The sequence below is a fragment of the Cervus canadensis genome, chromosome X (assembly GCF_019320065.1).
Source record: "Cervus canadensis isolate Bull #8, Minnesota chromosome X, ASM1932006v1, whole genome shotgun sequence".
Classification (NCBI taxonomy): domain Eukaryota; kingdom Metazoa; phylum Chordata; class Mammalia; order Artiodactyla; family Cervidae; genus Cervus; species Cervus canadensis.
Genome location: NC_057419.1, coordinates 113,056,796 through 113,174,498, shown reverse-complemented (window position 1 = coordinate 113,174,498; position 117,703 = coordinate 113,056,796). Strand labels below are relative to the sequence as shown.

At 41.9% G+C, this 117,703-nt stretch overlaps 3 protein-coding genes and 1 pseudogene across 5 annotated transcripts; 3 read left to right on the top strand and 1 right to left on the bottom strand.

The window, feature by feature from the left end:
* The first annotated feature begins 32,637 nt into the window (after positions 1 to 32,637).
* BRS3 (bombesin receptor subtype 3) lies at positions 32,638 to 37,164 on the top strand. Its single transcript, XM_043460085.1, has 3 exons — positions 32,638 to 33,212; positions 34,794 to 35,145; positions 36,686 to 37,164. Exons 1-3 carry the CDS (start codon positions 32,779 to 32,781, stop codon positions 37,097 to 37,099), a joined length of 1,200 nt encoding a protein of 399 aa, XP_043316020.1. The 5' UTR covers positions 32,638 to 32,778; the 3' UTR covers positions 37,100 to 37,164.
* A 4,420-nt stretch (positions 37,165 to 41,584) lies between these two features.
* On the top strand, positions 41,585 to 58,465 carry HTATSF1 (HIV-1 Tat specific factor 1). Its single transcript, XM_043459036.1, has 10 exons — positions 41,585 to 41,790; positions 41,990 to 42,230; positions 43,955 to 44,144; positions 44,815 to 44,862; positions 45,336 to 45,490; positions 47,413 to 47,576; positions 48,752 to 48,851; positions 54,688 to 54,777; positions 55,527 to 55,664; positions 56,193 to 58,465. The coding sequence occupies exons 2-10, from the start codon at positions 42,045 to 42,047 to the stop codon at positions 57,450 to 57,452; spliced, it is 2,331 nt and encodes a 776-aa protein (XP_043314971.1). The 5' UTR covers positions 41,585 to 41,790; positions 41,990 to 42,044; the 3' UTR covers positions 57,453 to 58,465.
* Positions 58,466 to 63,902: 5,437 nt separating this feature from the next.
* On the top strand, positions 63,903 to 103,048 carry VGLL1 (vestigial like family member 1). 2 transcript variants are annotated; one of them, XM_043459924.1, is made up of 7 exons: positions 63,903 to 64,006; positions 64,844 to 64,968; positions 77,447 to 78,021; positions 82,330 to 82,548; positions 93,192 to 93,611; positions 95,313 to 95,372; positions 100,549 to 103,048. In XM_043459924.1, the coding sequence occupies exons 4-7, from the start codon at positions 82,347 to 82,349 to the stop codon at positions 100,590 to 100,592; spliced, it is 726 nt and encodes a 241-aa protein (XP_043315859.1). In that variant the 5' UTR covers positions 63,903 to 64,006; positions 64,844 to 64,968; positions 77,447 to 78,021; positions 82,330 to 82,346; the 3' UTR covers positions 100,593 to 103,048. The 2 variants fall into 2 exon arrangements, with proteins under 2 accessions (XP_043315859.1, XP_043315858.1); XM_043459923.1 differs by lacking the exons at positions 63,903 to 64,006; positions 64,844 to 64,968 and having other exon boundaries at positions 74,936 to 78,021.
* A 5,915-nt stretch (positions 103,049 to 108,963) lies between these two features.
* LOC122434900 lies at positions 108,964 to 110,473 on the bottom strand (annotated as a pseudogene). The gene has a single exon (XR_006267494.1). The product of XR_006267494.1 is annotated as an adenylosuccinate lyase-like (transcript).
* Between the last annotated feature and the right edge of the window lie 7,230 nt (positions 110,474 to 117,703).

Sequence of the window (117,703 nt, the reverse complement as noted above, 5' to 3'; positions counted from 1 at the left end):
TGATTTCAGGGGAAATGCTTTCAATTTTTCACCATTGAGGGTGATGCTTGCTGTGGGTTTGTCATATATAGCTTTTATTATGTTGAGGTATGTTCCTTCTATTCCTGCTTTTTGGAGAGTTTTAATCATAAATGAGCACACACACACTATTAACTGAGCCAAATCCTTGGACCTATCCAGACAATTGGATCCATTATGTTGCAATTGATTATAAGACATTTGTATAATGGCTGATATGTTGGAATATTTTTAATTCATTGAATAGTTATATAGCTGTTGATTTTAGCTATATAATCGCAAGTACTAAAGACCCAAAGACCTTCTGGAGTCTACTGAGGAATGGTCGAATCCATTCAGATTTTGCAAATATTGTTCCCTAAGTTCCCACCAAACTTTAGGACATGCACAAAATTTGGCTCTGAATCCTTGCACAGGTTTGCTACCAAAATTGCGCGAGTTAACTCCCTGCTTGGCAGTACACTTTGTAGAGTTAGAAGTTCTTTTAGGATCTGCGCTAGAGAGCTTTTGATTGAGACCACCCTGGGTCCACATGCATTCTTGGATGACTTCAAAGTTGAGACCAAAGACACAAGAATATTCTCTCTCTCTCTCTCCCTTCTACCCTTCCTTCCCTTCTTTTTCCTATCTTCTTCCTTAGAGTGTGAGTCCTCCATCATCGTGGGGACTTCTTGACTCCCCAGCCAGAGGTTAGGGCACCCTTTGCCTTCTACTTTGTCCCAGAATTTTAATCCTTGTAAAGGAAATGCAATCTCTAAATTCCTTTTGTGATTCCTCTCAAGAGGCCCAGTGGTCACTGTAGAAATAGGAATCCTTATGTTCTAGCTGATCAGCTCAGAGTTTCTGATGTGCCTTTGCAGATTAAGTTCCTACCATTACTCTTGCTTTACTTTTTAAAAAAATGATCAAAATACCAAGAGATTCTTTTTAAGCCAGTTCACTATAACTGTATCTTAGAAAGTTCATCGGTTAGAAAGTCCTTATAAGGAAAGTAATGCAACAACAGTTAACATATGAACTTTGCAAATAGAATAAACCAGGCTCTGCCACTTACTAGGTGTGACCTTTGGTGAGTACCTCACCTCTCCAAGTTTCAGTTTTCTCATCTCTACCATAGGGCTCATGACCACTGCAAAGAGTAAAAGAAGCAACGACCCACATAATTACAGAGCATAATGTCAGGCACACTGTAATTGCTCTACAAATGTTTTTCATTGTTATTATGGCACTCTATAGAATGCAAGTACTAGAAGAGCAGGAAATTTTTTTTTCTGTTTTGTTCACTGCTGTATCTCTAGTGCCTGGAATACAGTTTGGTATATAGTAGACATACATTAATTATGTATTGAGTGAATGAGTAATATGTGTATTACTTTGGTAATTCCCACAGTGTTAGGTACATGTAAATGTCTATTAGCAAGAATCTTGAAATATTATAGCCATTAAAAATCTGAGAGATCAAAACCAACATTTTTATCTTACAGATGAGGAGACTGAGATTCAGGGAGATTGAGTGAGTTGTCCAAAGTCATAGAATCAGTTAAAGGCAGTGTGGGTGGCTAACAGCACAGACTTCAAAGTCAAACCACGTAAGTTCAAATACCTACTCCCACTTACAAGCTGTCTGATTTGGGCAAGTTACTTTACCTCTCTGTACCTCAGTTTTCTCATGTGTAAAGTGAGGATAATGAGTAAAATCCCCAACACATAGAGGTTTTATCAGCATTAGACAAGTTAATATACCTGCCTGTGTGTGTGTATGCTTAGCCACTCAGATGTGTCCTACTCTTTGTGACCTCACTGAATGTAGCCCCCCAGGCTCCTCTGTCCATGGGATTCTGCAGGCAAGAAGACTGGAGTGGGGAACCATTCCCTTCTCTGAGGGATCTTCTCGACCCAAGGATCAAACCCAGGTCTCCTGCATTGCAGGCGGATTCTTTACTGTCTGAGCCACCAGGAAAGCCCATAGATATGCCTCAGTTCAATTCAGTTCAGTTCAGTCACTCAGTCGTGTCCGACTCTTTGCGACCCCATGGATCGCAGCACACCAGGCCTCCCTGTCCATCACCAACTCCCAGAGTTTACTCAAACTCATGTCCATTGAGTCAGTGATGCCATCCAACCATCTCATCCTTTGTCGTCCCCTTCTCCTCCCACCTTCAATCTTTCCCAGCATCAGGGTCTTTCCAAATAGATATGCCTGGCATATGATAAATGCTTTGTGTATTAGCTATTATCATTTATTAGTTATAGAGCTAGAAGTCTTCCTACTTTCAGTCCAAGGGGTTTCCTAACACATTGGTTGGTTGAGTTAGGTATTTCTCTGCTGGAATGAATTTCTTCAGGTTTCTAGAAAGTGTATAATTGCTTCTGTGAAAGGCAAAGCAGATTAACCTGCCTCAGAGCTTCATCCTGTCTGGTGGCTTTTCACTGTAACATTTAGATTGCAAATGCACCGTTGTTTACCTTGTCATCTGGAATGGGAATATGTACTTTTCTGGGTGCTGAAAGTGTGTCTTGTACAAACATTATTCAGGGTCTTCATCATCTTTTAATTCCTAGTGTCTGGCACATATTCAAGTTTGGTTAAATATTAGTTATATGTTGAAGCAATGTACCCTCCTTTAGATCTTTTGTCATATGATCATGCAGAAATAGCAGGAGTCAGAGAAGTTTTCTCTAAAGGACCAAATAGTAAATATTTTGGGCTTGAGTGCCATACAGTCTCTGCCATAACTACTCAACTTTGCTGTGAAAGCAGCCAGAGGCATAAACAAGCAGGTGTCTCTGTGTTCTCATAAAGCATTATTTGCAAAAACAAGTGACTGGTCTTGGGCCGTAGTTTGCCAGCTCCTGGTTTCTAGAGTAGCAAGAGATTTAAAGACCAAAATGGATAAAAGTGATGAATCTGTTGCAAGCATGTACTCAGATAAAATTTAAGCATTTAATTTTCATTAAACAAGTGAACAGAGGTCTAAACCATAAGCAAATTCATTTGAATTCTAAGCTTTTCTATTAGATGTTGTCTGGACCTGTTTTATCCCTGTTGGTAAGTGAACCAACTAGCAAAGACCAAAATAAAATTAACAAGGTACAAATTAGTATGGGGGCCACGAGTGAACTTGAGCAAACTCTGGGAGATAGTGGAGGACAGGGAAGCCTAGCATGCTGCAGTCCTTGGGGTCACAAAGAGTCAGACACGATTTAGTGACCGAACAAGAACAACACGAGTACAGTGACTCAAAGTTGGGGTTTCTATTCTTTGGGGTTCTTATGCTTGATTCTTTTTGAGAACCAGTAGTTGTCGACCATATGACTTAGGGCATGGTTGGTCAAGGGCTCAGAGGGATAGTAAAACACGATTGGGGAGTCCTGTTCATCCTCTGCCTGTTACTTCGACTCCAAAACTTGCACAACAAAGTCTCTACTCTAGCTTTTTAAAATGTGGCCGACAACAATAGGGAGAAGGGACTTAGTCATTCATTTGACAACCTACTGAACATCTATTCTATGACAATGCTTATGAGAATCTACAGAAGGAAGCTAAAAAGATGAAAAGATACATGATTCCAGCCTTTACAGTGCTCCCAAGCCAGTGAGGGAGACAGAACCGCCAATAAGCAATAACACTTGAACTAGAGTGTGATATTGTTAGTGTCATTGGAAAGCATTGACTTGACTACTCCTAGAGTTTTAAAATCATATAGTATGTTATTTGGATACTAAAGATTTACATGGGACTTAGAGGATGTTCAGACCCAGTAGTTAGTATAAGCAAAATTAATTGCTATTATAACACTTAATTTTGTATGCATATGGATGAACTGTCAATCAAATCTCATCCCTAGAAACAATACACTCAGAGAAGAAAGAATTTTTCTCATTTGGTTACTTTATGAAGTGACCATTAAAAAATCCCAATTTGTTTGACATTTGTCTGGAAGGATAACAAACCAAAACAGACCCGAAGAGAAACAGAGTCCTTCATTGTCTCATGATCAATACTAGACTGCATAGAACAAGGTGCAGAAAATAAGGAAGAAATACCCCTCATTATAAATATGTCATAACTAAATCCTATCTGACATATTTGGCATTGCAGAATAATTGGAAATTCTATTTATGGTCCTATTTACACTTCTATTGTCAAAATTAATGATTCACTATAAGTGAGAAGTTTTGCCTATATTCATCACCATCAGTGCCTGTGACTAAATTAAAATATGTTTATATTTCCACAAACCTTGATTTTCATTGCAAAGTCCCAGACTCAAATTTTACCATTCGTGACCAATGGCCTCAAAAGTCTTCCCTAAATTGACAAATCCTTACCTTTCAAAATAAACATTCATTTTTGATAAGTTTTATTAACTACTGAACAGATAGAAATGTCTAGCATACTTCTAAGGAATAACAATGAAACAAACCCTGAATATCCACCATCAAGAAACAAGAAATGGATACATTTTAAAAAATTAAATTTTCCTTTGTGTAAGCAATGCATTACATGCTATAAATTCAGAATTTACAAGAGGATATACATACATTGAAAATTCTATCATTTTCATTTATGTAAAGTCCTTCCTTATTCTTCTTATGACTACAGAGTATTCTATTTATAGATGCAGTATCATTTATTTACCCAGTCACCTATTGATTTGTATTTTGCTTGTTTCTAATATGTTGCTTTTATTTTAAAAGTGCTGTGATGACTAACCTTGTGTGTAAATGATTTAACACATATATGAGTATATCTGCAGAATAAATTCCTAGAAGTGAAACGGTTTGGTCAAAAGGTATACATATTTTATTTTCTGTTTTTTAAGGCATGATTGTTTTTATACAGAGAAAATGTATGCTTCTATCAGCAATGCACAAGAGTGCTTATTTCCCCAAGAATGAACTGTGTCATTAAGCTTTGTCAGTGTTACAGGTGGCAAAAATTATATCATGGTGTTTACATTTGCATTTCTCTTATTATTACTGAAGCTGAGCATCTTCTTTTTTTCTATATGATTCCATTTATATGAAGTTCTCCAAGAGGTGAAACTAATCCATGGTGATAGAAATCAAAATAAAGGTCTGGGGCAGAGATAGACTGGAAAGAAGTATAAGAAGTATAAGAAATTTTTCCAGGGCAATGAAAATATTCTCTATTTTGATAGGTGGTGGGTATAAATGCTACTTCAATTTAAGGGGAAAAAAGATAAGCACTTAAGTACTGTGCACAGTGTCTGCTTTGTAGCAGGTGCGTGTTAAGGACTGCTGAACGAAATGCCAATGCCCTGAGCGATGAAGATGAGGGAGGATAGATTCGTGCTGGACTTCTCACAGGTTCCACTGCCTCCCAAGGGCAAGAACTGGCCATGACCCAGGGTTGCACTTAGGACCCCTCTGAGTATCTTTTCATATGCCAATAGCCATTTTTATTTGCTCTTCTGTAAACTGTGCATTCATCTTCACCTATTTTCCTAAGGCTTGTTGGTCTTTTTTCCTATTGATTTGTGAAAGCTATTCATTTGGGGAACTTTGCTATTTATCTGATATTAATTCTTCTCCCCAGTTCATTTATCTCTTAACTTCGTTTAGGTGGTTTTGCCATACATAAATTCTTTATTATTGTGTAGTCTAATGTATCCATCTTTTTTATGGTTGGGGGTTTTCTGAGAAAGTCTATATTGAGAAAGTCCTCTCCAAGAGTGAAAAACAACAAACACTGAAAGAGAACTATAATTCTTGACTCTTCCTGCTGTCCATTGCAAATACTGTTTTACCTGTAGCATCTCTACAACTGACCTCAAGCACTGAAATGGAATGGCTTGGGTATAAAGAATTCTGCATGGTGACACTTCAGAAACCCAGGTGCTATGGAAATTTGATCCAGTTCTGTTGTTTAAAAAACACTCATCAATTGTCTATTATGAGTAAAACACTGTGCCAGGCAACTTGTGGGATACAAAGAGGGGAAAAAAATGGGTCCTTCCCTATAAAAAGCTTGTGATACAGTGTGGGAGATAGATTTGGTTAGAAATATGAATCATCAATGTTCTTCTTTTTAAAATTTATTTTATTGAAGTATAGTTGTTTCACAATGCTGTGTTAATTTCTGCTGTGTAGCAAAGTGATTTAGTTATACATTCTTTTTCATATTCCTCTCCATTATGGTTCCCTGTGCTATACATTAGGACCTGGTTGTTTATCCATCCTACATATAATAGTTTGCATCTGTTAATCCCAAACTCCCGATCTATCCCTCCTCCATCACCACCCGCCCCTTGGCAACCACAAGTCTGCTGTCTATGTCTGTGAGTCTGTTCCTGTTTTGAAAATAAGTTTATCTGGGATGATTGATATTCTTGTTATGTAGAGCAGGGGTCAGCAAGCTTCATTTGTAAAGGGCCAGCTAGGAAATACTTTCAGTTTACAACTATTCAATTCTGTCTGAACAATGAGAGTATCTACGTTCCAATGAAAGTCTATTTATGGATACTGAAGTGTGAATTTCATGTAATTTTTATGTTGTGAAATATTATTCTATTATTTTTTACTTTTTATTCAAGCTATAAAAAAAGTAAAGTGAGTGAGTGAAGTCACTCAGTCGTGTCTGACTCTTTGCGACACCATGGGCTATAGCCTACCACGCTCCTCCATCTATAGGATTCTCCAGGCAAGAGTACTGGAGTGGGTTGCCATTTCCTTCTCCAGAGGACCTTCTCGACCCAGGGACTGAACCCAGGTGTACTGCATTGTAGGCTGACACTTTACAGTCTGAGCCACCAGGGAAGTCCTAAAAAAAGTAAAGACAAAAACACTTAGCTCAAGGGCCATATGAAAACAAATGGGAGGCCATATTCTACTCACTGGTTATAGTGAACCAACCCCTAATGCAGAGGGACAACTGTGAAATTCTATACTAGGAGGAAAGATGATTTGGGGGAAACCTATCAATTATTGAAACCCTCAAAAATAACTCTATGTGGTACAAACCATTAGGTATAATGGGTTTCCCAGATGGCGCTAGTGGTAAAGAATCCACCTGCCAATGCAGAAGACATGAAGACACCTGGGTTCGATCCCCGGGTCAGGAAGATCCCCTGGAGAAGGGCATGGAAACCCACTCCAGTATTCTTGCCTGGAGAATCCCATGGACAGAGGAACCTGGCAGGCTATGGTCCATAGGAACACAAAGAATCGGGCACGACTGAAGTGACTTAGCATGCATGCGTGCATTAGTTTAAGGTATAATATAAGCTACAGAGATAGATTGTACAACACAAGGAATATAGCCAATATTTTATAGTAACTATAAATGAAGTATAATAGCTAAAAATTGTGAGTCACTATGTTGTACACCTCTAACCTATATAATGTTGTACAGCAATTATAATTCAATAAAATAATAATTTTTAAAACTCTAAGTTCATCCCTTTAAGCTTTGCAAAAGGAATCTGGAAGCAATGAATGGAAAAACAGTGGATATGTGACCTGCTGCTCAGCTAAACTCTGCTTCAAGCTGGAGAGGATGGAGTTCTCTGAATCGAATTCACCGATTCCTTCCGTTAAACTGCCTTTCACCTAATATTTCTGTCAGAGAGTCTAGAAACTATGGTGATTGATGCCATAGAAACACACAGCGAGAGAGCAGGGTGATGAGCTTGTGGATTGTGGCATGGCTGAGAGGCAAAAAGCTTTTTAGCTGCCAATCTCTAGGTAAAGTAATAGAATAAAATACAATGCAGCTAGCATCAGAGGAGCTTTGCTGTTTACAAAGCACTCTTCATGTATATTATCACCTTTAATTTTACACAAAATTCACAATAACCCTGTGAGGTCATTATTTTGATGATTTTTACAGATGAGAATCTGACTTCTTTCTTATGGCCCTATTCACATTGCCCTACGTATAAGGACCAGATGTTTCTCAATACTAAAGGTAAGGCCACAATTAGTAAATACGTATTTTCCTCCATTTACAATGGGGTTGCATCCCGATAAGCCCATTATCAGTTCAAAAAAAATCAGTAAGTCCAAAATGCATTTAATGTACCTAAACTACAGAGCATCATAACCTAGCCTACCTTAAACACGCTCAGAACATTTATGTTAGCCTGCAGATGGGCAAAATCATCTAACACAAAGCCTCTTTTATAATAAAATGTGGAGTATTTCCTGTAATTCATTGAATTCTAGGAATTCCCTGGTTATCCAGTGGTTGGAACTCTGTACTTTCACAGCCGAGGGTGCAGATTCAATTCCTGTTTGGGGAACTAAGATCTCATAAGCTACTCGAGGTGGTGTCCCGTAAAAAATAATTAAATGATTTTTTCAAATGTATTGAATACTATCCTGAAAGTGAAAAACAGAATGGTTGTCGGGGTACAGAGTGGCTGTAAGTATATTGGTTGTTTACCCTCTTGATCATGTGGCTAGAGAGGAGATGTGGGGGCTGCCCCTGCTCAGCATCACAGAGAGTCTCCTGCCACATATCCCTAATCCGGGAAGAGATTGAACTCCAAATTGGAAGTAAGATTTCTACTGAATGCACATCGCTTTTGCACCTTCCTAAAGTTGAACCATTGTAAGTTGGGGGTCATCTGTGATGGTGAAGATGATGATAGTCAAAGCCTGCAGGTCATGGGATGTTGGTTGTGTTCCAGACACTAAGGCAACTGACATATGTCTCATTTTGGCCCCACAACTGACATATGCTTCATTTTGGCGTCATTATGGCATTGTGCTTTTCATCACACACTTTTGGAGTCAGATAGATCCATATTCAAGCCTTTGTTCTGCCACTTAAAGCCCTGTGACCTGGGGCAGGTTACAGGATTTCTCCAATTTTCAGTTTCCTGATCTATAAAAGGTAGGTGACAAGATGCTACCCATTTCTTCTGGCTAGAGCATGAATCAAATCGGATAATGAATGTAAAATGCTTAGCACAGTAGCTCACACATACTAAGTGCTTGATAAATTTTTATTATTACTACACAGAGCTTATAATAACTCTGATGATCCTGCAAAGATGATGAAGATAATTTAATGGAATCCACACACCTGGTATTCAGACGATTAACAAAGCTTTGAAATCATTATAGACTCACAGGAAGTTGCCAAAATAGTAGAAAGATCTGCACACGCTGCCCTCAGCTTCCCCCAACAGCAACATCTTATATAACTGTAGTACAATATCAAAATCAGAAAATTGACACTGGTATAACATTGTTAACTAAAGACTTTATTCATTTTCCACAATTTTTAAAACTGCATTCACTTATGTGTGTATAGCTCTATGTAATTTTATCCGAGCATAGGTTTGTATAACCACCACCACAATCAAGACACAGAACTGTTTCCATTACCACGAAGTAACTCCCTGGTGCTCTGTTTTTGGATTTGCACCTAACCCCCATCCCTCTCCCATGGCAACCACTAATCTGTTCTGTATCTCTGAAGTTTTGTCATTTTAAAGTATTGTATAAATGGAGTCATACGGTATATAACCTTTTGAGAATAATTTTTTTCACTAAGCACGATGTCATTGAGATCCATCCAAATTGCTGCATGTGTCAATAGCTCATTTCTTTCTTTCTTTCTTTTTTACTGTGTTCCACCATATACCAGAGTGTGTGTAACCATTACTCACTGGAGAATATTTGAATTATTTCCAGTGTTTGGCTATTGCAAGTAAAACTGCTATGAACAGTAGTGAACACTTTTTTGTGTGGACATAAGTTTCCATTTCTTTATGCCCAAGAGTCTGATTGCTGGGTTGTATGGTAAGTGTACATTTAAAATGATAAGACATTGCCAAACTTTTTCCCAGAGTGTCTGTACCATTTTACATTCCCACCAGTGGTACATGAGTGATACAGTTTTTCCACATCCTCACCAAGTATTATCACTAATTTTTTTTCTTTCTTTTTTTTATTTTTTAATTTTTCCCCCAATTATTTTTATTAGTTGGAGGCTAATTATTTTACAATATTATAGTGGTTTTTGCCATACATTGACATGAATCAGCCATGGATTTACATGTGTTCCCCATCCTGATCCCCCTCCCACCTCCCTCCCCACCCCATCCCTCTGGGTCGTCCCAGTGCACCAGCCCTGAGTACTTGTCTCATGCATCCAACCTGGACTGCCGATCTGTTTCACACTTGATAATATACATGTTTTGATGCTGTTCTCTCAGATCATCCCACCCTCGCCTTCTCCCATAGAGTCTAAAAGTCTGTTCTATATATCTGTGTCTCTTTTTCTGTTTTGCATATGGGGTTATCATTACCATCTTTCTAAATTCCATATATATGCGTTAGTATACTGTTTCAGTGTTTATCTTTCTGGCTTACTTCACTCTGTATAATGGGCTCCAGTTTTATCCATCTCATTAGAATTGATTCAAATGAATTCTTTTTAATGGCTGAGTAATATTCCATGGTGTATATGTACCATAGCTTCCTTATCCATTCGTCTGCTGATGGGCATCTAGGTTGCTTCCATGTCCTGACTATTATAAACAGTGCTGCGATGAACATTGGGGTACACATGTCTCTTTCAGATCTGGTTTCCACGGTGTGTATGCCCAGCAGTGGGATTGCTGGGTCATATGGCAGTTCTATTTCCAGTTTTTTAAGGAATCTCCACACTGTTCTCCATAGTGGCTGTACTAGTTTGTGTTCCCACCAACAGTGTAAGAGGGTTCCCTTTTCTCCACACTGTCTCCAGCATTTATTGCTTGTAGACTTTTGGATAGCAGCCATTCTGACTGGTGTGTAATGGTACCTCATTGAGGTTTTGATTTGCATTTCTCTGATAATGAGTGATGTTGAGCATCTTTTCATGTATCACTAATTTTTAACTGTTCTAATAGGTGTGTAGTAACAACTCTTGGTGGTTCTAATTTGCATTTTTCCCCAGTAGCTAATGGTATTTAACATTTGTTCCTATGCTTATTTGCCACACATCTTCTCTTTGGTGAAATATCTGCTGATGTTTTTTACCTGTTTTATGATTGGATGGATTCGTGTTTTTACTGTTGTTTTGAGAGTTCTTTTTATATTATGAATACAGAGATTTTGTTGAATATATGATTTAAGTTGTAGGTTTGTGTTCCCCCTGAAACCCCAGTACCTATGACAGTGAGCTTATTTGGAAATAGGATCTTTGCAGATATAATCAAGGTAAAATGAAGTCATACTGGAGGAGGACAGACCCTAATCCAATGACTGATGTCCTTATAAAAAGAGGAAAATTTGGGCACAGACACTTAAGGAGAACACCATGTGGCAAAGAAAGTTGGAATTAGAGCAATGCATCTGCAACCAAGGAACAACAAGGATTGCCAGCAGCCATGAGAAATTAGGAAGAGGCAAGGAAGAATTCTTTGCTTACAGTCTTCAGAGAAAGGCTGATACCTTGATATTTGAGTTCTGGCCTGCAGAACTGTGAGGGAATATTTTTCTGCTGTTTTAAACCACCAAATTTATGATGATTTGTTATGGCAGCCCCGGGAAGTGAATCCATCTTATAAATAAGTTCTCCCAGTCTCTACCTGATCTTTTCACTCTCTTAATGGATCTTTCCAGGGAAAAGTTTTAATTTTTATGATGTCTAATTTATTAATTTCAAAAAATTTTATGGATCAAGGTTTTAGCATTATGTCCTAAGAACTCTTTCTCTAGCCCTAGATATCAAAGATTTTGTCCTACGATTTCTTCTGCATTTTTAAAATTAATTTTGTTTTTATTTAAATCTGTTATCATTTGAAGTTAATTTTGGTAAATGGTGTGAGGTTTAGGTTGAGGGTCATTTTGGTTTTATATATGGGTGTCTAATTATTCTAGCATCCTTTATTGGAAATGGTTTTCTTTCTCTATTGGATCACTTTTGGGTCTTCATAAAAAATCAATTGAACCTATTTGCATTCATCTAGTCTAGGATCCTTATTCTATTCCATCGATCTATAAGTCTATTGTTCACACACTGTGACCCAACTATTTTTTTGATAGTCAAGATGCAAGGTTGCATAGATCTAGTGGCACATATTCAAGGAGGAACTATCAGAACTATTGATATACTGCCTTGATTACTGTAGGTATATAGTTAAGTCTTAAAATTAGGTAGAGTAATCCCTTCCACTTTATCCTTTTTCAGAACTGATTTAGCTATTCTAGTTCCTTTGCCTTTCCATATATATTTTGGAATAATCTTGTCTATAGGTATAAAACATCTTGCTGGGATTTTGACAGGAATTGCATTTAAATGTATAGATCAATTTGGGAAGAATTGACATCTTTACTATGTTGAGTCTTCCAATCCATGAACAAGGTGTATCTCTCCATTTATTTAAATCTTTGATTTCTTGCATCTGCATTTTAAAATTTTCAGCACAGATATCCTATACACATTTTGTTAGATTTATACCTACGTGTTACATTTCCTTCAGAATGATTTAAAAAATGGCTGTAAAAAAAAATGGCTGTATTGTTAATTTCCTTCCACATGTTTGTTGCTACTTTGGAGAAGGAAATGGCAACCCATTCTAGTATTCTTGCCTGGGAAATCCCATGGACAGAGGAGCCTGGCGGACTACAGTCCATGGGATCACAAAAGAGTCATACGTGACTGAGCGACTAAACATCAACAATTGTTCATTTCCTTCCACATATTTGTTGCCGTTATACAGGAATGCAATGGAATCTTGTGTGTTGCTCTTGTATCCTGCAACCTTGCTAGCTCATTAATTTTACTAGCTTTTTTTTTTTTTACTAGCTTTACTATTCCTTGGTATTTTCTATATACTGTGACCAAACTTTTTTTTTTAATAATCAAGATGCAAACTTTCACTGATCTAGTGGCACATATTCAAGGAGGAAGTATCAGAACTATTGATATACCAGCTCAGAGTTATAACTCTACCTCCTCTTCACTCACTGAAGTCTTCTGAGGGTGCAGCACATATGAAAATTCTTAGTTACAATAATTTACTAAGTTAACATTAACTTACTAATATAGACAAAAGACTTGTCTCACATGTATGCATTCCTAAGCTAGACTATGTCTTAGCAGCTGAGCTCAGTTCCACTGATCAGTCTGGGGAGCCATGTTCATTTCCTTCCTTCATTCATTCATTCAACAAATAATTACTGAGAACTTACTTTCTCGGTGGCTCAGTGGTAAAGAATCCACCTGCAATGCAAGAGACCTGGGTTTGACCCTTGGGTCAGGAAGATCCCCTGAAGAAGGGCATGGCAACCCACTCCAGTATTCTTGCCTGGAGAATCCCATGAACAGAGGAGCCTGGGGGGCTACAGTCCATGGGGTCACACAAAGAGTTGGACACGACTGAGCGACTAACACTTTCACTACTTTGCATAAAGTCACTGGAATAGATGCTATGAACCCAGAAATAAACAAGATACATATATTCTCAAATGTATTTGCCAAGCAACGTCTTGAGCTCAAAGTCGAAATTTTATAAAAGGATGTTTATGCTGCTTCTGTTTATTCTGCTTCCCTGGTACCTCAACTGGTAAAGAGACCGCCTGCAATGCATGAGAGCCTGGTTCGATTCCTGGGCCAGGAAGATCATCTGGAGAAGGGATAGGCTATCCTCTCCAGCATTCTTGGGCTCCCCTAGTGGCTCAACTGGTAAAGAATCTGCCTGCAATGAAGGAGACCTGAGTTCAATCCTTGGGTTGGGAAGATCCCCTGGAGAAGGGAAAGGCTACCCCCTCCAGTATTCTTGCCTGGAGAATCTCATGGACTCAAAAAGAGTCAGATACAACTGAGCAGCTTTCACTTTCACATGCTGCTTCTAGTTTGCTGAAGATTGAATTATTCACTCAATTAACCAGTGAGTTCCCAAAGTGTTTTATGATGTGGCATTTCCTTTAGGAAAAGCATGAGTAAGAACATTGTAGTTATAGGTCTATTGTCATAATGTTATATCTTTATTTTTTTTTAGATTTTATTTTTTTCTATTTTTTTCCATTTATTTTTATTAGTTGGAGGCTAATTACTTTACAGTATTGTAGTGGTTTTTGCCATACATTTACATGAATCAGCCATGGATTTACATGTGTACCCCATCCTGAACCCCCCCTCCCACCTCCCTCCCCATCCCATCCCTCATGCTATATCTTTAAAAGCAAAAAGAAAAGGTAACAACCATCCACATTGTAGTTTGATCAATGTGGTCATTTACCATTCCCCTCAACCCTACTTTTAAAGGCCCTAACTCATTCCAAGGGTCTTCAGGCCTCCCTTCTTGCCAGGTGATGATAATTTGACCTTAAGTTCCAGACTTAACATTTCCAGGCCCTAATACTGGTCCCAGCCCTTGTCACACATTAGGAATCAGCTTGTGAGATTTTTATAATACAGGTTTTAGGGATTTCTCTGGCAGTCTAGTGGTTAAGAGTCTGTGCTGCCAATGCAGGGAGCACAGGTTCAATCCCTGGTCAGGGAACTAAGATGCAGTGCGGTGCAGCAAAAATAATAAAAGTACAGATTTTAGGGATCCAGACCAGACCAACTGATTCAGAGCCTCCGGGCCTGAGGCCTAGGCACAGGTATCTCTTAACAGCTCTCGAGATGATGCTGTGATGGTGTGAGAGCTAAGAATCAGTGTAAATCTAACACGAACTGCTGATTATGGTTGTATAAATCAAGTCTTTGTAGATCAAATCATATACTTATATTTTATTAAAGTTCCACTTACTATGTTCCAGGTACTGTATTAAACACATTACACACATAATTTTGCTTTATCCTCATGAAGTATTTGAGGTGGCTTGAAGGATATCTGGGGAAGGAAAGTTTTAGCTTTCTTCCCATCTCCAGCATATTTCTGAATAGCAACTCCAAATAATTATATGAACATAAAAGGGTTAGTTGCTCAGTCATGTCCGACTCTTTGCAACCCCGTGGACGGTAGCCCGCCATGCTCCTCTGTCCATGGAATTCTCCAGGCAAGAATACTGGAGTGAGTTGCCTTTCCCTTCCTCCAGGGGATCTTCCTGACCCAGGGATCAAACCCAGGTCTCCCACATTGCAGGCGGATTCTTTATCATCTGAGCCATCAGGGAAGCCCAAGAAAAGGCCCAGAGAGGTCGCACAGGTAGGACCAGGGTACCAGTGTTTCCCTTTCTGTTCCCACCGTCCCACAAAATACTTCTAGAAGTCCCTAAACATGGCCAGCCTCTGGCCAACCAGCCTGAGCTGTCTGCCAGCCCAGCACATGAGGCAAGGATCACTACTGATGCAAAATTTTCTACCACAAATCATGACCACACTGCTCCCTTCCACATAGCTTAAGCTGGAACATGATAGAAATGCTATGAGTAATTCCAGGCACCTGCTTCTGTGCAGGCAGGAACACAGCTGCTGTGGCCCAGAAAAGGGATCTCCCACACTCGCTGGTTCAAAGCCAAAATGTGTTCTCACTGATGCTGCCACACTCTAGAGGAACAATATCAGAGTTCCCAGGCTGCGTCTTCACACTGAGCCTCCCTCTCATAGGGGTAACTCTTGGGAAGGAGCACTAATGTGGACAGGGCAGCAAATTTGTCCCTGCTGTTGCCACTTTTTTTTTTTTTTTGCCTAACACCAAATCTCCTTGTCTGTGCCATCCAACCACGTCTCCCTCTGGGCTTCCTCCTAACCATCTACTAAGGGGAGGACGTCTCTTGATCCATGGCCCTTCATCAGTGCACAACTGCTTCTGTTGGAAATAGATCTGACTCTGGAAAAACTGAAAAGCCGAAGCTATTTCCAGTTCCATTCAATCTCAGAGGACAGGGGTCTGCAGAGACCCCAGGCACATGGCAGCAGAAGCTTGTGAGTGAAGCTCCAAGACCTTACAGGGTACCAACATTTCCTCCACTGTTAACTTGCTTTCTCTGGACCAAAGCTCCCTTTAATTCTCCCTTGGGGCTGTCTTCCACCCAGCAAGCAAGGGGAAGCTGACTTTTGACCTATCCCCTAATGATCAGTGCCCACCTGCTTCTATTGGAAAGAGATCCAACTCTGGGAAAATGGAAAAGCTGAAGGTGTTTCCTGGCTCCAGGCTCTGTAAAGACACAAATCCAGCTCCTACCAATGCAGGAGACACAAGAGACTTGAGTTCGATCCCTGGGTGCGGAAGATCCCCTGAAGGAGGAAATGGCAACCCACTCCAATGTTCTCACCTGGGAAATCCTATGGACAGAGGAGCCTGGCAGGCTATAGTCCATGGGGTCAGAGTCAGACATGACTGAGTGACTGCAGACACACAGCAGTGAGGTGAGACAGACAGCTCCACACGCCAGCCTGTGAGAAGTGGAGTCTGGACTCTAAAGGACCCTAGAGTGGCTGTGTTGGCAAATCTTGTTTCAGGCTCTTCAACTTCTCCCCCTTCCATACTGGGGACTATTGTTATCAGAAAATCTTTTGAAAGTCTTCCAAGAGATCATCTTTGAGAGTATGTAAGTAATTTTGCTTTTTGATGTGCCCTCAAACTTGTGGTGTGTGTGTGTGAGAGGGAGATGTATAAAACAGTTCATTTCATTACCCTGGCATAAATATTACTAACACAGGCTTGTTACATACTCTTAAAGACAGGAAACGTGGAGGTGCTGTGAGGAGTCTTGCTTTGGCAGCATTTTTGTCATCTTGCTTCACTTAACCAACCTCAGGTTAATCTGGGGATGTTTACTCCCCAACCTCATATCCACCATGAACCCCTACTTAGCTAAGGGCTATGAGACTCAGAGATTTGGTGTAAGTCCACACCCTCACCCAAATAGGCAGCCTGGAACACAGAACCTTCTCTCCACCTCACACCGCTTGAAGTGGGCCTGCCCAGTGCCTCTGAGGATCTGTCAGGGGTGTCTGAATTCCAAACAGGGAGGAAGAATGAGAACTTTGGTCTGTCTAACAAACTGCATGGGAAATTCAGCTCCTGGGTGAGGTGGGCTCTGGAGAGGAAAGGCCAGATGTGCCAGGAGCTCCCAGAGTCCTCGCTACCCCTGCTGGTGCCGAGATCACATGCTCTCCCCTCCCCTGGTATGGCAGGATCTGGTCTCCTTGCTCTTTCTTACTCTTGGCAAGTGAGGCAGGGAGCTATTTTGCACAGCGCTCTGCTGGAAAGAAAGTGGATAATGTGGAAGAGAGGAAGAGCATCTGAGAAGCAACAAAAGAAAGAAAACATGAACTGAAACACCATCCTGTATTTACAAAGCCATGGTGGTCTGTCTTGCTTGCCAGGAGTTCAGGGTCTACCTTTTATTATTATTTACGTGCCTCTCCAGAGCTTCAAATTATCGTTATTACTCACAACTATTAGCTCCTCTTTATGTTTATGTTCCTAGGGTTGATATTTGCTTTGTCTTATGACATGGGACATTCTGTTATGCAGGTTCTCTGCACTTTAATGCTCAGTAGTAAAGATGCCATGGACCTGGTCCCAAGAGACAGATGTTCTCGTCGTAAACCCTGCCCAGGAAAGTCACTAGACTCTTGTACCGGATGCTAACGCACTTCCTCTGGCCTGTGAGAGGGGCAGTGCGGATCCTGTCACGTTCTCAGACTCTGACATCCTCCTATCTCCGTTCCTGGGACCGTAGGATGCTCACCTATGTATTCAGTTTCAACTCTCAGTTCATACCCCTATGGAGCTTGAGCCAGGTGTTGGGGGCTCAGCTTCAAGCTACCTTTTTCACTTTCAAGGACTCTAGAACCACTACCTGGATTCAGCAACCTCCTCATATTTGTAATTTGTGCTAATTTGTAAATGAGGGAGAATTGAATCAGTCAACCGAGAGCGGCAAGTGAGACCACCTTGATGTGAATAGTTGTGAAGTCCATTTCAAGAGTCAAGATTAGGTTGCCAAAAATTTAGGGGACCAGATCAAACAAATAAAGAGAGGACTGATTCATGTATATAGGGAGACAACCCTAGAGATTCTCCGGTAGATTTAAGGAACCATTAGAATCCTTTCTAGAAAAACATGAGTGCGCGGGGTCGGTGGGGGGGGAGGGTGGTGTCAGTGCCATTGTAATCTGGATATTGGAAGATGAGAGACATTTTTTATTGAGGTATCATTGATCTACAACATTATGTTAGCTTCAAGTATATAACATAATGGTTTGATATTTGGATATATTGTGAAATGATCACCACAATACCTTGAGATAATGTCCGTCACTATGCATACATTTTTTTCTTGTAATGAGAAGTTTTAAGATTTAAGAAGACCTTATTTTTAACGTGCATGCTTATCCTACCCTGTGATTCTGGCAGCACCTCACAGATCAGTTGTGCTCCTTGGAGCCAGACTGCTATGCTCGGTGGGGCAGAGGGTGGGGCACCCAGTGGAGCAGCCACAGGACTGATGGCAATATATTAATCACGAACATGATTAATGTTCGTGAGCACAGGGAAGACACTAGAAAAGACCTCGAAGGGCTAAAACATTGCCACCGACTCTAGGACAATCTAAGTCCCAAACGATAGCTAAGACCCCCATCCTTAGGGGCTGCAGGAAATACTTGAGGTGCAGGACTTTGCAAGAAGCTAAACAGCCTGTGTGACAAGTGTCTGTACGTGCCCGAGAAATTCAGGTGTCCTGGTGGTGTCCTTACCTCCTCTCCCTCATCATGTTCTTTGAGGACAAGCGGTTTGTGCTACTCATTTCTGTGTCTCCTCAAACAGGAGCCCTAGTCCTGGCAGAAGGCCGCAGAGCACAGTCTGGTACTGGCTGTAGCAGCAGCAGTACCAACCAGAGCGGCCTCAAATCCTCTGCATCACCATCCCTCGGGCAGGAAATGGCCTACTCATCTCTATCCCCCAACAGCACCCAGCCTGGGACTTCCTATTTTTTTTTCTCATTTTTCAGCTTTCTTGAGGTACAATTTACATACCATGAACTCACTTATTTCCAGTGCACAATTTGAGTTTTAATAAAGGTATGTGTGCACGTGCTAAGTCGCTTTAGTCGTGTCTGACTCTGTGCAAACCTATGGACTGCTGCCCGCCAGGTTCTGCTGTCCATGGGATTCTCCAGGCAAGAATACTCGAGTGGGCCGCCATTCCCTTCTCCAGGGGATCTTCCCTACCCAGGGATCAAATCCATGTATCTTAAGTCTAACCTGCCTTGGCAAGCAGGTTCTTTACCACTTAGCGCCACCTGGGAAGCCCTAATAAAGGTGTGCCATTACACAAACATCATCACACCACATCATTACAAACACTTCCATTAGCCTCAGTTTTTTCCTTGGACTCCTTAGCAGTCATCCTTGCCCCAGCCTCCAGACCCAGGCAAACACTAATGTGCCTTTTCTCATCACAGCTTTGTCTTCTCTAAAAATTTCATATTAAAGAATCATACAGAATACTGTTCTTCCCCGGTGGCGCTAGTGGTAAAGAATCTGCCTGCTTATGAAGGAGACCTAAGAGACACGGGTTCAATCCCTGGGTCAGGAAGATTCCTTGGAGAAGGAAATGGCAACCCACTCCAATATTCTTGCCTGGAGAATCCCACGGACAGAGGAGCCTGGTGGGCTACAGTCCATGGTGTCGCAAAGAGTAGGACATGACTGAAGCGACTTAACACACACACACACAGAATATCTAGTGTCTTTTATTGAGTATGTTTGCGATTCATCTCTGTTGTCACATATGTTAATAGTTTATTCTTATTTGGGATCAGTGGCCACTCTGAACTCATGAAAAGTTAGGTGCTAATTTGTAAGAAAACTAACTCTCCCAAGTTATTCCAATCCTACGGTAAAGGTCAAGGAGGGAATGGTCAAATGCATTTAATATATAATTTCCAATTTGTAAGAGTCACCATTTTTATGTGGAACAATTCCCACTACAGATGATAGATCATGAAAGGGTTTCGTGTTGCTAACTAAATAGCTACAAAACGGTAATTTCTGTCTCATAAAAAAGTAAAATTGATAATTGATCAATTGGATTTGAAAATAATATTGTTGTTTTAAAATTTCTGATTAGTATTCCACGATATGGATAAGTCACATTATGTTTACCTGATTGCTAACTGATGGACGTTTAGTTGATTCCAACTGATAGACTGGAAACTGATGTTTCCAGTTTGATTTTATGAAAAATGCTTCCATGTACATTTGCATTCAAGTCTTTGTGTGGACATATGTTTTCATTTATTTGGGTAGATATACCTAGGAGTGGAATTGCGGGGCCATATGGTAAGTGTCTGGCCTTTATTGACTTGACACGTGATTAAGGGTATGTGAGAGAATTCTAGGAAAAAGGAGAAGGTTATTGAGAGGCAGAAATGCACTGAGAGATAAATTCATTACTTCATAATTTGTACCTCAATATTTAGGAAGCCTAGGACTTCCCTGGCAGTCTACTGGTTAAGATTGTGCTTCCAATGCAAGGGGCACAGCTTCGATCCCTGGTCAGGGAACTAAGATTCCACATGCTGTGCAATGTGACCGAAATTATGTGTGTGTGTGTGTGTGTAATTGTGTGTATTTATGTATATGTATATACATATATGTATATGTATACGTGTGTGTGTGTATTCAGGAGATGTAAGAAATGGGAGTTCAATCCCTGGGTCAGGAAGATCCCCTGGAGGAGGTCATGGCAATCCACTCCAGTATTCTCGCCTGGAGAATTCCACGGACAGAGGAGCCTGGCAGGCTACAGTCTATAGGATCACAAAGAGTCAGACATGATGAAGTGACTTAGCATGCACATATAATATCTATATATATATCTATATATATATCTATATATATATATATAGATATATGAAGCCTAAACATTTTGTATGATGCAAAACTGCCTCCATCTATTACAATTTGAGAATTTCACACTGACCACAGCAAAGAATATGAGGCATGTGTGGGCGGACAAGTGTCATATCCTTTTGCTTTTTCAGACTGCTCATGGGGTTCTCAGGCAAGAATACTGAAGTGGTCTGTCATTCCCTTCTCCAGTGGACCACTTTTTGTCAGAACTCTCCACCATACCCATCCATCTTGGGCGGCCCTACAAGGCATGGCTTATAGTTTCACTGAGTTAGACAAGGCTGTGGCCCATGTGATCAGTTTGATTAGTTTTCTGTGATTGTGATTTTCATTCTGTCTGCCCTCTAATGGATAAGAGGCTTGTGAAAGTTTCCTGATGGGAAAGATTGATTGTGGGGGAATCTGGGTCTTGTTCTGATAGGTGGGGACATGCTCAGTAAAACTTTAATCCAATTTTCTGTTGATGGGTGGGGCTGTGCTCCCTCCCTGTTGTTTGGACTGAGGCCAAACTATGGTAGGGGTTAAATTCAGTTCAGTTCAGTTCAGTTCAGTCGCTCAGTCATGTCCGACTCTTTGCAACCCCTTGGACTGAAGCATACCAGGCCTCCCTGTCCATCACCAACTCCCAGAGTTTACTCAAACTCATGTCCATTGAGTCAGTGATGCCATCCAACCATCTCATCCTCTGTCATCGCCTTCTCCTCACACCTTCCATCGTTCCCAGCATCAAGGTCTTTTCAAATCAGTCGGCTCTTCATATCAGGTGGCCAAAGTATTGGAACTTCAGCTTCAGCATCAGTCCTTCCAATGAATATTCAGGGATGATTTCCTTTAGGATGGACTGTTTGGATCTCCTTGCAGTTCAAGGGACTCTCAAGAGTCTTCTTCAGTACCACAGTTCAAAAGCATCAATTCTTCAGTGCTCAGCTTTCTTTATAGTCCAACTCTCACATCCATACCTGATTACTGGAAAAACCATAGCTTTGACTCTATAGACCTTTGTCGGCAGAGTAATGTTTCTGCTTTTTAATATGCTGTCTAGGTTGGTCATAGCTTTTCTTCCAAGGAGCAAGTGTCTTTTAATTTTCTGGCTGCAGTCACCATCTGCAGTGATTTTGGGCTCTAAATGGTAGGGGTAACGGCAGTAATGGCAACCTCCTTCAAAAGGACTTATGCCCACACTGTTGTATTCAGTGCCCCTGACCCCACAGCAGGCCACTGTTGACTCATGCCTCCGCTGGAGACTCCTGGACACACGCAGGCAAGTCTGGAATCAAGATTGCCAGGAGAAATAACGATAACTCTCGAGAGTCCCTTGGACTGCAAGGAGATCAAACCAGCCCATCCTAAAGGAAATCAGTCCTGAATATTCATTGGAAGGACTGAGGCTGAGGCTGAAGTTCCAATACTTTGGCCACCTGATGTGAAGAACTCATTTGAAAAGACCCTGATGCTGGGAAAGAATGAAGGCAGGAGGAGAAGGGGACAACAGAGGGTGAGATGGTTAGATGGCATCACTGACTCAATGGACATGAGTTTGAGTAAACTCTGGGAGTTGGTGATGGACAGGGAGGCCTGGCTTGCTGCAGTCCATGGGGTTACAAAGAGTCAGACATGACTGAGCGACTGAAATGACTGAACTGACTGGGTGGACAAGTATCGTGATCAAGGCAAAGAAAGGCATCAAAATCTGAATAGCCTACATGGTTGTTCACTTTTCAGGAGCCACTATGTTTAACCACGACAAGAATTTGCTTTAACAAAAAATTCCACTTAAAGATTCGGGTGGAATTTCTGCTCTTTGTAGAGCCCACCATTTCATAATTTGTATTTTTTTTAACCTGGTCTCTGAAGAGGCCACTCTGGATAGTAGTCTCCCCTTGAAATATAAAATTAGACTGATTATGTTTTGGAGCAAGAAATTATGAAGGAGATCAGAGAACTCTGTGATGACAGGAATCCCTATTACATAGATCCAAATACACCCACAAGTCAAAGTTGTCCTCTTTAAGTTGATCTAACCCAGTTAATTAATAACAAAGAAATCCATCCTGTTTCCCAGCCCAAGAGATTTAAAAAAGTGGGGAGGAGAACCTCTGTTGTTGGAGACTTACAGATTGAGAGTTCTAGTTATTCATTTTTCACTTCTCAAATATGCAGACAGAATTTGAGCTTGAGTCATAGGCCAAAATCTAAACTGTTTCATCTTTCTCCCATTGGAAGATCACCCCTAGAATCCTGAGTAATTTGAGCACAGGTACCCGATGGTTCACTAGATGTGAACTAGGGCTGAGATAGTTAGGATTTTTTTTTTAACTTTAACCCACTCCAGTATTCTTGCCTAGAAAATCCCATGGACGGAGAAGCCTGGTAGGCTACAGTCCATGGGGTCGCAAAGAATCAGACACTTTGATTTTTTTTTATTTATTTTTTAATTGAAGGATAATTGCTTTCCAGAATTTTGTTGTTTTCCATCAAACATCAACAAGAATCAGCCATAGGTATACATATGTTCCCTCCCATAGGGAGGATTTTTGAAGTATCCATCACATCACAGAATTCCTTCTTATTTTTATAAAATTAATTTATCTTTTCTTTTTTAACTTTTTATTTTATATTGGAGTATAGTTGACTAACAATGTTGTGTTAGTTTTCAAGTGTACAGCAAAGTGATTCAGTTATACATATACCATATATATATATACATATACATATACCATATATCCATTCTTTTTCAAATTCTTTTCCCATTTAGATTGTTATATAATATTGAGCAGAGTTTCTTGCACTGTACAGTAGGTCCTTGTTTGTTATCCATTTAAAAAAAATTATTTGGCTATGTCAAGTCTTAGTTGTGGCACGTGGGATATTCCTTGTGTGAAGCAGGATCTTTTCATTGTGGCACATGGATTTTTATTTATTTTATTTTTGGCTGTGCTAGGTCTTAGTTGCTTTGTGCAGGCTTTCTCTAATTGTGTTGAGTGGGGCTTCTCTTGTTGCAGAGCACAGGTTCTAGGCGCACTGGCTTTAGTAGTTGCAGCAAGTGGGCCCAGGAGTTGTGGCACACGAGCTTAGTTGCTCTGGGGCATGTGGGATCGTCCCAGACCAGTGATTGAACCCGTGTCCCCTGTATTGTCAGGCAGATTCTTATACACCGAACCACCAGGGAAGTCCAGAATTCCTCTTTCTTTAATAAAGACCCACAGAAATCTCTCTTTGATCTCAACTGGTCAACTGGATTATTTTAATTTTTATCATATTAAGTGATTCTCAGAGTGTGGTCTCCTACCAGCAGAATCAGTTATCACCCAGGAACCTGTTAGAAACACAGATGCTCAGGCTCCACGCCAGATCAATCAAATTAGAAACTCTGGATATGAGACCCAGCAATTTCTGTTTTGACATGCCTTCCTGGCGATTCTGAAGCAAACCAAAATGTGAGAGCCCCTTTCCTGTTTAACGATGGCTGAGGACATTAGAGTCAAGTTTGCAGCCTCTCTTGAGCAACTGTCTTCTAATCCCTCTCACCACCACTTTAGAGGTAGAGTAGATTTCTTCAGCACCCTTAGATTCCCAGTTCCATGGAGATTTTTTAAAAGATTTTCCTAACATTAAATGAATTTGAAAAGAAAAAAAAATGAATTTGAGTGAAACCATGAAAGCTAACTTTAGAAAATCGGTAATTTATTTGTTCAATGTGTAAATGGCAACCCACTCCAGTATTCTTGCCTGGAGAATCCGATGGACAGAGGAGCCTGATGGGCTACAGTTGAGGGAGTCGCATAGAGTCAGACACAACTGAGAGACTACACAACAAATCTACAACCAAGAAGTTGATTTTGAAAACCTTGGATGATAATATTGACCTATTGTGTACTAAAGACAAACAAAAAGGGACTTAATCATTTTGTTCAGGCTAAGTGCCTTGCAACTTGAACTACAAACAATTAACTAGACATGGTTATGCTTTGTGGGTGAATTACAGGGTAAAGTTCAATTCAGTCACTCGGTTGTGTTCGACTCTTTGCGACCCCATGGACTGCAGCACACCAGGCCTCCCTGTCCATCACCAACTCCGGAGTTTACTCAAACTCATGTCCATTGAGTCGGTGATGCCATCCAACAATCTCATCCTCTGTCATGCCCTTCTCCTCCTGCCATTCAATCTTTCCCAGCATCAGGGTCTTTTCAAAGGAGTCAGTTCTTCATGTCAGGTGGCCAAAGTATTGGAGTTTCAGCTTCAACATCAGTCCTTCCAATGAATATTCAGGACTGATTTCCTTTAGGATTGGCTGGTTGGATCTCCTTGCAGTCCAAGGGACTCTCAAGAGTCTTCTCCAACACCACAGTTCAAAAGCATCAATTCTTCAGCACTCAGCTTTCTTTATGGTCCAACTCTCACATCCATATATAAATATGGGAAAAACCATAACTTTGACTAGATGGACCTTTGCTGGCAAAGTAATGTCTCTGCTTTTTAATATGCTGTCTAGGTTGGTCATAACTTTTCTTCCAAGGAGTAAGGATCTTTTAACTCCATGGCTGCAGTCACCATCTGCAGTGATTTTGGAGCCCCCCAAAATAAAGTCTGTCACTATTTCCACTATTTCCCCATCTATTTGCCATGAAGTGATGGGAGCAGATGCCATGATCTTTGTTTTCTGAATGTTGAGTTTTAAGCCAACTTTTTCACTCTCCTCTTTCACTTTCATCAAGAGGCTCTTTAGTTCTTCTTCACCTTCTACCATAAGGGTGGTGTCATCTGCATATCTGAGGTTATTGAAATTTCTCCTGGCAATCTTGATTCCAGCTTGTGCTTCATCCAGTCCAGTGTTTCTTATGATGTACTCTGTATATAAGTTAAATAAGCAGGGTGATGATATACAGTCTTGACATACTCCTTTCCCGATTTGCAACCAGTCTATTGTTCCATGACCAGTTCTAACTGTTGCTTCCTGACCTGCATACAGATTTCTCAAGAGGCAGGTCAGGTGGTCTGGTATTCCCATCTCTTTCAGAATTTTCCAGTTTGTTGTGATCCACACAGTCAATTTTCCACAGTTTGTTGTGACCCACACAGATGGGTCATGATAGAGAGTTCTGACAATATGTGCTCCACTGGAGAAGGGAATAGTAAACCACTTCAGTATTTTTGCCTTGAGAACCCCATGAACAGTATGAAAAGGCAAAAAGATAGGACACTGAAAGATGAACTCCCCAGGTCTGTAGATGCCCAATATGCTACTGGAGATCAGTGGAGAAATAAATCCCGAAAGAATGAAGAGATGGAGCCAAAGCAAAAACAACACCCAGTTGTGGATGTGACTGGTGATGGAAGCAAGGTCCGATGCTGTAAAGAGCAATATTGCATAAGAACCTGGAATGTCAGGTCCATGAATCAAGGCAAATTGGAAGTGGTCAAACAGGAGATGGCAAGAGTGAATGTCGACATTTTAGGAATCAGAGAACTAAGATGGACTGGAATGGTTGAATTTAACTCAGATGACCATTACATCTACTACTGTGGGCAAGAATCCCTTAGAAGAAATGGAGTAGCCCTCATAGCCAACAAAAGAGACTGAAATGCAGTACTCAGATGCAATCTCAAAAATGACAGAATGATCTCTGTTCGTTTCCAAGGCAAACCATTCAATATCACAGTAATCCAAGTCTATGCCCCAACCAGTAATGCTGAAGAAGTTGAAGTTGAACAGTTCTGTGAAGACCTACAAGATCTTCTAGAACTAACACCCAAAAAAGATGTCCTTTCATTATAGGGGACTGGAATGAAAAATTAGAAAGTCAAGAAATACCTGGAGTAACAGGCAAATTTGGCCTTGGAGTACAGAATGAAGCAGAGCAAAGGCTAATAGAGTTCTGCCAAGAGAAGGCACTGGTCATAGCAAACACTCTCTTCCAACAATGCAAGAGAAGACTCTACACATGGACATCACCAGATGGTCAACACCAAAATCAGATTAATTATATTCTTTGCAGCCAAAGATGGAGGAGGTCTATACAGTCAGCAAAAACAAGACCGGGAGCTGACTGGGGCTCAGATCATGAGCTCCTTATTGCCAAATTCAGACTTAAATTGAGGAAAGTAGGGAAAACCACTACACCATTCAAGTATGACCTAAATCAAATCCCTGATGATTATACAGTGGAAGTGAGAAATAGATTTAAGGGACTAGATCTGATAGACTGCCTGATGAACTATGGATGGAGGTTCATGACATTGTACAGGAGACAGGGATTGAGACCATCCCCAAGAAAAAGAAATGAAAAAAAAAAAAAAGCAAAATGGCTGTCTGAGGAGGCCTTACAAACAGCTGTGAAAAGAAGAGAAGCAAAAAGCAAAAGAGAAAAGGAAAGATACACCCATTTGAATGCAGAGTTCCAAAGAATAGCAAGGAGAGATAAGAAAGCCTTCCTCAGCAATCAGTACAAAGAAAGAGAGGAAAACAATAGAATGGAAAAGACTAGAGATCTCTTCAAGAAAATTAGAGATACCAAGGGAATATTTCATGCAAAGATGGGCTCATAAAGGACAGAAATGGTATGGACCTAACAGAAGCAGAAGCTATGAAGAAGAGGTGGCAAGAATACAAAGAACTGTACAAAAAAGAACTTCACAACCCAGATAATCACGATGGTGTGATCACTCACCTAGAGCCAGAAATCCTGGAGAGCAAAGTCAAGTGGGCCTTAGGAAGCATCACTTCGAACAAAGCTAGTGGAGGTGATGGAATTCCAGTGGAGCTATTTCAAATCCTAAAAGATGATGCTGTGAAAGTGTTGCCCTCAATATGCCAGCAAATTTGGAAAACTCAGCAGTGGCCACAGGACTGGAAAAGGTCAGTTTTCATTCCATTCCCCAAAAAAGGCAATGCCAAAGAATGCTCAAACTACTGCACAATTGTATTTATCTCACATGCTAGTAAAGTAATGCTCAAAATTCTCCAAGCCATGCTTCAACAATACGTGAACCATTAACTTCCAGATGTTCAAGCTGGTTTTGGAAAAGACAGAGGAACCAGAGATCAAATTGCCAATATCTGCTGGTTCATCAAAAAAGCAAGAGAGTTTGAGAAAAACATCTATTTCTGCTTTATTGACTATGCCAAAGCCTTTGACTGTGTGGATCACAATAAACTGTGGAAAATTCTGAAAGAGATGGGAATACCAGACCACCTGACCTGCCTCTTGAGAAACCTGTATGCAGGTCGGGAAGCAACAGTTAGAACTGGACATGGAACAGCAGACGGGTTCCAAATAGGAAAAGGAGTACGTCAAGGCTGTATATTGTCACCCTGCTTATTTAACTTATATACAGAGTACATCATGAGAAATGCTGGACTGGATGAAGCACGAGCTGGAATCAAGATTGCCAGGAGAAATTTCAATAACCTCAGATATGCAAATGACACCACCCTTATGGCAGAAAGTGAAGAAGAACTAAAGAGCCTCTTGATGAAAGTGAAAGAGGAGAGTGAAAAAGTTGGCTTAAAACTCAACATTCAGAAAACAAAGATCATGGCACCTGCTCCCATCACTTCATGGCAAATAGATGGGGAAATAGTGGAAACAGTGACAGACTTTATTTTGGAGGCCTCCAAAATCACTGCAGATGGTGACTACAGCCATGGAGTTAAAAGATCCTTACTCCTTGGAAGAAAAGTTATGACCAACCTAGACAGCATATTAAAAAGCAGAGACATTACGTTGCTAACAAAGGTCCATCTAACCAAGGCTATGGTTTTTCCCATAGTCATGTATGAATGTGAGAGTTGGACCATAAAGAAAGCTGAGTGCTAAAGAACTGATGCTTTTGAACTATGGTGTTGGAGAAGACTCTTGAGAGTCCCTTGGACTGTAAGGCGATCCAACCAGCCAATCCTAAAGGAAATTAGTCCTGAATATTCACTGGAAGGACTGATGCTGAAGCTGAAACTCCAATACTTTGGCCACCTGACACGAAGAACTGACTCCTTTGAAAAGACCCTGATGCTGGGAAAGATTGAAGGCAGGAGAAGAAGGGCATGACAGAGGATGAGATGGTTGGATGGCATCACTGACTCAATAGACATGAGTCTGAGTAAATTCTAGGAGTTGGTGATGGACAGGGAGGCCTGGTGTGCTGCAGTCCACGGGGTGGCAAAGAGTCAGACACGACTGAGTGACCGAACTGAACTGAACTGAACACAGTCAAAGGCTTTGGCATAATCAATGAAGCATAAGTAAATGCATTTAGAGTATCTATCATGATTTGTTTGTTAGCCTGGAGATCTCTTATTCTTTAGTTAACAAAACAGATGGAAAACCTAAGTCCACAAGGTGAATGAGTGAATATGGTTCATCGTCAGGAGCTAAGGGTTTTTCAGCACTTGTCACTGATTTTTAATCTTCAGAATCCAAAGGGAACTTATTTTCATGTTTACTCTGCTACAGAATGCTTGTGTGACCTTGCATGAGAAACTGTCCCCCTCTGAACCTCATTTTTGCCTCTGAAAAAAAATTGAGGATTTGATGTCATCGTCTCTAAGATCACTTCCATCTCTGATCTGCTTGAAGTCTGGAATTCTAGAGAGCCCAAAACACCAGCAGCACCCGGGACATCCTGCTTTCTCCTGACCTCTTCAGACCAGAGGGCAGAGGAAGGGGGGAAGACACACTGGTGGCTGCAGCCCGAGGCAAGTGTGCCTGAGATCTTTGGAATTCAGATAATTTTAAAACTCACACACAAGGGTTTGTTTCTTACTAAACAGTGCTGTGCAGCCATCAACTGAGGTGTGAACTGGGGGATACTGTTTGCTGTCTGCTAAATGCTATGTAGGAATCCCAAAGAGATTTTTATCATTAGCTTTGTGAGAACAAGATGTGGACAGTATAGAGAGCTGTGTTCTTTTATGTATTTATTTATTTTTTAATTGTTGGAAAACAGCTTTACAATTTTGTGTTGGTTTTTTGCCATATAATAAGTAATATATATGTATATATAATTATGATTAATTCATGTTGTTGTATGGCAGAAACCAACACAAATATATATATATGTACATACACACACACACACACACACACACACGAAAGGGTGAAGGTGAAAGGGTCAGTCACTCAGTCGTGTCCAACTCTTTGTGACCCCATGTGGCTCACCAGGCTCCTCTGTCCATGGTATTCTCCAGGCAAGAATACTGGAGTGGATTGCCATTCCCTTCTCCAGGGGATCTTCCCAATCCAGGGATCATACCTGGGTCTCCTGCATTGCAGGCAGATTCTTTACCATCTGAGCCACCAGATATAACCCTTCCCTCCAGAGCCTCCCTCCCTTCTCCCCATCCCACCCACCTAGGTCATCACAGAGCACCAGACTGGGCTCCCTGCATTATTTATCAATTTCCCACTATTTTACACATGATAGTGTGTATATGCTGATGCTACTTTCTCAATTCCTCCCACCCTTACCTTCCCCAGCTGTGTCCACAAGTCCATTCTGTACTAGGTTCATCAGTACCACTTTTCTAGATTCCATATATATGTGTTAATATACAATACTTGTTTTTCTCTTTATGACTTCACTCTGTATAAGAGGCTCTAGTTTCATCTACCTCACTACAGCTGACTCAAATTCATTCCTTTTTATAGCTGAGTATTATTCCCTTCAGAATGGGAGAAAATAATTGTAAAAACAGCAACTGACAAAGGGTTAATCTCCAAAATGTATAAGCAGCACATACAGCTCAATGTCAGAAAAACAAACAATCCAAACAAAAAACAGGCAGAAGACCTAAACAGATATTTCTCCAAAGAAGACATACAGATGGCCAATAAACACAGGAAAAGATGCTCAGTATCACTCATTATTAGAGAAATGGAACTCAAAATTACAATGAGGTATCACCTCACACCAGTCAGAATGGCCATCATCAAAAAATCTACAAACAATAAATGTGGGAGAGGATATGGAGAAAAGGGAACCTTCTAGCACTGTTGGTGGGAATGTAGACTGATACAGCCACTGTGGAGAACATTTTGGAGATTCCTTTAAAAAACTAGGAATAAACCTGCCATGCTGCATGCTAAATCACTTCAGTTGTGTCCAACTCTTTGCAACCCCATGGAGCCCACCAGGCTCCTCTGTCCATGGGATTCTCCAGGCAAGAATACTGGAGTGGGCTGTTGCCATACCCTCCCCCAAGGGATCTTCCCAACCCAGGGATCGAATCCGGGTCTTCTTATGTCTCTTGCATCAACAGGTGGGTTCTTTACCACGAGTGCCACCTGAGAAATCCAAACCTACCATATGACCCAGCAATCCCACTGCTGGGCATATACCTGAGAAAATCACAATTCTAAAAGACACATCTACCCCAGTGTTCATTGCAGCAATATTTACAATAGCCAGGACGAGGAAGCAACCTAGATGTCCATCAACAGATGAATGATACAATGGAGAGCCATTTTCTGTAGAGCAGATCTTAAAGGGGCAGCCCAGTGCGTGAAATTACTTATGGGTATATACATCAAAGTTCAGGGGTTTGGGTTTATCCAAACATCCCCCCTCCTCATTCCCATCAAAAACAGTTATTTCACTGGGTAATTCAAGCCGTGAGGATAATTTCATAAGGGGGTGGAGAATAGGTGTGGTTTAGGTTGTTCAAATTAACCAGATAATTGATTTGATTCAACCAATTCACTTTCCCTGTAGACTTTATCGTGCTTATTATTCTGTCGGTATAAAAGCAATCTTTGTTTGCTACTCCTGTTCATTGGATAACCAAATATATTACTGTCTTTACAAAAAGTTTCTTCTAGCTGAGAGATTATCCTCTGAGTTTGATCATTTCAGAGAATATTTCTGAGCAGGTTAATATTATCCAATGCCTTTAAACTGCTGGCCTCCCACTCCCAAACAACCCCCCGCCCCTCATATACACACAGAAATCACATACATTTTCTGTAACAAGGGGCATTTCTTGCTGGTACTAAGAGGATTGCTTTTATTTTCTGCTTCCTTGGGTTAATGTAAATATTATCTACATGCCCATAACTTCTAGAATAGCCTGAGGCATTCCCTCACTTGAAAAGAATGATTTTCATTCTTACAAGTCCTTTTGCATCAGAACCTTGAGCTGTGTTCTCCATTATTTTATTTTGCAACTAGGCAGGCTCCTTTTAACCATTTCTAAAGGGAGAAACCCTAAACAACATTTACAAAAATGCATGGCATTAAAACAGCAAGTCAAACAGTAAATGGTGTTTTATTAGGACATTTAGAGACAAAGCAACCGGTGGTTTGCCTGGATTTGGCATCTCTTAAAGATTGCTTTGATATTGTGTAGCAGGGCCCTGGTAATATGCAGGATTGGGCATTACCATGCGTCAGAGTCAGGTGATAAGCCCAGGTCACCTGAATTATCCCTCCTTGGTTGTGACATGATTTGTTGCTTCAGCACCTCTCTGGTATTAAACCTGGAGGAGTGGATTCAAGTTTGTGCTTCAGGGGACATACATGTTTATTTCCTGTAAAAGAGAGCACTAGACCACCTGCTGAATGCAGAGAAAAGGATGAAAATTGACAAAATCCATACAGATCTTCATGGCTAGATATGGAAGCAGAGTGATTCTAGTAAACAATGACTATTATTTAATAACACCTGGGTAGTCCTAAGAGTCCCCAACAGGAAAGAATAAGCAACTGCAGAGCATTTCCCATACCCCCCTCCTTCTGTCATGGAAACGTCAATAAAACTCCTCCACCTCCCACCCTCTAGTGCCAGATCTGTAAGCATTTAGCCAAGCATGCTGGGAGACACAGAACAACTGAAGGAAAGGAGTATCTGAGTGTCTTGGATTTGCCTGCCACTCTGCTCTGTTCCTCTACCATCTCATTACTAGACGTAGGCACTAGACGTGACAGTCAACTACATTTGAACTGAGCAGAAGAAATATTCAAGGCATAAGCTTTAGAAGAAATGTCTCAAAGGCAGCCTCAGTCACCTAATCAGACTTTAATTTCAACCACAAATGACACAGAATCATTGAGCTCCGTCGTCCCTAATGATTCTACAAATAAAAGAAGGACCGGAGACAACTCTCCAGGAATAGAAGCATTGTGTGCCATCTATATCACTTATGCCGTGATCATTTCAGTGGGCATCCTTGGAAACGCTATTCTCATCAAAGTCTTTTTCAAGACCAAATCCATGCAAACAGTTCCCAATATTTTCATCACCAGCCTGGCTTTTGGAGATCTTTTACTTCTGCTAACTTGTGTGCCAGTCGATGCAACCCACTACCTGGCAGAGGGATGGCTGTTCGGAAGAATTGGATGTAAGGTGCTGTCTTTCATCAGGCTCACTTCTGTCGGTGTATCAGTGTTCACGTTAACAATTCTCAGTGCTGACAGGTGGGTTTCTTTTCTCAGTTCTATTTGCCAGGATGTGAAATTAGACAAAAAGAAAGGAAAGCTTGTATGTAGTGTTCACTGGCTACTCTGTTGCTTTTCTCACACTCTGTAACCTGGATGTGAGATTGGAAAATCGGGAGGCATTTTAAATAAAAGTTGATACCAGAATGTTAACATTTCTGTGTTAGCATCGGAGGAGAGATTGAAACTGTGTGCTTCGGGGATCGTTTATTTTCTTTGAACTGTAATTGTTTGTTTGAAAGAATACGGAACGGTCTCCCCCCTCCCCTCAGTTTATTAAGGCAAATTGTTCCAGGTGAAAAAGAAAAACAATTTATGCTTTATACATTAGTGCAGCCTAGTGGTGCAATATTGTCAACATTAAAACATCAGCATAGGTGTGAAATTGACCGCATATACATCACTGTCTACCGGAAGAATGGTAAAAAAGACACATGCATCTAATTTACTTGAAATGAATCAAATTAATTAATGGTGAAGAAACGGTGAGGCTTTCGGCTTCCTGGTAACTCAGTATAATGTCGTGACTTAATTGTATTTGTTTTTTTCTATAGGCGTTCAATGACATTCTCGTTTCCAGAGACATAAATTAATCCCAGTTGACTTTTAGAGCTATATGAATGAAGCGTGTGAGAACCTCTGGCAGTCAGGGTGTTTGGACTCTGTTAGGATATTTTCAGCCTAAGTACTGTGTTTTTCTGTGTGCCTATTGTAGAATAATAACTGTGAAGGCATAAAAAAATTGAGGCTCCAAATGTTTAAAATGATGCTTTAAAAAGCCTGCAAGAAGCCGGTAAGTAATCAATGTCTGGCAGTACCAGAAGGAAAAGCTTCTTCAGATTCCAGGATCTGAGAGGAAGAAAAGCTTTCCTTGTGTCTTTTATGAAATTTTTTCTTTGACTGGTTTTATATTCTGTTTGAGGACAGATTTACTTAAAGGCTCTATAGATTTTGAGATAGATTTGTCAGAATAAGGAGGCATCTTTGCATGGGTATAGGGTTTTTCGATTTCACCCTTGTCTTGCCCTGAAACTACCTACAGATTGGCTTGGGCAAGAAATTAGCATTTGAACAGGGAAGAAATTAACCCTCTCCTCTTTTCTGCATAAACTCATAGAATTCTTTTCTAGTAAGGTTGATGACTGCTCACTCATGAAAGAAAGGAGAATTAGATTTAATATCAGTCACTTACTTAAAAATGAAGTCTTTTAGAACACTTAAGGTAATACACAGGTAATGAATTACTCTCCATCACACACAAAATCATGCCTAAAAACATTTATTTGCTCTAAATAGAGGATCTACAAGAAAATCATATAAATTGCAAATCTGGAATATCTCAACAGTGAATAAAAGGGAAAAGTGATTAGCATAAATAAAAATTATTGGGATGTATTATGTGTATTTGAAATCCTAGCCAATTTCAGCTGGTTGATGTTGACTTGGTTATATACATTTGGATAGGAGTTACAACTGGATGATCACTAAGGTCACTTCTAATTTTTAAATTCTGTCATTTTGATATTGATTTTGCCTTTTGCTGTGATTATGTGTTTCTAGATACAAGGCAGTTGTGAAGCCCCTGGAGCGTCAGCCCCCCAATGCCATCCTGAAGACCTGTGCCAAAGCTGGCTGCATCTGGATCCTGTCTATGATCATTGCTCTACCGGAGGCTATATTTTCAAATGTATATACTTTTCAAGATCCTGACAAAAATGTAACATTTAAAGCGTGTGCCTCTTACCCTGTTTCTGAAAGGCTCCTGCAAGAGATACATTCTCTGCTGTCCTTCTTAGTATTCTACATTATTCCACTCTCGATCATCTCTGTCTATTACTCTTTGATTGCTAGAACTCTTTACAAAAGCACCTTGAACATACCTACTGAGGAACACAGCCATGCCCGCAAGCAGGTATGTATTCATCAGGATTCATGCATGTATTTAGAAGGGAAATGCCTCCTTTTGCACCTTTGGACAATAAATACAATAGCAGTATCATATTTTTGCTATGATCATGGGCTCTGGAGTCTGTCAGACCCAGGATTTAATTCCATACCAGCTGAACAATCTTGAGCAAGCTACTTAACCTCTCTGAGCCTCACTTTCCTCATGTATAAAATGAAATGAGGACTGGATGATATATATGAAATGCCTAACATAGTTCCTACTGCATAGTGAATATTCAGTAAATGGTAGGACCGCTATTATTAGAAAAGGGGCAGCTGAAGTTTGGGGTAAGTCAAAAATCACCCCCATAGAACCGTGAGAAACATCACACAAGGTGAGACTATAAAGTGAAGCATCTTTTGTTTTAGAAAGTATAATAGAATGATAGAAAAACGCAGGATGTTAGAACTGGCAAGAAGCCATAACATTATTCAATGCAGACCACCTCCTCACAGATGAGCAGACTTTGGTTGGTGAGGGGAGGTCTCGAGGGACCCAGTGCCAGTGGCAAAAGAACACAGTGACTCACAGGAGCTTGATTAAGACCATTGCAAGACCCAGGTGTGCTCGCCTCTCATAAATATGAATGGATAAAAAGAATATTGGCAAAACATTGTTCCACTTAATTAAAAAAAAAAAAAAGCCCAACAGGATTTCTATCTTTCTTGGGTAGGAGATGATTTCATTCACCTCTTGACCAGTACATGGAGAACTCAATGTTTTTTTTTCAAGCTAGTCCTTTCAGTTGGTTCAATAGTGGTGCTTAGGAGGCTAAAGTTGTATTTTATTTATTTATTCACCATTTTTTAAATTTATTCACCATTTTATAAAGTTGCATTTTCATGCCCACGTGAACAGTTTTTTTTTGCTCTATCTGTGACTACAGGCAATGTCTTCACTTCATTTGGGTCATTTCTTTTATTAAGAAGTGTAGGTAGGATTATTTTCATATATGAAGGATGGCACATTGGTTTTTATTCCTTGGGCTATATGGGTAGAATTTCTATATTTTAAAAACAATTTTAGGGAAAAAAATTAAATAAAAACAATTTTAGGTACAAGTTTGTCAACTTTCACAATCCCCATAAGACTGTTCAAACTTAGTCAGCCTCTGCTGATGCAGTTAAAACAGTTTTGTACAGCATTTATTTCTTAATAAAATTAAATCTTCAATGGTTCTACAACACTCCTTGAGATAGTTAGAGACACCCTAGAGTATCTCAAAATCAGGGGTAGGAGTCTGAATTAGAGCTAATCAGAGACCAACATCACAGGTTACTATGTCAATTCACGTGCTGTATTCTATAGCCACAGGCTGCCTTCCCACACTTGCATGTGCAAAGAGACACCAGCCTGTTAACTATAAATTTCTCAGTTAATCTAGAAAATGGCTTTTTAAAATCTCTGCCAGCTCAATGTTTTCTTTTTGTGGGTATTTTGTTTGTTTTGTCAATGGGTTCTTGGTTTCTGGTTGTTGTTGCTGTCATTTTTCTTCTCTCTATAGATTGAATCCCGGAAGCGAATTGCCAGAACAGTTCTGGTGCTGGTGGCTCTCTTTGCTCTCTGCTGGTTGCCAAATCATCTTCTGTATCTCTACCGCTCATTCACTTCTCAAACCTATATGGACTCCTCTACCGTTCACTTAATTGTCACCATCATCTCTCGGATTCTGGCTTTCAGCAATTCTTGTGTAAACCCCTTTGCTCTTTACTGGCTGAGCAATACCTTCCAGCAGCATTTTAAAGCTCAGTTATGCTGTTGCAAGGCAGGGGTGCCTGACCCTCCTGCTGCTAATACCCCTCTTGACAACCTAGCAGTGATGGGAAGGGTCCCGGGTGCTGCAAGCACTCAGATGTCTGAAATTAGTGTGTCCCTATTCACTGGCTGCAGTGTGAAGAAGGAAGATGACAGAGTCTAGCTTTTCAATTAAAAATGGTATTTTTTCCTCCCAGAGTGTCTATTCAACTCTGAGCTATGTGTAGGTATATGGTGTCAGGACTTTCAGTGGTTTGTAAATTGTGGTGAAATCTTAGGAGGGAAGGATCGGACAAATCATAGTTTTCATCAATGTACAAGCATTAACGTTACTGGGCTTTCTAAATAAAATGGAGCCTCACTAGGTATAGTGACACATTTGTCTATGTCAGAGGCCAAATAGGAGGTGAAGTGAAATACACATGGCACTTAAAAACCTAATATGTTTCCATCACATCTCTGATGCTTATAATTTCTCATATACTCTTGTGATTTACATAAAACTGTGTTTGTGTTTATTATGTGGTGTAAATCTAGGGATTATACTTTGCATATGAAACAGGGATCAAAGAGAGGTAAAACATCTCTTCTGCAATTTTCTTTAAAAAATGAAGTCCTAAAAAATAAAATTTCATACAATTTGTTCTTGACTACCCTTCTCCATTAATCTCTATTCCATTGGAACTAAAGTTGTGCACTGGCAATGACAGCGTTGAGGGGTCAGTGTTATGTAAGGATCTGGGACTGGGTGTTTGCCTTCCTAGGTCAGCACTTACTGACTTAAGGTAGTTCTGGAGTTACACCTCCCATTAACTGATAATTGGGCAAAGTTATCTTTCACAGATACCGTGAAGAACCTATCTCCTTCATAGGCAGAATCACTGGCCATGTTTAGTGTCATTTGAGGGCTCCAAAGAAGGATCCCTGTCAAAAAATCTGCGAGGTTGTCACTATCTGAAATTCATCTTTTAAGAAACTTCATTTCTTTCTGGTAAGCAGTGCCCTCTTTCTAAAAAATGCAGAAGTACCACGTGAAATCCCTAACACCTGGGTGTTTAGTTGTTATCAGATCATCTTTCTGCTTGACTATCTTAACCCTGATGTGTGCCTAAGTCCTCTAATAAGAGTGTGACCTAACTAATCTCTGCTCTTGGAAATCAGATGGAAGGTTCTGATTTTCTATCCTCTGTTCCTACTTGCTAACACTATAAAGTTGTAATAAATGTTATTTCAAAAAACTTGTCAATAGATGTGTCAGTTTTAGATCTGTGGTTTCAGAAAATGTTTTCTTGGGGCAAATTAAAGCCTTTAACTGTCAATAGTTAAATTTGTATTTTAAAAAACTTGACTTTGGGGTGTGCTTTTGATAGCTTTGAGCTTTCCTTAAATGGCTTGTGTAACTGTGAATTTTTGCTTAAAGATGTGGCTTGTAAAGGGGATATAATATTAACACTAGAGTTTACATTTAAGCAAAATTGGTTTACTTAAAGTAGGGGGTGTTAGAATTGTCTTAATATTGTTTTGAGGTGGATGGTGTAATAAGTGGGGAGAAAAATAAATATGAAATAAAGTTTTCAATGACTTTGTGTACCTTTATATTCTAAAAACAGTACTTCTAACTGAATATCACTGAGAACCCATTTTAACTCCAAAGGGTATTTTCAAGTCCCCAAACTCCAAAATATCTTACTATTTTCCTTACTCTGGGTAAAAATTACACCTTTCCTCTCCTAAGGATAACATTTTAGAAATAACTTGACAAAAGTATCAGATAATAAAAGCTAAGCAAGCTTTTTAGCAGTTGATAAAACTAGAGCTCGAAGAACTTTGATTTTTTTCATCCTGAGTAATCCCTAGGTAACTTAGGGATCTGATAGAAACTGATTTAATTGGGATTAAAATTCATGGCTTTGCTTTTTGTTTTGGAGGGGGTGGTCTTTTAAAAAAAACAGATTATCTTTGTCAGAGCTAACCTTACAAGAAATCCACAGTTTGTTTCACACTGACTATTGTGTTCAGAAAAGTTACTATGGGATATTTCTTTTTTTTTTTTTCGGACAGGGTCCCAAATTGGGGGTGCAGTGGGGGAAGGACACATGAAAAATAAATTTTGTATACTTCTCAATTTTGCTCAGAGTCTGCCCTGACCCAAGACTTAGAATAATGGACCATAATAATTTTTTCCTGCCACAAAGCAGGAAAACAAAGTCACAAACTTAGATTAAGACTTTGTCATTGAGGTTGATAGTACCACAAAACATTGAACACTGGCATTCCTACTGACAATAGCAAATTTGGGTTTAAATAATTTCTGCAATTATAACCATCTTAAGTCAGGGGGCCCATCACTTTTTTGGTCAAAAGAAGTTACTTTTATTTGCACTAAATCTTGGGATTACAGAAAGTGGGGAGAGGAAAAGCCCCCAACAGAGTGAGCCTGAATGGGCCATTAAAAAAAAAAACACCTCTAGTTTGGTATAACTCAGTCATTTTCCAGAAAGATTAGGTAGTCATTTTCCAGAAAGGCCACGTAGGTGACTTCTCTGGCCAGGTAATCTCTGCTTCTGTGGGTTAATGAATTTTTATACACCAAGAAGCTGGTGGCCTATTATGCCAGGAATACTGCACAGATCACCCTTCACAGAGAACAAGAGAAGGATGAAGAGGATAGTCAGGGAGAAGCCAGCTGACTGGGTTCCTGGGTCCAGCAGCCCCTTGTATAGCCTATCTACATTCCAGTCCTGGAGTTTCAGGAGGCACCTGCTATCTGTATAATAACAAAGGACCCACCCCTCCCTGCTTTTGCTTGTTACCTGGACTATTTCTTGCAAAAAATCTTGCGGGGGTGGGGTGGGGTGGGGATGGGAACAGGTTATAAAGAGATACTTCCAGATTAACTCAGTTACTAGGGGTTTAATTCCAGGAATCCACAAGGAAATAAAAACAGGAACCAGGTCTCACAGGGACAATAGAATTCTTTAAAACAGGAACAACGAAACTGTGGGGCCCAATGGCCAAACAGAATGCTATCATAGATACAAGCATGTTTAGCTCCCAACTCCACTACAGTGGTGACTCAATGACCCTCTATCACTGCCTCAGCTTCTCTCACCCAGACAGAACTTGGCCACAGAAGACGACTCTGACCATGCCCCCATTACGTACTCACCCCTCTTCCTGGGAGAGGCTTACTGGTTCAGTGAGACAAACAGTCTAGAATGCGGGGCTACCCTACCAAGTCACCTCACAGGCCTCCAACTGGGTCACACAGGAGCTAAACATAAACTTTTGGCCACCTGCTCAGAAGGGCCTGTGGATACAGCAGGCGCTCAGAGAGTCACGTGCAGCAGGGTTGCTTAGTATACTATCACCTGTGCTGTGAACCTACTCAGGAACGAAATGGAAGCCCAAAAACTCATTGCTGAAAACAGCTATATACTATTTTTGGATCCTAAAAGAAATATTTAGCAAAACTTATATGAGCCTAATAAAACTCATGTTATCTATACTATAAATATGCATGCAAGTTCTATTACATGCACTTTTTCCCTAAAAAATCAAAAAACGACGTTAGTGGGCCAGTAAAGGTGGTGTGAGCGGTGAAGAATTGATACTTTTGAACTGTGGTGTTGGAGAAGACTCTTGCGAGTCCCTTGGACTGCAAGGAGATCCAACCAGTCCCTCCTAAAGGAGATCAGTCCTGGGTGTTCATTAGAAGGACTGACGCTGAAGCTGAAACGCCAATACTTCGGCCACCTCATGCGAAGAGCTGACTCATTGGAAAAGACCCTCATGCTGGGAGGGATTGAGGGCAGGAGGTGAAGTGCATGACAGAGGATGAGATGGCTGGATGGCATCACCGACTCGACGGACATGAGTTTGAGTAAACTCCGGGAGTTGGTGATGGACAGGGAGACCTGGAGTGCTGTGATTCATGGGGTCGCAAAGAATTGAACATGACTGAGAGACTGAACTGAACTGAAAGGTGGTGTGTACACTGGTTGTTACAGTGTAACATATTTGTAACATTATCAGATTTGGAGCTTGAGCAAGTCTGAATCATGGAGAACAAGGGACAGGCAACTGTTGCCCTTCCTTTCCAGAGTCATCTCCAGCCTGAGGAAGGTACCGCAAAGATAAAGGACGGAGCAGAGGCTTGGAGAGAAGGTTGGTCCTTCCACTCGCCATTCGTTCGTTCATTCATTCACTCACCACACACACACTATACACCAGACCCTGTACTAGGAGCTCGGGCTAACCCGGCTCTCCTAGGGAAATCTTCACGAAATAAGTTAAAGACTTGTTTCCCACGCGGAGGAGGGGCCTCCGGGAGAAGGAGGCGCATCTTTCTGTCGCAGCGCGACCTGTCCCGCCCGCCCCGTCCACTCCCCCAAGATGGCGGCCGCTTCGACGCCTGCTCCGGCGCTGGCCGAGTGGGAATCTTCCCACGCCTTTGGGCTACCGGCTCGCTGCGGACCCCGCGGAGCCCAGCGTTCCCAAGAGGCCGCAGGCCCTGCGCTCCCCGCGGCCCCCGCGCCAGGACGGCCCGGCTGAGCATCACCGCTCTGCTGCAGCGCAGCCCCCAGAGCCCCGCCCCCGGGGCCCCACGCCGCTGGCCCGCGTCGGCCCCTATTGACGCCACTGGGGGCGTGTCGGCGCGACCCGCGACGTCGCGACGCGCCAACAATGGCGACTGTGTCATCCTGAGCGGGCCTCGGGTTTCCAAAGTGGTTTCCAAACGTAGACGCGGGAGCCGCAGCTGCCTCAGACCCGATCGGCGGCGGCGGCGCGCTTGCGCGCTCCCGCCTCGACCCGGATCGAGCGGCGGCTGCGAGGCCCGGCGGGGCGAATCAGGTGGGCGGTGGCGCGGCGGGGCCGGAACCTGCGACGCGCGCGCGCGCGGCGGGCGGGCAGCGGGCGGAGCGGGGGGCGGTGCGGCCGGCGAGTGGCCCTGACTTCCCGGGGGCTGCTGGGGCGCCGCGGGGAGGCGGGCCGGGGGGCGGTGGGGAGCGGGCTGAGTGTGGCCAACCTCCTTTTCTCTGTTCCCCTCCAGCATCAGCTCGGCCTCTTCATTCGACCGGAGCTTGCCTCTAGGCTAAGTGGCCAACATGAGCGGCAACAACTTGGATGCGAACGACGAGTTTGATGAGCAGTTGCGAATGCAAGAATTGTACGGAGACACCAAGGACGACGACACCGAGAAAGATCCCGGTGCAGAAACCGATTCTTTCGGGCAGCAGCCGACTGACACCCCGTACGAGTGGGACCTCGACAAGAAGGCTTGGTTCCCCAAGGTAAGAGTCGCTCGGGCGCCGCTGCACAGCGGGCCCACCTGGCCAGCCTCGCGGGGCGCTCCTTTCACGTTTTCTTTGCTGAGGTCCTGGGTTAGAGCCCCTCTGGCTAGTGACGTTTCTTTTTGTTTTATCTGTGGCAGAACCGACGTATAAAGGAACGGATATCTTTAGGGAGATGTTTTCAATGTAATGTAATTCTTAAGTCCTTTTTATGCCTTATTAATTTTATCTATGACGGTTGCAGTTGGTTTTTGTCAGTGACTGCTTTTTATTGCAAAGAGGAAAAACACCAAGAGCAAATTCAATCGATGTTAGTCTCGAGTAGTCTCAATCTTACTTACCCTGGGAATTCAGATGGTTAACTGATGTGGTAGGTGCAAAATGCAACTTCTTGAGTTGAAAGAAATTGATAAATTGGTAAATTTTTACTGATTGAACTTTGCATCTTTTTTCCTTCCCTACTAAAGTTGGTCCTAGACACGTATATTTGAACCATATCACTATAGAAATATGACAGGAAGAGCACAGAATTTGGATGGAAAAGATCTGCGCGTATTTATTTAGAGTACCTGTAAATTGTTAAGCATTCTGTTTAAGCTTGGAAGTAAAATGACCGATGTTAAACTTGGTTCTGTAAACTTTTTGATCAGAGTACCCTGTTAATCAAAGTCTCGTGGTACACGTGGAAAACAGGATTCTTATCACACACCAATAGACTTGCAAGCCAGTGATGCAAACCGTGTCTGCATTGTGTAATTTGAGTGTTATTTTTTTAATTATTTATTTCAACTATTTCCCATTTTTTGTGTGTATGTTCCAGTCCCTCTGAATTGTTAAACATAACATTTCACTTGGTTACTGGTGGTGCCAGCTAGAGTGCAGATTTGGTTTCTTCAGCCTTCTGAGTACTTCAACAGTCATCTGCTATTAGAGTAATTTTTGGCTCTATCTTTTTATGTTATGGAACCCATACCACTTCAAACTTCCAAGTTTTAAATTTTCCTCATTCCTATGTGTTCCTCACATTGACTGCTATGAAGATATAACTACGTTTGTTTCATTGTGCAATTGTGTCTTTTTCTTTAAGAGCCAGGACGATGGATGTGAGTTGGATTTGTTCTTGATTTGTTTTGACATTAAATGATAATGTGATTTAATTCGTAATGGTGTTAAAATAGCTTTTAATTTTGTAATTGTTAGCCCCATCCTTTATACATCAAATCAGAGTTCTAGTCTTTGTGTTCTCTGCCTACAGGTATTTAAATATTTAGAGTGCATACACTTATATTCATCTGTGTAATAAAACAAAATTTGATTCTGTTGTTAGGTTATTAGTTGACTGTTGGTTTTTATTCTGTTTATTGTTATCTGGTACTTCCTTTGATATATATATTTGTAGTCTTAGTCAAGTAGACTACAGAGATAGTAATTTACGATTGAAACAACTAGGAAAGGTGCCAACGTCACTTAAAATGCCTTTAATAGTATCTCAGACTTTTGTGTTGATAATCCAAGTACCCATGTCTTAATTTTTTTATTCTCTTTGGCAGTTTTCTACGTAGGTGACTGTTCTTCATATATGCTTTAATGACTGTTATCCACAGAAACACTCGAATGTGACATTGTATAACTGAATATACTGTTATTTAACACAGTGTAGACTTTTCACAGTAGGAAATCATTTTTTAATTTCTGTGTGTGTGTGCACTAAACTTCTTATTTAGATCACTGAAGATTTCATTGCTACATATCAGGCCAATTACGGCTTTTCTAACGATGGTGCATCTAGTTCTACTGCAAGTGTCCAAGGTGTCCAAGAGGTCAGTGCTAGGCCTGCAGAAGAACCTCCGCAAAGACAACCCCCTGAACCCAGTGATCCGAAAAAGAAGGGAGAAAAGAGAAAGGCTGAATCAGGCAAGTAGATTTAGCTTGCAAAACATGAATATAAAAGTTAAAAATATGAGTATGTGTATATGTATTTACTTTTTGGAGAGTTAGAACTTTGACAGAATCATAAGACAGGTATTTTTAATTATTATTATTATTCGGGTTCATGTGTTGACTCTCCCACTAACCTGTAGGCATCAAGCGGATTGTTTCAATTCAGTTCAGTTCTCAGTTTCTTCCTTTGCAGAACAGTATTTCTTATTAGGAGATTAAAGTTCTGTTTATATGGTTGGTTTGCTTTTTTTTTTTTTTTTTTTGGTACTTCTAATTAAATTAAACAAGTCAATTTTGCTTCGGCTTGGCCAGGTCTGACACAGTAGATTGGAGTCAGAAGCAACCTATGCCAGCTTATAGTCAGAGCAATGGTAAGGTTTTTTTTTTTAAGGTAGTATCAGATTCATAAAGAACCAAGATAAGCTAGCCATCTTTTTTCAGACAGGGCTCTGAAGTGAATTACTTGTCCAAAGATCCAAATACTTTGAAAACTAGCCAGTGATTTGATTAAGTCTGTCTTATTCTAAGGGTAAGAAAAAGTTTCTGGAAGTTTTGAGAAACTGCCACACTGTCAGGATTTCATAATGGGACTCTTACCTTTTCTTGCATGTGTTTTATTTATTTACTTGATTTTTATTTTTAGGATGGTTTCATGTTGAAGAAGACAGAAATACAAATGTTTATGTGTCCGGTATGTATACCTTTTAACCACATTTAGAATAGAAAATATTTGATTTTGAGGTTTTTCACAAAGTTATTTTTAGATTTCCATTTCTCTGAATTCTGTTATTTATCATTGTGTCATTTATTTGTTCAGCTATTTACGTTAGTGAGGAATACGTTGTTTTTTAATAAAACTAAGAAAAAGTACGTGTATATAACTGCATGCCATCCTTTCTGACGGCTTTAGGTAACTCAGCAGTTTGCCCCTTCAGATTCGTTGATACAAGGCCTAATCAAAGCATGATTTTAATGTATATTTGAATACATTAAAATATGAAATTTCTTCAAGTCTATAGATGTGAGATTTTTACACACTTAGAAAACCAAAATTTTGGTGCACTCATCACTCATCCAAATTACAGATTTTGGATTAGTAGAAACTTAAGTAACCCTCACCTTTGTTATAGATGCCTTTATAATTTTTTTTCCTTAACATCACAGGTTTGCCTCCAGACATTACAGTGGATGAGTTTATACAGCTCATGTCGAAGTTTGGCATTATTATGAGAGATCCTCAAACAGAAGAATTTAAGGTCAAGCTTTACAAAGATAATCAAGGAAATCTTAAAGGAGATGGACTTTGCTGTTATTTGAAGGTTAGTTATGTGGTCGTGTAAGTTTCTTCTATCTCCATTTTCAGCTCAGGAACCAGGGCTATAATTTTGTATAGTTGATAACCAAGGGTGAGGGCTATTCAAAACAGGATGGGAAGAAAACTCTTGTTTCTGATTGTGCTTGTGTGTATCACATTGATAAAGTTATTTACTTGCTCTTGTAAGAAACTATGTTACCAAGTCAAGGTATTACGCAAGTCATAGGACAGAGGTGCTTCTTTTGTCTTAAAAGAATTCTTGCTACAAATATCTCTTTAGGAGTGTATGCATGTAATCAAGGCAGAACACATTCAAAAAAATCCACAAAGAAAAAGTCTGTAACATTTTATTCTCCCATTGGAATGAGTTAGACCGGGGTTTGGCAAACTTCTGCCCACTGCCTATCTTTGTGAATGAAGTTTTATTGTAACACGCCCCCATTGATTCATTTATACATTTGTCTATACCTCCTTTCACATTTCAATAGCAAAGTTAAATAGTTGCAACACAGACCATGACCCACATAGCCTAAAATATTTACTCACCAGCCCTTTACAAAAGAAGTTTTCTGACCCCTGAATTAAACCATAAAGGAAGTGATAATTTAGGCTTAGTGCTTTGAAATATATTTTGAATGAGAGAAGAGAGGGTAGTATTAACAGACATTTGCACAACTTTATGTATTCATGGTACCATAAATTGCACAGGGGAAAGTTCAGTGTCAAGGCAGCCATTAATTTTGGAACACCTATCACCTTAGGAGCATGTGTTACTATGCATTATTGCAGGGTACAAAAGAAATGGGCACAATGATGGCATATTACATATGTCTTGGAACCTGAAAATAATTACAAAGTGAAATCAAAGTGTTAAAATAACAGTACCAACGTCACGAGTGTGTTGTGAGTATACAGCATTTCAGTGAAATCAGAGGAGGCTAAGAGTAAGCTGACAGCATTGGGAAAGATAGGTTTTTGACCTTGTTCTTGAACATGATGGGGATCATACAAGACTATGACCATTATAGGAAGATATTTATGTAATTTTCAAACGTAAGGAGCTTGAACACTTAATAAGTTCTTCAGGATTTACTAAAAATCTGTGAAGAGTCTTAGGGGGTTTCATTGGGTTTTAAATTTTTTAAAGAGAAAAATAGGGTTTATATATAAACTTTATATATAAAATTTATGATCCATGAAAGTACAAGATTACCAAACCAGTGAATTGAGTTCCAGAATAACATAGTTAATTGTTCCAGGATCCATATTTGATTGTGTGGCTGATTTCAGTTGTCCTTTTGAGTTTTCCTCAGATCTTTGAATCAGTGCAGAGCTGACAACGGCCCTCTTTGTATAGGACCCAGAATGCACAAATGTGTGTAATGCTCAAGCTGTCAGATAATCATCTTCCTAGTATATCACAGACCTACATTTTAATTGATGAACAAAAAAAAATAAAGGCTGACCAAACTATTCCCAGTTTCTTCAGTCATCTAGTCTTTTAAAAAAGTAGGAAACTTTTAGAATTTTAAAACTGGAATGCACCTTAGAAATCACGCAAGTCCATTTGCCTCATTGTACAGATGAGAAATTGAGACTCCAAAAGGCAAAACTGCAATTCCAGTAATGGTATAACTATAATTTTGTCGGGAACTCTGCAAAGAAGGCATTTCCATTCACATTTTATAGATGAAGAAATTGGGGCTCAGGGAGCTTGAATAACTTGCCTAGCTTCATATAACCGGTTGGGGACAATTGTGACTTAAATACAAGTTTCCTGATAGGCATTCTGGAGTTCTTTATTCCCATGTAGGTAGTTACATTTAAATTTTTATTTTGTGTATAGTCATCATTCATCTAAAACACTCCTAAAGTTTTGTTTCAGTTTGTAACTTACTGATTGTAATTTGTTTTCGCTTTACAAAGAGAGAATCTGTGGATCTGGCATTAAAACTTTTGGATGAAGATGAAATTAGAGGCTACAAGTTACACGTCGAGGTGGCAAAATTTCAGTTGAAGGGAGAATATGACGCCTCAAAGAAGAAGAAGAAGTGCAAAGACTACAAGAAAAAGCTGTCTATGCAACAAAAGTTGGTGTTTTTTTTTCCCGTTTTGAAAGTTTTTGTATAAATATTCTAGAGTATGTTTTTGGTAATAACTGCATAGTTTTGTTCCATCAAATATGCCTGCAGATTATTTTTAAAGAATTTTCATTTACTATACACCTGAAAATAACACATTATAAATCAACTATATGTCAATATAAAATAAAAATTTTTTTAACTTTAATTAGATCCTCAGAAGCCTTCAGTAATCTGTGTAATAGGATGTTTGGCAGTGATGGTGTTTTTCATTTTCTGGGGTGTTCATTTTTAATACAACAGGGACTTAAATAAAATAAAGCCATCTCTACAGAAAATGTTGAATATCAAATTAAATAAGATGGTTCAGGTTTATATATGAGAGCCATTAGTTCATTTTTAATGTGGATGGAATCAGCGTACCAGGAGCTAAATTTTTACATTTATACTAGTTAGTAGGAGTTAGAACTTAGAAATTATAAGCTTTATCATTTTTCGTGTACTATGTGGTTGTATATAATATACACATGTCATCAAGTTTCTATTAATTTATTTAATGTTTTTTGAAATATACTGGTTTTAAGAAATGAGCCAAAATGATGAGCACTTAGATCATGGTGAATTCTAAATAAAGCTTCTAACACTATGCTTAAACTAATGGTAAAATGGTTATAAAAGAATTTAGTTGTGATGCCAATAGTTTTTATAGGAATAAAGTAGATACCTAAGCATTTTATAGACAAATCAGTAAGATTTAAGATTGTAACAGAGTAGTTTTACATATTTCAGTGCAGTTGTTTGTTCTTTATAATTATAAAATACCTAGAAACTAATACAATTTGAACATTTCCTTGGCCTCGAAATGTCTCTTCCTAGATAGTCGTAGATACTAAATAATTACCAATTTTCCAGGAGTCTCATTGGAATGTTTGCAACCAGACAGCAGTTCTGAAAAATATACTTACTCTGAGCATTTCAGATACTGGGTCCATCTTTCACCTGCCCATTATTTTTATTTCAGAAAACTGTGCAGTAACTGTGACTAAAATACACATTGTTTTGGAATCAAATAATAATCATTATTAAGCATTCAATAAAGGATTGTATTTATAGCTGGTTTTTTCCTCTCTCCAACAAGTCTGAAATGAAATTCACAACTTCTTGTTCCTGCTTTGTCTCCTTAGGCAGTTGGATTGGAGACCTGAGAGACGAGCTGGCCCATCCCGAATGCGCCATGAGCGAGTTGTCATCATCAAAAACATGTTTCATCCAATGGATTTTGAGGTAGGAAGAAGTACAGTTAGAAACACAGATATTCTTTCTTTCAAGAGAACCCAAAGCTTGCCTCACCACATCTTTCTCATGTCACATCCTGCATGTTCATGAGTTGTCATGGTTGGAAAATGGAACCAAGAATCAATTGAAGGTTTCAGATTTTCCCAGGTTTAGTCCAGTGTTCTTTTAGTCATATCCCAAGTAAACCAGTCTAATACCCATACTGTGGCCCCAAATGGCAGCTGCTATATTAAAAATATAGTCTTGAAAAGATTTCTGTGAGTCACTTGTGGATGTTAAGTACAGTTCAACAATACAGGCTTACTTTGGTGGGGAGGACCAGTTTCACAATTGGAAATGAAAACCTCACTTTAGTGCTGAAAGTTTGATCCTTAAAAAACCTTAGCTTAGTGAAATACTGCTGCTGCTGCTGCTAAGTCACTTCAGTCGTGTTTGACTGTGCGACCCCCACGGCCAGCAGCCCACCAGGCTCCTCTGTCCACGGAATTCTCCAGGCAAGAATACTGGAGTGGGTTGCCATTTCCTTCTCCAAGTGAAATACAGTCCCCGACATTTGAGTAGTGGAGGTTTTTTTTCAGAATCTAATTTTTACAAAACTCTTTAGTGGCTATCAGGAGGACTTCGTAATACTTGATGTCCATGGACGATTCTAGGAACAGCAAATAAAAGTGAATAAAGGAAGCAGAGCTACTAGAGAGGATTAAGGAATATTAGTTGTCATCAGGGTACCTTGTGTTACATTCTGCATCTTGTTCTTTTCTGTGTGTTTTGGCCTAGACTCATGGGATCATTCATGGAAGAACAATTCTTTATTCTCTGCCTGGATTCTGAAATTAATGATAACAAGTTACACATAAGAAAGCAATGTTCCTAATGTAAAATTCCAGACAGTTTGCATATGTTCTTGTTCCTACCAAAGCCCACTCTTGTTCCTTTTGTGCACTGAGACAGAATCAGAGTAGCAATATCATTTTAGCCCCCCTTTGAGAGAGCTCCAAAATGGTCTGTGAAACTCTATCTCTGTAAATAGTGAGGTGATAGGATTTACTGTGCATCTATGGAGGCTGTATCTTTTGAGGTCATTGAGAAGATACATGTGGTCTATTAGTACTGTGTGGTGTCTCTTCTAACTCGAATCCTGAAGAATCTTGAAATACAACAGAGCCAGTTTAGACTTGCAGTGATAATGAACTATGTTTGTTTTTTTTTTTTAATGCATGTAGGGACTTTCCTGGCGGTCCAATGGTTAGGACTCTGAGCTTCCACTCCTGGGAGCCCTAAGTTCAGTCCCTGGTCAGGGAACTAAGATCCCTCAAGCTGCAAGGACGGCCAAAAAACCCCCACACGTGTTCACATGCACACTAAATGCTTTTTGAAATGCTGTCCCTCCCAGTTGGGTCTTTGAAAGGCATGTATAAATGGATCATGGTATCTAGTCTACTTGGTGCAACTCCAGAATTCCCTGTGATTCATCTACATTTTATTTCCTTGGCATATAATTGTTTTTTTTAGTTAGGTGACCTATTAATTTCTGTGACTGGAGACCTTAGACTCACAACATTCTATACTCCTAACACTTGAACATGAACATAAATGTAGATTGAATTGATTAAGTATCCGGGCTCTCTGCAAGTTGAAGTCTGTTGAGTAATTACCTTTAACCTGTTTCTGCCTCCTGCCTTGCTCATTGATACACTTACGTCTAGCTATCACCCTGGGCAGACTTAATTTTTCCTAGCGTAACAAATAATCTTTCCTTCCAAAAGCACATTTATTCTTCCTTGACTCCTACAAATTCCCTCCAGTGGACGTTTTTAAGCATAGAAATTTTATGCATGTAAGTTCTTGATTGTTTAAAAAAGAAAATCTTGATTGGTTTAGTATAACTTTGGAATTATAGAGCCTTTATATTAACCGGTTTTATTTTATTCATAGCATTTATTATCTGAAATTATTGGATCTCATCTGTTAGAATATGAGCTCCATGAGAGGCAGGGCACTTTCTACCTGGTTTGCTGTTATATTCCCAGTGCTTAGCACACGGAAGGCCCTCAACATTCATCTGAAGAAGTGAAAGAATGAATGAAACCTCTTTTACTCACAAGGCAGAGTGTTTTCATTCACTCAGTGAATAGAATATTTTCTCTTGAGCATCTTTGCAAATGAAGGAAAGTTTTCAGACAGCTGTGCCACAGAGGCTGGGGAGGGCAGTGATGGGCTTCAGAGTTCTTGGGCAGAGAAACCCTTGGTACCGTCTTTGTTTGCCCATCTACCTGGGCTTGTGTGGCCTGCCGAGCTTGATGAGAGCCTGTCAGCAGTTTCTGTGTTTTTGCTCAGTGTTTCGTAGGCCTGAATGTGAAAGTGTATCAGTATAGGCCTGTCCACTGTAGTAGATTGTCCAGTGTGGTAGACTATAGCCACATGTCATTATTTAAATTTATTTATTTTATTATTATTATTTTTCCTCTTTGGTCATACCATGTAGCCTGTGGGATCTTAGATCTCTGACCAGGGGTTGAACCTTTTTTTTTTTTTTTTTTAATTGAAGTTTTTGTGGCAACCCTGTGTGGAGCAAGCCTGTTAGTACCATCTTTCCAGTAGCATTTGCTCACTCTCTTTCTCTCTGTCACATTTTGGTAATTGTCGCAGTAGTTTATACTTTTTTGTTATTACTCTATTTGTTATGGTGATTTGTGATCAGTAATCTTTGTTACTATGATGACTTGGCTGGAGGTTCAGGTGATGGTTAGCATTTTTTAGCAGTATTTTTTTAATTAAGGCATATCTTTTTTTAGATATGTTGCTTTTGTACACTTAATAGACTACAGTATAGTGTAACATAACTGGAAGACCAAAACAGTTTGTGTGACTTGCCTTATTGCAATATTTGCTTTATTGTGCTGTTCTGGAACCGAACCTGCAGTATCTCCAAGGTATGCCTGTATGTCCAAACAGCAGATTAGTGTTAGAAGCAAAATGCCTAGAAATACTTTTTGGTATCAGGGTGAACAGTGAAGGCTAGTATTTTAAATGTAACTTTAAGGGGTTTTCAGTGTTTAATTCAAAGCCTTATTTAAAAAAAAATCATGCCTGGCAAATTTGAATACTAAGAGATGGAAAACCAAAACTCAGATGCAGAGGTGGATTTCTCATTGTGTATAACAGGGCTGTCCAATAGAAGTCTAATCTGAGCCACATATGTAACTTAAATTTTTCTAGCAGCCACAGTATAAATACAACATGAAACAAGAAGTAAATTTTAATAATGAATTTTCTTTAATCCAATATATCCAAATATTATGATTTTAGTGTATACCATAAAAATGTTAATAAGCTATGTTTCATTGTTTTTTTCCCCCTTTGGTACTAAATTTTCAAAATCTGATATTTACTTCACATCTGCAGCCCACATCAATTTGGACAAGCCATGTTTCAAGGGTTCAGCAGCCACATGGGGTTATTGGCGACTGTCTTGAATAGGTTTAGATTGGAAAGGAATGAGAAATACGGTTTTTTCCTGGGAAAACAAAGCACCACCCTGGAAAAAAATTATGTGTTGAACACGGAAGGTTTCAGCTTAACAGTCTTGAGTTTAGTCTCAGGTCTGTTGCTTGCAAAGAGCTGTCTTTGGAAAATTTTCATGCTTGGCTAAGTTAAAGATACTTAACCAGGGGAAGGGGTTATTATCTTTAAGTCTCATGATACTATAGCAGTAGAGACACATTTGTTTTTCAAGCTGGTAAAAATGAAAACAGGAGTCTGGGAAGTCTTTGGCTGAAATTTTATGTTCTTTTAGGAAGGGCACTGAGACTTTGATAAAGAAATAAAGACAGGGACTTCCCTGGTGGTCCAGCGGTTGACAGTCCGCCTTCCAATGCAAGGGACGCTGGTTCAGTCCCTGGTTGGGGAACTGAAATCCCACACGCCACCAGGCAACTAAGCCTGCATGCTGCAACTAAAACCTGATGCAGCCAAAAATAAAAATAAAAAAGTTCTTAAAAAAGAAAGACAGTAATGCACCCCTCCCTCTACTGTGGAATCATGCTTAAATTTGTCAAATATTTTGAAACAGTTCTTGTTTTTAATGTAATCCTGATTTCCTTTGGTAAAGAAAATAGAGTTATTAGGAACAGTTTATCAAACTGAAAAAGTTTTTATCAACTGTTCATTGTGTGAAAAGACTGTGCTGTGTTCTGTGAGGTATTTGAAATTCAGTCAAGGGAGATTCCTGCTTTCAGAAAGCACCCAATCTGATAGGAACTACCTGCCGCACACACATCACTAGAAGCCACCCCATGGCTTTACTAAATGAGTATGGAGTTTATGCTCCATTCCCCATTCCTCTCAGGTTTGAGAATTTTATATAAAACAAATTGGCATATTCTCCAAAGTTAGATTTTATAAGTGGGAGAAATCCAGAGTCCTGCCAGCTATAGTTTTAGAAGCCTCAGATTTATAGGATTTTTACAGTTTTAATTTTAAATTTGATTTCAGTAACTGCCTACCAGTTGTTTATTTTTGCCTTTTGACAAACTTTAAGAAGGAGAAGCCACTTGTCATTTTTTGCTGTTCTCTTTAGTTGGTGAGGATTCAAATGTTTCCTAAAAAGTGTTTAGGTCTGCTTCAATAGAAATTAGTAGATAGGATATCCTTGTATTGTTTGTATGTAGTTGAAATTCAGGTTGATAATGTAACTTTTTTACGAGCCTTTTTCATGCTTTGGAACTTGAAGAAAAATTTAATTCCCACAGGAAATCTTAAGTCCTTTTGTTGTTGGGGGAGGGGGACTCAAGACCACTAGAAGCAGCAGTGTTTGAGTATTCTTAATAGACATAGTTGCAAGAAAGCAGTAGTTAAGCACATATTTTTATTGTCTGGTTAACAGCAGCTCCTTAATTTGTGTGTTTCTATTGCAGTGTGGTAGGAGGCAAGATGAACAGGAATCCTTATAAGGGAGGTTTACCCTATGAGTTAAAATAGAATCTCAGAAGCACAAAGAATAATTGTAGGACACTCCATCAATGAAGGGCTTCCCTCATGGCTCAGTTGGTAAAGAATCTGCCTGCAATGCAGGAGATCCCGGTTCAATCCCGGGGTTGGGAAGATCCCCTGGAGAAGGGATAGGCTACCCACTCCAGTATTCTTGGCTTCACTAGTGGCTCAGCTGGTAAAGAATCCACCTGCAATGCGGGAGACCTGGGTTCGATCTCTGGATTGGGAAGATCCCCTGGAGAAGGGAAAGGCTACCCACTCCAGTATTCTGGCCTGGAGAACTCCATGGACTGTATAGTCCATGGGGTCGCAAAGAGTTGGACACGACTGAGCAACTTTCACTTCACTTCATTTCAGTCAATGAAAAGGATATATGTCTCCCCCTTGCAACATTTTAGTAAATAGGAATCTATGCAAAGCACAAAGCAAAGATTTTTCATCTTCACAGTCATTGTAATGCCCATGCAGAACATAAGAATTAGCAGTCTCTGACTTAATATGTGCCACAGGACTTCACCTGTTACAGCTGCTATTATTTGGGATTTTCACTGACATGTTCCTTCCAACTCTCCTTTGCCACTGCATGTTCTCATTGCTGCCTACCATACTTGTCCATCCCCCCACCTTAAAGCCAGGCAGACCAGTAGTAGTAGCAGCAGATGTGATAGTCTAACTTCTTTCGACTTTGATTTTTTTTAATTTTGTAGACTGCAGGCAAACATAGCTAATAACCTTAAGCAAAACTTTTGTTTGTTGGTTTGTCAGAGCAATAAATTTCATTCTCAGGATTTATAAAGGGGAAAACCCCTTTTAATTGAGTGTGTTTTTGTAGGATGATCCACTGGTGTTGAATGAAATCAGAGAAGACCTTCGAGTAGAGTGTTCAAAGTTTGGACAAATTAGGAAGCTCCTTCTCTTTGATGTAAGTTCGTGGCTTGAACAAATGATTCCTAAAGCATTTTTTTTTCCATTTTAATAAGTTATTACCAAATGTCAGTATGCCTCCAAGTTTTTGTATTAATGTTTTTATGTAGTAGGTCTGCTCTCTAGTGGTGGTGATCTGTTAGCAGCAATTAGATGAACGTGGATTACAAGCCAAGACTTTGATAGACTTGGTTATTTTCCTTTATCATCACTCTTGAGTATGTATATGGCCAGGTGAAAGTATAAAAGAGTCATCACTTATTGATTGCAAACTACAGTTACTTTACATGTTATCTCATTTAATCCTCCCAATCCCCTGAGATAGGTAGGTGCTATTTTACCCATTTTTATTTATTTACCCATTTTACAGATGAGGGAGTTTAGAGATTGAGCACCTTGCCCAAGGTCATTTAGCTGGTAAATGGCAGAGCCAGGATTTAATCCCAAGGCTGTTCAGCTTCACAGCCCACATTCTTAACAACCATGCTGTCTGCTTCTTCTTTGATACAGTTATGAGCAGGAACATTTCCAAGGATATCATGCTTGGTTTTTGCTAGACAAAGTTAAGCTAAAGAAGTAGCTAGCTGCGTGTCACTGGCTGGAGTAAATGGAAAGAAAGACTTCATACATAAAATCTTTAGCTTAAATGATCAGAAAGAATACTACTTCCCTACTTTGCCACGTGCATATATTTCTCTTTCAGTTTTCTCATTCATTCCTTCTTTCATCTTCCTTGTTTTTTTTTAGAGACACCCCGATGGTGTGGCCTCTGTGTCCTTTAGGGATCCAGAGGAAGCTGATTATTGTATTGAAACCCTCAATGGAAGGTGGTTTGGTGGGCGTCAAATCACTGCCCAAGCGTGGGATGGAACTACAGATTATCAGGTGAGTTCTGCAACTGTCAAGGGCACATGAACTCTTTCATTCCAACAGATACTGATCTAGCAGTTTTTCATGTAAGTTTTCGGTTATGTGTAATCTGTTTAATGTAACAGTACTTTTAAATAATCCTTTACATTCAGAGTATGGAAAGAAAAATGTTTCATTCTTTCAGTTTATAAGTCTGAAGTGTTGAGCTTGCTCAGAACAGCAATAGGGAAAGAACACATTAAGCTAAAGTGTTTCTCTTCTTTTCTGTCTTATGAAGTACAGACAGTTCAATGATTAACTTTTTAATTGATGAGGTATTTCTGCAGTGCTGTGGCATTGGGCATTTATTTAAACGATCTTAAGGTCAGTGCTAGTAAGTTAAGGTGTAAAGTTTGGAAAGTGAAGATAGGGAATTGCTTTCATTTCCCAGAAGTGATACCTTATAAAATCAGAGTACTGTCAGCAATATTAGAAATGTTCCAAGACGCTGTTACTTCTTTTGGCCTAAAACATCTCTTAACAGCAGTTTCCATGTGTACACAGGTGGAGGAGACCACAAGAGAAAGGGAGGAAAGGCTGAGAGGATGGGAGGCTTTCCTCAACGCTCCTGAGGCCAACAGAGGCCTGCAGCGTTCAAATTCCATCCGTGCTCCAGAAAGGGCAGGGCCTTCTAGAGTTAGGCATTTTTCTGAGCACCCTGGCACATCTCAAACAAATGTTCAAGCAGCCGCAACTGAAATGGCATTTGAAGAACCTATAGATGAAAAGAAGTTTGAAAAAATGGAAGATGGGGGAGAAGTTGAAGAAGCTGCTTCTGAAAAAGATGCTCAAGAAGGTGGCCCTGAAAAAGAAGCTGAAGGTCCCCAAGAAGAATCTGAAGAGAGCTGCCTTGAAAGAGAGTCTAAGGAAGGCTGTCTCAAGAGAGAGCGTGAAGAAGACTTCCCCGAGAGAGAGTCTGGAGAAGGCAGCCCTGAGAAAGAGCGTGAAGAGGGTAATCCTAACAAAGAGTCAAAAGAGACTGTCCCTGAAAGAGAATCCAAAAAGAAGAAACTCAAAACAGATCCTGACAAGAACGGCCATGAGGAGGAGTCTGAAGAAGAAGGCCCCGGCAAGGAGTCTGAGGGGGAGGCCAGCCCCCAAAAGGTGGCTTCTGAAGATGACGACTCAGAACAAGAGTCTGAAGACTGCTCGGAAAAGCAGTTTGAAGATGGCTCTGAAAAAGAGTTAGAGGAAAATGGCCTTGAGAAAGGTTTTGAGGAAGATGCCTCCGACAAGGAATTTAATGAAAACATTCCGGAAAAAGAGTTAGAAGAAAATGAGTCTGAAAAATCAGAATTCGAAGATGACAGCTCTGAAAAAGTGTTTGATGAAGAAGGCTCTGAGAAAGAGTTTGACGAAGAGTCAGATGAAAAGGAAGAAGAGGAAGATGCATATGAAAAGGTATTTGATGATGAGTCGGATGAGAAAGAGGACGAAGAAGATGCAGAAGAAAAGGAACTTGAAGATGCTGATGAAAAGGACGAAGAAGATGATGCAGATGAAAAGGTATTTGAAGATTCGGACGGAAAAGAAGATGAGGAAGATGGAGATGTAAAGGAAGATGAAGACATAGATGAAAAGGTGTTTGAAGATGATGATTCCAATGAGAAGTTGTTTGATGACGATTCCAGTGACAAATTGTTTGAAGATTCTGATGAGAGAGGGACTGTGGGTGGTTTAGGGAATGTTAAGGAGGAAGGGCCCTTGTCCACAGGCAGCAGCTTTGTTCTCAGTAGTGATGATGATGATGACGACACTATTTAATCCCTTAAACTTGCTTTTTAGGGAGATTCCATCTCCATTTTGCCTCTGCTGCAGGGTAATTACTCGTAGTATTACATGAGCGTGTGCATAGAGGTAGGATGCCATCTGATTAATGCAGTGAAGTGTTCATGGTTATCTGTACCTAATGATTTTAAATATGTGTTCATTGGCTGTTCAGTTTAAACTCCATAGCATAATGCAAGTTAACTTGCTCCTTGTCCTTTGTCAGATTTGTTAAGTGCATGCAAAATAATATTTTTTAAAGTATTCTGATTGAAGTTTGTGACATTCAGAAATAAAGAAAGTTGTTGATATGCAGAAATGGAAAATTGTACTCAAGTTAAATTGCATTTTTAATTCTTGCTCTTGCTTTTTTCATACTAACGTTTGGTTTTTTTTAAGGACTTGAAAAATCCCTGTAGGTGTCTCCTTGCGTCCACTTTATGATGTTACCACTGATATCCCCATTTCCCCTCTCTAAACCAGAACATGTTACTAAAACTTATGAGGTAAAGAACTCTTCAGAGTTTTTCGCTCCCCAGTCCTCACAGGTTACTTTTTTCTACCCTCTTCCCATGAAAATTGACTCTTAAATGTGCAAAGGTGAACTTCCCAAAGTCCACAGCTTCCATTATTGAAGAAATGGAGGAGATTAGAATTCTACCATTTACTGTTTGGACACCTCTAGAAGTTGATTCAAGTTACAGGACCTTTCCCCAGAAAAATCTGTGCATACACTACACAACCTTTTGTATCCAGTTTGGGGCAGTTCATGTGCATCTCCTGGAGTTTAAGAACTTTTCTCACGCATATTTCAGATTTTTGTTTTTGGTTTTGTTCTAGAATCGTAGTACCTAGTACTATGGAAATTGTGTAGTTCCAATAAAAAATGTGGCTCTTTTCTTGATTGCGCTTTCCAAATTCAGTATTGATGACTGACTTCTGATGTTGCACTTAAGAAGTTATTCTCATAAATTAGAATTAAAATAAACTGCATTGGTGCATTTTCATTATACCGTCTGTCAGTGTAATCATTACCCTCTTCAGACAGAAAAGACTTGTACTTCAAGCCAACTTTCTGAGAATTTTTTTGTTCATGTCTGGGATCTGTTAAAAATCTTCAGCCTTTTCACCAGGGACAAATCAGTGAAAGAGGTGAAGAAAGTTAAACAAAAATTGCAAACCAAAATAGTGTTCCTTTTAAAGATAAGCCAGAAAAAAAAAAAGATAAGCCAGAAGTATTTAAACACTTTATTGTGTTTTACTACAGTTTATAGTAATTTGGTGGAGAATTGTTTTTCTGAACAAAAAGGAAAGAATGCTTTCTTTTCTGTACACAATGGAACACATAACTACAACATACTTTAGCTCTAAGACTGTTAGGAGGCCATTTTCATTCTAACTTCTTTCCCCTGCTCATTAATTTGGTTTATATCAAATACTCATACTCTTTCACATAAACATCCTGGAAGCAAAATTCACCAACAGCTGCAAAATGGTAAATAATTTATGAGGTGATACTGGTGAGCAGACATTAAGAGTCATGAAGCACCCACCTGTTTTCCAAGTAATCAGGTTTTAACAGTCCTGAAAATGGAATTTATTGTTAAGCAGCAGTACATCCTGTTATTAAAAGAAAATTAAAATGTAAGGGTGGGTGATAAGCACAGCAATGCTCAACAATTCCCTGACAATTTCTAAGGAGTAGTGCTTCTTAAAACTATATATATAAGTATCATAATGTATTCAACTCTGAGTGCACAAACCAAAAGTTGCTTCAGGAGTGCCTTTGAAAGGCTTGAACACCATGCCCTCTGAGTCTACAAGTACTTTACATAGGAACAAACTTGAAAATTCATGTTAGAAGGTAAGAATATTACTGATCTTGCCAATATCAATGAAATCACTGAAATCATTACTACTTTTTTCCTAAAGAGACCTAACAGCAAAACTGGAGTAATTTGTTCCAAGGATCTCTTCTTTCTCAAGTAACTGGGCTTTTTCTCAAGCCATAAGTGCCCAAATCTGGCCAATTTGGAAGCCACCACCTTCTTCCTTTGTAGAATGGAATCTGTTTTCCTGATGTAAATTATTTGGAGAGCTGAGGCTTGGAGAGAAGGTGGCAGTTGGCTAATCTGAATACACCTTTCTCAAATAATGTCCAGAAGTGCTGCTCGAAGTCCTCTGGCGGCCTAGTGGTGAGGATTTGGTGCTGTCGCTGCTGTGGCCTGGGTTGGGGAACTGAGATCCCATAAGACATGAGCTGTAGCCAGAAACGAAAAGTGCTGTTAACTACTTTGAACAGTGCCATGGCTTGAACAACAGCGGAAGGCTTATACATGTGCCCTTTGTGAATCTTTGTCAGTATTCTTAAATGTTACTTTTTCCTTGTTGGGCCTCAGATTTGCACACTGCATGCCTGTTTTTAGACACTTGTGTACATTTTAATTTTTATTTGGAGCCAAGAGGATACTGGTGCTAGATATATTACACTCAAATAACGTCAGCACATTGGCTGCTGTTAGTTATCCGTGGCATATCTGTGCTGTTACCAGTGATGCACCAGTGGTCCTAGGCTAGATAAAGAAAGCTCAGACAGTTTTTAATTTAATTAAAAATGAAAAATAATAAAAAAGTTTAGCAACACAAAGGTGGCTTTTCTGCTGCCAGCATTCTACTTTTTGCACCCTCTGTAACATTTCTATTAAAATAGCAATGATAATGTCAGAAGAGTAAAGCTCTAAGAAAACATTTTTTGATTTGCCATTTCCTGCTCTTTTATAGAAATGGCTTTAGTAATAATAATGATACACCTGCAACATCTTATTTTTTTCCTGCAGCATCTTAATGTAAAATTTTGTAGGGACTTCTGTGAATAAAACATTTTTTGATTTGCCATTTCCTGATTTTTTTTTTATAGAAATGGCTTTAATAATAATCATGATACACCTGCAACATCTTTTTTTTTTTCCTGCAACATCTTAATGTAAAATTTTGTAGGGACTTCTGTGGCAGCCCAATGGCTAAGGCTTTGAGCTCGCAATACTGGGGTTCTGGTTTCAATCCCTGGTCAGGGAGCTAGATCCCACACACTGCAGTTAGAGTTCAAGTACCACAACTAAGACCCGGCACAGCCAAAGAAATATTATTTTAAAATTTGAGGGACTTCCCTGTGCCGTGTTGGTGGGACAGTGGTGAGCATAGGTGCCTTCCTGGTGCTTCACTGACTGGAGGTCCACCTGCCAGTGCAGGGAATATGGGTTTGATCCCGGGTCTAGGAGGATCCCACATGCCTCAGTGATTAAACCAAAGTGCTCTTATTGCTGAGCATACCCACTGAAAACCTGTGCTCCATTCACAACAAGAGAAGCCACTGAAATGAGAAGGCCACACACCGCAACTAGAGAGTAGCCCCACTGGCTGCAAGTAAAGAAAGTCCACCCATAGAAACAAAGACACCGTTCAGTCAAAAATAAATTCTAAAATATTTCTTTATACTCAACTATATGTCTAAAGCTTGAAATATATATTGAGCTCTTTTTAAATGATTTTAAAACTATATATATATTTTTTTTTACAAAAAAATTTTTTTTTGTTTGGCCATGGCATACCATGTGGCTTATGGGATCTTAGTTCCCCAACCAGGGATTGAACTTGGGTCATCAACAGTGAAAGCATGGACTCCTAAGCACTGGATCGCCAGGGAACTCACAAAACTATCTTTTAAATAAATAAGATGGGAGAGGGTGGGATGAATTGGGAGCGTAACACTGACATATACATATTGGCACCTGTAAAATAGATAGCTAGTGGAAAGCTGCTATATAGCACAGGGAACTGAGCTCAATGCTCTGTGATGACCTAGAGAGGTGGGTTGGGGGTGGGGTGTGAGGGACGTTTAAGAGAGAGAAAATATATATACGTGGAACATTCACTTTGTTGTACAGCTGAAACTAACACAATATTGTAAAACAATTATACTCCAATAAAATAAGCTTTGGTTTTCAGGAGATTCTTAAATTATATAGATTAGAGTAATAAAAATGTGTATATCATTTTAATGCTTTTTACTAGGGATATATTGTTTACCATATTAAGATACAAGTAATTTAGACTATTGGTCTGGTGTATTTACACTCACTGTAGCATCTATTTCATTTGATTCAGTCCATTAATAAGTATAGATTGGGCCAATGTGTATCTATTAATATACTAGATGAAGTGGGACAGAAGGGGCAATGAGAATAAAGGCAGCAGTAGGCATGAACCCTCCTCAATAGGCAGCTGTAATCTATGTTGAGATAAGACAGTAAAAAAAAATGTGACAGTCAGGACTTCCCTGGTGGCCCAGTGGTTAAGACTCAGCTCCAAATGCAGGGGACACAGGTTTGATCTCTGGTTGAGGGGACTAAGATCCCACATGCCGTGCGGTGTGGAGGAGAAAAGCAAATATGGCAGTGATCCATCAGTACCATTTCTAGAGCCTTGCACAGTTGTTTAGTCACTTAAGTGATGTCTGACTCTTTTGCTTCTCTGTCCATGGGATTTTCCAGGCAAGAATACTGGAGTGGGTTGTCATTTCCTTCTCCAGGGGATCTTCTGACCCAGGGATCAAACCCACATCTCCTGCACTGGCAGGTGGATTCTTTTACTGCTGAGACACTAGGGAAGCCCATGGTAGCACAGTGCCTTGCCCTTAATAAGGGCTCAAATAAATATTTGTTGAATGAATGAATTTATTCTATGGATACACTTGCACACTCTCATTGATTCATTTGAAGAGGTTTGTTGGCTTTACCACTACCTCATCATCATTCTTGGTGATTTTCAATATCAAATTATCCTGTTCTCCCCCTGGTCCTCCCACCTCAGCAGCCCAACTCTCCAAATTCCACATCTAGGAATCATCTTTGCTTTCTCTCTCCACCTCCCACATCCAAGCCATGTTGGCTCTAACTCCAAATATACCCAACATTTGAACACTTCATCCCATGTCTATTTCCACCACATTTACTGCCCACAGTGCCCTGATGGGTCTCTATTAAAGTGCTCCAGTCACAAAATAAAATAAAATGCTCCAGTAACACTTAGAATAAAGTTCAAACTGCTTACTGTGGCCTGCAAACAAAGCTCTGAGTGATCTTATCCTCTCCAGATTCATCGCATTCACACTGCCATCACCTTGGGTTCTTATTCCTATCCCAGGACCTCTGCACATGCCTCAGCCTGGGATGTTCTCTCCCCAGCCAATTTGGGTCTCATCCTTCAGGCTATCTAAGTATTGTTGTTCAGTCCCTCAGTCACGTCTGACTCTTTGTGACCCTGTGGACTGCAGCACATCAGGCTTCCCTGCCCTTCACTGTCTCCTGGAGTTTGCTCAGACTTATGTCCATTGAGTCAATGATGCCATCCAACCATCTCATCCTCTGTTGCCTCCTTCTCCTTTTGCCATTGATCTTTCCCAGCATCAGGGTCTTTCCCAGTGAGTTTGCCCTTCCCATCAGGTATCACCTGCTTAGAAATCCTGACCCTCTGTAACCCACCCTCCTGTCTCCCTTGATACTATTGTTGCTGAACCCCTTTCATAGCAACAGATTATTTTATTTGTTTATTTGCCTTCCCTATCCCCCTCCTCCCATCTACCACCCCCCCCCAAAACCCAGCTGCCTACACACTCAGTAACAGCCACAGCTTTCTCCCACATAATAGACAATCAAATATTCTTTCAGGGCTGGGAATCATAATCAAGAATGTTGTGTTCTGTGAGAATCTCCACATTTTTAGAAAAATGTGAAGAACTTCAAGTAGGGCAACAGTTATCTGTAATGTAACACCAGTGAGATAAGATTTTGAAAACACAAGGTTCATGGTTAGAGTTAATCTCTATTGGGGAACATGAAAAATTTCATTATTACAGTTTTATCACATTGTTTTTCATCTTCATACAAAACTGGATTTGAATTATAGCAAAAGGCCTTGCTAAGATAGGTTAAGCATTCTGACCTCTCACTGGGGAGCTTATGGAATCCTCATTTCTGGAAATCTTACTGGGTATAAAGTGTCTTTTGCAAATGAACAGTGGAATATTTTCATTGTAAAATCCCTTTCATCTCATTCTCTGACTTCCTGACACTCTTCTTCCCTGTCATTTTATTCTCTCTACCAGCCCTGCAGACAGCTGGAAACTTTACCAAAATGTTGTTCTTTACAGACTAGGTCTCTTCCAATCTGACTACGCCCATCATCACTAAACAGGAGAAGTAGCTCCATCTTTAATGAAAATGAAGAAACAAGAGCCAGATTCAAATGCAAAGGCCAGTATCACTGCAAGAAAGCAGGGGTTTGGGCAAGTTGGTGGGAAGACTCTATTTCATTTCCATATATACCAATATCTCTGTTAAAAACTCACTGCCTTAATACCAAGATACTGAGCTTCATTTCCACTTCAGTGTTGAAATCGCCCGGAATGATGACAGGGACAATAGTGAAGTCAAGGAACCTCTTCAAATGAATGAGTAGGAGAGTTCAAGGATATCCATGGAATACAAGAACAGGTCTGTAAAGCTTAGAACTTTTTATGTCTGAGTCCCAGGTCTGTAAAGCTTAGAACTTTTTATGTCTGAGTCCCAGGTAATCAGGAGTTTGCTTATACAACTTTCAAAAGTACTAGTTAATCTCTTCATTCAGTAGATAGAGACTATGGCCCAAGAATTGTTTTAGGTCTGAGAATACAGGAGCAAACAAGGGGAATCTGGAGGGTCGATAGACAATGCATATATTTTTAAAAGATGAATTCAGATGGTAGATACTGGGAGCAAGTAAAACCAAGATGATGTGCTAGAGTTGATTTGGTGGGGAGAAAATTCTTTAGTGTGGTAAAGAGGGAAGGTCACTGGAAAGATGACATCTAAGCCAGTACCTGAATGATAAGAAAGGGCCTGCCAGATGAAGAGTTGGAGAAGACAGTTCCAGGAAGAGGGAGTAACAAACAGAAAGACTCTAAGCGTGGTTTGAGAGCCAAGGAAAGGGAATGGGTTTTATTTGGAATATAATGGGAGGCCATTAGAGAGTTGATGTTTTCTTTTACATTTTTTGGCCTTGGTTTTGATTTAGGTATAGTGAATTTACAATACTGCATTAGTTTCAGGTATAGAGCAAAGTGATTGGTTCTACATATATATGTATATTCTTTTCTCCTTTTCTATTATAGTTTATTACAAGATATTGAATATAGTTCCCTTGTACTATGTAGTAGGTCCTTGTTGGTTATCTATTTTATATACGATGTTGTACATCTGTTAATCCCATACTCCTAATTTATCCCCCCTCCCCCCACGCAGAGAGTTGATTTTTAAACAGAGCGTTGGTGCCACCTGATTTGTGTTTTAAAGGGATCTCCTCAGAGACCTCTACTGCATAGAGAATGAATTAGAAGGAAGAAAGAAGAAAGGAGCCTATTTCAGTAGTCCGGGGAAGCAAAGATGGTGGTTTGGACTGGGTCGTAGCTGTGGAAGAGGTGAGAAGTGATTGGATTCAGGACATGTTTTGGAGGTAGATCTAACGTGGGGGATGAAGATGGTAAGAAGTTTTGATTATATAAATACAGATGTTTCTATTAATGTTATAACAATGCTTCTGAAAAACTTCACATTCTGCAGAAAATGTGTGCTAAAAATAATAGGGCCGATACTTTGGCCACCAGATGGAAAGAGCTGACTCATTAGAAAAGACCCTGATGCTGGGAAAGATTGAAGGAAGGAGGAGAAGGGGACAACAGAGGATGAGATGGTTGGATGATATCACCAACTCAATGAACTTGAGTTTGAGCAAACTCCAGGAGATGGTGAAGGACAGGGAGGTCCAGCGTGCTGCAGTCCATGGGTCACAGAATAGGATATGACTGAGCGACTGAACAATCAACAATGGGAAATGTAATGTTAGGGCAAACCACTCAAAACCCAAGGAACATGGTAACCAGAACATTAAAAAAGCAATACCAATTCTAATGGGCTTCCCTGGTGGCTAAGATGGTAAAGAATCTGCCTACAATGCGGGAGACTGGGGTTCGATCCCAGGGTCGGGAAGAGACTCTGGAGAAGGGAATAGCAATCCATTCCAATATTCTTGCCTAGAGAATTCCATGGACAGAGGAGCCTGGTGGGCTACAGTCCATGGGATTACAAACATTCGGACATGACTGAGTGACTAACACAAAATTCCAATTATAGTAATAGTAGAGTTATGCCTTGATGGCATTTATGCTCTGTAGCCCAGCCAGTTAATCCTTCACAGTCTTAATCCCTGAGTCAGCTTCCTTCTACAAGACATGAGTTCTTGAGGGCATTCACTTCTAAAAAAGACCATCCTCAGGTTTCCAGGTGGCTCTAGTGGTAAAGAATCCGCCTGCAATGCAGGAGACAAAGGAGACCCGGGTTCAATCCCTGGGTCAGGAAGATCCCCTGGAGAAGGAAATGGCAATCCATTCCAGTATTCTTGCCTGGAGACTCCCATGGACAGAAGAGCCTGGCAGGCTACAGTCCATGGGGCCAGAAAGAGTCAGACATAATTAAGCACACAGACACACAGTGAAATTAAATAAAATGAATCAGAACATAGTCTTCTTTGCTGTGCGTGGACTTTCTCTAGTTGCAATGAGTGGGGGCTACTCTATTGCAGTGTGTAGGCTTCTCTTGTTGCAGAGCATTGGCTCTAGATGCACAAGCTTCAGGAGTTGCAGCTCGTGGGCTCAATAGTTGTGGCACAGAGGCTTAGTTGCTCCACAGCATGTAGGATCTTCCCAGACCAGGGTTCGAACCCATGTCTCCTGCACTGGCAGGCAGATTCCTATCCACTGTACCACCAGTGAAATCCAGGGCATAGCCTTTTTATTTGCCATTTTACCATGAGACAAATGCCTTTGCAGCATCTTCATCTGTATTCATTGCTTAGACAGATAGCTTACCACAGAAAAGACCACAGCCTCTATGGAGAGCTCTAAACCAGGCGCACTAGTACTCATAGAAAGTCTGTCTGTAGATTTCCTGCTTTTTGCTTAGGGTCTTTGTACATTGGCCAGGCCTTTGTAATAGTGAGGATGTTTGCCACAGATCACTTTAAAATGTTAACGCACTAGAAAAACAGTGTGTTAACCAGCACAGTTTCTGTTATCCCAACATCAGTCCCTTATTACTTATTAAGTAATTTCCAACACACAAAGACACGCTGTCAGAAACAGGCTATACAAAAGAAAGCTTTTGGAGCTTTTAAGCAAAGGAGTGATGTGATCTGATTCTGCTTCAGAAAGATCCTGCTGACTGCTGAGAGGACAAACAATGCCCCGAGAGGCTGTTGCACTGGTCCAGGTGAGAGGTGATGGTGGTTCCGATTAGGAGAATAGCAGTAAAGATGGTGAGAAATGATTGCATTCATTCTGGACATAATTCTCTGGGAGAGGTGATAGCATTTGCTGATAGAGTAGGGATTGAGGGCAAGAGAAGAATCAAGAATGACTTATCCAAAAGTGAAAAAGAAGTGAAGACCTTCTTAGACAAACAAAGATTGAAGAAATTGTGCTTTCACTTTGGGAAGATAATTTCACAGGCTATGGAATTCCAGGTTGGTAGAATTTTATTCTCAGCACTAAATATTTCACTCCACTTTCTTCTTGTTTGCATGGTTTCTGAGAAATCAGATATCATTCTTATCTTTGCACCTCTTGCAGGTAAGGTGTTTTTTTCCCTCTGGCTTCTTTCAGGAATTTTTCTTTATCTTAGATTTTCTGTCCTTTGAAACTAATACACCTGGATGTAGTTTTGTCGGCATTTATCCTGCTTGGTGTTGTCTCAGCTTTCTGGATGCGTAGGTTGGTGTCTGACATTAATTTGGGGACATCATCATTGTTTCAAATAATTCTTCAGTTCCTTTGTTTCTCCTGATATTCTCATTATGTGTGTATTATTATACTTTTTGTAGGTGTCCCACAGTCCTTGGATATTCTGCTGGTTTTTTTTCCCACTCTTTTTTTCCTGTTTTCTTTAGAGGTTTCTACTGAGATATCCTCAAGCTCAGAGGTTCTTTCCTTAGTTGTATTCAGTCTTTGGATAAGCCCACCAAAGGCATTCTTCATTTCTGTTACAGAACTTTTGATCTCTAGCATTTCTTTATGATTCTTTCTTAGAATTCTCATCTATCTGCTTACTGAGCCCATCTCTTCTGACACAATGTCTACTTTATCCATTAGAGCTCTTATCAACTTAGTCACAGTCACTTTAAATTCCTGGTTTGATAATTCCAACATCTGGTTCTGATGGTTGCTCTGTTTCTTCAAATTTGTTTTTTGATGTATTATTTATTATTATGTCAGTGTTTTACAGATGCCCTTTATCAAATTAAGGGAGTTCTTTTCCATTCTGAGTTTCCTGCAGTTATAAAAGCTTCAGAATGAATGTGTATGAAGATGTGTTGAAATCTATTAAATTTTTTTCTGTACTGAAAGGATCATTTAAAAACAAAACAAAATATGTGTTTGGTCTTTTAGTATGCCTTGGAATTTTTTCATGAAATTTAGATACGATGTATGAGATGAAAGGAACTCTGATGCACAGAACTTTAGTGATATGCAGATAAGGTGTTGGGGAAGGGAGGGCATTCTACAGTCCGAGGATTAGGTCTCAGACTTTTAGTGAACTTTTGCCTCTGGAATATGAACTCACAAGTGTTTCTCAGCTTTTTCTCCCTCCTTAGGTGGGATAGGAAGGCTAGAGGGGGCTAGAGTTGAGTATTACCCTTCTCTCAGGTCAGTTAGGCTCCACTAAAAGCCTTAGTAGGTTAGGCTCTGGTTAACTAGTCTCTCTTGTCTCTCTTGTTAAAAAAAAAACCAGAGTGCTCTGGTGTTTTTCAAAATGGTTCCTTTTCCCCTCCCCCTTTTGGAAGCACAAGGGAATTTTTCTCGAATATTTACTGTGAGAACCTGGTCGAATTCCTGGAGGTAAAACTCATAAAATGTGGACACTCACTGCTGACTAGGTCCCCTGGAGTATCTTATCTCTCAGACTTGTCCATACGGATCCTCCAGCAATTTGTTGATTACAGTTCAGGTTTTCCTGCCCCAGCACCACTTTCCTAAGTGGTTTCTGCTCCAGTAAATTGTGGTTCTCTGTATTCCCCTGTCAGTCTCTTCTATTTGGGGGCAGCAGTTTGCCCTGTGACCTCACTAGTCTTATGAATCTAAGAAGAGTTGTTGATTTTTAAGTTTGTAGCTTTTTACTTATTTTTAGGATGCAGTGGTGATTTTCAAATTTCTAACAGGTCAGACCAGACCTGGAAGTCTTTTTTTTTTTAATAAACATACACACACACACACACACATAGTGTATGTGACACTATGCAGATGGTATGCTGCAGAGAAATGGATGTGCAAGAGAGGAGGGGCTACTTACAGGTCGAAACACTTCAGTAGGATGTTTCAGTTGGAGAGATGCAAGCAAGTTACCTTTGGCTGGGCAATTCAACTGCTCAGTGCAAGTTATGGGGCAGATAACACGTTTAGCCTTATGTTGTGACCAGCAGTTACCCACGTCTAACTCCGCTAGGCCAAAGCACAGTTGTACTTTTGCTCACTTGAGGGGCTGAACTAGCTCTTAAGTGGATTGTGTAGAACTGTCAGCTTAAAAGATGCCTGTAGAGCTTCCCTAGTGGCTCAGCGGTAGAGAATCTGCCTGCCAATGCAGGAGACATGGGTTCAGTCCCTGGTCCGGGAAGATCCCACATACCTCAGAGCGACTAAGCCCATGCATCACAACTATTGAGCCTGTGCTCTAGAACCTCAGAGCTGCAACTCCTGAGACTAGGTGCCACAACTACTGAAGCCTACGTGCCCTACAGCCGATGCTCCACAACGAGAGAAGCCACCGCAGTGAGAATCCCATGCAGCACCACTAGAGAAGCCCCTATTTGCCACAAGCCCGCACAGCAGCGAAGACCCAGCACAGCCAAAAATAGATAAATCAAATTATTTTTTCAAAAAAGCTTCCTATTGAGCAGCAGTGGAGATCAGGCACAGCGGGGGTGAGCAGCCATCCTGATCAACTCTGGTGCATGTGTGAACACACCCTAGGGACTCCCAGAAATATTTGGGGGGGGAGAAAGGAGCAGACCTGGAAAGGATCTGAGAGTCCCGCAGATGTGGGTAGCCAAGGGAGCTAGTGTCATTTGGGCAGTGACGTCAATGTGACTTCATTTGTACCCAGAGATTGATGAGGCTCTGGTCAAGTACCCCAGGTCAGTGCTTCTTAAACTTTAGTATGCAAAACCTGAAAAACTAGTTAAAACACTGGACCCCACCCCCAGAGAGTGTGATTCCCTAGGTCTGGGGTAGAGCCTGAGATTCTGCATTTCTAACAAGCTCCCAGGTGCTGCTGGTGCAGCCAGTCTTGATAGAAGGCTGGCCTGGAAGCAGTGGGGCCACAAATAAACCCTGATCCCGTCTCCAGGGTGGGGGAGGGGGCAGGAGTCAGGAAAAGCTTCATAAGGAAAGTATATGCGCTGCAAGGATGCGTTAAGTCAGGCACACCAAGAACAGGAGAGGAAGGGCACTTCTTCTGGTGGCGTCGGGAGAAACTAGGTCACGTGGTGATCAACATTGATTGTTAACACAGCTGTAATGAACACATCCACTGTGCTGCCAAGCATTGCAATGAAACACTGATTTTAGATAATGCAGTCTTCATGAGGTGTTAGCTTTACTAAATAAATATGGTAGGAAGCGATTTGAATAACAACCATTTCTGAACTGTGAATTTAGATTATGGGAAGCAGTTCACTTATTAAAGAGGAAAAGAGGGGTGACACAAATGTGTTTCATTTCCTACCATAAACTATAATAAATTTTTAAGAAATACTTTAGATAACTATCCACTGTCTCCCCTCCCCCACACCTGCAGAATACCATTGCTTATCTAATAGCTACAGGCTCTACCCATCTGATAAAAAGGGAATTTTTACTGTACCTCTCTATAGATTGACATTCTTTAGTTTGCTTTAGTTTTGTTTTGTTTTTAAATTAAGCAAAGACCAACAGTTATTATCAGTCTCTCTGGAGGTTTACACAGATGAACAGTGTTCACATTCAAACGATCACAGTTGACCTGTAGTTATCTTGTAATAAATCAGAGCATTGTGTGAAATGCCAGTTGAGTTTTAAATATCTTTTAGTATTTCTTTAAAATATATTTCATAAAGGAGGGATGCTGCATCATAAATCATGTACATATTTTAAATTTTGCCAAATTGCTCTCCAAAAATGTTGAGCTCATACCACCACTCACTACAGTGGTGTGTGAAAGTGTGCAGTTTCCCCATATTTTTGTTAATTACTACGTGTTGTTCATCTTTAAAATGTTTGCCAATCTGATAGTTGAAAGTGGGATCTCATTTTAATCTGTATTTCCCTAATAACTAGGGAAGTGAAACATCTGTTCTCTCTTGTTGGCTCTTGATGTTTCTTCCTCTTGTATTTGCTTCTTCATATCCTTTGTCAAGTTTTCTATTGACTTGCTTGGCTTTTCTCAAAGATTTGTAGTTCTTTTTCTATTCTAAATAGAAGCCATTTGTGATATGTGCTGCAAGAAGTTTGTCTCTGTCCTTGGTCTTGGAACTCTATGTTTGTTTTAGGTATGCAGGAGTTTTCTGTGTGTCAGTGGAAAAATCTTTCCCTTTATACCTCCTGAGCTTTGTAGCATGCTTGAAAGACCTCCCCCATCTCAAACGATACTTACTGTAATATATCCCCTATATACGTTTCCACACATTCTTTTTGTAGTTTGTTTAATTTTTATGTTTCTATCTTTAACTCTTCCAGTATTTACTTTTCATAAGACATAAGAAACAACTGGAGCACAAGGAATTCAGAGCTCAGTTTTCAACATATGATGTTTGAAGTGCATATTAGAGGAGACGTCTGGGCTAGGGATGTAAATTTGTGTCAGTTCAGTTCAGTTCAGTCGCTTAGTCATGTCCGACTCTTTGCGACCCCATGGACTACAGCATGCCAGGCTTCCCTGTCCATCACCAATTGCCGGAGCTTGCTCAAACTCATGTCCATTGAGTCAGTGATGCCATCCAACTGTCTCATCCTCTCTCGTCCCCTTCTCCTCCTGCCTTCAATCTTTCCCAGCATCAGGGTCTTTTCCAGTCAGCTCTTTGCATCAGGTGGCCAAAGTATTGGAGTTTCAGCTTCAGCATCAGTCCTTCCAATGAATATTCAGGACTGATTTCCTTTAGGATGGACTGGTTTGATCTCCTTGTAGTCCAAGGGACTCTCAAGAGTCTTCTCCAACACCACAGTTCAAAAGCATTGATTCCTCAGTGCCCAGCTTTCTTTATAGTCTAACTCTCACATCCATACATGACTACTGGAAAAACCATAGCTTTGACTAGACGGACCTTTGTTGGCAAAGTAATGTAATGTCATTGTTACATAGAAGATATTTATGACTCTGGAGGTGGGATTATCAAACAAGAGATTATAGAATCAAAGGAGAGAGCCCAAAACTAAGCAATCCCTGAGGCAACCCAAAGTTTAGAAGTTGAACAAAGGAGATTGGGAAAAAAGAGGCAGTGAAGTCAGAGGAAAACAAGAAAGAGTGGTGCCATGGAAACCCAGAGGAGGATGTTTGAAGAATGCAAGTGATCAACCCTGCTAAACACCTGTAAGAGATCAAGCAGGACAAGGACGGAGAGATGTCTCTGAATTTAGTGATGTTGAGATGATTGGTGGCCTCAACAAGAGCGGATATGTTGGAGTGGTAAGAATGGACACCCCCCTGGACTGAGTTTAGGAGGGAAAGGAAAGGTAAGAAGTAGAGATAGTGACTAATCATGGACCACAAGTCTAAGAAATGTTGCTTCAAAGAACAAAAGAATGGAAATGGAGATGGGTGAGGTGTTAAAAATGGGAGATACATGGGCATATCTGAATAATGATGGAAATGATCCAATAGAGATCAAGAAACTCAAGTGGGAGAGAAAGGGGATAACTGAACTTTAAGATATGCCTCTAAGTTAATTTGTTTCCACATGAATAACCCGTTGTCTTGATACCATCCACTGATTCATCCATTTGTTCCCTGCTGATTTGGAACCTTAAAAAATATGAAATACTCCTTTGTATTCCATAGTCTGTCCTACTGTTCTTCCATGATTTGGCTTCCATGCCACTAAGACCATTTTCAAGTTATGCCCATTGTGATGGACCTGTTTTATCTCAGCTGTTGTTCTTAGCAGACTAATTTTGTTCTGGCAATGCAGTATTCTCTTGGACGTCTCTCAGGATGTAAGGTAGAATTTTTAAAACATTTTCCACATGAACTATCCCCTCAGAAGTCAATTGTTTTCTTGTTCATTCTAGTGTTTCTCCACTGTGCTGTTGGTTTTCCTGAAACGTCTACTGACAGGCCATTCATGTGAAGGACTGAGATGGCTACATTTTGGTAAATTGATCTGTAGTCTTCTGCAGTTGTGAATCACTCTTCACCGGACACGTTTTCTCTCAGATGTGACAGAGCTGTGCGGGTGAACAGTTAGGATGTGCCAACAGGAGGATTCCTGTTTATGAGGCATGGATGGGGAACAGGTGGCAATCAGAGGTGGGGAAAGTGTCTTAGTGGATGTATCAGGGTTTAGAGGATTTAACTGCTATTCCAACATGTCCTTTGTTCTCCATCGCCTTATGGTGGTCTACAAATTACCTGGACAATCCCCACTGATCTCTCCAACCACGGAGTCAATGCTGGGCTCCCTTTATATGCACAAGAAGGGCTTTATTTAGAAAGCTGCTCTCACTGGCCATGGCCAGGGCTAAACACTACAGCAAGACACTGTGCACAGAGTTGGAGAATGGCCCAGCCACTTTGGCAGACCTTTACCTATCTTCTCTACTTTCTGTTTCATGACTCACTCTAGCTCCTAAGCCCTGCGAATTCTGAGCTTTTCAGGGGTTCTATTTGGAAGATTCATAATCATTTCTCCAGTATCCTTCTTCCATTCCTGTGTAAGCAGGATGTGGGTTCCAGAGTATAATTTCCAGAAATTTCCTATTGTTTCTGAAAGGTCAGATAACAGTGATTTAGTGTACAGTCCTATAGAATCGGACTGCCTGGCTCCAACAAGCTCTTAACCTCTCTGTGGCTCTGTTTACTCGTTTTGAAATTGCATAATAATAGTGCCAACCTTGCAGAATTATTTAAGTGGTTTAATGCACATGAATTGTTTCGTGCAGTAGCTGGCCCCCTGGAAGCACTGAATGTATGTGTGTGTGTGCTGTGCTCAGTCGTGTCTCTTTGTGACCCCATGGACTGTCACCTGCCAGGTTCCTCTGTCCATCGGATTTCCTAGGGAAAAATACTGGAGTGGGTTGTCAGTTCCTTCTCCAAGGGATCTTCCTGACCCCCATCGTTTGTGTCTCCTGCCTTGGCAGGTGGATTCTTTACCACTGTGCTATTTGAATTTCACATTCTCTTGATTTACTTAGAGTAAGTATAGTTGTAAGAAATCCTAGAGATCTTCTAATAGAGCACTCTCCTTTTAAAAATGAGACAAGTGCTCGGGCCTGGTGCACTGGGAAAACCCAGAAGGATCGGATAGAGAGGGAGGTAGGAGAGGGGATCAGGATGGGGAATACATGTAAATCCATGGCTGATTCATGTCAATGTATGACAAAAACCACTACAATATTGTAAAGTAATTAGCCTCCAACTAATAAAAATAAATGAAAAAAAAACCAACAACAACAAAAAAAAACTAAATAAATAAATAAATAAATAAAAATGGGCAAAGAAAAAAAAATGGGCAAAGAAATGAGAAAGAACTTCTCCAAGGCTATAAGTCTATTTAGGGGAAGAACTTATACAAAAGTCAAGATCTCTTACATCTTAGTCCAATTCCTCTCTTACTGAAAATAACTAGATAAATACTTACCATAGGTACCAAAGTTATAAACTATGTATGTCTGGGACCATTCTTTGTCCCTTTTCTCCTCTGAAAACAGAACAGTCCTTCCTTGTATTTAAAGCCCATCTTTCCACCTGGACTTTGATCCCATTCTCTCCTCCTGCTTTCTCTAATATTTTCTTATTAACAATACCTTCTTTTTGTGGTATATTCAATCTCTTTCTCTGAACTGGATCCTTTCCACTGGTCTTTGATCATGTTGAAATCTATCCCAAGTCATTCAAGCCCTGATGCTCCCACTCCTGGATTCTGCTTTATCTTTCCACTCTCTTTCACCTCCAAACTCCTGCAAACTCCTCTTCACATTGTGGGTACTTTCTTCTTCTCCCATCCCACTGGAGCCTGCCTCTGGCCTTATCACTCCAGCAAGCATCTCTCACTAAAATCACTTATGACTTCCAAGTTACTAAACCCAATTTTCAGGCATCATATTCTCCCACATCTCAGCAGCTGGGACCCAGGTGATGGGTTCCACCATCTTGAAACATGGTCCTCTTTGGGCTGTAGGGTCCTGACACTCCTGTGATGTTTATCCTCTCTCCTTTGCCATTCTTTCTCTGTAATGTATGTTCGTTCGTCACTTCCACCTGACTGGTAAAGGTTGCAGTTACATGAACAGGTCTTGCTTCTTTTATTTTCCCTTAATTTTTTAGAGTGCTTTAGTTCTTTTCTATGTTTGAGTCTCTACTCTTCCTGGGTGAGTTAGAGTCCAAGGCTTTAATGACGGTTTATATAACATTAGCTTCCATGTTTCTATCTCCAACTCAGACCTATCTGCCTATGGACTACTGTCATCCTTTCTTAGACAGCTCAAAAATTCCTCAAAATCAACATGTTCAAACAGAAATCTTTGATTTCCTCTCCTAAAGAAGACACACTAGCAATATTTCATAGCTCTGAAAGGCACACTAATCAATGAAGTTATGCACCCTCCAAACCTAGGAGTTATCATCTTTGAGACCCCCTCATTCCCTATATCCAATCCAGTATCAAATTTGTTTTCTAAATACATCTTGAATCCATCCACTTCTCTCTGCTTTCACCTCAACTCCCAGATGCAGCTACCATCCTCTCTACCCTAGACCACAAAGTGATCTCTTCACGGCCACGTGCTCCCTCCATTCTTTCTTGATATTGCAGTCGGACCAAGGTTTTCAAAATGCATGTCTGGGGACATCCCTGGCAGTCTAGTGGTTAGGACTCTGCACTTTCACTATCGGGGGTGTGGGTTTGATTCACTTCTGACTCCCTCCCCTTCCCCATTCTCGACACACATCTCCATAAAACCATTTAATAGCTTCTTCTTCTTCTTAGGAAGGAGACAGTGTTCTTCCATAGGGCTCGCAAAGACCTGCTGCCTCTGGCTCCTGCTTACTTTTCCAGCTCACCTTGCAAGGCACTCCCTGCCACTGTCTCCCTACCTTTTTCCCTGTGACTCATATGTGCCAGGCCCCTCCCACCACAGGGCTGCTGAACATACTGTTTCCTCCGCTTGGACCAGTCACCTCTCCCCTCTTTGCGTGGTTAACTCCTTCTCAGCCTCTGGGATCACAGCTTGAGCATTATTTGCACAGGGAAGACGACTTGGCCTTCACTGATGAATTCAGGCATCCTTATCACAGCCTCGCCTGGCACCAGATACTGAATCATTACCGTTGCGGTCGTCTATTTATTTGTGTGAATACCTGAATAATTTCTCTCTCCCCTCACTACTCACTCATTCACTCAGCAAATATATACTGAAATCCTAGTAATACATATACCAGGCATGATTTTAGAAGGGGCGACCAACTATAAACAAAGAGCTCTGCAATATGACATCCAGAGGTGAAAAGTACCCTGAAGAAATAGGAAGTGGGAGAAGAGGACAGAGAGTATGAGAGGCTGCTGGCTTGGATAGGATGGTGAGGGAAGGCTTCTCGGAGGCAGTGATGGAGCCCAGGTTTCATTGAAGAGGAGGGAAAGTCAGGAGGTGGTCTGGGGGATAAGCATCCCAGGTCAAGGACCAGTCAGCAGTGAGTGGGGCTGGAGTGGAGCAAGGTTTGGGCAAGGTCAGGAAAAAACAACCACTAGAAGCTTTTCAACAAGGAGTGACAGTGTTTAATGCACATCCTCAAATGATCACTGTGGCTGTCGTGGGGCGAAGAATGAAGAATTAGAAGGGCGAAAGGTGTAAGTACTGAGTTCTGAAGCTGTGGTCCTGCAGAGAAATGATGGGGGTTTTCAGGAGAGTGAGCAGGGCCGAGGTGGTGACAAAGGATGGAGGTGACCAAGAAAAGGACGGGATTGGAATGTGTTTTGATGCTCTATGTGTCAAGATTTGTTGATGGTTTCCTCCAACCTCTCCAACGGGTTTCCTTCTCACTTACAGGAAGAGTCCACAGCCTAAGCATGGCCGAGGAGGCTTTCTGTGCCATGGCCCCATCTCTCCTCTCCCCTCCTCTCTGGCCATGCTGGCCTCCTCACCCTTCTGTGAACAGGTTGGGTGTGATCCCACCTTTTGTGTTAGATGTTCCCCCAGATATCAGGCAAGCAGGTATTGACATGCTTCCCCCGCCCTGACCCGGGGTTCTGATCAAATGTCACCTCATCAGAACATTTTTTCATGAACATCCTAGATAAATGAGACACTTTCTATTCCCTGGCTGATTAATTTCTCTTTATAGTACTTACTGACACCTGACAAGTCCATATACTATAGGCAAATATAAAACATGTTACGTATTTATTATTCCCCGAAGGCAGGGATTTGGTCTGTTTTGTTCACTATGGAACAAAACTCCCGGAATGGTGCCTGGCATATAGTAAGTGTTTAATAAATATCTGTTAAATTAACATGGTTGAAACAGAGAATGGGAGAAGCAAAGAACGGCTCCCAGGCTTTGGGGTCTGAATGATGGTGCTATTGAAGATTTTTCAGAATGTGGATTGGGCCTCCTTTGCTATGAGCCTGAAGCTGGAGTCCTGAACTGCTTCATCTATTGCAGGCTTGGAGAAGTCCTCAATCCCTCTGGGCCCATGGAAGCCTGAGAAAGTCCAGAATCCTAGAGGGCTGGGCTCCCTTTCTCTTCCCACAGGAAAAGAGGAAGAAACTAGTGACCAGTCAAACTTTCTGTCCGTTCCGGAGACTGAAAGTCCCATCAGTTGGATTCCAGCCCCAGCACTGATGCTGAAGACGCTACTACTCTGTGTTTGGTTTCCAGGCAAACAACTGGCTGCCCACTTTAAGAGACAATATCACTAAGCGCTTTTTTTTTTAATGCAAAAAGAAAGAAATAAAAAAAGAACTACCTATTTTCCTCATTCCTGCAGGTGCCCAACCCGATTGACTTGTTGGAGTACATTTTCTGCATTCTTAATAGATAGCTAGCAGGAAATGCTTCGTATAGGCTCAGCTAGAGGGGTAGAAAGTTAGCGAGGGGAGGGCACAAGATCGCCAGGCCCTGCTCGGACCAGAGCTGAGCTGCTCTAAAGCAGGCCAGGCAGCGCCGGCCAGCAAAACACACCTTCACCCAGCCATAGCGTCTTGCTGTGTCTCCGCCGCCGATGGTCGAGAATTAAGGTGAGAGAAGGTGGGAACTCTGGGGGAGGCAGGAGGGATGGGAATTCAACTGAGAAGGAACTGGGGCTGGGGGGAGGTGGTGGTGGTAGGGGGCATCACATGCTTTGCTTAAGGAGATGCCTTCCGGTGCCTTTGGGGCTTTGTTCCAAGTGATCACTGTGACAACTCAACCTCTCAGACTCCCCATCCCAACCCCAGGGGTGCTGGGTACCATTTCCCAGAAGGGTGGTAAGCGTGTGCAGGTAGGCATCCTGGTAGAATGGAGGCCAGACTGTTGCTCTTGCATTCCTCTTGGCCCAAAATATTTGGGCCGAAGACCAGGCAGTATTTCGATGCCTACTTGGTGTCTTAAATTTCTGAGCACTGGGGAATATTGTAATTACACTATTTGAACTGCACAGCTGGCAAAGCTTGGCCAAGGCCAAGGGTTTTGTCTGCAAGAAACTTTCGCTACAAAGCCAGGTGCCAATACAGCAGCATCTTGGCTAGGAAAGTCCTACCCTCGGTTCCAGCTTTGCGGCACCTCATTCTAAGCCAGACCCACCCCACCAATTCACTTCCCCAGGAAAGAGAGCCTTCAAGGAGGGTTCGTGTGGGGATGAAACCGCTCAAGTCACTCCAGAGGTTCAGTGAGATGCGATTGTGTAAAGGATTAAACCGGGTAACAACTGAGAGATTTGAATAACCCTCGAATACAGACCCTCATCCCCTGAGGTCTGAGTACAGCCGGGGAACTGCTCATGAGCTGTGATCCAGAGATGTACTCCAGGGCTTTCCTTTACAGTATGTGTCCATATGTCTGGCAAGGAAAAGAGGGGCATGCATAGGACTTGAGATTTGTTCAGGATCTGCAGTTGTGTGAGGTCTGAGCTCCCCAGGTGAGGGGGACCGAGACAGCCTTCTCTGATCTGCTCTATTTCTATGGAACTAGCCTGTGGTCTTTGCACAGGGAGGTTAGGAGCGTGCTTCACGGCATTGATGTCTCAGGGGTCCGGCCAGCTGCTTCTCATGGCTTCAGGGAGACTTAGCAAAGAGAGGTGGCAGGCTGGGTCATACCTGAGCTAGAGCACCGGCCACTGGCAAGAGGGTAAGAGGGCAAGACCCACAGAGGTGCTAAGCTGCCCTTGCCGGTGATGGCTTCCAGGAGACGCCCATGAGAATGTGCGGACAGACCTTCTGCCGGTCTGACTGGGAGCCAGAGGACTGGATCAGGATGAGAGTCCCATGGAGGGGAAGGGACTGTTTGCCCCGACAGGTAGAAAGGGATGGTGAGAAAAGGCCAGACACCGAAGTCAGGGAGACTTGGGTTCAAACCTCAGCTCTGCCACCACCTAGCTGCATGGCCTGGGCCCTTGATTTCCTCTTTCTCTAAGCCCAGATTTGCTCATCTTTTAAATGGAGATAATAGCTAGTCTGAGGGTTGTAAAGTTTGGAGAAAATATATTTGGAGCTTCTGGGACAGAATAGGTCTTCTGTGAACTGCAGCTTTAGCAAAAAGGTCGCGTCCATGCTTATCATTACTTGGTCATTCATAATACCATCGCTTTATTATTCATTTGATTTGCTATTTTTTGGAAATATATTTGATAGATGACATTGTGTAGATTTAACATGCACAACATGTTAATGTGATAAATTTATATATTGTCATACAATTACCATCGTGGCGGCCATAATTAACGCCTCTTATCATGATGCATCATTACCCTTTCTTTTTATTGGTTCAAATAATTAAATGCTAGTCTTTTAGCAAGTTTGATGATTAGAATGCCGTATTGTCTAGATTCACTGCACTGTGTGGTAGATTTCTAGGGCTTGTTCACTGCTTGTTGCACATTTATTCCCTTAAACAACATTGGTTCTGTCCCCCCAGCCCTGGGAACAACCATTTTATTCTGTAGTTTGGCTCTTGAAAATTCCACAGATAAGTGAGATTATACTTTGGCTTATGTCATAACGTGCTCAAGGATTACACCTTTGCTTTATTGCTCAAAGTCCCAAGTATCTGAAGATATCATGTGCTTTCTCACTGAGGAATAATTTGCCTTCAGTGAAACTTGCAGATCTGAGCTGCACAATTTGATGAGTTTTGACACGTCTGCATCCATATGTAACCCTCACCCTCTTCAGGATGTAAGACATTTCCAGCACCCCTGTGAGTCCACTCTCACCCTTTTCCAAGCTCTACCTCAAGGCAACTGCTGTCCTGATTTTTATCACCATAGATTATTTGTGCCTGTTTCATGTAAGTGGAGTCATACAATATGCAGTCTTTCGTGTCTGGCTTTTGTCACTCAGGTTAATGTTTTTGTGATTCATCTATGCTGTTGGGTGGATGTAGTTTGTGCCTCTTTATGGCTGAAGAACATTCCATTGTATGAAAATGTCACAGTTCGTTTATTTGTTCTCCTGGTGATGGACATTTGGGCTGTTTTCACTTTTATAAACAAAGCCACTACGAACACTCATGTAGAAGTCTTTGTGCACACATCTGTTTTCGTTTCTCTTGGTTATATGTGGCCTAGAAGTGGGATTGCTGGGTCTTATGGTAAGCGTACGTTTAACTTTAGAAGACACCGCTGGATGGTTTTTCAAAGTGGTGGTTCCTATGTTTTTTGAAATAAGAATACAGTGGATTCATTTTTTTTTTAGGGTGGTGCCTGGTGATGTTTAACATGTCTATCACCCAGGGGGAAACAGATTGACATGCTGAATCAAAGGCTTCTAGAGACAACAGAATCCAGCTGTGACTGGGGCTAAGATTCTGAAAGGAGAACTTTTAAATAAGGGTCCTCTGCTTACTCCCAGATTCCCTCCTAATGGTCCCATGATAATCGACTGACACTTCTGGCAGAAAAATAAAATAGGCTGCAGAATTCCTATACCCCAACCTCTTCATTTTACCCTAGAGGAATCTGAAGGCCAGAGAGGCCCAGTTATTTCCCCAAAGGCACACACCCAGTCAAGGGCAAGACCAGGTCCTCTGAGCCCTAATTGGTGTGATTTCCTTGCATTGTGCCTTCTCTGCACGAAATGGCATTTCATCACTCAGCCATTGTTTACTGAGTGTTAGGTGCTAGAGATAAAGAAATGAATAAGAAATGGCCCCCATCCTCCTGGATCTCAGAGACTAGACCAGGAGATGGGCTATTCAACTCTAGTCATTTGCATTATATGCATCAGAATGACTAGATTCAAAATTTCTTTAGCCAGAACTCTGGGCAAGTTGGATTGGATGGCCAGAGGTGACGAAGCCCCCAGACCTTTTATTTCCCTGGTAAAGGGAGGCCACGGCCTCTCTGCGGTGCCGTCTGCATGCCTGGTCCCTGCCTGGGTGCAAAAAAGGACAGCCTCTGCCCTCAAGGAGCTCACAGGTAGGACCCATTGAGGCCAAGTTGAAGGCAATTCAGCAAATGATTGTTGGATCATTTGCTCAATATTGAGCTAGGTGGCAGGCACTGCTCTGGGCGCACAGGAAGCCTGGTGAACAGAGTGCTCTTTCCCAACAGAGTATCGGTGTGAAAAATGTTAGCTGCATTGGGTGCCGAGTGTATTCATCTGGGGATTCCCTGGTGGCCTAGTAATTAGGACTCTGGGCTTTCACTGCCGTGGTCCGGGTTCAGTCCCTCATTGGGGAACTGAGGTCCTGCAAGCCACGCGGTGCAGCCGAAAGAGAAATAAAACAGAATATGGACCTGGATTTAAAGCTCTGACATTTTCTAAGTGATTCTGGGCAGAGTATGTCTGTCTGGAGGCCTTAGGACTGGTTGATTGTAATTGCTAATTCTAAGATGGGGTGGGGGTGGGTGTAGGACCCCATCCTGCATGAATCACCCTGTCAGGGAGAGCAGGAGAATTTGGTGGGTTTGGTGCTCCTGCACGGAAGTGGGCAAGGTAGAAATCAAGGCTTGCTAGGGCAACAAATTGTCAGTATCCACTGATTGCTTAGTCAAGGTCTACTGGAGTACTTGTGCATTTGTTCAGGGGAATCTAGTGGGAGGCAGGCACTTCCCCAGCTGGCAAATTACTGCAGTCTTTGGCTTCAGTGTCCTTTTTCTTTCCTTTTTTTTCATTTGCTGATGCTCTTCTAATCACGTTCCCAGACACTCTTTCACATTTATAAGAGAGGACCCCTTCAGCACTTTATCTTATTTCCTAAAGACTGCTCAGCAACTGCGCAGCTCCTGGGAATCCCAGTGAGAGAACCTGAACCTTAGGCGCAAATTGTCCTCAAGGAAGCCACTTATGCCAACTTAGCCAAACCGCTTGGACAAAGAGTGCCAGTAACATTTTGCGTTTGCTCCGCAGCTCTCCCCTGAGTCACCATGGAAGACGTGACGAAGACCACCGTCCTCACACAGAGCCCTATCAAAACTGAATGGAATTCCCGCTGTGTCCTTTTCACCTATTTCCAAGGGGACATTAGCAGTGTGGTGGATGAACACTTCTCCAGAGCTCTGGGCAATGTCAAGAGCCCCCAGGGACAGAACCCTTCCAGCCCTAGCGGAGATGTGCTGCTGAGGAATGGTGAGCATGTCGGGAGGGAGGGGCTGGAATTCCCTATCAGGCTATCATCAAAGGACAGTTCTGATGTTCTGAGATGTGTGTATATTTGCTAAAGGCACATCACGCTGTTTAGTGAGAAGCCACACCTCTTTCTCAGAAGTTTCGCTTGAAAATGGACACTGTTTATGGAATTCCCTAGTGGGCTAGTGGTTAAGACACCACACTTCTACAGCAGGGGGCACGGGTTCCATTCCTGGCTGGGGAACTAAGATTCCACAAGCCACATGGCGTGGGCAAAAAAAAAAAAAAAGAAAAAAAAGGACACTTTAATCAAATTAATATACCGATTTCATTGTGTCCTCAATTATGTTAAATGCTGGGTTCACACTCAGTATGCGATGAGAGTACCATTATTATTACTACCTTGGTCTGACAGGGCAAGAACACCAAAGGACTTGGGCATATGTGTCCCCTGTAGAAACACCCAGCCTTCTCTCCGTTAATAGTGGGTGCTGTGGGGAGCTGGGGTCGGGCCAGAGGGAGGCGGATAAAATGAATGTCTCTCCGCATCCCTCTCCCCACCCTTAACAGCACTGGGGGTGTCTATTGCACACACTATGGGGTGATTTTTTTTTTTTAAACAGCATTGTCTCATCTCAAAACACTTACTTCAAGACAGCTATGCCAAAAGGTGCCGAGCTTATGCGTTGAATACCCTGCTCCCGTTGGAGGATGGACATGCCTCCCAGGAGGGGGCCTCTGCCTGTGGGGGAGGAGCTCACTGGTTTTCAGAAGCCATCACACTGACTGGTCAGACTCTGGGTCTGGATAGGGAGTTCGTGTTTAACCTCTTTAGCCTTTCAGAATTTGCTTCTCGCCTAGAAATAACTTTTCCAATCAGGTGACGTGTTTTTCTCAGAGACTCTTTGGAGTTCAGGAAACGTGGAAGGGGAGCATAGTAGAAGCAGGTACTAAAGCTAACGCTGGGGACCAGGGGCTGGGTGGAGAGCACGGAGGTGCTGTCTAAGGGTGTGCTGAGTACTTCAGAGCAGCTGCAGGAATGGCTGCTCTTGAGTCATTTGGGGAATTGATGCATGGGTAAAAACCCATCCATGTGGTCAATGGGATTCAGAAGCTTTATCTGACTCCTAGGAAGGGTCAAAATCCTAGGCTCTTCAGCATAGCTAAGTCTGTCCACTTTGGCTATTTGACTCTGAGTTAATTCTAAACACATTGCCTTGAATATATGACAATCGTTTCTTTGTCAGCACCAGCAATTTGTCGTCCCTCATTTTCTCTCTCCTGCTTGCCTGGTAAACAAACCTGAGATATAACCAATTCTTGGTTGCTTATTGTCCCATTTCTTGGTTTCATTTCGCAGCCAGACTCCTAAGAGGTATCCACGCATGCTCTTTCCTCTTCCTCTCCTGCTCTCTCAGATCTGCTCCACTGAGGCTGTCATCCTCATCACTCTTTGAAACCACTCTTATCCAGGCTCGTGGGAGACTTTCACTTTCCAAAGCAAGTGGTCTGTCTCTGTCCTCATCTTAGCTGACCCATCAGCAGCATTTGCTGCACTTGATTGCTCCCTCCTCTTGGAAGTAACCTCCTTTACTTGGATTCCATAATATCACACTCATGGTTTTCCACCTGTCTCCCTGGTTACCCCTCCTTCTCAGTCTCCTTTGCTGAATGTCCTCTTCTCTTCAAGGCTTCATCTCTTAAACATTTAAGGGCCCTAGGACTTTGATCTTAATTTCTCTCTCTACATTCACGCCCTGGGGGATCTATTCTAGTCTCTTTGTCTTAAATACCATCTACATAAACACCACCTATGTGCTGATGAAATATCGTATCTTTACCCAGACTGGATTTCAGACTTATCTACACAGCTGCCTAGTTGATAGCTTCACTTCACATAGCTAATAGGAATCTAAACCAAATAGGTCCCAAACTGAATTTTTTTAAAGATTTTTTTTTTTAATGTGGACCATTTTTAAAGTCTATTGAATTTGTTACAGTATTGCTTCTGTTTTATGTTTTGGTTTTTGGACTGAGAAGCATGTGGGATCTGAGCTCTCCTTCCAGGGATCGAACCCGCACTCCCTGCATTGGAAGGACCACCAGGGACGTCCCCCAAGCTGAACCCTTGATCTTCCCCTCACCCTGCTCTGTCCATAGTCTCAATAAATGGCAGCTGCATCCTTCCAATTAATTGCAGTCATCTTTAACTCCTTTCTTTATCTCATACCCCACATCCAACCCTTTGAACAATTCTGTAAGTTCTACCTTCAAAGTTTATCTGAGCTCTGAACATGTCTCTCCACTTCCACTGCTGTCCCCTTAGTCTGAAAAGCCATCCTCTCCCCACTGGATTTTTGCCTCCTCATCAGTCTGCTTCTACCGTTGCTCCCCTTCAGTCTGTTCTCAAAGTAGCGGTCAGAATAATACTATTAAAACGAAAGTTGTACCATATCACTTCTCTATTCGAAATCCTCCAGTAACTTCTCATCTTACTTGGAATCAAATCCAAGGTCTTTCAGGGGGCCCTCACTTGCCTGAGCCCCTGTCATCTTTCTGATCTCATTATCCTCCCACCTCCCTCACTCCAGCATAGCCTCCTTGTTCTTTGTAGTGTGTGACAAGTACAGTACTGCCTCAGGCCTTTTGCATTTCCTCTCTCCCCTCTTCCTGAAATGTTCCTTCCCAGGTAACTGCAAGACTTCCCCTTCATTGAAATCTATGTTAGAATGTCATCTTTCAGACAGGCCTTCCTGAACAATCTATTTAAAACATAGAAGTCCCCACCCTGTCACTGTCTTACTCTGTTTTATTTCTCTTAGCGTGCGTCACCATGGGGCATATTGTGTATTTTATGGGTTTCTTATCTCCTTCTACCCCCTAGACGCTGTTGGTCTGTTAAGGGCTGTTTTCCAAGTACCAACCCTAATGTCCGACACATGGAAGGTACTCAATAAATATTTAGTGAATGAATGAAATTGTGTTTTGGATCACAGGGTGCTGATGTCTGTCCTTGATGGGGGTTACTGGAGAGACAGTATCATTTGGTATATGGCTTTAGACCCAGGCACCCTAGGGCAGAGTCAGCTTTACTGTTGTTTAACCATGTGACCTCAGGGCTCATCACTTCATCTCTCTGGGCCTCTGTTTCCTCATCTGTAAAACTGAGTATCATTGAACTAAAGGAGGAATCAGTGAGATTACGCATGTCAAGTGGCACATAGTATGTGCCATACAGGTGGTAGTTAATTTTTGTGGTGTGTGAAGGCTCAAGGCATGTTTTTTGAATGTCTACAGTGGATGTGAGGGCCCACCTTCAAACCTTCAGGATTGCAAGGCAGCAGGACCCTCCCCTCAGCCTCCAAGTTGTCCACTGGCTTCTGCTGGGTGGCCACTGCCCTGTTTCTTAACTCTCCTTACTTCACTTTGTATTCTATGAAGCCCCTGCCCACCAAGGGAGCTTGGACGCCGTCTTGTATCTGGCCCAAGATAGCCTTCTCTGGCCAAACAGAGGCGGCGTTCTTCTCTACCTGCCTCCTGTGTTGTCACATTTTCCGTGTGATAGTCTCACAGGTCCCCTGACTGTGAAGAGGTCTCCCTTGCAAGCATGTGTTGTGGGTTAGGCTGGTGTTTGTCCAGCTGACTGAACAAATGAAGGAGAAATCCTCTTTTCTTCAAGGCCTCTCTTATCACAGTTAGGAGTCAAATTTCTCTCATGAGCTCTGCTGCCTCTGGGGAGGGTCCCCCTGAAAGAAGATGTGTCCCCAGTGGTTCTCAACTGGAGGTGTTCTATGAACTGCACGCAGCTTCGAAAATGGTGGGAAGTCCATAAAGCGGCTCTTCATCACCAACACTTAGCATCCTCTCAGCCCCTGCAGGCCTGCCCCAGGCTGCCTGGCCTCAGCGAGGCCCCAGCTAAGCTGAGAACAGGCTCCCATTCATGGGCTCCCGTGGCGGGCTCACCCACATTTTAAGGGTGCTCTGACAGGCCCATGTGGCTAGGAAATGCCATTGAATTTCCTGGCTGCTTTTTTCAAATCCAATTTTTTTTTTTATTTACTTAGGTATAATTTATACTGGCCCTACTTGTAGAAAAGAAAACACATGCTGAAAGTATCTGAATTATTTCCCTTTTAAAAGGACATTGGTGATTTCAGAGTAGGTAACTTGGAGAAGCTTCATAAATTATCATTTCTGGGGGCTTGTCTTGGTGCACAACCCAACCTGTATTCTTCCTGTCCCAGCCACGAGCCCAGCCCCAGGGCTGGCTCCCTTCACTCAAGGGCTGCTGAGAGAAGGTATTTGTACAACCTGAGCCCTCTTAGGTCTTTTATAGCTAGTCTCCTCCTCTCCTCCAGAATCCAGGGAAGAAATGCTGGGTTTCTTTCTCTCTTTTTTATTAATTTTTTTCAATTTTAAAAATTGAAGTATAGTTGATTTACAGTGTTGAGTTAGTTTCAGCAAAATGATTCAGTTGAGTTAGTACAGCAAAATGATTCAGTTGAGTTAGTACAGCAAAATGATTCAGTTATACATACATGAGTATATAATATGTATCTATTCTTTTTCAGATTCTTTTCCCTTCCAGGTTCTTCCAAGATACTGAATATAGTTCCCTGAGAGAGTCTATCTGTTAATCCCAAACTCACAATTTACATTTCCTCTTTCCCCTTCGGTAACCATAAGTTTGTTTTCTGTGTCTGTGAGTCTGTGTTTTATAAATAAGTTCTTTTTAGGTTCCACATATAAGCAATATTATAATCATATTTGTCTTTCTCTGTCTGGCTTACTTCACTCAGTAGGACAATCTCTAGGTCACCCACACTGTTGCTCATTAGCACTCTCACTAATAATGTTTCTAATGGCCAACACTTAGTGAGTGCTTCCTGTGTTCCAGGCCCTTTCTCAGGGGCTGGCACATGAATTATCTTAGTGAATCTTCACAGTAACCTTTTGGTTAACTCGCACCATGCTCATTTCCTGATAAGGAAACTGAAGCTCAGCGAATCAAGTAACTTGTTCAAGATCCCACAGCTTATTAGGGGCAGCTTTTCACAACCAGATCATTCAGTTCTAGATACTGAGCTCTTACTGGGCTTTCCAGGTGGCTCAGTGGGAAGGAATCCACCTGCCAATGCAGGAGATCCGGGTTCGGTCCCTGGGTCAGGAAGATCCCTTGGAGGGGGAAATGTCAACCCACTCCAGTATTCTTACCTGGAAAATCCCATGAACAGGAGAGCCTGGCGAGCTACATACAGCCCATGGGGTGGCAAAAATGTTGGACATAATTGAACACGCATGCACAGAGCTCTTAGCCATTTTCAAAATACAAGCACATGTTCTGTATTTCATCTCCATTTTCAGTTGGGAAAGGAAACCTGGCTAATCAGCAAAGGACCTAGACAGGTGGCTGTGAAGGAGGGGGTGAGACTGAGTAGGAAACTCTCCCCCCCAACACAAACTGGGTGCCCTGAAACAGAGCTGTCCCCCACAAGCTGTCTCTCTGTCTCTAGTGTTATTGTAACCTCAGCTAATACAAATAATATTTTCTTTGTTTCTGGAGTGAATAAATCAGAGACAAGTGCCACCAGCCAAAATGGCAGAGAGGGGAGTGTTAATGTGTGCACATCAGTCAGGCCAAAGTTGGGAACTTCATGGGGCAACGTGTGTGTGTGTGTGTGTGTGTGTGTGTTCAGAGGTTTCTCGGCTTCAACTTTATCATAAAGCAGCATTTATATTAAAGGTGGAGACAGGGGAAAAGGAAGGAAGGAAGGAAAGATAGATGGAAGGCAACCAGGCAATTATGCCTTTCACAGCTATGACTCAGGTTCACTGAGTCACGTGGGTTCTTAAGTTTTTACTTTAAAACTAATTTTTTCGGGGGAAAAAAAAAGCAAAACTAACTTTTTCTAATCACAACGATAATGTGTTAAGTTTTGAAATTTTGTATTTACAAAATACAGAGAAGCACTCAAGACACAAAACCACATGCACGTCTAGGCGCCCAAACTAAGTTTTACAACCTAACGTCACTTGGCTTTTTAACGGGTAATAAACCATATATATCTTTACTGCCATTCCATGTTCTACTAAGACATCATTTTATGCCTCAAGAGTATCCTTTTTTTATAGGTGTCTCAAATCTGTTAAAATTTTTGGACATTTAGATTGTTGCCAATCTTTCACTATATGTAAATATCACATTGAATATCCTTGCAGCTCAACTTTTGCATGCATCATTGATTATATTCTTAAAATATATTGTGGGTAGAATGACTACATCAAAAAGTCCACTCAGATTTTAGGGTTTTGATATCTGCAGATAAATTGCTGCCACAAATGTTATGCCCGTTATGCTCATCTGCCACCTTTCCAGCTGTGGGAGTGGGTGAAAGCGCCGGCTCACTGCATTCTCAAGATAATAGGAGGCAGAGCCGGCCAAGCGTGAAGCTGAGACTCAGCCAGCTCTCCACCTGCTAGTTCTGTGGCCTTAGGCGAGTTACATTAACCACTTTGATTCCCTCTTTTCTCATCTGGATGGCCGTGAAGCTCACCTGAGGTGCATCCAGAATGCTAGACAAAGAGCCTGACCCATAGTAAGTGCTTAGTAAACAAAAGCTCCTCTAGATTTACAATCTTTCCTGCCCACCTTTGATGGATTATTTCTGGGAATTGACACACAGAGCAAAGGCTTCTGAAATCTCCCTTAATTTTTATTTTATTTATTTGGCTGCACCGGGTCTTAGGTGACACACAGATCTTTGATCTTTGTTGCAGCAGGCAAGATCTTTAGTTGTGGCATGTGGGATCTAGTTCCCTGACCAGGGATGGAACCCTGGACCCCTGCACTGGGAACGCGGGTCTTAGCCACTGGACCACCAGGGAAGTCCCGGAAAGTTCTCTTTTATAGCCAGTATCTACTCCATCCTCCATATCAGCCCTGAAGCACCACCGTTGCTTCCCAGGCTCCTTGGCTCTGGCCTTTCCTCCCCTCCCTTCTGTGATGGCTGAGGGCAGAGAGACTCCTCAGGCCCCCCGCGTTACCATTTGGCTTTTTCCTGGTTGATCCTGTAGAGTGTTGCAAGCCAGGAGAGAAACCCGTGAATGTGAGCCTGTGCTGTGTTTTTAAACCAAAATAATAATTAATAATGTTAACCACAGCAGCAGCTCTCACTTCTTGAGTGCCTATAAGGTCCTGGGCGCCATGCTAAACCTTTTACACGGATTGTCCCCTTCCATCCATGGGAGGGGATGTGCTCCGTGTCATTGGCTGTTATGGGGGAGCCTCTTTGAGGGGTTGACATTGAAGTTGGTATGTCCAGAAGCCAGCCTGAAACAGGGTGTCAGGGCCACCATGCAAGGATAGAGTATAGGGAGGATCCTCTGGGGTAGAAGCAAACTCCTTGATGCCTAGAGGTGCTTTCTAGAAGGTTCTGGGGTTCTCAGAAGCATCTATGGGTGGGCATGGGTGATGTCTCTGGGTTTGCTTAAAAGGTGGGAGAGTAGCTTGACGTTTTCATCCTAAAGGGATAGGGAGGAAATGGGGACTTGTGCTCTCTGAACAGGACCTGGTCTTAGAACCAGGGGCTTCATGAATATTAGAGGCCTGGATGGAACTAAGAGGCAGGGGCTATATGCTCAGATTAGGAGTCCAAGGGTTGGAAGCCTTTTGTATTCCTACTGAAAGAAAGATCCAGCCTGGGGGGGAGGGGAGGAGCAAAATACTGGAAGGGGATTAAGAAGTACAACCTACTATGGACAGAAGTTACAAGGATGTAATGTATAGCTCAGGGACTATAGTTAATATTTTAGAATAACTATAGATGGAGTATAATCTCTACAAATATTGAGTTACTCTGTTATATACCTGAAACTAAAATAATATTGTAAGCCAATTATATTTTGATTTAAAAAAAAAAGCTAAAGCTGCATCCACTTTAAGACATCATAAGATATGGGGTGGTTAATATTTCATAAACACTGCCTAGTATGGACTGACAGCTGAAGGAAAAAAATAGAATATGAAAAACCTAGCCTTCCCTAAATATCTCCAGAGTGTTCTTTGCTTGCACTCCATTCATTAGTGTAGGCTGGAGCTTGAGAAGGCCGTGGAGTCTTGCCTGGGGCTCTAAGAGGGGGAACTCGGGTAAGGAAGTATCACCAGGGCCACTTCTTTGCACCGGCCACCATGAGCCAGTCCAGTGGTTCCCCGACTAGATGGGTGTGGTGACTGGAGCAGTTTGTCCAAGAAGCCTGAGAAAGCGGCCACCAAAATCCAGGGTGTCCACTCCATGGGACACCACACCCAAGCCTGCCCTGGAAAGGTGGCTTTTCTGGGCCTCCCAAGGCCTACAATTGGGTTACTGTGAATTCAGGATTGGGACTCTCTATGTCTTCCCACATACTCCCATCCAAACTGTGCTCTGGTGCACTCAGTGGCCAAGTGGGACCTTGGAGAGGCACATCCACCCACTCCCCTTAACCTTTCAGTCAGACGATTCTGAAAGTGAAGCAGTTAAAGAAAATATTCAAAACGTGCTGGGACCCTGCCTTCCACATTTCAAGCCTTCCAAACCTGGTCCTATGTATGAGATCTGGAAGGCCAGTTCAGATGGAAACTGCCCAGTTGTCAGAGGCTAAACATTGTTTCTCATTTGTGCTTAGGACATGCAGTACACTCATTCAATATGAAGCAGGAACAGTGATTAGCCTAAGTCAGCTTAATCACTCTATTTGTGCTACACAGTGGGCCCTGAATCGCTACTACCCCACAGATAACTGCCTCGAATTGCTACTACCCGGCAGATATCAGTTTTCAGAAGTAGCAGTCATCCTCAGGAACAAATCTTGCTAATTGTTTCACTGCCCTTGGCCTCATTAAAAGAAGCCAACCTTTGCCTATCGCTCATGAACAATGTGAAAAGTTGAGCAGAATATCTGTGCTATGTAGGTGAGGGCTTGTTTTGCCCTTACCATTTATATTACGTGAAAAGCTGTGCTGGTGGGTGAGACACTCCAGCATCACTGGGCAGACCTATCAGAAAAGATCCAGGCAAACTGAACATTCAGGAGCGCTGGGTGAGGTGCACAAGGAAGGGCAGGGGGCCAGACAGCCTCTCCAGCCCTCCAGCCCTTCAGTCTCCATTTGTCTCCACACCCACGCCCCCTTCATTATCTTGGATAGATGAGAACCTCCAGGCTTTAAGCACCATCTGCCAGGGCTCTCTCCCGCCTCCCCTCTTGCCTGAGTGGGTGTTGAGAATGGGGAAAACATCGTCCATGTCAAGCTGCCCAAGACTCTGAGAACTCCAATTCAGCTGCTATTAGAGGCACAATTTGAATAGTGTCTCTGAGACCAAAGGAGACTCCATCCCCATTAGCTAGTCCACAAGAATTTTACAAGAAGAACCTGAGTCACCGCTTCACCTTGAACATTTTGCTTCTATAGGAAGAAGTCCAAGAAACTGGGCTTCCCTGGTGGCTTATATGGTAAAGAATCAGGCTGCAATGTGGGAAACCTGTTTGATTCCTGGGTTGGGAAGATCCCCTGGAGGAGGGCATGGCAAACCACTCTAGTATTCTTGCCTGAATCCCCATGGATAGAGGAGCCTGGTGGGCTATAGTCCACAGGGTCACAAAGAGTCAGACACGACTGAGCACACGAAGCAACCATTTTCCTACCCATCACTGACCCCCTCTAGCTCCGATCTCTACTTGGCTAATCTGCTTTGCTAACTTGGTCCAGTCTCTTATCCCCATGGCCCAGACTATTCTTGAAAATGAAATTTCAACCCCAGACTTGTATGATACCGGCAACTGGTGTTTGGAATCCACTGAAGAGGAAAGGCTTCACAAAACTTTATGAAGGGTTCTTCTCTTTAGTGTATTCAAAACACCAGCTATAAAATAAAAGTCAAACAATGGCAACAAACAACACAAATCACCTTTAATCAAGTAATTCTACTTCTAGAAGTTTCCTTGAGGGGTTAGTCAGACAAGTATATAGAGATGTATATATGAAGATGCTTATTCCAATGCTGTCAATTGAAAAAATGGAATAACTGAGCTGCCCAAGTATTGTGTTTGTTAGTCATGTTACTGCCTTCTGATGGCATACCATGCAGTGATTTGAAAAGCTCGTGTTGGTTCTATTTGTTGCTATAGCAGGATGTTTGATATTTTAATAACATGAGAGCAACTGGAAAAACAATGTGTACATATATAGAAACATCCTAGAAAGAAGTACACCTAAAGATAGACACTGATAGTCTCTGGATATTATGCTTAGAGTGATTTTTTTAACCTTCTCTACATTTTTCACATTAAAAATACATTATATGAACCATACATAGTAGGCGTGTGCATGTTCAGTCGCTCAGTTCTGTCTGACTCTTTGCAACCCTTTGGACTGTAAGTCCATGGGATTTTTCAGGCAAGAATACTGGAGTGGGTTGCCATTTCCTCCTTCAGGGGACTTCCTGACTCAGAGATCTTATCGAACTGGCATCTCCTGAGTCTCCTGCATTGGCAGATGGATTCTTTACAACTGAGCCATCTGGGAAGCCCCTGTGTTAACCATAAAAAAAGCTAATTCCATTTTGAAAACAATAAACAAACCTGTCTTCTAAATCTTTCCTTCCCAGACAGTGACATGCCTCCAAATCAGTGGCGTTTCTCTGCTCCTTGGACAAAGCCACAGCCGGAAGTATCTTTTGCAAATGGCGCCACCAGCTGCAACTTGAATGGATCTGGTCTCATGCCTATGGATCAGTACCCACTGTCCCTGACCGGGGGCCCCTCCATTCAGCCTGGCGAGCTGTGGCATTTCTCCTCCCTCGCCAGCCCCAGCTTCCCAGAGCCTGGCTACCCTCATGCTTTTTCCACTGGGCACTTGGTTCCAGAGCCCCAGCCTGAGGGGAAGTATGAGCCCCTCCTAAGTCTCCTCCAGCCAGAGAGATGCCTAACCCATCCTCAGGAATCTGCCTCGTGGGAGGATGGCAACTCTGCCCAGATGGCCGGAAGCACAGGATTTCTCTTCAACCTGCCTCCCAGCTCAGCCCACTGTAAGGAAATGCCTCCAAGTATGGTTGGAGGGTTGCTTCTGATTGGTTGTGGTTGAGAGTGAGTTGGCATGAGATGGGATGGAAAGACTAATTGCTGCTTCTCCAGCTGTGGGGCTTCTGAGGGACAAAACATCTATCTTCACTAGGCTGTATCTATAGTCACTATTTAATGACTAAAGGGTTGCATAGATAGCCAGCCAGATGCACTTGGCCCAGAATATTCACCCTGGTCTGCTGACTCGGACTTACCCTAGAAAAATGATGGGCTGCTGCCTAAAATCTTAGGGTCTTGCATTCACTTTACTGTGAACTGCCAGATAACCCATGTGTAAAACAGAACTCAGTGATACACCTACAGGCTCAAAACTATCTCCCAAACAGGTTGGCAACTTGCAATAATGCCAGACTCCTGGGTAGAAACAAGGGCTGTCTATACCAACCATCTGCTCCACACATTAAAATTCAAAGCGACAGTGGAGGCCGCCCCCTTGCTGCCTGGAGACCGTTCATGGTGCCTGGCTGTCTGGTGCTTTTGCTCCCTGACCCCTACTCCTCCCCCAGTCGAAAACCTCCTTAACGTTCATTCACTGTTTTATTCCATTTACTCACTCACCCGACATATTTAATTAGCACCTACTAGTTGCAAAATACCCATCGAGAAACAAGACTCCCTTCTTTGTAAAAGGATGGGAAAGAATTGGCCTGAAGTGTACTTTGACCAAAAAAACAAGTGACTCTTCTACAAGATTTGCCCTTCACATGAAATATTGGTAATAATAGATGTTTCATAGTTTCTTGGGGCTGAGTTTTCATCTTCTGGCTTTTTGCACCTTGGATGAGTTTTCTTTTACAGCTCCCTGGTCTGTGCCTGAAAGAAATTGCCAGAAGCTGCTTTTACTTCCAAACTAAGTATATTTATGTTACACCGAGGCCTATTCAGCCTAGCTTACCTAAGTCAGATGCCGTGTTCCATCCTAATGTCAAAAAGAAATTTCCCATTAAAATACCATCCCATCATTTGCAGAGTTTGATTAGCAATATACTTAAAAAGAGTAAATAAAAAAAAAGTCAAGCTTGGGAAACCTATGAGAATTCCTACCCTTGTACTCTTTTTCAAAAATCTGTTCCTGCTGGATTCAGAGGGGAAAATGAGGCCAACTGTGTGTATATGCTTGTGCACACACACAGTGGAACCCTGTCTCGATGGATGGTTAGAACACAGCTCAAATCATCGCGTCCCAAACAAAACAAGCCCATGCAGTTCAAATCAAATTTAGCAAAGATTTAGCAAGCATCTAGTATATGCCAGGCACATCATGGTAAAGGCACAATGCAGGCATTATCATAGTCCCGAAAGTTCTAGATGCATTCTCAAATATTCATCACCAAAGTCTCAACTGTTGCCAACTCTTTACACTCTCCAACTAATGCTGATATCCACTGGATGAATCAGTGGCTGACAGTCCAGGATCTGTTGAGGAAGTCGGCAACCCTTGATCAAAAACACTGCCCATAATATGGGAACAAAACCCCAAGGGCATACAAAACAGAAGTGTCTCTGTTTTTGTAGCATCTGATAAAAGAAAACATGTCAGATGTCAAAATTGAGGAGCACATGATTTGGGATTCCTTGGGGGGCTACTGTGCACTTTCTAACCCAGTCCCTGATTTCATTCCCAATCATATTTTCTTTTTTCCTAGTTAAGAAAATCTATTTCCCCCCTGATGGTGGACCTGCCGGTGCCAGCTTTGCAGTTGAAAGTGAGTATCTGCTTCTGTCTTTGATATCTTGTCTCCGCATCCTGAGAACAAACTTGTACCAGAAAAACCAGGATCTCCAGCAACTGAAATGACCCTCATTTCTGTTATTTAGTGTTTTTACCCTTAGAATTGGTTACGTTTAAGTCTCAAAGAGCCCATGCACTTAGTATCTAGTAAAATGTTTTGCCCATTTTCTAATTTGGCTGTAAAAGCAATTCTATTAAGTTCTTTTATCTGAGCTGGATTTAGCGAGGTAACCAAGGTGATGCAGGAAAATGAACAAATTCATGAAGGTTAGCCTGCTCTTTCCTGGATGTTCAGTTTTCAGCCTAGAACACAGGGCCACCCCAGGACTCTGCAGTCAGAAAATGCCACCTGATACCAAAGGCTAGGACTCTGGGCTCCACATTCAATTTGAAAGTGGTGTCAGTAAGAACCGCCCAATGAGGACAATCTCTGGTTTGACATGAGGACCTTAATGGCTCAGGTTTGAATCCACCTTCATTAGTTACTAGCTTCAGGAACTTTAACCACATTTCTTCACCTCTCCATACCTCAGTAGCTTTATTTATAAACGGAGGATTAAAATAATGTCCACCTCATCAGATTTCTGATGAGGATTAATTTACATATATGTATTGACATGTAAATTCTAATGGAAATGAGCTCTAGTAAGTCAGCACACGGTAAGGCAGCAAAAAGTGCCTTTAGGGAGGGCATCCGTGTGCCTTCAGCTGTTCTCTGAGAGGCATCAAGGGAAGAGCTGCCACCACAGCCTCGAATCTCTGGCACTTTACAGTCTGGTGTGGAGTGGGGGTGAGCAAAATATATAGACCTCCCTAAAATGTCCACTCGTTGAGGGCCAAGACTTTGAAGGGTGTACTAACCCATCCTGGCACCTGTGGCAGTGCCTGGTATGGAGGTCAGAACATATGTGTCTAATGAATGAGTGAGCAGAAGCCAGAAACAATAAAAGAACATCAAAAAAGGAAATGGTAAAAATCTATCTGCCAATAGAGTATAAATTAAATTTTTTTGATGCCGTTGTGTGAAACAAGCAAGTCACAAATCACCCTCCATGAGGAATTGGTTGTGCCCAAGTGACGAGATAGATTTAGGACTGATCCAAGAGCCTTAGTACAATTTCATCAGGCTTCATGGAAGTCTTCCTGAACGAATGACAGGATTATCAAGTCTCCTAAGTACTTGTTAAGAGCTTATACATTAAAAAAAAATTGTAAGCCTTAGAATTACCAAAAGCCTGATGCTTTCAATTGCTCATAGGCCCAAATTAACAGCAACGCCATGTGTCGGTGATGGCTATGAGCTCAGTCCCCACAATGACCTTGTGATTCATGTATGAGGACATCTTAGGTGCCTTACATGAGGCATGCAGTAAATAGAGGTTGAATGAGTGAGGAAATGAACATACCCATTTTATAGATGAGTAAACTGAGTCTCAAACAGGTGAACGGACTTGGCTTAAGATCATCCAGCAAGTGGCAGGGGTACAATTATTTCTCTGCTCTCACAGTGTCATAATCATCAACATCACAAATTACATTAAAAATAAATCATCAAAAACAATTCCAACTTAAATCAAGTGTACAGCAGTGAAGACTAGCAACTGGTATGATTGCTTCACTGTATATGGGCTCACTGTCCATCTGTGGGCCAGGACAGTATCCTGAGTAAGATGAGGGGGTGCAGAAACTTGGAAAGCATGCAAAGGAGCAGTATTACCCTGAGAAAGGGCCATGTGGAGAATAGGAAGTGTGGAATGGGCACCTAGCTATGCCAACAGCCCCCTGTTGGCTATTCTGCCATTGTGGCTCTGGGCAGAGGGAGGCAGCAGGACATGGAGAGTGGGAAGGGGGTGACTTCTTAGGTGAAAAGAGGACCAGGAACACCCCTCAAAGCCCACACTCTTAAGAGAGCACAGTGCCCATTTCCCCATCTTGCCTGATGCTGAAAATGAGAGGGGACCTTGTGAAACACCCAGATTCTGTGCCATCACTTCCTGGTTGAGTAGTTTTGGCATGGAACTCAGTAGCCTCTTTATATGTTTGAGTCTTGATCTATTTTGTATTAATCTGATTTGGGATTTTTGTTTTGTTTTGGCCATGCCAAACAGTTTGCAGGATCTTAGTTCCCCAACCAGGGATTGAACCTGGGCCCTTGCAGTGAAAACGCTGAGTCCTAACCATGGAGCCGCCAGGGAGTTCCCATATATCGACCTGATTTTGAAGTGAGCTAGATAAAACTGTCAGGAAGGATTTTGGTAGTCTGAAAGATTTCCTTTGTTAGGCCCCAGATAAATATTTGTTGAAGGAAGGCAGACCCCCTCCTGCCCCTCCAATATGGTCTAGTCCTCTCGAGTGGGTACCACACACCCACATGAGGCAGAGACGATGTGAAGAGAAGAGCAATCTACTGGAAGCATAGTTGGAGGGACCTTTCTGGAGGGACTCCTCAAAACTGGTGCCAAAATCTTTAGTGAACTTGATTTTTTTAATCTGCAGAAATAGTGATTCATTGTACATTCCTTCAATGTCTACAGAAAATATTACCAGACATGGTGCACTTATATATATATACACATATATACAATAGTGTATAAAACTCTTGGTCCCTGCTCTCACAGAGTTATTAGTCTAGTGGGGAAGGTAGACGCCACCAAAAAAAAAAAAAAAAGGACAAAATAAAGTGTTTGCAAGTTATGGTAAGTCTGAAGGAAACATACCAAGTGTTGAAACAGAGCAAGACAGAGGTCAGCTTTGGATAAAGGGGGTCAAGGGTGGCTTCTGTGATGAAGTGATGTGTGAACAGGGACCCAAATGGACTGAGGGATGCCGGAAGCTTTAGAAAGAGCTGGGATGAAGGTGGGGAGGCTGCCCTGCCCAGACCAGAAGTGAGTGAGGAATGGGAGAAACATGAGTGTGGGCCGAGTGAGCCCTGGAAAGGTCAACTGGGGCCAGGTGACACAGCACCTTCTGGATCATGGTGGGAGGTTGATTTTCTCCTCTAAGTGACTCAGTGAGACATGGCAGGGTTTGAAGTGTGACCCAATTTGCATTTAATAAGGCCACAGAGCTACTGTGCAGAGGATGCATTGGAGAAAGAACTAGTTAGGAGGCCAGAAGCACAAGATGGTGGCCCGAATCAGATGGCAATCGTGGACGCTGGATGAAGTGAATGTGTTTGAGATCTATTAATATGTGGGGTGTTTAGGTTTTCATTTGCCTGCATGAGCAACTCTGGATACTGGTACATGTGTGGAAATGAGGCAGATTGTAGGAGAACACAACTCTGCCTTGGCCACATTCACTCTAGGTGATGATAAGATATGCAAGCAGATGGCTCTCTCCAACGGTTGTATGTAAGTGTGGAGTTCAGAAGTGGCGAAGAGCCTGAGTAAAGTTTTGAGACTGTTCGGTATGAAAACAACACTGCAAGCCACTGAATGATCACTCAGGCAGAGAAAAGGGCAGAGGACAGAGTCCTGGAGTGTGCCAATATTTAGAAGTTGGGAGATATGAGAACTGAGCGGCCAATACAGAGAAGGAGCAGTCCCTGGGTGGGAGAAGAGCCAGAGAGTGTGTGTGGTGTTACAGGAACTCAAAGAGGAGAAAGTTTCCAAACAGAGAGTGATCACCTATGTCAAAGGCTTCCGAGAGATCAAATGAGAGAAGGCCAGAGAAATTTCTATTGGATGTGGCATCAGAGATTTTGGCAACGTAGTTAAGAGCAGTTTTCATTAATAGCATGTGGACGAAAGCTGGATGGGGTGGGTTGAAGAGGGAATGGCAACTGAGAAAGTGGAGACAGTAAATGGCAGTAGCTTCTTGGAGAAGCTTGGCATTGAGAGAGGTGAATAAAAGCAAGGTAGTAGCTACAGAGATTAGTGGGGTGAAGAGGGTCTTTTATTTATTTATTTTTTAAAGAAGGCAAATATTAGAGCCTATACAGAAAAGTAATTAGCCTCAAAAAAAAAAAAACAAAAACCCCTCAGGTGACCAGAAAGAAAAAAAATAAAAATAGAGCCTATACAGAGATGAAGAGATGGATTTCAAGAGGATGACAATAACTTCATGGCTGGAGACAATTGCAAGGATGTGGGGAAGCATTGGCATTTGCTCGGAGGAGGGGACATTCTACCATTGAAAGCAGACAAAAGATGGGGAATAAGGACACAGATGCCACTAGATTTGCAGGCTTGTTTGTGGGGAGTCGGAAACGTACTAATCAAATGATTTTGAGTCAGCTATAAAGGCTGACATCATGAGTTTAAGTGGGAACAGTTGGCTGACTTGTGTGATTTTTTTTTTTTTTTTTCACCAGGGCTGTTGGGTTAATGTAACGCACAGAGAAGCCAAACTCTGGCTTATCCAGGGTTGAGATTTTGACAAGTGAGCATGATGAATGAGGGACCATAACACGGGATCATGGTATCTAAGCTGCTCAAAGAAGGAAATGGAGGCAGATGGAAGGTGCCAGGAAGTAGAGGTTGATGGATTGGAGGATGAGATTCTGTAAAAATCTGGTGATAAGACTGCTTAAGCCAATGACATCGGGAGATGGTGGTTTGAAATTGAGATGGTAGGGGTGCCACCTGTGTATGTGATGACAAGGTCTAGTGTGTGACCATGGCGAATGGCTGACGGAGGCGCCATGAACCAAAGGTCATTAGAAGGTGCAGAGAATGGCAAGAAGCACATAAATGAGGTAAAATAAGAACCCATAGCTCACTACACCACGGGTGCTGTTTTTATCCTCATTCACAGATGGGAACATGGAGTTTTAGGGAGGTTAAGTAACTTGCCCAGAGCCAAGGTAAGTGCCAGGGTGAGTTTTCTGTTCTTGGTCTTACCCAGTAAGCTAGCTGCAGTGTGACCACATGATAATTCTACTCTACTCCACATAAGGACACTACCTCTTTAACAAATATTTCTGAGTCTGTCTGTGCCAGGCACTGTTCTAAGGGCCTCACACGTGTTTAACTCATGTAGGCGATAGGTATCATTAGTATTCCCATTTACCAGATGAGGAAAGGGGAGCTCAGGCTAGGTAACTTGCCTGAGGTCACACAGCTAGGAGCGGTGAGGTCAAGACTCAAACCTGGGTTCCTTGGGCTCCAAGCCAGCTGCTACCTCATCAAGTTTATTCTATTTTTCAGGAAGCCCGTCTCCAGAGAGAAGAAGAGATCTGTTCTTTTACTGAACATGGGTTTAAAGAAGAGAATTCTTTTTCCAAACCTGCTTCTGGGTTTCTACTGTGAATCCAGAGAGTCTGGAGACATCACCGTCCTTTTCTCTTGTTGCCACCAAAGAGCACTGGGTTCAAAGCAAGTTCCTGTTCTCCCTGAAATTCTATACTTTTTCTTGGCACCTATGCCCCACAGCACATTTATTTGTTTTTGTTTTTTAAACTTGTTAAGTGAATCTTGAGCATATAAGATGGTAAAAGAGCTGTTTAGTGGTGGGGAGCAAACCTGTAGATTGTTTCCCCAAAATGACAAATTTCACCCTCCGTGTTCACTGCCCTCCTACTTAGCAATTGGTCAACTTACCCTCCCTCAGCACGGTTGCCCACATCAGCACTGACCACGTGGTACCCAATGGGGTTGTCCCACTCTTCCAACTGAATAGAGAGATTCCAGAAACAGCCTGACGATTTCTACCCTTAACCAGATGATGCCCAGCTTCCCTGTTAATGGCACTGGCAAGACCCACAGAGAGTGGCTGGGAGGTAGGACGGTTCCTGCATCCTTGAAGTTTGAAGGGAAGCTGAAGAGGTCTCTGTTCTTTTTTAGGTGATGGTTGGGAAAATTCTGGGTGGAGGCTGACTCTAGCACTTGTGATGCATCATTATACAAGGGTGTTATCTTGGCTCACTGTAGAAAGATTCATCTGTGTTAGAAGGTAATCTGTACCATCAGAGTTGAACTCTTAATTACGCTATTTAGGGGAAAAAAATGATTCCAAGAGGGCTGGCATTTGGTGTAACCTGGTTAATCTGATGTTATTTCCCCGAAAATCCCTCAGCCTGGATATAAAGCTGAAAGCAGTAGTCAATTTTCCCACATTAACAAAGAGGAAAGAAAAGGCCTCCTGTCTCTCAAAGACCCCAGTGCTTCTGATACAAGTAAATCCCTGCCCAGATCATCTGTCTAGAACCATCCTTTCTTACTTTCCCCCTCACTTCCAAAAAGCTAACTTGAAAAGCATTTCTTTGACTACCATTGGTATTTTACTCTTGCTGACTGCACACATACACAAGCCGGCCCCATATATTATCTGTGGGGCTTAATCTACACTCCCAGTTTATAATCTCATGAGATGCTAGCTAGCTGGGGAAGGGGTGGAATCAGGTGGATCAAGGTTTGAAACTGGAAAGTCGGGCCCAATAGGGCTAGAGACCATAAACACATTTTTCTCTAAAGTTTTGAGAAACTGACAAAGGGCTTGATCCACTCAGACTCACTGGCTGTGACCCCTTCCCCCTAAACACACCCATTCCTGAACTTTATGATCTGAAAGAATGGGAATTGTTTCCAATGGGCTGGAAACTCACTTGAATACCTGGGTTAAAAAAGTAATAAAAAGTAACAATTTCCTTTTTTCAGGAAGCAAAAACTATCAAGAATTCAAAATAAGGATGTTTGCAAAGCCAGTTGAGACTTGCGTAGAAGCAGTTTTCCATTCTAAAAATCAATATCAAGTGTAACAAAACAAAGGAACCCCTCCAGAGATAAAACGAAGTAGCTATCTTTATGTCACATCTTTCTCCCATATAAACAATCTCTGCCCTTTCCATAACTATTTCTCTAGCTTGACATAATTGAAAAGGATTTTGTAACCCATTTGTTTTTTCCAAATGTGAAGATTCCCTGGAGTAGGAAATGGCAACCCATTCCAGTATTCTTGCCTGGAGAATTCCATGGAAAGAGGAACCTGGTGGGCTACAGTCCATGGGGTCGCAAAGAATCAGACACAACTGAACACACACGTACAGGTTGCTTAACAGAAACTTATTTCTCACAGCTGGGAAAGTCCAAGATCAGGTAGATTTGGTGTCTGGTGGGAACCTGTTTCCTGGTTCATGAACAGTCATCTTTTTGGTGTGTCCTCAGGTAAGGGAAGGAGTGAGGGTGTTTTCTGGGGTCTCTTACATAAGGGCACTGATCTCATTCATGAGGGCTCCACCCTCATGGCCTCCTAATCTCTCAAAGGCCTCACCTCCTAATACCACATTGGGGATTAGGTCAAAACATAAATTTGGGGGTACACATTCAGTCTGTAGTAGTCATACAGCCTGAAATTCTTGAGAGTCAGAATTCCAAACTAGCTCTCCCCTTTCTAAGGAAAATGTTCTATTAGCCCAAGGGGATTTCTTTGCAACTTTTTCCTTGGTTATTGCTTAGTGGCTAAGTTATATCCAACTCTTGTGACCCCATGGACTGTAACGCACCAGGCTCCTCTGTCCATGGGATTTCCCAGGCAAGAATAGTGGGGTGGATTGCCATTTCAATTTTTTTTTAATTAATTTTAACTTTTTATTTTTACAAAAACCCTGCATTTCATGTCTCAAAACTTCTGCTCCTAGCCCTTGTGGGCCATGATGGTGGGAAACAGAACTCAGCTCTGAGATCTGCGTTAATAAAAGAGAAAACATCACTACTTCAGAATCTTTCTTTTGTTCCCAAGTAGTGGGTAGGGAGAGGGATGGAACTGTTTCTGCAACAGTTATTCCCTTTAGTGAGAACACTGACCCATAAAGGATTGGTGGCGATCCCTTGATAGAACCTGTTAGAGATGGGAGGAGGAACGGGGAGTTGTTTAATGGGTACAATTTCAGTTTCGTAAGATAGAAAGTTCTGGAGATATGCAATACAACATTGTGACTATACTGAGCACTGCTGAACTGTACACTTAGAAACAGGATGATAAATTTCATATGACATGCTTTCTATAACATTTTAAAGTCTAAATAATCTTTTTCTTAGTCATGGGAACTTTTAAACAATGTCCCAGAAAGAAGAAAGAGCTGATGCTCTAATGGCACACTTGTTGCTGCCTCCCCAACCCCATAGTCGATGCAGATCTGGAATCTTCAGATTGCAGATCTGAGTCTAATTCTCCAGAAAAGGTGAAAATCAAGCCATAGAGCTCATAATATCAGAATGCAGGAGCTGACCATTTCCTTGCACCTAAAATATCTCTATGAAACAATCTACAATGACCTGTGCCCACAGAGGTTTTCTTAAAGAATCGTTCACTTAGAATATATTTATAGGGCATTCCCTGGTGGTCCAGTGGTTAGGACTCAGGCTTTCATTGCTGGGGCCCCGTGTTTGATCCCTGGTCAGGGAAGTAAGATCCTGCAAGATGGTACAAAAACCTAGTTTTCTGGTAATGATTTGGTCATGTTGAGAAGGCACCAGCAGAGGATTTCATTGGAAATACTCTGAATATATTCTTTGTGAAGTTGAAAAGTGAAATACATTGAAATAACAGGCCAAAATAGCATGACATTCTCATTTTCTGTCAGTTTGCACTCAACTTACTAATGACAGAAAAGGGACTTTGAGGAAGATAATTGGGATACATTTTTCAGAATTTCCCAACCATTTTGCTAAGACTTTGTATCCCCAAACCTAACTGCAATTGTAATCTGTCCACTCTAACTGGCTTAACGTCAGTAACTTCTAGAATTATTGAAATTGGAAGCATTTCCAACTCTAGTCAGAAGAGTTTGGTACCCTGAGAGTATATTGCCTTTTTTACTGAAAAGAGAAATACTTTGGAATTCCAAAAGAAGTCGCAAGATTCCATTTATATATGGTTTAAAAATTTATATACTTAGGTAGAACAAAGCCATGGTGCAAAATGTCACGGTTCTAAATGGAATAAAACTAGAATTTAAAAATGGAAGCCAAAACCAAAAGACAAACCTCAGTGCTAACATGTCTGCTTAATATCACTGATGTTGAGTTTGATTTCATCCTCAAAAGGCAAAGCTCAGTGTTCAAGACTCCATGAGTTAATATCACAACCTATAACCGTGCAGGAAGTTCCAGAAATTCAGGTGCACTTTCCTGCTCACAAAATAACACATTTTGCGATGCAAAAAGAACAAATAATCAACAGATGTTTTAACCAGGCAGAAATCCAACCAATGAATTTTTCAGACTTATTGTTCCCTGTTTCCTGAAGGTGAGGGAGTTGATAATTCTGAATAAACTGAAAAGCACCATGCCTCCTACTTCCTAAAGGAAAACGCCAGTTTTCAGAAGGGCAATACCCAGGGCTGAGTAATCGCTGTATCTTATCGTGCCTAGCACAGTGCCTGGCACAGGGACCTCATTCAGTAAATGTTTGGTCAAAAAATGAATGCAAATAGCACTGTGTCACTGGCCAATTGATGTTACTCTTGGCCAACAAAAAGAACAGATCTTTCCTGGGCCCACACCCTCACCTCCACCAATGTCTGGATTAGCTGTCCTCCTCTGAGCTCCCGTGGCTCCCTGGGAGCCATCACAGCACTGGCCACCCCGTGTTTATCCCAGTTGACTATCCCCTTGTCTGTCCTCCCCACTAGACAGTGAACTGGGTCTGTCCTGATCATCACTGTATCCCCAGTGCCATATGTATGAATGACTGGATGCCTTAAATATTAATTATACTCTATGTTCCAGAACTACAGGGTCAAGGCTAAGGAACAATGGATTTCCTACTCTTTGCCCAGGTCTCCTTGTTCAGCCAATTGTGTGACTTTAGACAAATAATTCGGCTTCCTGGGAATCAGCCTCAATTAGAGCCATGGTCTCTAGGATGGATGTCCATGGGGATGCAGGGCAGCCCCTTACAGCAGGGCTCTGAGACATCTCAGACTGGAGGGAAGAGTTGATTGCCCTTCCAGAAGAAAGTTGACATGAAAAACTTAGTTCTAGCCTCAGACAGACAGGACTTAAGGTCCGTCTCTAGCAGTTTCCGACCAACTTTGGGGCATTACCTCATCCCTCTGAACCTCATTACTTTATGAGGGTTTGATTTGAGCATTTTATCATGGTCACTGACTATCCTCAATGTGAGTTCATAATTGCGCATGCATGTGTTTTAGCATTCTTACAATATTTGAGTAATATCAAGGGCTATGATTTACTGAGCACTCATCGGTCCTGCTCTGGGCTAAGTGCTTTAGATGCATCATCTCATTGAATCTTTACAATAACCCTTCGAGGCAGGAATTAGTGTTGCCATTTTACAGATAAGGAAATTAAAGCTCAGAGCGGTCGCATAAGTGGCCCAGCCGAGGCAGCTGTTAGAGCCAGGATTCAAGCCTGGTTTTGTCTGACTCCAAAGCCCATTACTCTTAACCCCTACACTCAACTGCTATAGAGTAATTAAGGGGTATTAAAATGGGACCCTGTAAAAGCCAGAGAATAAGGTAAATAAATAGAAAGCTTTTGCCTTCTCTTGAAAGGCCATTAGTCCCAGCAGCCTTTTGGTGTCAAATGGAAAAAATAATAAGGCTGGCCCATCAATTAGTAGAAGCAGGCCACTTTACCAGTATGCTGGGCTCTTCTTTCCATTGCTAGCTAAAATAATTACCATCCATTCAACCACTTTAAGTGACTCCCAATGCGGACTTATGAGCCTTTCTATTAACTATAGAACATCAAAATAATATGTAGATGGCAGCTCTCTCTAAGGGACTTTGAATACACTATTAAAAAATAAAGAAGTTTCCAGTTCTCAATCTTCTAAAGCCAGGAACTCTTTCCAAATTTGATAATACCTTTCAAACGCATGGAGCTCTGTGGCAAGGAAGCGGGCAGCACCACTGTCCCTTCGCGGAGAGTTTCAGAGCTCATGGATGCGGTGGCTTAGCGAACGTTGGGGATGGCCTTGGTGACCAAAACGACTCCTGTTGCCCTAGTTTCAGGCCGAAATTCGCAAACTGCTAAAGGGTCGGGAAACATTTTAGTCAAACGGAGCGCAATTTTCACCCCTTGGTTCAGTTCAGTTCAGTCACTCAGTCGCGTCCGACTCTTTGCGACCCCATAGACTGCAGCACACCAGGCCTCCCTAGAGAGAGGCTAAATCTCAAGCAAGGTCCGAGATGCACGGATTCCTTGGCGGGGTACCAGGGCTTGCGCTGAGACGGTCTGGGCTTCGGAAGGGTCTCTGCTGCCCTCTGCTGGCCACAGGTTGGTGCTGTAGCCGCCCAGAAAGTGTCTCCTTCAAAGTGCTGTTGTTAAGGCCTCTCCTCCTCTTGCCGCTGCCACTGTTACCCCCACAAACTAGTACCATGTCCTAGGCTTCTCTCAGGGCCAGGGACTGAGTCAGGTGCTGTGGAGACAGAATTGACAAGTCCGGAACAAGTCTCGGACAGATTCCTAAGCGGAGAGTAACAACAAAGTGCAGATCGTGTCGCCAGAGCATGGACCGGGATCGCTGAGACCCCCTCATCAGCGGTGCTGGGCTCCTACTCTGCCGAGTGAGGTTCTGCGAAAATAATAGTGTCACCTACTCGCGTTTGCACAGAGCTATGTCGTTTTAAGCCTTCGTTTAGAATACATCGCATTTGATCATCCCAACAAACGGGTGAGGTGCGCAGAGCGAGTAGTCATATCCTCCCGGTATAGATTAGAAAACCGAGGCTCAGAGAGGGTGCGTAAGTTGCCAAATGTAGCACAGCCAGCTGTTAGGATACAGAGCTTGGACTTGACTAGCTGACTTCGAACTCACCGCGCTGCTTCGTGCTCCTGCTTCCTGAGAGGCGGGATGTGTGTGTGCGCGTGTGTGTGCGCGCATGCACACTCAGTTGTGTCACTCTTTGTGATCCTGTGGGCTGTAGCCCGCCAGACTCCTCTGTCCATGGGATTTCCCAGGCAAGAGTACTGGAGTGGGTTGCTATTTCCTACTCCAGAGGTCTTCCCAACCCAGGGATCAAACCTGCATCTCCTGCACTGACACAGATTCTTTACCACTGAGCCGCCAGGGAAGCCCCTCCTGAGAGGCGGTAGATCACGGTTCAGGCCAAGTGCTGCCAGTCTTACTAGGCTCTAGCTAGACGGCAGCGGGCAGGTCACTTTACTTCTCTTTGCCTTGTTTCCCCTATCTTTGAAATGGGAAGGATAACCGTATTCATAAGGTTATTTTTGAACACTAAATGGTTAAAGGCTTATGCCAGCCATAGTTAGCACTTAATAAATGTCAGCGTTCAATATCACTGTCAAAACGTGAGGCAGGCAACTTAGGGCATGTGTGCCGAGTCCACACTGACAGCTCACTTTTCAGTTTTCTGGGGACCACACCTCTTCTATTTCCAAGATGATCTACAAGAATAACAGGGCTGCTGAGTGTGGAGGAACTAATTCTGCCCTAGAGAGTTGATCTCTGCCTTTCTAGGGGCAGGGGCAGCAGGGAAACTGGCCCAGGGACGAGGACTTGTAAAAGAGAAACTTACAATGTTCTTGTTAAAAACAATCTCATCCGCAAGTGATGTGTTGATAAGCCTCTGGAGTCACGCCACTCATATCAGTGACCAGACATATGGCTTATACATTAGCAGTTTAATTAAATCATGTTTTGAGAGACTAAGATGCTTATTTGATGTGTATTTTTAAATAATTGTTACTGAGGTTTAGTTAAGTTACAATATAATGTCAGTTTCAGGTGTACAACATAGTGATTCAAAATTTTTATACATTTTACTCCACTTAAGGTTATTATATTCTAGACCACCAAAACTACCATTAAATAGAAAAATCTGTAATCACTTTTTCAAATCTAGATGTGTATCAGAATTATCTTGGAATATAAGATAAAATATAAATGCCCAAGTATGGCTTTTTTTCTTCAAAGCTCCACATATGTTTCTAATCAGCAGCCATGTTTAAAAACAACTGGACTATATGAGGATCTTTTACTTTTATCTAGTTTGTTTCACTGTTTCTATTTCATATTCAGTGCTCCCATTTCATTTACTTATGTTTTCTAGTTTCGCTTTTTTTGATGTTCTTTCTGAGCGTAGTAGAAAAGCTTTTGTATACACATATACAAAAAGTTCGTATAATGTATATTTTAGAAAACTTATGAATTTTTACCTAGCTAAAACATTTATGATGTCTTGATTCCAGTTGTTTGACTTGGTATGAAAAGAATGCTAGATTTCTAATTTAAAAAATAGATATGGAACAAGCAACAAAGTTTACTGTATAGCACAGGGAACTATAGTCAATATCTTGTTAATAACCTATACTGGAAAATAATCTGAAAAATAGTGTATGTATATATGTATAACTGAATCACCTTGCTGTGCACCTGAAACATTGTAAGTAAACTATACTTCAATAAAATATATATATTAAGAAAAACAAAGTTATTATAAATATTGGCTGTATTTCCTGTGCTGTACAATATATCTTTATGGCTTATTAATTGGTATACATTTTAATAATTAGAAATGTCTCTTATTAGTAGGACATTTATCCAAAAAGGACTTTATAATATGTACCATATATGCAATAGGAGAATACAGGCAGAACTCTATTCGTTGGGCTTCACTTTATTTTTTTTTTAAGTTAACAGAGCCAACAGTGGTTTTTGTTTAATTATCTTCCAACTCTACAGACATAATTCTGCCTTCACCTTCATCACACTTTCATATGATTTTAACAGGGGACACACCTCCTCTTCTAAGAATCTCTGTACCTGCTGGGATGCATGGCTGGTGAAAGAAGAAGGATCCAGCAAATGGTCCAACTGGGAGTGGATTGGACTGAAGTAGGCATCAGCCTGGATGCGCTTAATGAGGTCGTTGTCACCCCCTTCCTGCTTGACCACGGCAGCTGCCTGCTGCGAGAGCACTCTGATTTTCTCATGGCAATCCTGGCAGTTACCCCCGGCTTTCACCGTGGCCATAATGATGTTCTCTGTGGCCATGAAAGGCAGCTCCTGCCGAATGCGCCACTCAATTACTTTGGGGTATACCACCAATCCTTCAGAAATGTTCTGCAACGTATTCAGTACAGTATCTGCAGTGAGAAACGCCTCCACCAAACAGATTCGCCGGTTGGCACTGTCATCGAGCGTGCGCTCAAACCACTGCTCAGAGGCCGTCTGCAGGGGGTCCATGACAAGGGCCATCAGGTGCCGGGCCAGGCTGCAGCACCCCTCTGAGCACATAGGGTTCCGCTTGTATGGCATTGCACTTGAGTCAATCTGCTGTTGTTCAAATGGCTCCTCCATCTCCTTGAGGTTTGCCAGGAGTCGTATGTCGGTACAAATCTTGTGCACCAATGCCCCCAAGCTAGCCAGCAGAGAGCACCTCAATATCTACTTTTCGTGTATGGGTCTGCCCTGTGATGATGAAAGCCCTCTTGAATCCTGCCTTTTCTGTCACCATCTTGTCAAGCTGTCCTACCTTTTGGTCATCTCCCTCGAAGAGCTGCAGGAAGCTGGCCTGGGTGCCAGTGGTACCCTTCACGACTCGGAAGCGCAGTTCATCCCGGACACGCTTCAGGTTTTGGAGATCCATGCACAGATCCTGAATCCAGAGACAGCAACGTTTCCCAACTGTGGTCAGCTGAGCAGGCTGGAAATGTGTGAAACCTAAGGTGGGGAGATCGACTCGTTCCTTGACAAAGTCGGCAAGCCGAGAGATCACCCTGGCAAGCTTTGGCAAAAGCAGGTCAAATGCATTTCTGAGAATAATCAGGTCTGTATTGTCTCCCACATAGCAGGAGGTGGCGCCAAGATGGATAATGCCAGCAGCTTTGGGGCAGCAGTGGGCAAACGTGTGCACGTGGGCCATCACATCATGTAACTGCTTCTCCTCCTCAGCTGCCATCTTGAAGTCGATGTTGTCCAGGTTTGATTTCATCTCCTGGATTTGTTCATCTGTGATAGGCAAAGCCAGTGCCTGCTCGGCCTCCGCCAGCCACAGCCAGAGCTGCCGCCAGGTCCGGAATTTGTACTTGTCGCTAAACAGGAAGCACATCTCCGGGCTGGCATAATGGAGGCAAGCGGCGAGCGGTAGCTGTCGTGCCCGCAGGCCGCCTCCCGCCCGCCACGGTCGCCCCCCACGGCCATGCCGGACTCTGGACCCCGCCGGAGCCCTGGGCTTCACTTTATTGTGCTTTGCAGATACTGGGTTTTTTACAAATTGAACGTTTGTGACCAGCCTGCATCGAACAAGTCTATCGGCACCATTTTCCCAACAGCATTTTCTCACATTGGGTCTCAGTGTCACATTTTGTTAATTCTTGAAATATTCCAAACTTTTTAATTGTTATTCTATTTGTTATGGTGAACTGTGATCAGTTGTCTCTGATGTTAACACTCTGACTTGCTGAAGGCTCAGATGATGGTTAGCAATTTTTAGCAATAAGGTACTTTAAAATTAAGGCATGTACATTGTTTTTTCAGACATACAGTTATTGAACACTTAATAGACCATGGTAGAGTATAAATATAAATTTTATATCTGCCAGGAAACCAAAAAATTCACATGACCCATTTTATTTTGAGATTTGATTTATTATCATGGTCTGCAGTCAAACCCACAGTATATCCGAGGTCTGCCTGTAAATGCATTTTGTAGCAAAGGGTTGGGGGGGGACAATTAAAAAATGTTCCTGTTGGAAAAAATTCTCTTGTTAAAGGGAACTTTTTAATTACAGAGAATTGATCATTGCATTAAATTCATCTTACTCATACATGCAAAGTAGGGTCGGTATAGACTGGTACTAGGAATGTGGGCAAAGACTTAATTATATCAGTTCAGTTCAGTTCAGTTGCTCAGTCATGTCCGACTCTTTGTGAACCCATGAATCGCAGCACGCTAGGCCTCCCTGTCCATCACCAACTCCTGGAGTTTACCCAAACTCATGTCCATCGAGTCGGTGATGCCATCCAGCCATCTCATCCTCTGTCATCCCCTTCTCATCCTGCCCCCAATCCCTCCCAGCATCAGGGTCTTTTCCAATGAGTCAACTCTTCACATCATGTGGCCAAAGTATTGGAGCTTCAGCTTCAGCATCAGTCCTTCCAATGAACACCCAGGACTGATCTCCTTTAGGATGGACTGGTTGGATCTCCTTGCAGTCCAAGGGACTCTCAAGAGTCTTCTCCAACACCACAGTTCAAAAGCATCAATTCTTCGGCGCTCAGCTTTCTTCACAGTCCAACTCTCACATCCATACATGACCACTGGAAAAACCATAGCCTTGACCAGACGGACCTTTGTTGGCAAAGTAATGTCTCTGCTTTTTAATATGCTATCTAGGTTGGTCATAACTTTCCTTCCAAGGAGTAAGCGTCTTTTAATTTCATGGCTGCAGTCACCATCTGCAGTGATTTTGGGAGCCCCCAAAATATAAAGTCCGAACCACTGGTTTCCATCTGTTTCCAATCTATTTCCATGAAGTGATTGGGACCGGGATGCACCTGCATCTTAGTTTTCTGAATGTTGAGCTTTAAGCCAACTTTTTCACTCTCCTCTTTCACTTTCATCAAGAGGCTTTTTAGTTCCTCTTAACTTTCTGCCATAAGGGTGTTGTCATCTGCAGATCTGAGGTTATTGATATTTCTCCTGGCAATTTTGATTTCAGCTTGTACTTCTTGCAGCCCAGTGTTTCTCATGATGCACTCTGCATAGAAGTTAAATAAGCAGGGTGACAGTATACAGCCTTGACGTGCTCCTTTTCCTATTTGAAACCAGTCTTTTGTTCCATGTCCAGTTCTACCTGTTGCTTCATGACCTGCATACAGGTTTCTCAAGAGGCAGGTCAGGTGGTCTGGTATTCCCATCTCTTTCAGAATTTTCCACAGTTTATTGTGATCCACACAGTCAAAGGCTTTGGCATAGTCAAAAAAGCAGAAATAGATGTTTTTCTGGAACTCTCTTGCTTTTTCGATGATCCAGCAGATATTGGCAATTTGATCTCTGGTTCCTCTGCCTTTTCTAAAACCAGCTTGAACATCTGGAAGTTCACGGTTCACATATTGCTGAAGTTTGGCTTGGAGAATTTTGAGCATTACTTTACCAGTGTGTGAGGTGAGTGCAATTGTGCAGTAGTTTGAGCATTCTTTGGGATTGCCTTTCTTTGGGATTGGAATAAAAACTGACATTTTCCAGTCCTGTGGTCACTGCTGAGTTTTCCAAATTTGCTGGCATATTGAGTGCAGCACCTTCACAGAATCATCTTTCAGGATTTGAAACAGCTCAACTGCAATTCCATCACCTCCACTAGCTTTGTTCGTGGTGATGCTTTCTAAGGCCCACTTGACTTCACATTCCAGGATGTCTGGCTCTAGGTGAGTGATCACACCATCGTGATTATCTGGATCGTGAAGATCTTTTTTGTACAGTTCTTCTGTGTATTCTTGCCACCTCTTCTTAATATCTTCTGCTTCTGTTAGGTCCATACCATTTCTGTCCTTTATTGAGCCCATCTTTGCATGAAATGTTCCCTTGGTCTTTCTAATTTTATTGAAGAGATCTCTAGTCTTTCCCATTCTGTTGTTTTCCTCTATTTCTTTGCATTGATCGCTGAGGAAGGCTTTCTTATCTCTCCTGGCTATTCTTTGGAACTCTGCATTCAAATGGGAATACCTTTTCTTTTCTCCTTTGCTTTTGGCTTCTCTTCTTTTCACAGCTATTTGTAAGGCCTCCTGAGACAGCCATTTTGCTTTTTTCCATTTCTTTTCCATGGGGATGGTCTTAATCCCTGTCTCCTGTACAATGTCACGAATCTCTGTCCCTAGTTCATCAGGCGCTCTGTCTATCAGATCTAGTCCCTTAAATCTGTTTCTCACTTCCACTGTATATTCATAAGGGATTTGATTTAGGTCATACCTGAATGGTGTAGTGGTTTTCCCTACTTTCTTCAATTTAAGTCTGAATTTGGCAATAAAGAGTTCATGATCTGAGCCACAGTCAGCTCCCGGTCTTGTTTTTGCTGACTGTATAGAGCGTCTCCATTTTTGGCTGCAAAGAACATAATCAGTCTGATTTCGGTGTTGACCATCTGGTGATGTCGATGTGTAGAGTCTTCTCTTGTGTTATTGGAAGAGGGTGTTTGCTATGACAAATGCATTCTCTTGGCAAAACTCTATTAGCTTTTGCCCTGCTTCATTCCGTAGTCCAAGGCCAAATTGCCTGTTACTCCAAGTGTTTCTTGACTTCCTACTTTTGCATTCCAGTGTCCTATAATGAAAAGGATATCTTTTTTGGGTGTTAGTTCTAAAAGGTCTTGTAGGTCTTCATAGAACCGTTCAACTTCAGCTTCTTCAGCATTACTGGTTGAGGCATAGACTTGGATTACTGTGATATTGAATGGTTTGCCTTGGCAATGAACAGGGATCATTTTGTCATTTTTGAGATTGCATCCAAGTACTGCATTTCAGACTCTTTTGTTGACCATGATGGCTACTCCATTTCTTCGAAGGGATTCCTGCCCACAGTAGTAGATATAATGGTCATCTGAGTTAAATTCACCCATTCCAGTCCATTTTAGTTCACTGATTCCTAGAATGTCGACATTCACTCTTGCCATCTCCTGTTTGACCACTTCCAATTTGCCTTGATTCATGGACCTGACATTCCAGGTTCCTATGTAATAATACTCTTTACAGCATCGGACCTTGCTTCTATCACTAGTCACATCCACAACTGGGTGCTGTTTTTGCTTTGGCTTCATCCCTTCATTCTTTCAGGAGTTATTTCTCCACTGATCTCCAGTAGCATATTGGGCACCTACTGACCTGGGGAGTTCTTCTTTCAGAATGCTATCATTTTGCCTTTTCATATTGTTCATGGGGTTCTCAAGGCAAGAATTCTAAAGTGGTTTGCCATTCCCTTCTCCAGTGGACCACATTCAGTGAGACCTCTCCACCATGACCCGACCGTCTTGGGTGGCCCCACACAGCATGGCTTAGTTTCACTCAGTTAGAAAAGGCTGTGGTCTCTGTGATCAGATTGGCTAGTTTTCTGTGATTGTGGTTTCAGTGTGTTTGCCCTTTGATGCCCTCTTGCAACACCTACCGTCGTACTTGGGTTTCTCTTACATTGGACATGGGGTATCTCTTCACAGCTGCTCCAGCAAAACGCAGCCGCTGCTCCTTACCTTGGAGGAGGTGTATCTCCTCACGGCCGCCCCTCCTGACCTTGAACGTGGAGTAGCTCCTCTTGGCCCTCCTGCACCCATGCAGCCGCCGCTCCTTGGACGTGGGGTAGCTCCTCTCGGTTGCCACCCCTGACCTTGGGCGAGGGGTAGCTCCTCACGGCCACGCTTCTGCACGGTCCGTCGCGTATTTAAATTGGATCTTTTATCTCTATGCCCTGGGATCTCATGACAATCTCTCCTCCCACTTGGCTGCTTCTCCTCAAATCTTCCTGAGGCTCCTCTTTTGGCTCCTGCATGAACTCTTCTTTCTCTACCATCCCCTAAATGTCAGTATTCTCCAGGGATTTTTCCTTGGCCCACAGCCCTCACACACTACACTTTCTTCCTAAGTGATGGCATCCTTTCCCATAACATCAATGACCATTGATGATCAAGTTGATGACTCCAAAGTCGCCATCTCCTACCAAGATTTCTCCTAGGAGCCTGAGACTCACCACCTTCCTGGCTACTGGGCATAAGTACCTGGAGGTCCCATAGGCACCAGTCCCTCTTAAATGTGTTCTGCCACCTGTTTTCTCTGCATCATTTAATGATGCTCGTATTCATTAGTAGTCACTCTCCATGCCCTCTGCCATTTTACTACCCCACCAGCAATGTGTGATGGTCAATTTCTTTGGGGGTCATCCTTTTTTTTTTCCTTAAGAAAAAGCATTTGTTTATTTGGCACACATGATCTTTGATCTTTGGTGTGGCATGTGGGATCTTTTTTTAGTTGGGGTGTGTGCGATCTAGACCACAAGGGAAGTCCCTCTTTGGGAGTCATTCTTGGTCCCTCCCTCTCCTTCAGTTCACACATCTAAACACTTAACACCCCAGCCATACTGATCTGCGCATGGTCTCCGATAGAAACATGCTTTTCCTCCTCTGTCCTTTCTGCCTAGAATGTCTTTCCCAGCTCTTTTCATCTAGGGAGCACTTAGTCATTCTTTAAGATTCAGTACCTCTAGGAACTCTTTCTGTATTATGCCCCTCCTGTTCTGTGAGCTTTCTGCACCCTGTTGGAGTTGTCTTCCCCTAAAAGGCTGGGACACACCCCATTCCCAACTCCTGCTTAGCTCACTAAGTCCTCTCTTGAAATTTATCAGGCACTCTGTCAAGAGTTGTTAGATTAGTGAAAGTGAAAGTCACTCAGTTTTGTCCAACTCTTTGCAACCCCATGGGCTATATAGTCCATGGAGTTCTCCAGGCCAGAATACTGGAGTGGGTAGCCTTTCCCTTCTCCAGGGGATCTTCCCAACCCAGGGATTGAACCCAGGTCTCCTGCATTGCAGGCAGGTTCTTTACCAGCTGAGCCACAAGGGAAGCCAGAGAATACTGTAGTGGGTAGCCTATCCCTTCACCAGTGGATCTTCCTGACCCAGGAATCAAACCGGGATCTCCTGCATTTTAGGTGGATTCTTTACCAACTGAGCTATGAGGGAAGCCCTTGAATGTCCTCAAATGAGCTGCAATACAATATTTATTGGGTGCCATCTTCACAAGCAGACACCGAAGGCTACAAGGACTTCAGCCATGGAGGAATGGCCGGGTGTACCAGTCCCATCACAGCAGCACACAGCTCTCCTTGCCAGGAAAGTCTTAGGCAGCTTGAAAGTTTGTCCTCTATCTGACAGGTGGCTCTTGACTCGAACATGCTGAACATGAAACTAACTCAGACCTACCAGGAAGCAGATGCCTTAGCAGATCCCCTTTAAACTCCAAAACCTCCGCCAAAGAGGAGGGTGGCTACTGCCTGCGCCTAAATCAAGAGCTCTATAGCGTGGGGCAGAATGAAGCTCCTTCCCTCTCTGATTCTGTTCCAGAGTACTATCCCATCTTGGGGGGCCTCCATAGATTTTTGTTTCTCTTTTGTTTTTGGACACACCACACAGCATGTGGTATCTTAGTTCCCCAACCAGGGATGGATCCTGCGCCCCCTGCATTGTAAGTGCAGAGTCTTAACCACTGGACCCCCAGGGAAGTCTGGGGGCTTCCATATTTAATGCCCCTCCATGCTGTTTCCTCAGAATCCCAGATCCACCTGCATGTCTGGTTCTCGGATCTCTGTCTGCTCCACCTTGATCACTTGGTAGCAACTGATTGGCCAACTACACCAAGTGCCAAGCCCATGAGTTCACAGGAGCCCATCTCTCTGAGGAGGGCATCAGCTTTGCCAGCCTACTGTCTGCTCAAAGTCAGTCCGCATACTTGGCCCCTTGGTTAGGTATTCAGTTTACATGTATCTCAATGCTAATATGAGGCAACAATGCTAATCACACATATTGCATGCCAAATGTAAGAGAAAACACAGACTATGAACATATTAGAATACTTGATTATTTTAGCTATGCTTTATTGCTATTTAATTCTTGATTCTCAATCTTGACTGCACCTTGAAATCACCTGTCTTCTGCATTGGCAGGTGGATTCTTTACCACTGAGCCAGCAGGAAAGCCAACCTAGGGAGGTTTTTGTTGTTGTTAAAAATACCAATACCTATAAATAAGTGAAACAATCAATCAACAGTAACTTAATAAATTAATTAACTTAAAAAAACTGATTCCTGAGTCTCCCTCCCAGAGATTCTGATTTAATTCATTCACAGTGCAGCCTGGACACCAAGAGTTCTTAAAGCTCTCCAAGCAATTCTAACACAAAAGGAGCGATGAGATCACTTTCCTTCCATTTACTTCCTAGACCACAAATCCCCTCCCTTTGACTTGGTTCTGGGCAGTGGACATCAGCAACGTGATAACTTGGTCTTACAATGACTTTAGTTCCCCCACCCCGTGGTATCCAAACTGAAAGCCCAGAGTGAGAGAAACCCACGCTACAGAGTGACTCGCTGGGGTTTGGTGCCAAATCTTACAACGCCCACTCTCCAATCCAGGGTGACTAAATTATGAAGTAGCACCACCCCAGCCCCCGCCTTTTCAGTCCCTCACAGCGCCTGCTCTCACCTATTTTATAATTAGTAGCTGATTAACATGAAAAAGATCTTCCTTCCTGAATGAGGCCTCACAATTGTGTTTTTCAACTTCTGACCCAAATTGCTGTACCACTTGGGGTTTTTGTTTGTTTGTTTGCTTGCCTCTTCTATTCACTCACTGAACTCTTTTTTTTTTTTTTTTTTTTTTTTCAATGATTTTTTTTG

Coding starts and splice junctions, on each gene's coding strand:
- BRS3 (XM_043460085.1), top strand. CDS start 32,779: ATGTCTCAAAGGCAGCCTCAGTCACCTAATCAGACTTTAATTTCAACC. Junction 33,213..34,793: donor ACAATTCTCAGTGCTGACAG/GTGGGTTTCTTT, acceptor ATGTGTTTCTAG/ATACAAGGCAGTTGTGAAGC. Junction 35,146..36,685: donor ACAGCCATGCCCGCAAGCAG/GTATGTATTCAT, acceptor TTCTCTCTATAG/ATTGAATCCCGGAAGCGAAT.
- HTATSF1 (XM_043459036.1), top strand. CDS start 42,045: ATGAGCGGCAACAACTTGGATGCGAACGACGAGTTTGATGAGCAGTTG. Junction 44,863..45,335: donor TACAAATGTTTATGTGTCCG/GTATGTATACCT, acceptor TTAACATCACAG/GTTTGCCTCCAGACATTACA. Junction 54,778..55,526: donor GGAAGCTCCTTCTCTTTGAT/GTAAGTTCGTGG, acceptor GTTTTTTTTTAG/AGACACCCCGATGGTGTGGC.
- VGLL1 (XM_043459924.1), top strand. CDS start 82,347: ATGGAAGACGTGACGAAGACCACCGTCCTCACACAGAGCCCTATCAAA. Junction 82,549..93,191: donor AGATGTGCTGCTGAGGAATG/GTGAGCATGTCG, acceptor TTTCCTTCCCAG/ACAGTGACATGCCTCCAAAT. Junction 95,373..100,548: donor TGCCAGCTTTGCAGTTGAAA/GTGAGTATCTGC, acceptor TCTATTTTTCAG/GAAGCCCGTCTCCAGAGAGA.